Source organism: Leopardus geoffroyi, chromosome B2, assembly GCF_018350155.1.
Source record: "Leopardus geoffroyi isolate Oge1 chromosome B2, O.geoffroyi_Oge1_pat1.0, whole genome shotgun sequence".
Taxonomy (NCBI): Eukaryota; Metazoa; Chordata; class Mammalia; order Carnivora; family Felidae; genus Leopardus; species Leopardus geoffroyi.
The window spans coordinates 89143036-89287214 of NC_059332.1; the positions used below are offsets into that span (position 1 = coordinate 89143036).

The 144179-nt window shown below is 38.6% G+C and overlaps 1 protein-coding gene across 3 annotated transcripts; it reads right to left on the minus strand.

Moving 5' to 3' along the window:
- Positions 1-15838: 15838 nt before the first annotated feature.
- On the minus strand, positions 15839-101303 carry FBXL4 (F-box and leucine rich repeat protein 4). Of its 3 annotated transcripts, none has more exons than XM_045499103.1 (10): positions 101125-101277; positions 95136-95209; positions 83419-83536; positions 82182-82765; positions 70389-70734; positions 62124-62368; positions 54334-54547; positions 33348-33419; positions 29001-29313; positions 15839-16389 (listed from the first exon to the last, which is right to left on the minus strand). In XM_045499103.1, exons 4-10 carry the CDS (start codon positions 82691-82693, stop codon positions 16226-16228), a joined length of 1866 nt encoding a protein of 621 aa, XP_045355059.1. In that variant the 5' UTR covers positions 82694-82765; positions 83419-83536; positions 95136-95209; positions 101125-101277; the 3' UTR covers positions 15839-16225. The 3 variants fall into 3 exon arrangements, with proteins under 3 accessions (XP_045355059.1, XP_045355058.1, XP_045355057.1); XM_045499102.1 differs by having other exon boundaries at positions 95118-95209; XM_045499101.1 differs by lacking the exon at positions 95136-95209 and having other exon boundaries at positions 101125-101303.
- Between the last annotated feature and the right edge of the window lie 42876 nt (positions 101304-144179).

The window sequence follows — 144179 nt, forward strand, 5'->3', positions numbered from 1 at the left end:
CCCATCACTCTCTGTGTGTCTCTTTCTCCCAAAAATAAACATTAAAAAATTTTTTTAATTAAAAAAAAAAGACATTTCTAGACTACGACCTAAAAGAAAGGATGCTTGCAGAACTCTATCTTGACTTAGCAACTTAAAAAAAAAAAAGGTTATATCATTATTTAAGTGAGTTACAAAACTGAATGTTATTGGTCTCTTAACCTACAGTTTCCCTAGTTCTTACTGCAGAGGTAATACACTTTTCTAGGAAAGTACTCTTAGAAGATTAAAAGATTTCATCTAAAAATGTACTTATTTGAAATTCCACAACATTCTTAACGAAAAAATATTATCTGCATAATTACATTAAATGGCTTCTGGAATACATTACCACTAATGATGCTAATAGAGTTAGTCCAGATGCAAACTATAAAAACATCCATTATCTTTTGTCCTTGAAGGAACTTCAAAAATTGTTCTTTTTTTTTTCTTGTAGGAAGCCGACTAATGTTATACTCTAATTTCTTGTACGTTGTTTTGTAAACTGTCCTACAGAGCCTCAATATCTCACAGAAGTTTCTCAAATGATTCTGAAACAATATCCCATAATTCTTTACTTTTTTCTATGGCTCAATTTCAGACGTAATTGATTTAATGAATCTAGTAGCCAACATATACATCCGATTTTTATTTTTTGTCCGAGCTTGTATTCAGCTATTAAGTAGGACAGAAACAACAAAAACATTTTCTACTATTTTATAAGAAAAAAATTAAGTTACCATTATTGGCAATATAGAAGGTTAAAAATAGATTTCATTGTGCACCAGTGTTATGTTAACTTACAGGATTTACAAAAAATGTTGGCAGTGACAAAGTAACCTAAATATTCTGGGTCTCAAGTTTGTAAAAAAGCAAAAAGTCCTACAAAAATCATGTTTATTGAAAAATAAAGTAAGATGTTTGTAAGGTAAGCCAGTGCATGGTGATAGAAAAGGCTACACGAGGGGTGTCTGGGTGGCTTAGTCGGTAAAGTGTGCGACTTCAGCTCAGGTCATGATCTCGCGGTCCATGAGTTCGAGCCCCGCACAGGGCTCTGTGCTGACAGAGCCTGGAGCCTGTTTCGGATTCTGTGTCTCCCTCTCCCTCTGACCCTCCCCCATTCATGTCTGTCTCTCTCTGTCTCAAAAATAAATAAACGTTAAAAAAAAATTTGTTTTTAAAGAAAAGGCTACACGTGGAAGGCCCAGTGGATGACTAGATCTCGTCAATAAAGCTGCATTATGCAAACTGCTGCTAGCTTTAGGGGATCCTATGACATGGTCATTAGTACATATACAATGTTTTGAATCTAGTTAATAAAATGTCTTTATTTTCTCATATATAATTTTAGGTCACAAGCTTTTTTGGCCTTGTTGGGAAGTGTATTAGTCAACCAGGGTTCTCCAGAAAAATGAAACCAAGAGGCTATGTCTATATGTATGTATGTATGTATAAATATCCATACAATATCAAAAGGAGTTGGCTCATGGGATTATGGAGGCTGGCATATCCAAAATCTGCAGGGTGGTCTGACAGTGTGGAGACCCAGGAAAACCAGTGTTCCAGTTTGAGTCCAATGGCAGTTTGCTATAGAACCAGGAAGAGCCAATGTTGTAGATAAAGCCCAAAGGCACGGGCACTTGGGTGGCTCAGTCAGGTAAGCATCCAACTCTTGATTTCAGCTCGGGTCATGATCTCGAAGTTTAGGAGTTTGAACTCTGCATAGGGCTCTGCGCTGCTGGTGCAGAGCCTGCTTGAGATTCTCTCTCTCTCCCTCTCTCTCTGCCCCTTCCCATCTTTGCTCTCTCTCTCCAAATAAATAAATGAACTTAAAAAAAAAAAAAAAAAAAGCCAAAGACAGCATGCTAGAGAAATTCTCTCTTGCTTGAAGGAGGCCGAGCTTTTTGTCCGAGTCAGGCCTTCAACTGGTTGGATAAGGCCCACCTACATTATGGGGGCATTTTTGCTTTACTCAAAGTCCACTGATTTAAATGTTAATGTCAACAAAGAATACACCCAGAATAATGTTTGATCAAATATCCTGGCACCTAGTGCTGCCAAATTGACACATAAAATCAACCATCACACGTGTACCCCTTATAAACCTGGCATCCCTACACAGCTTCTGAAACTGTACTTAATCTCCAAATGAAGAAAATAAGGTCAGATTTCCACCCAGCATGATACAAGTACCCTGCATACGACGAAAAAGCCACTAACACTTTTGCCAGAAGAAAATGCACAGTCCTTAGATGACGTTTAGTCTTCTTGATATCCTGTAATGTAAATACTATGATGTAAAATTAATAATACTTAAATACTATGATATAAAGTCAACACATCTTAGTACATGATAAGGGGATAAAAGAGAGACTAAAACAAAGTTGTGTGCTATCTAAATACCCAAACATCTTCATAATGAAATAAAAGTACTCATGACAACAAGCCCTCGTTTTTGTAACTGGTCATGAGGTCATAGCTGGTATTCACGACTACCTCCTTCCCACTAGCCATTTGGTATTCCCTTTGCCTTTAGCAAGCACCTCTGCTGGTCTTGGTTATTTACATGGTGAGGTGACCCAGACCTTCATTCCTGACCGTGTACTGGAACATGTCTAGGACCAGACCAGGCAGTAAGGAACAATTAGGGAAATCTAGGCCAGGGAGGGGAAAATGCCCAAATAATTGGGTTGTTTTAATGTGGTCTAATCTTATTCTACTAGAAATGTTGTAAACACTACAGCAGCTATTTTTTTCCTTCAGTTTTCAAAGGGCTTTGGACCTGTTATCTATGTAACTTCAGTTCTGTTTCAGTCAGGCATCTATTTTTATTTTATTTTTTAAGTAAGCTCTATGTCCAACGTGGGGCTTGAACTCATGACTCTGAGATCCAGAGTCACATGCTCTACATAGTGAGCCAGCCAGGCGCCCCCAATCGGGCATATTTTTATGGCATAAAAATATCTACCAGTATATATGTTGGCTTTAGAGGGCATGTATCAGACGGTACTGAAAAATAAATTATCCTTTTAGTTTGTTTTTTACTCAAGAAGATTTCTAGTTTTCAGAGGAAATCCTGAATGCTATTACACATTCATATACCTATCCCATATATGTATCACATGAAGATAAGTGCTCAGTTTTATGGGAATGTAAATCTGGTGCCTTTCACCAACGTTGAATTCATAGTTGGGAGTTTCGTGTTTCAATTAAGTAATTAAAACTTGTTGAAATGAAATATCATCTTTAAATTGCCATAATTCAAAATAAAGTATCACACATAATTAAAAAATAGACTAGAAAAAGATGGAAAGAAGAGAGTTTGCAAAAAGGGATGATAAATCTAAAAGTAATAAATTAAAACGACTTTCAAAATAGATGGGGCATTAAGAGAAAATAAAACTGCCTTTAAAAACATCGCCTATCTTATAAAACTTGGATCTTAATAGTCTTGCCTTATACTGGAGACAGGCCAAGCTGTGTACAATCTCCAAAATTTGCTCAACAAATATTTATTGAGTACCTACTCTGTGCCAGGTATTATTCTAATTCCTGGAAGACTGAGCAGTGAACAAAACAAAGCCCTTATACTTATAGAGGTAAAACTTATAGAGGGATGGATATAAATCAACACATAGTATGTCAGAGAGTCCTAAGCGCTATTAATAAAAATACAGGGTACATAGGGTAGTGATTGATAGGTGGGAGAGAATACACTACTCTATCAGCTGTCAATAAGGGCCTCTCTGTAGAGGCAATATTTGAACAGGGCCCTGAGGAAAGTGAGAGCTGGGATGGTGGAGATACAGGGGGAAGAGCATTACAGCAAGGAGCAGGTGCAGAGGTGGGGGGTGGGGGCTAGTTGGAGAGATAAGATCCTAGAAGATAAGGGTTTTGGTTTCTATTCTGGAGGATTTTAAGCAGAGAAATGAGATGATGTGAGCATGTTTTAAAAGGAGTATGTGGATGTGGAGATTAGATTGGAGGAACAAGGGGAGAAGCAGGGGACTGGGGGTAATAATCTAACAGTAGTGCTAATTTTGTAGTATTTCAGTCTCGGGTGGATCTACCCTTATGGATTTGAAGAAGCCAATACTAACCGAAGCACTTTCACTTCAAAGGAGTATTAAGATATTTTGGTTGCCGCGTTTCTAAAACTTCTATATGAACATAATTCCATACCTTACAGAGGTCCAATAAGCTAAATGCAGAAAAGAAAAAGTTAAATTAATGAAGACAAAATACAGCCACCAAATAAGGAATGTATAATTGAGAGGCATGGCAGTAACTGATTTCAGATTATTAGGCTAGGTATTTAGTATCTCAGTGTTTGGGGTTGTTATTATTATTATTGTCGTTATTATCATCAATATATAGAGTTTGTACTGCTTAGACTAGTGTGGATACTGGGGATGCTTGTTAGAAATGTAGTTTTCTGGGTTCTGTCTAGGCTTGGAATCTCCGGGGGTTTGGGGGCTACAAATTTACATTTTAAACAAGCTCCCAGATGATTCTTACATATAGTGATGTTTAAATCAGCAACCTCAGAGTAAAGGAAGTATTAGCTTGAATATTAAGATTAAAAACAAGGAGGATTGTATTCTATTACTTTATCTTGACTCCCTTTTTTAATTGGGTAGGATATGAATAAAAGAAAATTAAAATCCCATTGCTCTGCCATAATTCTAAGAAAAACGAGTTAAACTATAATAAAAATTGAAGAAGGATATGCTTTGTTAATGAGACGACAATAAAAAAGCATTAGAATGAGAGCATTATAGTAAGAATGACCTTAGGAAGCTTGTGGAACAACTTTCTTATTTTACACATGAGGAACTCGAGACACAGAAAAGTTAAATAACAACTACGATGTAGCACACACAGTCCAGACTGTGGATTCCTCTGGACTCCTGTTCCCCTTCTGTTGTTTCCATTCCTACACCATCAATTCTCTAGGGCCATTTCAATTAGTTTATCCTATTTTTTATTTCCTAGAGAATTAGGTGATAGTGGTATTTGAGACAAGCTTTTTATTTTCCCAGGGGTGAAATAGAAAGAGTGGGGATCCTCCTAAAAATTCTGAACGTCAACCAATGTTATCAGTAATACATTTCTTTGTAAAGAATGAAGATGTTATTTCCTCTCATGTTATCTTGACATACTTTGGCTGCTTACAGTGAGCTCAAACATTGGTGGAAAATTGCGGTATCTGGAGTATTGTTGTTCAGAATTATTTGTTCCCAACACCTTTGGCTATGGCCTCTAATGGCTCCCTGAAGGAGAGCAGTCCTGTTGCCTGATGACGGCTTGGCCACATGCCTGGCTTTGGCCAACAGAGTGTGAGCGGACCTAATGAGCAGCATCGCCACTTCGACATTATAGATGCATTTCACATTGCTTCCACTTCTCCTCCATCATGCCTTTTGCCACTGAAAGGGCATATCCTAGTTCGGGCCTTCTTCAGCCTGGGTCCTGGATGGAGCAGACCTGAACCTGAACCACATCCTGAAGGTAGCTACAGAAATCAACCCACAGTAGCTAACATGCCACATGAGCGAGAATTAGATGTTCTTGGAAGCCACTCGTATTTCTTAAGTTGTTATTCACTGTAGCCTGATAAAAGCTAATACATAAATGCTTCCAAATCTGGACCAAAAATCTGGTACCTGAGGCAGAAGGATATCAAAAGTAAAAATTCTGAGGTTCCCAAGCTCAGAATCTTTGTTACAAAATTGTGTACACATCTTATCAATGTGCCTACATATACGTTAGTGATAGAATGTTTTTATGCAGTTTAGAGTTTGGTATATGATAGGTACATGTTTGAATTATGGTCATTTGTGTTTGGAAAATAGATGTAATGAATCTCCATGACAATTTCATAATGTAAAATGGCACCAACATGCAGAAAGGAAATGTCACAATTTATCTGGGGATATAATTTTCAAAGTCCGTGGAAATATAGGGAAATGTTTTTTTTTTTAATTATAATCCCACAAACACACAATGCTCTTTCAATTTACATGACCGATGTCAGATTTACATCAGCAAAAATATTTTGCTTCTCCTTGTAAGTTTTTTCAAAGTATTTTTCTTCTTAGTATTCTTAATCCTCCTACTGGCGATGATTTGATAATAGTGTAGGAAACTTTCTAATTTTATTCTTTTCAATGTATTTGGTGGCAAGGAAGAATTTCATAGATTTTGAAGGATCACTTGAGTACAGATAATACCACCTTGGCGGGAAAACTAGCTATAGCTTCTTTTGCCTATTTTCATCTGGCGTTGGTGAGCGGGAGCTAGATCGCATCAGCTCAAAAGAACAAAGTGTGTGCATCTCATCCCAAATCAGCATTGAGTCACTTCACACTGAAAGCTCCAAATCAGGGAATATTTGCATGACAAAAATTGGGAGGCACTCCAAATCAGGGCTTTTCCCCCACCAGAGAGTTGGTGGTTGAACATTTATCAAAAGGCTTAAAAAGTCACCTTCTTTAACATTTGGTACTCTAATGTTCAAAACATTAAAAAAAATAGATGGCCTAATTTGATTTATGAGGGAGGACTGAAGGCTACCGAGTTAAAACCGAAGCGAGTGGCTTGTTACAGAGGTTAAGGACCGAAGGTGCTGAGGGGTAAGACGGAGGCCCCAGGACACCACTCTGCTCAGACTCCAGGCTCCGGTAACCAAGACAGAGCCGAGAGTAGGAAATGAGACCCCTGGCTTTGGCAAGGAGCGTATATTCATGGGCGATCAGAAGATGCTTTGAGGGGCGCCTGGGTGGCTCAGTCGTTAAGCGTCCGACTTCAGCTCAGGTCACGATCTCGCGGTCTGTTGAGTTCGAGCCCCGCGTCAGGCTCTGGGCTGATGGCTCAGAGCCTGGGGCCTGCTTCCGATTCTGTGCCTCCCTCTCTCTCTGCCCCTCCCCTGTTCATGCTCTGTCTCTCTCTGTCTCAAAAATAAATAAATGTTAAAAAAAAAAAAAAAAAGATGCTTTGAAAGAAGCAGAATAGTTGTTCAATAGTCTAATATTTTCTCTCTTTTCTGTGTAGCTACGCATGGTCAGACACAGCGCTGACAAACGTTAAGGTAACATATGCTAGGAACACACATGTGAAGGTCTTTCGATTTTACAAATATTTCTGGTTATAAATACTTATGGATATTTATTTTAGGTTTTACTGGGTGGAATTATTTTTAGGGCTTTTCAACAAAGGAATCAACACGATCAATTCCTTATTTGGGGTATCTGTGAGCAAAAACATCTCAAATGAAATAATGGTGTGACAGAATCTGTATTAGTATTAATAATTCTCTAGCTTTTATGGTTGTAATCTTAGCAGCAACTTACAAATATTCTATGGAAAGCACTGCAGAAATATAACTTTCCACTAAAAAAATTAACAAAATTAAACACATATTTACCTAAAAGCTGAAAAGAATATATGAATGTATGTATGACTACACATATAACAGGGTTCACGTAATGTAAAAGTATCTAATTGGGAAGAAATGGTCTTGTAATAAATTACCAACTTCTTTGATTCATAGACTTCAGCAAAACAGATGGTAGCTCTGAACTGTTGTTACTGTAACTTTAAAAAACACATACTACATATTACACATTTTTAAGTAGTCACTGCTCAGAAGTTAATCTAAAATTTCTACTCTTTCTATGGCTACACAATTGATGATTAGAATAGTTTATGGACTAGCACAAGATATAAAGAGTAAATACAGCAACTTGACCGTGAAACCCTACATACAAATATGAAAAATCATCATATGATGGCAATTCCTTTAGCCATTCCCAATGACTAGACTGTCATTCATGTTCCCCAAATTTTAGGATACCTAAAGTAAATACATATTCTAGAAATCTAATACAGGAAGAAAAATGGACTTAGAAATTATGGGCCCAAATAAAAAGAAATCATGCCCAGAAATATTTTTTTCATCGTATCGCCAGAGCACTAGTCAACTTCCTAATCTTCCTCTTAAATAAATACATTTTAAATATTTTTATTGTTAAGAAATTACAATGCAGGATCTTGAGGAAGCATTTAAAAGTAACTGTAGTGAATACTTTTTTTTTAAATGTTTATTTGTGGAGAGAGACAGCACGCAAGCAAGCTCAAGCTGGAGAGAGGCAGAGAGAGACAGGGAGACAAGGGATCTGGAGCAGGTTCTGTGCTGAGAACAGCGCCCGATGCGGGGCTCAAACCCACAAACTGTGAGATGGTGACCTGAGCCAAAGTCGGATGCTTAATCGACTGAGCCACCCAGGTGCCCCTGTAGTCAATACTTTTTATAAGACACCATGTACTGCTTAGTAACACTTGCCAAAGTGCTCCGAGAGACTAGTTTCCAAGAAATGTTGACAAGTATTCCACAGAAAATTGGGAAACGCCACAAACCTTACCTCATCTCACCTTCAGTGTCCATTAAATATCAAGGTTCTGAAGTTCAGCAGTAAGGAAACCTGCCTGACTGTGCTGAATTCTTTATCCCGTGCTTATTTCACCATAGAATTTTTTCTTGGCACATATGCCCCTTTTGAAATGTGTCTTTGGTGATTTATATGCATTCTGTAAACCTGATCTGCCCACCTAATTATGTGCTAGCACAAGAGATCTCAACATGTCTTTGTTGTCCATATATACATACTGTTGACTAACTGGATAGATGAATGTGTCTTATCTTGTGTACTTCATTCCGTTCTAGTTCACCAAAGTAATTTGGGCGCGACAAGAACTGCAGTACTTAGGAGCTAATTCGTAAGAAAGGGACTGGCTTCCACAAAAAGCAAATGCCACAGTACACGATACCCTGTAAGTAAAATCAGTTAAACACTGTATCAAACTCTGGTTTAAGTAACAAGCCAACCAAACTTTAAGTAAATAAATCTTATGTGGGGGAATTACTGAGAAAGGAAAGAGAAGTAAATAATAGTGTGCATGCAGTCTGCAGTTTAGTTGCAGACTCGTGTAATTTTTGAGTTTAAAATGAGCGGATGTCATTTCGTAACATGAGGACGGATTGTGAGTGTTTAGCACACAGATGATCGCTCATCTACTAGGCTTAGCCTCGTCTAATTTCATAGAGGCTGTGACACAAACCTATTTACCCAAACCTTCCATTATATTCAGCAGTGTCTTGAAATGATCAATTTTGAAAGTGAGCTAATGAGATACTCAAGCTTATCTTATTATTCTGAAGTACAGAATAATACAAACAATAAAAATCATTAGATATTGAACAGCATTTTTATACAAATAAAATTTAAAACATCTCAGTTGTCTGTACAGATTCTCATTTGTAACAGAAAGAGCTGTTTTATCTTTAGTGTAATCTACTCAATATATCTGATCACATGACTGCTTTGCTTTTAAATTTTTCATTGAAATTTTATAGCTAAGACTGCACTAATTTACTTGCCAAATACACCGATAAAAAATCTTCTTTCCTCTGAAAATGTTAATTTCAACATAATTACATTTTTCCTTTCAAAATGTAATCAAACAAACCATTAATGGTATTCATATGTACAAAAATTTAAGCACAAAATTTAGACTTATAGGCAAAAATCTTTATATACTTTCTGCTGTGTCAAAGGAAAAATCTTGGCCTCTGTCCACGGTTATAAAATATATATAATAAATCATGATATCTGATTAAAGTAATTTATCTTTTCCCTTTTGACTTGTAGCTATTGCTGTCAATCATCACCTCATTTGCTTATTGACATTAACGTAACTGCTAGAGAACCAGGTTACAAGGAAAAAAATCACAGCTGCTAGAATAGTGTTTTAGCAATAGCTAACATTCTGGTAAGGGTCACTGACATTTTCAGAATGGCTAAACATGAAAAGTTCTTCTGAAGTATTAATTTAGTATTAAATGTGCTAAACAAGAGGAAACTAGATGCAGCACTGAAAAAATGTGTGATAAATGGCTTTGAAAATGAAAATTACTGTGTCAAGAATAGGTATCCTTTAATACTGTAAAGTAAAAAAATGAAAAATCAAACAATCATTTTTAATTTACGTGGTAGCCAAATGAAATTTTCATTTGGTTTTATAGCTCTTTGGTTAGCATTACTATACTTGTAAATATGAGTTTCCAGTCTTTAGTTAATTCCTGGGAAACACCAAAAATAAAAACACTTCTGCAAAAAAAAAAAAATCACTTTTTCTTTGCTACATATTGGCTCAAAATTAATCACCCCAACAAAAAAGAAGAATATTAGCTATGTAAATGTTTTTCTATATATTGTATATTTTTAGGGTCTTATTTTATGGCAGTTTAAATTAAGAGGCTCCTTTAATTATGCTCACAGAGTCAGGGACATAGCTTTATCTATTACTAGTCACTGGAAAGATATTTTATCTTACCAAAATGCTAACAAATATTAAAACAATTAAGTTAGTTGACAATACTAATAATAATGGGTCAGTTGTCTTCAAATTTTAATGGATAGTCTACATATTTTCTCTTGTTAACGGAATCCTTGTACAGTGTTGGTGGGAATGTAAATTGGTACAGCCATTATGAAAAACAGTACGGAGGTTTCTCAAAAAATTAAAAATAGAACTACCATATGATCCAGCAATCCCACTTCTGGGTATATATCCAAAGAAAATAAAATCAGGATCTCAAAGAGATATCTGCATTCCCACATTATTTTCAGCATCTGTCAACAGATGAATGGATAACAAAAATAGGTGATGTGTGTTTACACACACACACACACACACACACACTCTCACACAACACACACATATCGTTTATACTGTGTACGCATATAATAATGGAATGAATGGTATTCAGCCTTGAAAAGAAGGAAATACTGCCATTTTCAATAACATGGATGAACCTGGAGAACACTTTGCTGAAACAAACCAGACACAGAAAGACAAATGCTGCATGATCTCATTTTTATGTGGAATCTAACAGTCAAATTCACAGGAATGTAAGGGTTACCAGGGACTAGGGGAGGGAGAAATGGGGAGATGTTGGTTAAAAGAAAGTTTCAGTTATGCATGATGAATAGCTTCTGGATATCTAATGTACAATGTGACTACAGTAAATAGTACTTACTGTATGCTTGAAATGTGCTTGTCACTACCAAAAAAAAAAAAAAAAGGTGTAACTATCTAAAAAGATACATTATTTAGCTCGAATGTGGCAATGACTTCACAATGTATATATGTGTATCAAATCATCAAATTGTATACTTTCAACATATACAATTCTTAGTTGCCAAATATACCTCAATAAAAAAGAAAAGTTCAAAATTCTCTTTTGTTATGGTAAAAATTTTTGTTTTTTTCTAAGTCAATAAAATATGGTTCTTCATATTAAAATCTAAATGGTAAAGTGAGAAAGATAAAAGCTGAGAAGAGGTTTGAGAGCGGTGTATAAAATTAAGAGTGTGCAAACCTGAGCTTAGTCACTGATTTGAGAATATCCTAGAACCCGGGTTACAAATTTGCTCCATCAGCCTGCCACTTAAAACGGTTTTTCCATTTTCTATTGGCAAAAAAGAAAAGAATATAAAAGGAAGAATAGTATTTCGTGACACATGAAAATTACATGAAATTAAACCTTCAGTGTCCATAAGCAATGTGGCCACATTCATTTATACATCGTCTATAGTGGCTACCACACCACAGGGGAAGAGGTTAAGGGGCTACAACAGAGACCTACGGTGCTCTCCTTGCTCTGCTCTTCTGCTTGGCTCATTACAAATTGCAGTGATGCAGTTATAACCTTCGCCTTCTGAATACCACGCATCTGGTCCTTCCACAATAGTTATTTATTACCAGTGGATACTCATAATGCCAGAACAAAGAAAGGGAAAGGAAAAAAAGAAACGTGCACTCCAAGTTTCATGTGCTGAAGGCACGGTGCAGTCTGGATAATTCTGTTATCAAATTAGATGGCAAAGCACTGTGTTCAACATGCAGCAACACTGCGGCTGTTCTGGAAGAATACTATACATACATTGGAATTATCAAGTGAAGTACTCACCACAGTGGCCAGAAAAATTAGAAAACTTAAAGCAAGGTATCTCATTTCATTACAGAATTTCTTTATAAAAATAAAAACATGAAAATAAAGCCGCAGCCAAAATAAGCTTCTGAGCGGTTCATTTGTTAGCCAAGCAAGGAGAGCCATTTACCAATGGTGAGTTAATTAAAATGTTTTTGATTCATCAACTAAAGTGTCCAAAGTAAACTTGCTTAGACTATTAGCCTTTTGGCAACAACAGTCGCTCAAAGAGTGGAGAACATTGGGAACAACATCAACAGTCAATAAAAAACAAAAAACAAAACAAAACAAAACAAAAAAAAACAAGGCAAATGATTCTGAGTAGTTTTCCTTGGCTCTTGATGAGTCAACAGATGTTACTGCTACTGCCTGGTTATTGTGGTTTATTTGATAAGTCAATGCTGAGGCTGAAGTGATTGAAGAGTTAGTTTCTATGAATAGTCTGTGTGTAACAACTATAGGTAAGAGTATTTTCTAAGAAGTTAAGAAAACGTGACTTTGGTACAAGCTGAAGTAGAATCTGCTAAGATGTGTTACATCTGGTGGTAAGAACGTGTGGAGCAAAAAAAAGGCTTAGGTGGTCAAATTTACAAAACTTGTGAAGATGCAAAGTATTAAAACCCTATGGTTATTCACTGTACTATTTAAAGCAGGTTTTTGTGGAATATGGTCGACTTTCATCTTGTGTTAATGAACTAGTGCTCTCAACATTGAACTTCATGTAACCGGCATCAGTTGTTATCTTTTGTCAGCTATGGAAGGTGACATCCCGATTTGTCCTACCAGTTGGCTTAGCAGCAGTAGTTTTATTGTGAGTTTTTGAGTTCAGAACTGACACTGCAATTTTTCTGGACCAGAAGAAAATACCCTCAACTACTGTTACAGAACACTGAATGGCTTTGGAATCTAGCTTTGGTTGCAGACTTGATGATGTTTTGTAATGAATTCAACCAAAAATTGAGACAGTGCAAAACAATGGGAACAGTTATCCCCACTGTCTGTAGGATTCAGGAAAAGGCTCCTCCAGATTCAGAGTGTTCTAGAGTAGTGCCTTTCAAAGAGTGCCCTCAGACCAGCAGCATCAGCATCGACTGATTACTCATTAAAATGCAAATTCTACTGAATCAGAAGCTCTGGAGGTGGAGACAGCAAAACAATGTTCACGCAAGAAACATACACTAGAGTAATTTTGATGACAACTAACATGATTTGAATCACAAAGTAACACCCAGGAGCTTTATATATTCCTGTGCTCTCAAGAGGGAAGACAAGAAGCAGTATTTCCATTGTCGCACAAATCTGCAGCAGATATATTTTCTGCTCAAACCACAGGTCCGGCAGTGTTTTTCGGACCCTGATGCAAATGTAAAGGAAATTTCCATTTTTCAAAATCCATTCAATTGTACAATTCAGGAGCTTCCACGTAACCCTCAATTGGAAGGGATTAATCTGCAAGGCTCTAGCAGGCTAAAAGGAAAAGACCAAGGAAAGAAAGAATCTAATAGAATTCTACCAATGCCTTCCAAGTGATAAATATGCTCCGGAAAATACTCTCATGGATTAACATATGTACTTGGCAATTCTTATCTGTCTGAAAAGATATTTTCAAAGACAAAATATGTAAAATCTTACTAGAGATCAACATTAACAGATGAATACTTACAATCAATTCTGATGATAGGAAATAGTAACTTTGAATCCCAATTGAGTGAAATATTATCCTCCCCACGAGTATTCCATTCTTCTTTAGTAGAACCGTATCACAAAAAAATTGTTTTCCATTACTATGTTTTGAATTCTGTCAATAAAAATTTTGTGGAAATTCATTCTCTCTCTCATTATATAATACCTACATAATAATCTCAATTTTGCCTCTTAGTCCATTACAGAAAATGTTTGCTGACCTCTGCTCCGGAATCAGAAGTCACCCTGCACACTTAAAACACAGGTTAAACGCACTGCCTAGGTGTGTAAAAGCCAGATGTCCAAGGTGTGTAAAATGGCTCTGCCACCAGCAGGTATGTGGACAGGAGGAAGTTCTTCAATCTTTCTTTGCCTCAGTTTCCTCAACTGTAACCGGAAGCAAGCAATAGTGTCTATCTTACAGGGTTGTTGTGAAGATTAAGTGACTCAGGGAATACAAAGCCTACCAAAGAGGGTCTGGCCAAAGTAGGCATCAACTCAATGTCGGTTGCTAATTTATGATAAAAGTACCACTTCACCCAGTTGGTAGTCAAATTATAAATCTCATCCTCCTAAAAGTTCCACCAGATAAAACATCTAAAATGTTTATATACATTTGTGAGTGGAAAGAAAATACAAGTGCATGAAGGTAACGTGTAGGATAACCCAGCCCTCTCCCAACTGGCCCTTGCTTCTGCCATGAAAACAGAAGACAGGGTGAGTCCTGCCCCATGACAGCAATCTTCATATAGATGGTTTCTTATATGGAAGAGACTGTACTGCTATTTTAATATTTCAAATGTCACAGTATTGCATTCTTTATATTCTAGAGAAGAATAAGCATAGTACTAATTTATAACATTTACATTATAAATTGTTTTTAATGTTTTGTTTATTTTTTGGGGGCCTAAGTGGGGGATGGGACAAAGAGAGAGGGAATAGAGGGTCCAAAGCAGACTCCATGCTGACAGCAGCGAGCTCGATGTGGGGCTCGAACTCACAAACCACCAGATCATGACCTGAGCCAAAGTCTGATGCTCAACTGACTGAGCCACCCAGGAGCCCCTATAGCCTTTACGTTTTTAAGGTTTGACATATTATATGGCTTAGCTCAATAATATATTCTTACTCATTCAATAAATATTTATTGACTGCCTAATATTTGTCATATACATAAATTCACTAGCTTATGCACTTTGGGGGAAAAATGCTTTCATATATGTACTTTTGAGAATGCCCTCAAAAACTGCCCAGAGATATATATTAAGCATGCTAATTTTTTAACTAAATGTGCTTCTTCCTAAATGGCTACAAGAAATTCTAGAGTAATGATGTCCAATATGATAACCACTAGCCTCAGGTGACTACTGAACACCTGAAATGTGGCTAGCACAACTGAGGTATGGAATTTTTAATTACACTTAACTACAATTAAATAAAACAGCCATATATGGCTAGTGGCTGCCAGATAGGACAGTAGAGTTCTACCGGATTATTCTGGGATGTGCAGATGTTGGAATTTAGCAGTTTGTCCTATGTGGGAAAGTAAATTTGGTTATACTATACACTTAATATTAGTTTGCTACTCAAAACAGCCCTGTCTTTTCATGCCACAAAATATTTTGTTTACTTTCTCAGCAAGAGAACTAAATCAATTCACTATTTTAACAAAACAGTGTTTGTTTTTCCTCCACTGTAACTGATTTCTAATGATTTAAGGTGCTGGGACACAGAAAAAAATAGATATAATCCACGTATATTTCAGAAGTCTTAAGCCTCTCCCTCAGGCAAATTTTTAAGGCATCTGCTAATAGTTGGAAAGTTATTTTGTTTAGTAGTTTACCTCTTGTTCTTGATTACGCCCACATTTCTACACTGGTATTATCCAGTAGTAAAATAAATAAGTCAGAAGAAAAATGGAAAAACTAAAACCGTCAAATTGAAGAGTTAATGTATCAGCTTAAAAAATAATTACAACATGAAAAAATAAGACTCTTCCTCCAACTAACTCTGAAAATTCTGTATACATCAAACAAAACACTGGCCAGGTCATAAGGCTTATTATAATAAGACATCTTTACATGAGGGTGTGAAAATTAATTTTATTTTTAAACATCATGATACTTTCTGGCTCAACGTGTTCCTTTAAAAATAAGTTAAAAGGTTTCCATATTACTCTTTTATGTACACATGTAATTATTGACTAAAGAATAATATTACTGATGAACATAAGGTAAAAATAATGTGACCCACTCACATATTCTTGAAGAAAAGCGCTTACAATATTTTATGAAAACACTTCTTTACATTTTTACTTGATTTAATGGAGAATTTCATATCTTTCTTTACAATCTACAAATGCCTTAATGGAGCAGTAAGACATTCCCACCATTATAAAACTAAACAAAACCAACGCCAAAATAAAACCCTACGAAAGCACATGGATTTTATTATAGAACATATACGAAGTCACTGCGTAAAGCTCTTTTTTATGAATACATTTGGAAAGCTCACATTGAGTTCCAGCACAGCTCTGTTATCAATCTGTGAACAGAAGGACACATCAAGCAAGCAAAGATCTTTACAAGATTCCAGAAGTTTTCTTAAAGATGCTGGACTTACCATTCTTGTTCCTGTTAAAATAAAACAAAACACCTTAAGTATCATATTTATATAATGTCCGGATAAAGAACCCCTTTATTATTTATTATTTAAAATGCATTTAAGATAAACTGCCTTTTAAAAATTAAAAGCATTTCTTTACACAAAAGACATATTGAAATAGTCTTGTAAAAAAAAATACAAACTGAATTGTTCCATCCAATTTGGCATCTAGGACCTGGATTCTGTCAATAGTCTATTCACTATCTTCATTCCTACCTCCTGGCCATTCCAATCAGCTCCTCCAGACTTTTCCTATTTCTGTCACCCAAGTTCAAAACTGTCTACACATCTCGTTTTCCTCAACCCATGGGTCAAATCATACAGCAATGCTTACAGTGATTCAACCTCATATTCCATGCAGTGCAATTACTGAGCAACTACCACTGCAGAAACTTCTGTTTCAGGCACTGGAGATACAAAGATGAATAAGACATGTGTCTGCCTTAAGGAACTCCTTGACCAGAGTTGAAAACAAATAGTTACAATACAACTCGATAAGTGGTGGGTATAAAATGGCATTATCGGAAGTCAGATAATCGCTGAGCAGTACTCCATTTAGCCCACGTTAGATCTGAAGAGACTACTGGCTATTCAGATGGAAGCCACATTATATACGTTATGAAAAGCACCTGCTTAAAGTCAGCACTCAATAAATAACAAATATCATTAGGCTTGAAGATATCATCTATTGTAAAACACGCATGCATGCTTTAACTGTGAGTTTTCTAGGGAGGAAAAAAAATCACTATCATATCACATAAACACAGCTAATGTGATGAAACTGGAGTTTCTGAGACGTTAACCTATGCCTTTTCCCCTGAGAAATCCCTTCTGCTCCCCTCCTGGCCATGGGCTCCAGAAGCAGTATACTGCTACCTTGACTGCGGCTAGCCCCGTGCCAAACCCATACAGATTCTCCTGGGAATCAGGAGAACTGAAACTCACTAAAGCCTTCAGTGTCCATAGATCCCTTGAACTAAAGACACGAAAAACTGGGTTGGGACTGTTGTATCATATAGCCACATGTACATAGGAAGACAGAGATAGCCAGCATGACAAGAAAAGAGTAAGGCAAAAACAAAGGGAAAAGCAGATGTAAAAGTTATTGGTGAGTGCACAAGGGCAGTGGAGGTGGGGCAGGCGCCTGAGCATGAAGGACAGGAAAAGGCAGAAAAAAGAGAAAACAACGTTCTTGCCTTTTGATAGTTTTCCAGTCTCTGCTGAGGTCTGACCATAACTCCTACCTATGGATCCCAGAGAGACACCTGTACCTTCACAATAATGTTCCTTCTCTTATGTGGAAGTTAGTGTGAGCGGGCTTCTGTTGTACAAGATCAGAGAACCTCAGCTGGGACACTTGGCTATGTGGTCGGTGTTCTTCACCTAGGGTTGTGACTGTTTTCTCTTTGCCAGACTTGGTCATTAGCATCTGAGTTTCCTAGTAAGTTAGAAATTCCTAAAAGCCTAAGAGAATAGAATGTCAGGGAAGGAAGTTGGAAGACTGAAAATTTAACAAGGCTAAGGTGTCCTGTCTTATGCTTCCAGAGGACTGTGTGCTTTTGTTTTCTTACCCACCTAGAACACAACTATGTTCTCAGTCAGTTTGCTCCCTCAGGGCAGGGGCCACGTCTGTCTATCTGACCTATCTCCAGTGTTGGAAACAATGCCTGACACAGTGTATGCTCAGTAAGTGTGTAATAAATGAAAGAATGAAGGGATGGTGTTTAATTTCACAATACCATTACCCTGGTTTGGACCCGTATTAGATGGATTACCATGGCTAATCTCCCGATTTTGATTTCCTCGCTCTCCCAATTCACCTACCACTTGTTTCTAGATTAATATCCCTAACACAGCTCTAAATATATCACTCATGCTCCAAATTAAAACCCAATAATAGCTCTTCCTTGTTTAATTTTGCGTATATTCCTCATCCTTGTGTTCAAAACTCTCCACGAAAGCCTGCATTATACTAACGTTCTAAGTCAAATTAGATTGCCAATTCTCTGAAGGTATTCTGTATTTTTAACTCCTATGCCATGTTTCATGCTCTTCATTCTACTTAAAATGCTCTCCTCCTCCTATTTTCTATTCCCTTTTCAAGGATACCTTTCAAATACCTATTAACCTTAAAAAAATTTTTTTTTAATTTTAGAGAGAGAGCATGCATGAGCAGGGGAGAGGGGCAGAGGGAGAGAGAGACACAGAGAGAGAGAATCCTAAGCAGGCTTCAGGCTCAGCACAGACACAAACACAGGGCTCAATCCCACCACCCTGGGATCATGACCTGAACTGAAATCAAGAGCCAGACGCTCAACTGACTGAGCCACCCAGGTGCCCCCTATTAACCTTTTCAAGTAAACTTTTTCATATTTCTTTAATCATATATACTCTCTTTTCTTTGAGCCCCCAAATGAACTTGCTTCTGGCTTGCATTAAAGTTACTTATAATTGTTTTACTGGGTTTTTTTTTTGGGGAGGGGGGCCAGGTCATAAACTCTCTGAAGGTAGGGACTATATGTTACTCAGCTTTGTACTGGTCAGTAAGCATTTTCAGTATGAAGAAGGTATGCCACTTAACATTTGCCAGACCAATTAACATTTCATTAATTTGTGATTAACCAATCACAAAATGACAAAATAATGACAATAAGCTTGGTTTAACTAAGAATCTTTTTTTCAAAATGGATTCAAACACTTAAGGAAACCATAAACAACAATAAAAATGAAAATTTAGCATAGTGGTTTAGGAGCATAGATTCTGATTCAAATTCAGATTCCTGTGGCACCTGGGTGGCTCAGTTGGTTAAGCATCCACCTCTTGGTTTCGGCTCAGGTCATGGTCTTGTGGTTTCATGAGTTCGAGCCCCACATTGGGCTCTGTGCTGCCAGCACGAGCTTGCTTGGGATTCTCTCTTTCTCCTTCTCTCTCTGCCCCTCCCCCATTCACGCTGACTCTCTTTCAAATAAACAAATAAACTTCAAAAAAATTGTAAAAAAAAAATTCAGATTCCTCATTAGACATGAGACTCTGGCAAATCACATAACTTCTTTCAGCCTGTTTCCACTTCTGTGGCTATAATAACAGCTATCTCAAACACTGTGAGGGTTAAATCGGTTAGTATATGCTCGGAACAATATAAAGCATACAGTCCCATTGCTGTTAACATTATTTTACTTTGTTCTTTATATTTGAAATAAGATGTTCTAATATATTTGCATGACGGTCCTCTTCCTATAATTTATTTTGCCATAATAATACTTCCTTGCTCTCTCTTCTACTTTTTTTTTTAGTATAGTTGACACACAATGTTATATTAGTTTTAGATATACAAGGTAGTGATTCAACAGGTTTATACATTATGCTATGTTCACAAGTGTAGCTACCATCTGTTACCATGCAATGCTACTACAATATCACTGGCTATATTCCATCTGCTGTGTCTTCTTTTCCCAGGACTTATTCATTCCATAACTGGAAGCCTGTATCTCCCACTCCTCCTCACACATCTTGCCCATCCCTCCACCCCCCTTTCCTCTGGCAACCATCAGTTTGTTCTCTATATTTATAGATTTGATTCTTTTTGTTTATTCATTTGTTGCTTTTTTTCCTAAAGATTCCACTTACAAGTGAAATCATGTATTATTTATCTTTCTCAGTGTGACTTATTTCACTTAACAAAATACCCTCCATGTTATCACAATCTCATCCTTTTTTATGGCCATGTAATATTTCACTGCATACCTATATACCACATTTTCCTTATCCATTTTTTATTGATAGACACTTAGGCTGACTTCATATCTTGGCTACTGTAAATAATACTCCAACAAACATAAGGGTGCATATACCTTTTTGAATTTGTATTGTTTGTTTTGAGTAAATACCCAATAGTGGAATTACTAGAACATACGGTAATTCTATTTTTAATTTTTTGAGGTACTTCCATTCTGTTCTTCATAGTGGCTGTACCGGTTTACATGCCCATCTACAGTGCACAAGGGTTCCTTTATCTCCACATCCTCACCAACATTTATTTCTTGTGTTTTTGATTTTAGCCATTCTAATAAGTGTAAGGGTGATATCTCACTGTGGTTTTGATTTGCAGTTCCCTGACGAATAGTGATGCTGAACATCTTTTCATGTGTCTGTTCACCATCTGTGTGTCATCTCTGGAGAAATATCTATTCAGATCCTCTACCCATTCTTTTATCACATTGTTTTTTCATATTGAGTTTTTAAGTTCTTTATATATTTAGGATATTAACCCCTTATCAGATATATCATTTGCAAATATCTTCTCCCCTTCAGTAGGTTGTGTTTTTGCTTTGTTCATGGTGCATTTTTTTTTTTTTATTTTGATGTAGTCCCAGTAGTTTCTTTTTGCTTTTGTTTCCCTTGCCTTAGGAGACATATCTAGAAAAATGTTGCTACAGCTGATGTTAGAGTAATTACTGCCTGTGGTCTCTTCTAAAATTTTTGTGATTTCAGGTTTCACATTTAGGTGTTTAATCCATTTAAGTTTACTTTGCGGTAGGGTGTTAAAAGGTAGTCCAGTTTTATTCTTCTACACATAGCTACCCAGTTTTCCTAGCACCATCTACTGAAGAGATTGTCTTTTCCCCATTATATAATCTTGCCTCCTTTATTTCTGGGCTCTCTATTCTGATCCATCGATCTATGTGTCTATTTTTATACCAGTACCATATTATTTTGATTACTACAGCTTTGTAGTATATCTTGAAATCTGGGATTGTGATACCTCAAGACTTTGTTCTTTCTCAAGACTGCTTTAGCTATTTGAGGTTTTTTGTGATTCCATAAAAATTTTAGTACTATTGGTTCTAGTTTTGTGAAAAATGCTGTTTGTATTTTGATAGGCATTGCACTGAATCTGAAGATTGGGGAAATATTTGGGACATTTTAACAATCCTAATTCTTCCAATTCATGAGCATGGAATATCTTTCCATTTGTTTGAATCATCTTCAATTTCTTTCATCAGTGCTTTATAGTTTCCAAGAGCAGTTCTTTCCCCATTTTGGTTCAGTTTATTCATAGGTGTTTTATTCTTTTTCGTGCAACTGTAAATGGTGTTTTCTCTTTTTTTCTTTTTGCTACTTCATTATTGGTGTATAGAAATGCTACTGATTTCTGGATACTAATCTTATATCCTGTAGCTTTACTGAATTCATGTCTTCTAGCAGTTTTTGTGGAATCTTTAGAACTTTCCATGTATCGTAACCAGTCATCTGCAAATAGTGAGAGTTTGACTTCTTTATCAATATGGATGACTGTTATTTCTTTTTCTTGTCTGACTGCTATGCCTAGGACTTCCAGTACTATCTTGAATAAACACAGTGAGAGTGGACACCCTTGTCTTATTCCCAATCTTAGAGGAAAAGCTCTCAGTTTTTCATCGCTGAGTGTGATGTTAACTGTGGGTTGTTCATATATGGCCTTTATTACATTGAGGTGTGTTGTCCACTTTATTATTACTATTACATTGAGGTAAGTTCATTCTACTTTGTTGAGTTTTTTCTTTATCATGAATGGATGCTGAATTTTATCAAATGCTTTTTCTGCATCTACTGAGATGATCATATGATTTTTATTCTTCATTTTGTTGATGTGGTGTATCACACTGATTGATTTGCAAATACTGAACCATCCTTGCACCCCCGGAATAAATTCCACTTGGTCATGGTGAATGATCTTTTTAATGTATTGTTGTATGAGGTTTGTAATATTTTGGTCCATAGTTTTCATTTTTTGTGGTCTGTTTGTCTGGTTTTGGTATCAGGGTAATGCTGGCCTCATAGAATATATTTGGAAACCTTCCTACCTCCTCTATTTTTGGAACAGATAAAGGTGAATAGGTACTAACTCTATTTATTTATTTATTTATTTATTTATTTATTTATTTTATTTATTTATTTAACATTTATTTTTGAGAAAGAGAGAGACAGCACATGAGCAGGGGAGGGGCAGAGAAAGAGAGGGAGACACAGAATCTGAAGCCGGCTCCAGGCTCTGAGCTGTCAGCACAGAGCCTGATGTGGGGCTTGAACTCACAAACCGCAAGATCATGACCTGAGCTAAAGTTGGATGCTTAACCAACTGAGCCACCCAGGTAAACCAGTGTTCTCTTCTTTAAATGTTTGTAGTATTCAGCTGTAAATCATCTGGTTCTGAACTTTCATTTTTGGTACTTTTTTGATTACCAATTCAATTTCATTATTTGTAATCAGCATATTCAGATTTTCTATTTTTTCCTAGGTCAGTTTTGGAAGATTGAATGTTTCTAGTAATTTATCCACTTCTCCTAGGTTGTCCAGTTTGTTGGCATGTAAATTTTCACATTATTCTCTTATAATTCTTTGTATTCTGTTGTGTCAGTTTGTTACTTCTCTCTTATTTCTGATTTGAGTCCTTTCTCTTTTATTTTTGATGACTCCAGCTATGGGTTTATTGATTTATTTATCTTTTCAAAGAATCAGCTTTCAGTTTCATTGATTTTTTTTTTTCTATTGCTTTTTGCTTTAGTCTCTATATCATTTATTTCTGCTCTGATCTTTATTATTTCCTTTTTTCTATTCACCTTGGATTTTGTTTGTTCTTTTTCTAGTTCCTTTAGGTGTAGACTGTTTATTTGAGCTTTTTATTGTTTCTTGATGTAGACCTATATCACTGCATATTTCCCTTAGAACTGCTTTTGCCGTGTCCCAAAGATTTTGGACCATTATGTTTTCATTTCCATTTGTCTCCATTAATTTTGTTCATTTGTTTGATTTCTTCATTGACCCCTTCATTGCTTGTTCAGTATCATGTTGTTTAATGTCCAGGTTTTTGTGTCTTTTCTATTTTTTTCTTGTGATTTATTTCTAGTTTCATACTGTTGTAATCAGAAAAGACACATGGTATGACTTCAATCTTCTCAAATTTATTGAGGTTTGTTTTGTGGCCTAATACATGATCTATTCGGGAGAATGTTCCATGCACAATAAAAAAGAATGTGTATTTTGTTGTTTTCAGATGGAATGTTCTCTATATATCTGTTATTTCCCTCTAGTCCAATATGTCATTCAAAGACATTATTTCCTTGTTGATTTTCTACCTGGATGATCTATCCACTGGTGTTAAGTAAAATGTTAAAGTCCACTAGTATTACTGTATTATCATCAATTTCTCTTTATGTCCATTAATATTTGCTCTTTGTAGGTATGTGCTCCAGTGCTGGGTGCACAGATATTTACAACTGTTACACCCTCTTATTGGATTGATCCCTTTATCATTATGCAATGCTTTGTCTCTTGTTATAGTCTTTGTTTTAAAATCTATTTTGTCTGATATAAGTATTGCTACTTTGTTTTTGTTTTCTTGTTTTTCCACTTCCATTTGCACGGTGAATATTTCTCCATCCATTCACTTTCAGTGTATATATCTTTAGGTCTGAGGTGAGTCTCCTATAGTCAGTATAAAGATGAGTCTTGCTTTTTTTTTTTTTTTTTTTTAATCCATTCTGCCACCCTATGTCTTTTGATTGGAGCATTTTGGCCATTTACATTTAAGTAATTGTTGATAGGTATGTACTTACTGCCATTTTATTATTTGTTTTCTAGTTGTTTTTGTAGTTCTCTCCTGTTCCTTCCTTCCTCCTCTTGCTCTCTTTCCTTATGAGTGATGAGTTTCTATAGTGTTATGTTTGGCTTTCTTTCTCCTTATTTTTTGTGTATTTCATGAGGTTCAAATATAGTATCCTAAGTATACAGCAGTCTATATTAATTTGGTGAACTTTAAGTTCAAAGGCATTCTAAGAACAAAAAAGAAAAAAATAAAACCTTCTTTTTCTTTTTCCCCTTCATGTTTTATGAATATGTGGTCCTATTTTACATCTTTTTACTTATAATTTTTTTATGTCTAATTATGGTCATTTCTTTTAGGACTTACAGAAGTCCCTTTAACATTTCTTCTAAGTCTGGCTTAGTGGTGATAAACTCCTTTATTTTTTGTTTGGGAAACTCTCTCTCCTTCAAATCTGAATGACACCCTTGATGAGTAGATTATCCTTGGTTGTAGGTGTTTTCCTTGCAGCATTTTGAATGTATCGTGTCATTCCCTTCTGGCCTGCAAAGTTTCTGCTAAAGAATCAGCTGATAATCTTATAGGTTTTTCCTTGTAGGTAACTTTTTGTTTCTCTCTTGCTTTTCAGATTCCATCTTTAACCTTTAAAACTTTACTTATTACATGTTGTAGTGTGGACCTCCTTGGGTTCATCTTGTTTGGAACTCTCTTCTTTGATGTAGATGTCTGATTCTTTCCCTACATTAGGGAAGTTTTCAGCTACTGTTTCTTTAAATAAGTTTTTCACCCCTTTCTCTCTCTTCTTCTTATGGGACTCCCGAATGTGAATGTTTGTTTGCTTGATGTTGTCCAAGGGTTCTCTTAATCTATCTTCATTTTTAAAAAGTCTTTTCTCTTTTTGATGTTCATCTTGGGTGCTTTCCATTACCCTGTCTTCCAGATCTCTTCTGCATCTGCTAATCTGTTGATTCCCTCTAGTGTGTTTTTTACTTCAGTTATTTTATTCTTCAACTCTGATTGGTTCTTGCTTATATTTTCTATCTCTTTACTGAAGGTGTCACTGGGTTCTTCCACTGTTCTCTCCAGCTTGGTATTTTAATGATCACTACTTTAGATTCCTTCTCAGGCATGCTGTTTATTTTTATTTCACTTGGTCCTTCTCTTGTTCTTCCTTTTGGAGCATATTCCTCTGTCTCCTCATTTTGCTTGACTTTCTGTGTTTATTTCTATGGATTAGGAGGTGCAGCTAATTCTCCTGAACTTGAAGGAATGGTCTTGTGTTTGGTCATCCCCTATGTAGACTATATGCTTGGTGACTTTTGCTGGCTGGCAAGCTGGACCTGTGGCTGGCATGGGTTAGGGGAACCTGGTACTTTCCACATAGTGAGTCCCTTGTCAGGACAACTAAAACTGAAGCAGATTCAGGTCAGGATGTCCCAGGGTTCTATGCGTGGAGAGCACACTAGCAGTACAGCTGAAGCTGAAATGGGTACAAGTCAGAGTGTCCCAGGGTGCTCTGTGCAGGGGGTACCTTGGCGGAATGGCTGGAGCTGATGCGGTGTGCAGGCCAGGAGATCCCTGAGTTCTCTAGGCAGAAGGTACCCTAGCAGGAGACTTGAAACTAAAGTGGGTCCAAGCTGGGGGGACAAGGGGCTCTCCACACAGAGGCACCTTGGAAAGACAGCTGAAGCAGAAATGGATATAAACTTGGGCGTTTCTGGAATTTCCACACAGAGGGTGCCCTGAATAATGGCTGTAGTTGGTGTGGGGTATAGGTTGGGAGGTCCTGGGGTGTTCCATGCAGGGGGTCGTCTTGGCAGGACAACTAAAGCAAAGATCTGGTCCCTGGGCTCTCCACACACAACATGCCCTGGTAGGACAGCTGAAACTGAATTGGGAGCAGGTCAGGTTGTCCAATGGAGGCGCCCTGGCTGGGTGGCTGGAGCTGAGGTTGGCATGGGTGGAAGTGTTCTGGGGTGCTCCACACAGGTGTGCCTTGGCAGGATGGCTGGAGCTGAAGCAGATGTCAGCCAAAGATGGTGAAGCACTCTGCACTGTGGGTGCCCTAGCAAGTCACTGGAAGCACAAGTGGTGTGCGCCTGGAGTGTTCTGGGATGTCTGCACCTGTGTCACCTTGATGTGAAGACTGGGGCTGGAGTGAGCACTAACCAGGGGTGTCCTGGTGTGTATGAGTTTGTGGCTGCCTAGGTAGGACAGCTGGGGCTGGTGTGGGCTAAGGGCTCAGGGTTCACTGAGGCAGGAGGCCAGTTAGGGTGCCAGACTGTGCACTGGTCTGTGCTTTCAAGGTGGAGGGAGAGTGCAGACCATGTACATAAGCTCCTCCCACCCAGAGAGCATTCTAGCAGCTCTCCCCACTGTTTGGTGGAGTTCTAGAGTTGACTCTTTTATATGCTAGTTGCTCTTTTAAACCATGGCTTTTAGAGAAAGGTGACGACGATGATGATGATGATGATGATGATGATGATAGAAAAATAAAAGAAAAAAAGGGATAAAAAGGGAAAAAAAGGAAAACAAAAACGAAACAAGACAAAACCAAAACCACACGCACAAAAAAACCCAGTTTATTTTCTATGCCCCAGTGCCACTGCCCCCAAAGCTGGCATGGGCTGTGGACTCTGATCTTGCTGAGGTTATAGGTGCACTCTGATGACCAGACCTGCTGGTGTCTAGATCCTTGTGGGGTCTAGGCTTTTAAGGTGGGGTGGGAACACAAACTGTGTTGTCCTCCAGTCTCTTTGACCTGGAGAGTGAACCCACAGTCCCTCTGCAATTTGGTAGAGTTCTACTGTTGTCTCTTTTATGTGTTAGTTGCTCTTCTCCACTGAGGCTTTTATCCTGTGCCCAAGGGCAGAGATCTGTTCCTGGTCCCTCAGTACTATCCCCCCCTCGCCCCCCCCCCCAACTGCTGTTGGCCTTGTCAGAGGTGGAGGTTCCCTTTGTTACTGTGTCTCAGTTTTTCTTGCTGTTCTCTTGCCATTCTATGGTTTTGCAGAAGCTGTTTAGTCAGCCCTCAGTTCTTTCAGGAGGAACTGCTCTATAAGCAGGTATAAACTGCTGTGTTCCGTGGAGCTGAGTTCAGAGTCTTCCTATGTTGCCATGTCGGACTGGAACTCTCCATATTTCCTTGCTCTTGCTTGGAAAAGTTACAAATGTTTTCAAAAAGAAGCCATTATACTTCTTACCTATTTATCTTTCATGTCTCTGTCAAGTAATTCATATGTTTGTAGGCTGTTAGGCCACCTGAAAACCAACCCCAGTGCTCACAAGTGTGCTTTTGTCTGAGAATCAGCGTTACCAACTTCTTTGTAGTTCTGTAGCATCTGTTTCAGACACTGGCTACTCCTCATCTCTACTGTATGAGGTTCGGGCGGGGGGTGGGGGGTGGGGGCGGGGCGGTGACTGTAAAACAGATATTAACCAACGCCAGCCCCTATCCTCTAAAGTGAAGCCTAATGTAATCAGTGATTCAATTTTAAAGGCCTCAGCTACCTTTCCTCATTCTCTCTCATTTTCTTAAACTTTCCAAAATATTTCTCCTGTAAAAGGTCTACACTAATTCAAAGTGGTAGGTAGGCAGAAAGGAAAAGAAATAAGCAAGGAAAGCAGTCGTGGTGTTATAAAAAATCAGTACTGACTATGTTGGGGCCCAAAACCTTGCATTTGAACCCTTGGCTCTGCCATATATTAGTTGCTGGGCTCTAGTCCCACTTCTATGACAACACAATGATATCCAATTCCCTGAGCTATGAAGAATAAAGAAAATATAACACAGACGAGGTATCTAGCCAAAAGCGTACCTGTAACAGGCAAGAATTTCTCCCTAAATGTTTAGGCAAGAGTTTCTGATAAAAGTAGCTTGAATAAGTAATATGCAACCATATGAGCAACATCCACAAATGTATCATAAACCTGGACTGTGCAGAGATTTTCAAGGAAACCACAAATTCAGATGCTGAAAATCTTCACATTTCCCTGTGGTTGAATGTTTAATAGACAGGAAAGGATAGAGTCCACTCCATGGACTAACCTATCAACACTAACAGATTACCAGAGAACACAGTACAAGTGCTATATGAATTCACAAAGTACCAACTGTGTGGGCAATTTTAACTATGGTGCTGCCAGCACTTCCGGCTAAAGTAAGAAGTAACGAAGCCTCACAGGGCTCCCAGCTGATAAACTGCAAGAAGGACACAAGGAATGCCAGAACTGGAAAGGATTTTCAATAGATCTGCCCTGGGGTAGAACTACTCCTAAAATCTAGAATTATTGGAAATGAAGATTTGACAATATTCCTTAATCACGAGTTTAACATCAAGAAGCATTCATACACACACACACACACACACACACACACACACACACACACACACATATACATACACACACATATGTATAACTCATTATACAAATGGATTAATTTCTTCTCTGTCTTTAAAATGGAGAACACAGCTTATATAAATTCTCACTCTTCTTACTAGACCAAGAATTAATGTTTATTTAGAGCTTTCTGATAGGCTCAACTATAAAATTCTGTTATTGTCCTCACTCTTTTACTTAAATACAGATATAATTACTCTCTGTATCAACTGGCCTATCTTGTACTTCTTCAAACCAAGCAGGCTTATCAGGACAAAATTTTATTGTACCTAAGTTTTTCCCCCCCTTGCAAAAAGTCTGAGATTGGCTTTCACATCAAGGCTTTAAAATGAGTTTATACATGGGGCACCTTGGTGGCTCTGGCAGTTGAGCATCCAACTTCGGCTCAAGTCATGATATTGCGGTTCATGAGTTTGAGCCCTGCATCGGGCTTACTGCGGTCAGCCTGTCAGCACAGAACCTGGTTTGGATCCTCTGTCTCCCTCTCTTTGCCCCTCCCCCACTTTCGCTCTCCCAGAAATTAAAAAAAAAAAAAAATCTTAAAAAAAAAAAAGCAAAAATAAAAAATAAAACAAATATATATACTGTATCCTTACCTAGTATGTCCAGTTGCCGTAATCGGGTACAGTTACATGCCAGTTCTTCAATGTCTGTGTCACACACAGATCTGTTAGCTGTAAGAAAGAGTTTTTGCAAGTTTGGGAGCTGGCGTGCCAGTCTGGCGAAACACCCGGTGCTGCTCTGCAGTGTAGGGCACCAGCCAAGGTCAAGTTCCTCCAGAAGCGGACACCCAGAAGCCAGTTCTGCTATCCCGTTCTCAGTAATATTCTTACACCTCCACAGATCCAGAGTTCGGAGTTTTTTACACTTGGCTCCTATCATGCTGGCTATCACATCATAGTCTTCAATCTGGAAATCAAATCATTCCAGTCTCTTACATATTATGCTCAGAAATACAGACTGCATACAGCAAGTTAAAACATTCATAATCATCTCCTATTGTTTGCTTCCATGTAAACAGACCCACATTCTTGTTAATATAGATCTACCCACTCATCTCACAGATCTGCCACTGTTTCCTAAAACAGCAAGAATAATCGCTTACTTAAAAATCCACCTAACAGAACTCTAGACAGAGGGCTTCATGAATTAAAACCCAGAGCAGTATGAAATCTTCAGTCCCTCACAAAGAATTTGAGGATTTTGTGTTATTCTTGCACGCCTTCCATTTTGACCTTGCTGCTGCTACTCGTTCGGTTCACGGGGCCTCGTTTCTTCTATTTTATATATAATTCATCAACTGTGGTAGGTATGTAAGAGCCCCCTGATAGAGGTGGGCACTTCACCACACTCTAAAATGGTATGTGAATATGTTGAGAGTCCTAATAATGATACAAGTTTGGGGTTAAATGAGGCCTTTAGGGACTGAACATACAACGCAAAAATAATTTAGATTGTGATATGTTGTCTCAGTTACTGGAAGTGTCCGACGATTTACTTCATGATCACAAGATAATTCTCTACTAAACAGGGATTAAACATTTCAGTTCGTGGGCTTTATATGCTTTAATAATGTTTTTCTGAACTGGTTTCTTTAGAGTTTGATTTGATTATTTTTTAATCAGGTATCAAAATTATCACCAGAAGTCAAAAGGAAACAAAATAGCTAACACTTCCAGGTATCATTTCCTTGTGTTCATTTGTTTATTCATATCTTCAACTACCATGTGCCAGGACCGCTCCAGAGGCCAGGAACAACAGTGAACCCCAAAACAAAGACTTTGTTCACATTTTTGGGAAAGACAAACAAACGAGCAAAATAAATCCAGTGAGTGGTAAGTGGTGTTAGAATAATGAAATAGGGTGATTAGACTGCCAGGTGTGCAGAGGGTCACATGTGGTGGAGGAAGGGAGCAGGGGAGAGAGGGGTGATTGTTGGGATTTCCAGGAATGAACCTGGTGTATTCAGGGAACAGAAACAGGATCAGGTATGGCCCAAGGGGAGTGAGGAGAGAGGCCATGAGGTCAGAGAGATATGCAGGGACCAGGCTGTTATGCCATGAAAGAGTTTGGATTTTTATTTTAAGTACCAAGGAAATCAATGGAGGGTTTGAAACAAATACAACTTACACTAAAACAAAAACAAAACCACCCTCTGGTTTCTGTGTGGAGGATGGTCTATAGTCGGTAAGACTGGAGGGAGGAAGCCCAGCAAAGAGGCCTGCATTAGCTTAGTGGAGAGAGGCAGGGGCTTGCAATGAGTTTGCAAGCAGTGAAACGAGAAATGGACACATTTGGAGCTATAGAGCTATATTTTGAGTCAGAACTAAGGGCTGATGGCTTAGATGAAGTCATGGGGATTTCTATGGTCTTCAGGAACTGTTATGGTAGAATCAAGCAGAAGACCATGAGAAACGATTTGAGGGGAATACAACTACTTAAGTGAGTGTACCCAAATGCACTTTAACTATGAAAATCAGTGCAGCCAATCAACTCCTTTACAAAGAACTGTCAAGCTTTCCAACACTCCTGATGCTTACTTGCTCTTGTTTTGATAGTCAAAAATAAAATCAAACGAATCATCCTGCCTTTTGGTCAACTGATAGAAAAGAAGCTGAAATAAACATGGTATTAAAATATCAACAAACATCTGTCTGTGTTACTGTTCTGGTGAACCCTGGACCTGCTGTGAAATGGGAACAGTATTTCTATGACAAGCGTGGAACGTTTCCACCACGTAAATAATAGTACCAGCAATATCATGAATATTTCTGAACTTCAATGTTAGGTCCTTAAAACTTAATTTCCTGACAAACAAATACCAAAAGCAACAATATTTTACTGGCAACTACACACTTTAATTTAAAAATACCCTACTTATCTTAAGTAGCATTTCTTACAGTATATCATATATTAACAGAAGTACAAGGAGAAAATGGGTTCAGGAGTCAGGTAAAGCTGCAAAACACTGGCATACACAAAGGCACACAGTTTCTTTGTTGTAGGATATACCATTGAAAACTCTAGGAGGAAGGCAGGGTAGCATTATTTCCTAATCTTAATCAGGAATCCCTACCTCACTGCCCCCCAATGCACATCTTTTCTTAATTGAATATCTTTTAGGACTAATGTTGCATAAGTCAACTTGAAAATGTTGATTTAAAACATACTAATTCCAACTACAAACATATATGTGATTCCAAATCTCAAGTAAGTGTGACCAGAGTCCTGCTTTTCTAGAAGATGTTGTTCCAGTTTAAAGGGAGGTAAGTAACAGGCAGAAAAAAGGTACCTCTGGCCAAGGTTAAACAGCGGCCTTACCAATCTAAAGAGGGCGAGCTAGCAATTACCAAGCGGCAGTAACTGGCTGGTCTGTCATCACAGAAAGTCCCATCAAATATAACTGGGCCCATCCAGAAAAGTCATCAGAGGGACCCAACAGAAGCCCATGAAATGGCTTACGAAGATAAGAATTTGATCAAAAGTAAGGAAAGTCTAATGCTGAGTTAATGGGCTCCCAAGATTGTTTCTAAAGACCGGGGTTGGTCTGAGCCCACACCTGGTGGTTTAATCAGGCCTAACCACCAGGATGGTTTTTATATGGGGATATGGAGATAAACAAGTGGTCGTAACAGGTCTCTCTAGCCTACATTGCCAAATCTTGGAGCATCTCAGAAGCCATCATTGAACTCTAAAAGGTGTTCACATGGAATTTCTTTTAGGTTGAATCCAAGCTTAGGACGCCAGGAGAACTTCTCTGATCTTGCAACCATCCTGCTTATTCAGGTCTTCCTAGTAAGTGGATACAACATTGGAATGGTTTGGGGGGGCACCCGGGTGGCTCAGTTGGTTAAGCGTCCAGCTTCGGCTCAGGTCATGATCTCATGGTTTGTGATTTCAAGCCCCACGTCAGGCTCTGTGCTGACAGCTCAGAGCCTGGAGCCTGTTTTGAATTCTGTGTCTCCCTCTCTCTGCTCCTCCCCCGCTCGTGCTCTGTCTGTCTCACCCTCAAAAATAAATAAACATTAAAAAAAATTAAAAACAAAACAAAACAAAATCGGAATGGTTTGGGATCTCCTGAATCTGTTTTGCGAGGGGAAGGTAAGAAAGAAAAGAGGGATGGATTGCCCTACAGTCAGTTATATTGGGAGATGCATTTCCTCTGAGTGTGCGTACATGTATGCACACACACAGGCACATACAAATACCAAGAGTTCTCCTGTCCCTGGAGTCTCAGTATTACTTATAAGCCACATAATTTAGATGAAAAGAATTTAACTCATCCCATGAACTCTTTCAATGGCACCATAAAGCTAAAATTTTAAATCTGGAAGGACTTTAAAGATTATCTAGTTCAACAGTCCCTAGGCATTTGGATTTAATGGACCAGTAACATTTCAAAAAAATTTGAGTTCTAACATAGGGTGTCCATTTACCTTAACCAGTAAGGACAGTAAAGCAAACACACACCAAAAACAACAACAACAGCAAAACAAACAAACAAAGATAAACCTACCTACTATCAGCAACATTTCTAGGAAATAATTTCAGAACTTAAAAACTAAAATTAGCTTTGTGACAAACGTACTGAACTACCAGCATTTGGGTATGAATGATATCTTATTTTGTAAAAAAAAAAAAAAAAAAAAAAAAGTCCAGAGAGGTACATAGCTTGTCTGAAGCTTGTCTGGCTCAAGGCAGAACCAAACTCTTTTTACCACAACACATTACTTTCCTTGCTCTCATGGATAAATCATGTTGATGTTTCAAAGACATCCTCTCAAATTTAAGAAAAATGTTTGAAAGTAGGGTACATGGTAGTTCGCCGTAAATCTGAAAAGCCATGGGTGAGTGTGGAGTGGCTGGGTCAGGATAAAATTCACCCATGGGAAGAAAAAGAGAACAAGCGATGGAGTATAGGTAAAGAATTTTCAAATACTTACCATTACACAACTGCCCAAACTAAGGTGCTGAAGCTCTGAACAGAAGTTCAAAATGCTGAGTAGTGCTGTTTGCTGCCATCGGGGACCACATTGGCGGCAAATATGGAAAGCAAAAGAAAGTGAAACAAAGAGGAGAGGTCAATTAGACATTAAAGGCTGTCACCGCTTTTCTTGAAATAGAGCTCAAACCCGAGGTTACAGACACCACAAATGCCATTTAATGAGTCCCCAGGTGCTCCCACCATTGATTGGCTTGAAGTCAAGGTAATCATTACTAGTTTCCATGTAAGTCGCCACTTCGTAGATGGTTTCGTGGGCCCCACAGACACCTATATTCCCTGTGACCTCTCAGCTCATCTCCCAAAGGTAAGCAATTTGAAAGTCTGGTTAAGACTGAACAGCAAGACAAGCTTAACAACCCCTCCCCCCAAAAAAAGAAAAAAAAAAAAAAAGTAAGAAAACAAAAACCCGGAGTGGCCTGGTGACACTCTGAAGAACAGCGGCAGCTCTGACATTCACTGATCAGCTGCCGCCTGATGGAGCTGCCAATAGAGTCACCCCAAATCAGGATTGAGCTGGTGACGTTAATGTCAAAGGATTCTCTTTGCTGACAAGGATACCAACAACCATTGAGCACCTGTCACTAGCAACATGCTGACTGAAACATATATAACGTGCACTTTCTAGTCATGTTCCTGCCATTTAAGCCCATCTACTCTGTGCAATGAAAACGGTCTCACCACTGAAGAAACCCAAAGATATGCTAGACTGCTACATAATCATGGTACCTAAAATATCTCTAGTCATAACTTCATTTGATAAAATGCCTGCCATGAAAAATTACCAAAAAAAAAAAAAAAGCAGCAAAACATTCACATTTCTAGTTTTCTTTTTTCTATTAGGACAAAAAACTACTCGAACTAACATGGCAAAATTTCTTTCTAAACATTTCAACTAAATCGTATCTGAAAAAAAATGACGATGACACTGTACAACCTCTGTTTAATCTGCTCCAAGTGTTCAAAACCTGAACAGTATTAGCTGGAGAAAGGACAAAGAATGTGTCGATGACGATACAAAACATTAGTTCGAACCCAGGTAAGATTTTCCCAGAGAAAATAATGAACTATATCAGATAAAATAAACTTAGTTACGGCAAATATAAAATAATAGTTACAAGAAGTCCTAGAACAAAACTAGACTTAAGACTAATTGTTTCACTGTTGGGCATTTCTTTAAGCAAAATTAAAAAAAAAAGTTTATATTCATTTTATGACTTTATACCTAAGCTTCAACACAACTTATCACATTTATAAGACAATCCCATCTAGCTCTCAGAATGTTGACATTAGAAGAGATCTATCAAGATAAATTAATTTTCTGCTTCTCCATAATACTTAGCTATTTTAACTTACTAACAGATAGGAAAATGACATCAGGTTTGTTTTTATTAAAATACCAGATCCTTATGACAAGGTTGCTTGATAAGACTTTCCCATGAGCAAGATCCAGGACATATTAGAGAACTTTTATAGAGAATTCCATATATTCTTGTCAATTCAAAATTATAAATGGCTCCCCTTCCCCCGCCCCTATACGCACACTCCATTCAAGAACTTGCTGATAATTTATTTTTAAACTATTTCCAATGGCAAACCTCAGGTATACAAACAAGTACAGAATCCAATGAAATGAATACCCAGGTAGCTGCAACTCAGATTTATCAAATCTTAGCATACTGCTTTGCTTATCCTTATTTATTTGTGAATCCCTCCATCCATTTATATATTTCCTTAGAGGTAACCTTTATCATCACTCAGTGCTTAAAAATATGCTTGAAAATTATATAATTTGGGGCACTTGGGTGGCTCAGTTGGTTGAGGGTTTGACTCTTGCTTTCGGCTCAGGTCATGATCTCATGGTCATGAGACTGAGCCCCATGTCAGGCTCTGCTCTGGGCACTGAGCTTGCTTAAGATTCTCTGTCTGTCTGTCTGTCTGTCTGTCTCTCTTTCCCTCTGCAGGGAGGTTTTATATAAAAACAGGGGTTTTATATAAATGTGCACATACTTTTGCATCTTCCTTGACAATGTTTGTGAGAAATTTGTCCGTGTTGACACTCACAGCTTTAGCTCACTGACCTGTTAACTGTTGTATATACTATTACATTATGCAACATATATTCCCATTTGGTGAATATTCAGTTTGTTTATAACTTTTACCATAACAAAGAATGTTAAAATAACCATTCTTATATGTGCTTCCTTGTGCATTTTATAGAAGAGTATTGCTCTAGAGCACATGCCAGAGGAAGAATTTCTAGGTGTTTAGGTATGCTTAAACTTTATCAGATTTTGCAAAACAGCTCTCCTGAGTGCCTGCGTCAATTGACGTGCCCACCAGCAATGCAAGAGCGCTGGGTCCCCACATCTTTGCCAACATATAATCTTTTCATCCTTTTTAATGTCTGCCTATCTGATGAGCATGGAATGTTAGAATATTTATTAGTATGATTACTAGTGAGATTGAAGATCTTCTCATATGTTTATGGGCCACTCATATCTCCTGCTCCATACACTGCTTAATCATATCCTTTACTGATTATTTCCATTAGATTGTTTCTTCCTTCCTGACTTGTAGGAATTCTTTTCCATGCTGGATACCAATCATTGTCAGTTTTATCCATTACAAATATCTTCTCTAAATCTAACACTTGTCTTTTGCTTTATTTATAGAATCTTCTGCAACATGAAACTTCAAATTTTAATATAGTCACATCAATCTTTTTCCTTTATGTTTGTATTCTGTTGTCTTCTCCAAAAGGTCCCTCTTTACCCAAGGGAGAATATTCTTTTTTTTTTCTCTTTTTTTTTAAATGACACCATTAAAGTTTTTCTTTTTTACACTGGTTTTTAACCCGGTGGTAACTGATTTTCATACATGGGAGCATATCAAATTTCATTTTTTCCTTAAGAATAACCAGTTGTCCTGACTCAATTTATTGAAGATTCTACCTTATCCACTTATTTGCGGTGTCTTCTGTTATATTTCAAGTTTCCATATGTGTATGAGTCTGTTTCTGGGTATTTTGTTTCATTTGTATATTTGCCCTTCCTCTGTACCAACACTTCAGTCTTCCCTATTATAATCTGGAATGAGTCTATATATGTGGTAAGGCAAACACCTTTTCCTCATTCTTGAAAACTCTTAGCTGTTCTTGATCCTTTGCTCTTTGATATGAATTTTAGAAACACCTTGAGGATTTTAGTTTACCTTTTTAAAAGTAATACAAAAAGATTAGTTTTTCTTTCTTTCTTACCCCATGGTCAATACAGTTGGTCCCTCAACAACATCAGGGTTAGGGATGCTGACCTCTGCACAGTGAAAACTCTGCAGGTATAATTTTTGACCCCCTACATCCTAACTACTACTAGCCTACTGTTGACGGGAAGCCTTACCAATAACATAAATAGTTAATTAACACATATTTTGTATGCTGTGCGTATTATATACTGTATTTTTACAGTAAAGCTAGAGATAGTAAAGTGTCATTAAGAAAATCATAAGGATGTCGGGGCGCCTGGGTGGCTCAGTCAGTTGGGCATCCGACTTCGGCTCAGATCATGATCTCACGAGCCCCGTGTTGGGATCTGTGATGTGTTGGGATCAGCGATGTGTTGGGATCAGCTCAGCCTGGAGCCTGCTTCAGATTCTGTGTCTCCCTCTCTCTCTGCCCCTCCCCCGCTCAAGCTCTGTCTCTCTCTCAAAAATGAACATTAAAAAAAATTTAAGAAAGTCATAAGGACGAGAAAATACATGTACGGTACTGAACTACATTTATTGGAAAAAAAAAATCTGCACATAAGTAGACCCATGCAGTTTAAACCCAAGTTCTTCAAGGGTCAACTGTATTTACTTTACTGGCATTTTATCAATTTGTGTCATTAACTGTCTATTATATCTGATACCTTCTCACTGAATTTTTCTTCTTGTTGAAGAATATTTTTAAGAGTTCTTTCAGTGAGTGTCTGTGAGTGGTAAAACCTTAACAACACATATTTATAGAGTAGTTACCAACATGTCAGGTACTGCTGTAAATTATATACATAGTTTAGTCCTCACAACAACCCTACACACTTGTTTAATAAATATTTATTGAATGTCTACTCTGTGTTAGGCACTGTTTACACTTGGGATATATCAGTAAACACACCAGATAATAACCTATAAGGTAGATACTGTTATTCTCATTTATAAATTAGGAATCTGAGTCACAGAAAGTTAAATACCATAGTTAGTCTTTAATTTTCGCTCCGTCCTGAGTGAAAATTTAGCCAGGCTTAAAATTTTAGGCCGTCTAATTGTCTTCCTCTGTAAGTAATATATTTTTTCTTTCTGGGGGCTCTTATCCATTTATCTCATATTCTGCAATTTCATCACAATGTGTCCAAAGATTTATTTTCATTTATTCTGTTTGGTATCCTGAGTGAACATTTGACTGGAAGACCTCCAACTGTCATCATGAAAGATGAAGATTCTTGGGGCGCTTGGGTAGCTCAGTCGGTTGAGCATCCGACTTTGGCTCAGGTCATGATCTCACAGTTTGTGGGTTTGAGCCCCGCATCAGGCTCTGTGCTGACAGCTTGCTCAGAGACTGCAGTGCAGCCTGCTTCAGATTCTTTGTCTCCTTCTCTCTCTCTGCCCCTCCCCCGCTCATGCTCTCTCAAAAATAAATAAATATTAGAAAGAAAGAAAGAAAGAAAGAAAGATGAAGATTCTTAACAATCCTTTTTTTCAAATATTGCTTCTCTATCATTTGGTCCGGTTTCTTTTCTTCTGGAACTCCTATTACATAAACATTGGAGTCTCCCAAGAACCAGTGCCCAGAGTAGCTTAAAAAGTATGTTCACAGTTTAGGGGCGCCTGGGTGGCGCAGTCGGTTAAGCGTCCGACTTCAGCCAGGTCACGATCTCACGGTCCGTGAGTTCGAGCCCCGCGTCAGGCTCTGGGCTGATGGCTCAGAGCCTGGAGCCTGTTTCCGATTCTGTGTCTCCCTCTCTCTCTGCCCCTCCCCCGTTCATGCTCTGTCTCTCTCTGTCCCAAAAAAAATAATTAAAAAAAAAAAAAAAAGTATGTTCACAGTTTATTCTATACTCCTTCCTTTCAGAGATGGAGCTTACTTAGTTCCTCTCCCTTTGAGTGGGGGCTGGATCTAGTGATTTGTTTCTAACAAAAAGAACATAGCAGAGTGATGGTATGTTAGGTTATTGTGATGATTAATTTATGTGTCAATGTGCCTGGGCCACAGGGTGCCCAGATATTTGGTCAAACATTATTCTGGGTGTTTCTGAGAGGGAGTTTTTGAATGAGATGGAACATTCATCTACAGATAAATCAGCAGACTGAAAGCAGATTACTCTCTAACCATCAAAGATCAGAATAGAACAAAAAGCTGACTCTCCCCCAAGTTGAGAGAATTCTTCCTGCCTGATATCCTTCAACCTGGGGCATCAGCTTATTCCTGACTTCAGACTGAAACTGAAACATCGACTCTTCCTGGGTCTCAAGTCTGCCAGCCTTCAGACCAGAAACACTGGCTCTCCTGGTTTTCAGGCTATTGAACTTGGACTGAACTACACCATTGGCTCTCTGAGTCTCCAGCTTGCTGACTTATCCTGTGGGCTTTTTGACTTGCCAGCCTCCATAATCATGTAGGCCAGTTCCTTAGAATAAAGCTCTACACACACACACACACACACACACACACACACACACACCCTCTTATTTCTATGTCTTTGGAGAACCCTGACTAATACTGTTATAAAAGGCTATTGCTCCTCTTGGTTCCCATCTCTCAGTCAGGAAAAGCCAGCTGCCATGTCAGAAGGACACTCATGAGGCCTGTGGAGAGGCTCGTGTAGAGAGAAACAGAGGTCTCTGGCCAACAGCTAAAGAGGAAGTCTGCTAATAGCCATGGGTGTGAGTTTGGAAGCTGGTCTTTCAGCTGCAGTTAAGCTCTGAGATGAGTGCAACCTTGTTGCACACCCTGAGCCCAAACTATCCAGCCAAACAGCTCCCAGATTCCTGAGAAGTTTTGTTAGATGATGAATGTCAGCCTTTCCAAGCCACTCAGTTTTGGGGTAGCCTATAGATAACAATAAATAAATAATACAGTGACTAGCACATAGAGTAGACACAGTATATATTTATTACGGCAATGAACAGGATTACTATGAGGATTAAGTGAGGTGTATGTGTGCATGTACGTATGTATGTGTATGTGTGTGTATATGCGTGTGTGTGTGTATATACATATATATATTTAATGCATACAAACTACATATAATAGTGCTGACATCCAAAGCTTTTACAAGTTTAAGTGCATTCCTCAAACCTTTCTAATTTAGCAATATCTTTGTGTCCAATTTAGAACTTAATCAATTTTTTATTATAATGACTATCATTTATTTCCTAGATTTCTAACTAGCTCTTTACCACAACTACTTGCTCTTGCTGTTTCACTCTATGTTCCATAATTTCTTGCTCCATTTTAAAGGATGCTTTCATTTACTTCTTTGAACTCCCATCCCCTGACTTCACTCTTTGTATTCTTCCCTGTCTAATGGTTTTGCAGACTGCCTCCATCTGGAACCAGGACTTTTCCTTTTTTTTTTCGTTTTTTAGAGGGAGAGAGAGACAGTGAGTGAGCATGAGCAGGAGAGAGGGGCTGCTCCATGCTCAGAGCAGAGCCTGATGCAGGGCTCGATCCCATGACCCTGGGATCATGACCTGAGCTGAAATCAAGAGTCAGATACTCATCCCACTGAGCCACCCAGGTGTCCCCAGGACCAGGACTTCTACTGAAAGTGCAGTGGTCCTGCTCTGCAGTGGTACCGGAGATACTGCAGAACCAGGAGAGGCTTCGCTCAGTTCTGACAATGAGGTACAGCCAATGCCAGGTCACTATATACTTTTTGTTGTATGTGCCCAGGCCCAAATCCCTCCTTTCTCTAAGATTTCCATCCAACCCCTGGGGTGGCTTGGACAGTCACGTAACACAGTCCCCTGACTCTGACTACCCCCGTGTTGGGACAGTAAGATTCTCTTTTATCAAGAGATGAACTCCTGTTAAATCAGTTCTTCTAATTAAAGGTAAGAGTAAGACAAAAAAATGTATTGCCAAGAACGCCGTATTAATCTGTCTTGACTATTCCTTTGAGGAGCCACGCGTATTCCTTACTGCCTAGCTTACCAATTATAATTTTGAGGCACAGACAATACACTTCTGAATTCAAATTCTCATAATTACGTAACTATGAAACATCTTGTGTAAAGGTAGATGCATTCTAGAGGAATTACAAGCCGTGGAAGAGGAATTCATGGCATACTATACTTACTCATGCAAATATTGTACAATAACTTACAGTCTGCACATTAAATTGGGAATTAAAAATTCATTTAATGGTAGACAGAACTATTATTTTCATTCCCACCTTAAAGAAGGAGCTAATACAGGATAAAAGATTCATGTTGAATGACATCACACATCTTTGCTAAGTAAGAGCTGTGAGACATGCTGAGACCACCACACGAGGATGGAGGTGATGGCTAGGGGGAACAAGGATGGCCTAGGAAGAGATGCTGTGAGGAATATAACAAGGAGTCAACAGAGATCAATAAAAGGGCCGACAGGAAGCACTGAGGTGAACAAGCACAAGTTTACAGTTCCATGACTTTCTCCAGCAGAGCTCATGAGAAGCCCGAGACTGTGGGAGTACCCAGGTTTAGAAAACACAACAATAGTTTGCAGTCTCTCTAAATCCATTTAACCAATTTCCTCCTAGAAAATGTTTAGGATCTTCTCTCTCTATGCTGTTAGTATTCAGAATTAAAGTTCTGCTATTGATGATGAAGCAAAGAGAAGAAATTCTTTGTTTCCAAATATAAAAGGGCCTGATTCGGGAGAGACCACAAACTCAATGACTTAGAGCAGGAGTTGACAAACTACTGCCCCAACACCAAATCCAGCCCACTGCCTGCTTCTGTAAATAAAGTTTTACTGGAACAATGACACACCCTATCATTTATGTATTGTCTATGGCTATTTTTACACTACAACAGCAGGTTGAATGCATCGACACTTACACATATGACCTGCAAGGCCTAACACATTTACTATCTGGGCCTTCACAGAAAAAGTTTGCCCACCCCTACTTAAGAGAACAATTCTATCACACTGAGTACTTGCGCTTCTAGAACACACAAGTGGATGGATTAAGGCTACATTAGCAAGTATGCCGTGAAAAAAGCATTCAGAAATAAAAAAGTGAAAAAATCGTATGAACCTCTGATTTAAGACTTAAGATATCTACTAGGTCCTAAAGTCCACAAATTCTGCTGGTTAGTTCAGTAAAATTCAATAGGAACACAAGAGTAGCTCTATAAAATCAAAATACAATTTATTTAAATAGTTATCAGCTTTAATAATGCAAGGCAGGAGATGCGTTTTCAAATGAGTTTGTCATTTTTAAACAAAGGCCAACCTTATTTAAATTGCCATGGAAAGGAATCCACTAAGGAGTGACTGGATCCATGTTAATTCCTCCTACAGAATTATCAAAACATACCCTAAGTGAATGCTGGCATCTAGTAGTAGAATATATGTTCCTAAAAAAAGAATCCCTTTGCATTCCACCTATAATCTACCTACTAACCCTGTTCAAAAGCTCCAAAATCCAACAGATAACTATCAGTCACAGAGAATTATTATTAATGCCTCTCCTTGCTATAAGGAAATTTAGTAAGAGGTAAAAGAAGGAAATTCAAATTTTCATTCACATTTTTTTAAGAAATGCTACCCATACACTCCATAACCTTCTATCCTCCAGACTTTGAAAGTACTAAGCAAAAATACTTAGTAAGATGGTAACTGATGTTTATTATACTCACATATAAGTTTTAGACAGTCCAGGTTTATGGCTTAGTAGAGTTCTACTTATGCATACCGTGTACATTTCATAATACAGTGAGACATTGGTTAATCAATGTTTGCAGTACTGTGTTCACCATTTTACATTAATACAGGTTTATAGTTGTTATAACTAGTTTATGACCTTTGTTGCTCAGTTAAAATTAACTGTTGCTTATCTTCAGTAAAGAATTTAACCCTTAATTATAACACTCTTACTATAGGAAGATAGGATTCCAAATCAGTATTCTCTAAGAAAATGACTCCTAGAAAGCATTCTAAAGGAACATTATAGGGGCACTTGGGTGGCTCAGTCGATTAAGCATCTGACTTCCTCTCAGGACATGATCTTGTGGTCTGTGGGATCAAGCCCTGCATCGGGCTCTGTGCTGACAGCTCAGAGCCTGGAGCCTGCTTCGGATTCTGTGTCTCCGTCTCCCTCTCTGCCTCTCCCCTACTCGTGCTCTATCTCAAAAGTGAATGAACATTAAAAAAAAATTGAAGCAACATTAAAATAAGTTTATGTATTACAGATATATATTAGCTAAAATATAGAGACTAGTGACATCACCTGATCACAAACAAATGTACATTCACTCACCGTAATATATTTCAAACACAACAGAGTAACGAGATGGGATTTTATACAAGTATATTCCCTGCATGAGTATCCATAAATTTGCATAACAAATATCACCAAAGAAATCCAAAGAACACAATCAATTAGTAGAATTTAAAATACACATGTATGTATGGGTGACTGACTGGTTGACTCAGTAGAGCATGTGACCCTTGAACTCTGGGTCATAAGTTCAAGCCCCACATTGGGCATGGATGTTACCTTAAAAAAAAAGTATACACTGTATATACGAATCTTTCTTCAATTTAAATTTTTTTTTTGCCCCAGTATCCCAATCTCAATAAATTTGAGGAAGGGGAATATGGAATCAAAGTTGAAGCATTGTGAGAACTATTTAAAGCACTTGAAACTAACTGCATGTAGAAACAATCATCATTCCAGAATATTTCAGTTCAATTACTTTATAGAGATTTGCTATAAACCATCTACTGCAAATTGTTCTCTTTTATACAGTCCAAATATACAATACAGTATAGGTTATACAATGGTACATAATCACAACTTGAAAATAATTTTGTCTTTTATACCTTAAACTTTAAGATCAACATTGTGGTGGAAAGTTAGACTTCTCATTGATTTCTAAAAAGAAAAGTTAAAGACCATAAATGACATAAATTAATAAAGCTCCTACACCTACCTTCGAGGAAAAAAAGGAAAGCTTTCTAAAACTAACTAGAGTTAAAGCTACCCTAGACCAAAGACTCAGAAATTTGGCTATATGGTACAAGTTTCAAAGTAAGGTTCAAATAATTTAAATTCCAAAAGCCCATCTGTGTGACAGAACAAAATCTAAGACTAAACCACACACGTTTGCCTTGCTCTGTAGTCTCATTTCAGAACCATTTTACTATTGTAGTGGATCTCTCCTATAATCATACAGTTGAATGCATCTTTGCTCACAGATATCAATCCATAATGGGTGATGGCAGATATCTACAGTCACAAAGTCAGGGCAGTTTCCACACCAGCTGGACTTGACAGTAACCTTACTGAGTATATAAAAAAAGAATGTTTCAATCAGAGGGGTAGAAGGGCTGGACCGTCAAAGAAGCACGTAAGAGGAGTCTGAGGCATATGCTGGTTGACACTGTTCGTCTAAAGAGAGTGTACTAGTGCAAAGACTTTATTTATCTTCTTTCCTTCCTGTTGAAAGTGTCAACCTGTTCTGTGCTGATGCCTTTAATCATTTAAGTCACATAACTAATTCTCAGTGTTCTCATTCTAAACTCACCAAGTAAGTCTTGTAACTATAGTTTCCCTAGTGGCATGCCAACAGTGAGAGAATATGCTGATCAGCTATCTCTAATGAATGATGTCCTTTCCAGGTAGATTTCTTCTACCTGATTTACTGGTGGATGATAACAAGTCTGACCCCCAAGAGAGGACACTCTCTCTATATCCCACCTCACTGCACGGACAAGTTAGGCTTCTTGACCCTGAATGAACCGCAGCCTATTCTCTCAGGCCACATATACTCAACCCCACCAAAAGCCTCATATTCCCCCTGGAACTTCTATAAAGCCTATCAGGATAAAGAAAAGTATAGATATATTCTTGCCTGGAGACATATATTAAAGGCTTTAAAAATTGTTAACTTTAGTATATGATAGTTAAGTTATATAGAAGTTATTAAAAATCTTAACTTTTAAGCTATTTAAGAACAAAGTAATTATTAATCTTTTTGTTTTATGTGTTATCTAGCCAAATTAATCTGTCTGAAGTGGACTGCATTTTAGGTGGCAGTTAGCTAATGGTGCCCTGCATTAGTCAATTTACATGACCAGCATAGGTTTTTTTCTATTTCAGTTTCTCCTCTTGGTCTTGGCTGTCTACACTGACTCTGTTAAGTGAAAGGCCATCCCTTTCATTTGAGTTTATTAGCTGCACTGGTTCCATTAAAGGAAAGGCCATCCCTGCTTCTACTTACCAGTATAAAAAATGTGCTCTTTAAGTCAAGTAAGAATGCAGTAAGGAGGCCACCATTATCTCTGTGTCAAGAAGCAAATTCATGTCATTAAATCAAGCCAAACTGTTTTCAAAAGACAGTTTATACATCTTTAGTGGGAAAGCCCAGGCGCTTTCATCAATAGACGGGGTCAGATGCATTTTTACCTACATATCTACTCTGCCAAATGAACTGGTACAGAAAGCAGAAAATACAAGGAGAGTGCTGATATCCAAGAGAAGTAAAGATCAACTACTTTTGTCGTCTTCTAGTTGATGAAGATGAAGCCAGTGGGCTCCTTGAAACTGTCGTCCCTGCCTAGTAGGCCAAGTAAACAGTTGCTGAACCATACTTGGGGATTACTGTCATACACTAGTCCCCCACAATACCTATAATCAGTTTTTTCACTTCTTCAGATTCTTTCAATTTATGCTCTATCATTCTTGAAGTGAGGCAATCAAAACTGGATGCAGGTGTTCCATTTATAACTCCAACTTTTAAAAAACACACTTGGTTTTCTTGTCTGCTGCTAAGCAACAGAATGACATTCTTACTGAGCTACTATCATGCCCCATCTCACACCCATTCCAGATATTTTTTTTTTTTCTACAAACAAAGAAAAGGTAAACAGGTCCAAACTTCCACCGCTAATCCACATTGTTTTAGTGAATGCACATGACCTCTCTCCAAGACACTTTTTATGCAATATGTGAAAAAGTTGTTGTTATGCCATCCTTTACAAACTGCATTAGTTTATTAAGGCTGCTACAACAACGTACCATGCACTAGGTAGTTTTAACAACAGAAATTTATTTTTGCACAATTCCGAAGGCTAGAAGTCTGACATTGAGGTGTCAGAAGGGTTAGCTTCTTCTCAAGCCTCTCTTCTTGGCTTGAAACTGGCCATATTCTTCCCTTGTTTTCACATGCTCTTCCCTCTGTGCTTCTTTGTATCCTAATCTCCTCTTCTTATAAGGACACCTGTCATATTGGATTAGGCCCCACCCTGATGACTTCATATAACCTTAATTACCTCTTGAAAAACCCTTGCTCCAAACACACTCACATTATGAGGTACTGGGAGTAGGACTGCAACATATGAATTTTAGGGAGATACAATTCAGCTCATAACACAAGTATTTAACAGTAGGTTACAGATACATGTCCCTTTAGAAGTAAAGAATTGTATCTTCTAATTTATTTTCAAATGGTTCAGGAAAAAAATTATGCATATGGTAAGGGAATCTACTTTTAATGTTACATTTCTTTAAGTCTAAAATTAGTTTGAAATTAAAGGTTTCCTTTTAAGTATTCCAAGTTCTATTTAATGAGTTAAATTTTTACAGCCCTCCTCTCACGAAAAGACATCATCGTATATGGCAGGAGAAATGCTTGCAATCAGTGTTTATCAAACATAAAAAGAATCTAGTGAACAGAGAAGAAAAGGACCAAAGGGACTGAAACAAAGTACATCCCATCTTTATACATCTATAGCTTTACTGTATATAATATACTAAATATATACTATAATCTAGCTATAGTAAATACATCATTATACATTATAGCTACCCTTTCGTCATGGATAGCAGAAGATCCTAAGTACAACAAAGCTTCCTTCCTGTCTGTTCTAAGTTCCCACCTTTTGTCTAAAAGATCCACCTAAAAGATCCACCAAATTCATTACAAAGAAAATTACCCTATTTATCAACCCCCTTCACTAGTCATTCTGGGATCATACAGTAAACAAGGCCTAAGTCTTGGCTGGAGGGTCATTTCTCCCAATAAGGTTGCACAACAGACCATTCTCCAACCAAGCACACCCCTGTGACGTTCTTGGATGCATGTGGGCTTACTGCACACCAGCCTGCTTTGTCTCTCTTTATCGTAGTATTAGCTTGTTCTTTACTAGGCATATGTTTACTGCTCTTTGCATCTACTGAATTCCAACAAGTGTATACCACTGACTCTGCAAATAGCTTATTTAGTGATGTTTTTTGGTTGATGTTTTAAGAAGACATTTGTTATTTCTCCGATGAAACCAGTTCCCATCTCAACCCTAAACACATCTAAAAAATGAAAAAGATCTCATGAAACAAATGAACAAAACAGGTTGAACTATACTGCATTATCTTTTAGGGCTAAAACTTCTGAACAAATACAGATCTGTTCAAATATTTTCTTCTACGTTTTTCAAGTTGCAGATCTAACTGTCCATCTGTTCAATAGATATGCTTATCTACTAATGAAAAAATGAATTGATAAGAGATAGCTATCACTCATTCATTCAACAGAAGTTTACTAAATACCTACTATGTACATTCACTATAATGAATGCTGTTCTATGCACTAGTCGTGAAAAAAAGTAAACAGTCAAAAACATGGTCCTTCCCGTCAAGGAGTTTTTAATTTAGGAATGAACATTCCTTTCACCAGAAATAAATCAAAAGGGTAAAACAGATAATTCAGCCTCAATCTCCCTTCACACATGATGGAAAAGATACTTCTATTTAGGAAGATATACAAGAATACTTGACGAAGGTGGGGATATTTGTGTAGGACTATGCTGGGTAAATCTATACTATCATTTCCACAACTATACAGGTCCATCTAACTTATAAAGTGTGGGTTTGTTTTTTTTTTTAAATACGTATGACCTAATTTGGTCTTTTCAATAGTTTATGTGATAGGGTAAGTTTGGCTTTTTTTTAATAGATAAATAAACTTTTAGCTTAGTACAAGTGGCTTACCCAAACACATAAATCTTTTAAGTGGAAAAGCCAAGATAAGGACTGAGTTGTATGACTTGGGTCTATGATACAGACTAAATAACAAATATCTTTTCAGTTTTTAAATTATCAAATAGTGTGTGAATCAGATACTTGAATCCTACTGCTAAGCAAAAGTTTTAATCATAGCTAAAGTCTCAACAAGATCCTACTGCTGCTTTCTCTCACTGCAGGGTACTGGCCATAGTCAGCCAAAGCAGTGGAACTGGGAAGAAAATCTTTTTTTTTTTTTTTTTAATTTGATAAACTTGATTCATTGTAATTTGTAAATCTAAGATGTACAGTGAGTTACTTTAATACTTTTATATATTGAAATACAATTACAATTGAAACAATATTTGTATTGTATCATTACAGTATTATTGTCTATACTCATTATACTGTGCATTAGATCTCTTAAACACCATCAATCTTACCCTCCCCCCACCCTCTATCCCCTGGTAACTACCATTTTATTCTGTTTCATCTATTTATGGGTTTGACTTTTTTAATGAACTAGGCCAGGTAAAGGTTGGGCTCAAAAATTGGTGACAATGGCACTGGGACTTATTTTAAGGTTGCTCTCAGTTTACTACCAAAGCAGCAATCAAGCAATATGAAGGATATGAACCACAATACAACCCCAGCTCCTGACAAAGTTACCCATGAGGTTCATGAGGCTCAAGCAGCCTTGATGGTGAAATCTGTCGGGGAGAGAGAAGCCCACTACCCTGGGCTCACGACCTGTTTCACCACTGGCTCACAAGGGGCCACGTCAGCATGTCAGGATCTATCCACTGGCATATTAGGCAATTCTGACCCGATTATACTGTCATTCTCCTGGGTTCTCAGTCTTACTGAGTAATCAGAACTGCAACATGCCTGGCTATGCCTAACCTAACAACTTAGGAACATACCACCTAGACATCAACAACACATAGTTTTACCTGCTAAAATTATTTGGGGGATTATGTGTCCCAATGCTACTGTCCACTAGGGTATAACATTGAGAAGTGGCCTATGTAACCCATTTGCTTAAAGCATTATTATGTATTGATCCCACAAACGATTACTTAAATTTTCTAAATGTAATTTAAATAATTGTTATTTATAAATGCAGAGCAATTAAGACTTCAAAGTAAGTTTGTTTATAATAAAAATAAAAGACAAGAATTCCACTTCCTTGTAGAAGTTTCAACTACAAAATATTTATAGAATATAACTTACTAGTTTGCATTTTACACTGGATCACGATGTTGTGTATGTTAGTTACAATGTTATATTTCCTTACCAATTGCAAATCTTTTCTAATAGGTAGTAAGGAAAAATCTCTAGTTTAAATAGAGGCAGTCAAGTTCTTAGAATAACCACCATTCTGTGTTTTTACATAGCATACACTTTTAACTATGACACTGAGACCACCAAACTTGGGTTCAAATCCTGACTCTAACATATTGCTCTGTGTCACTGGGAAGGTTACTAATCTTTTGGAACCTTCATTTGATCATCTGTAAGATGAGAATGACACCTACTTTCACCGGACTAGTGCAAAGAATTAAATAATATGCAAAATGTCTAGGACAGCAAACAGAATACATTCAGTAAGCTTTCCCAAACATTGGGGCTAAAACCCAGGTCTCCAACATCCTCTAAAGCTTTGCTCACTAGGCACACAGACTTAAGTCTTATAAAATGGCACAGATGTATTATGTTTATTAGTGTAAATTATATATAGGCCTGTAAAGTATAACTCTACGACACTATCAATCTGATCTCTCTGAAGTTAAATGCTATAACAGACTCAACATTCAATAATACTAATTTTTGCTTATTTAAAAAATTTGTAGAATTTAGAAAAACGGGCAAAAGTGGCACTGGATAATTTGTATTGCTTGTTAAGAAAAAAAAAAAAAACTCTCCCAGGAAGTTCAAATTTGTTTTATTTTTTTTTTCTTCTCATATATTTCCTCGGAGCAGACAGAGGCATTTAAAATTAATTGCTGTTCCTTTTTTCCAAACAGTTCATAACATCTGAATGTACTGCCAATGATTACACGGGAGGTTCAGAGAGAAGCCAAGCCCCTAAATCTTGTCTTATTCCCTGTTTGTCCTCCATCCACCAACATCACTGAGTGTAGGACAGAAGTGTACATTCATGGAAGAAAGAAGGGGGTGACATAATGCCGTGCCTAAGTGACAAGGGAGGTGTTTGCAGATTGATATGAATGCCAGTGTCGTAGCTTCTGCTTGTTTTAAGAGACCAGAGGACTGTGCTGCCATCTCCCTTTATTCCTGTGACCTACTGAGTGCCCACGTCAGCATCTGATACAGATCCCAAGGATGAGAAGACACTAGAAGTGAATACTAAGTATAGGTCGAGAGCACTGACTATAGACTCGAGAAGCAATAAAAGTAAACACTGCCTGGGTAAATTTTTCCCAATTTTGAATTTTCCCATTTACAGCACTCAAATGGCATTATTTTTATTTTACTGTAAGTTAATTGTAAATCATTAAAATGTAACTTTAGAAATTTTTTATACACTCAATGTAATTGAGAAATTGTATAAATTGTACAAAATAAATGTATAAATTATTTTTATAATATTTTAGCAGATGGAACTACAACACAAATTTTATTTAATCCATTCCTACAATGATTTTACATCTGTGTTTAAGTAACCGAGGGAAGCTGGAGATGATGCTTGCCATCTAGAGTTAGATATGTATAGATCTCCACTCTGGAGATAGGAAATCTTCTCAGGCTTTTACAAATTACACTTCTTAAAAAATATACTCGTATGTGGAATTTAAGAAATGAAACAAAGGAACAAAAGAAAAAAGAGACAAACAAAAAAAACACACTCTTAAATACAAAGAACAAACTGGTGGTTGCCAGAGGAACGGTAGACGGGAGGATGGGTAAAATAGAAAAAGGGGATCAAAAGTACACTTAACACAATGAGCACTAATGTATAGAATTGTTGAATCATTATATTGTATCCCTGAAACTAAGAAAAGAAAATGATTTTAACAATATATAGTCATATTCTATCAGTTTCTTGAGGTAAATTAAAGAAAACTGGATTACTTCATGATTTCCTGACACTTAGATGTTGTTGATATAGAACATTTCAAAAGCATCCCACAGGCTATACATTTTTTAAGGTATCTAATTTATTTTTTAAATTAAGCGATTAATTAATTTTTATTCTCAAGTTAGTTAACAACACAGTGTAGTCTTGGCTTCAGGAGTAGAACCCAGCGATTCTTAAAAATCACCATAGATGTAAGGTGCCTAGCAAGTTAGTATAATTTCTTGTTTTTATCCTATTTTTCTTCCTGAAGATTCACTGAATAATTAACTGTGCTATATTTCTTCTTAAATTTAAATTTCACCGGAAAATTTTTAAATGAGGCATTATCTTGCTCAGAGGACCTCAGACTTTATAGTACATAGGCCAATAAAAGAGTTAACATATCAGTAAAAATAAGGTATGGCATAATTTAAGAATGGACAGACCTACCCAAGAAAAGATAGCTGACAATTTTACACTCACAAGTGGTAAGTCATTTCACGACAGACCAATTAAAACATGGGCTAACACTATACTTAAACACGCATTCAGGGATAACGGTCCTTTTATTTCACAAAAGAAGAATCTGGGAATATGAGAGACTGTGTGACTCAACCTAGATCATGAAGCTTGTCACTGGGCCAGAACCAGAATAAGTCTTCTTTCCACTATACCAGGTTATCGGTTAAACTCTGGCTAAACATTGTGCCCCAAACTGAAAATACCGTATTAAACAGATGCTCTTATACTCACATACTTTCAGGCTTCCATAGATTAGAAAAAATGCCATGTCTATACAAGGGCATATACTCTGATCTACCAATAAAAAAGGCTATATACCCAGATGGTTGTATAGGTCAATTCTAGAAGAGATAATTCCCATCTATCGAAGCTATTCCAGATCAAAGAAAAAAATGGGAGTTTCCCATATCATTTTGCTGCGTTGTCATAATCCTAGCCTCAAACCTGATAAAACAGCAGGAAAAGGAGAACTACGGCTCAATCTCACTTAATAAAGCAGATGTAAAAATTATTTATAAGTATAAATCCTTAAAAGATACTAACTTTGAACCAGGCCCTGCTATAGAACTTCATGTATAGTAAATCATTTAATCCTCACAAAATGTGGTGCATACTATTATTATCTCCATTTTACAGAAGGGAAAGCTGAAGTACAGGAGGTCAAGAAACTTCCTCAAGGTAACAATTCGTAAGTGATAAAGCTAGAATTCAAATTCAGGTTAATTTGGCTCCAAAATATTAGGAAATTAACCCAGCTTTGTATTAAATTAAAAACATGTAGGGAGGCAAGGACTATTCGACATAAGTCATTATATTGAGATGAAAGAAAAAAGATGAATGTATCAATGGAGGCTTAATATACACTTTTGATAAAATATTCTTAAGCAAACAAAAATTATAAAGACTATTTATCAGAAAGCAATATCAAACAACATATAAACTCAGTAAGCTGCATGAGGAATTGTCTATTTAGTTCGATACTAAAGTTCCAGTGCCTAAAACAGTACCTAGCACATACTAGTCAAACGTTTGTTGTATAGATGTTTTTAAAATGAAACATTAATGACATTCTCACCACATTAAAAATAATACCGGTACACCTGTTATGACTCTATTGCTGCACATTATTTATTACTTTCTATCTAATAGAGCAACAGTTTAAATATTAAAAAAGACAAGGTATAGTAATTTTGAGATTATGTAATCATATCATTAGAAAATCCAAGACATAAATAAAAATTAGAACAATTATAAGCATTCAGGAAAGTGAGCAGATACAAGATAATGATACAAAAACAATGAACTTTAACAATAACCTATTAAAATTAAATAGAAGACAGTACCTGAGACTACAAAATGCAAAAGATAAACCTTTTAACTAGAAAGATACAAAACCTAAGTGAAGAAAACAGTAATACGCTTTCTCGGACATAAAGCAAGGCTTACGTGACAGACAGGAAGCCTTATTAAAAAGCAAAATGAAATAAAACGAATACACTTCTGATAAAATCCCTTGCCAAAAGCTGTAAGTGGCAGAAGAATATACAAGGATTAAAAAAAAAGGTTTAAAAGCTTAGAAATAAGACTTCCCCCACCATAGAGTAAAACACGCTACAAAACTACCATGATGGTACTATTATCACTACTACTGTTACGTGCAGCTAATGTTTATTGAGAGTTTACTATGTTCTAGGCACCCTTTAAGCGCTTTACACGTAATTTAATTCTCACAATGACCCTAATATCTGTATTTTTAGTCTCTCCATTTTAGAGAAAAGAAAACGGAAATACCAGAGGTTAAATACCAGAGGCTGACCAAGGTAACACTCAAGACAGGCAAGAGTTCGCTATCGTGGGAAAACTACCGGTATCCCATTTTGGAAAAGTAATTTGGTTATTGTATTCATTCATTCAATAAATATCTAACAAAGAGCCAGTCTTTACCAAGTACTATTCTAGATGTTGGAAACACGGCAATGAAAAAGACAGACAAGGCTCCTACTTTCGTAAAATTTATATTCCAGTGTAAGGAGACAGATAATAGCAAGAAAACAAAATCATTTCAGAGTGATACAGATGCTAGAAAGGAAATACTACTGGATAAAATGAAAGGAATGAGCCAGAAAGGGGCTACCTTTTTATCAATGTCCAAGAAGTGATCTCTGAAAAAAAAAAAAAAAAATACTTGAGTTGAACACTGAGCTAAGAAAAGGGCAGCCATGTAATAAGCTAGAAAACATTCTAGACAGGCAGAAGGGCTGGGACCAGATCAGAATGTTCAAGTAACAGAAAGAAGGCCAACATGACTGAAGAAAAGTAAACAAGTATATGACAGTAAGTGGCCCCTAGTAGGTCCCAGCCACATACTCTTTGATCCAGTAATACCACTTACAGGATTCTATCCTACAGCAATAACAGCATGTATATGCAAATTTCTGCACAAAACAATGTTATTGCTAGATAGTTTATAAAAGGAAAACAACTGGAAAAACCTGAATGTTGATCACTTGGGAAATGGCTGAATAGATAGATTATGGTATAACCTACACTACACAGTTAGTGGAAAGTGTCAGGTGGTATATGTAGAGATCTGGAAAAAAGTCCTAGAGATGTTACATGAAAAAAGAAAGTAGGTCAATATACATGACAAGATTCCATTTTTCATTAATGAGCCTCCTAAAATATGGTATCAAGAATTTTAACTCCTAAGTCTGGCCCTGGATACATGCCACTTTGCTTCTTAGCCCTCCTGCATACTATCATTCTGCCTCTTTTTCTAATTCATTCCCTGCCAGCATTTCAGCTCATCTCAGCCCATTGCTTATTACATGAACAGTATCACAAAAATTTTAAGAACACAGAGAAGAACCTCTTCCTATAATTATAAAAACAACACAATACACTTGAAATAATTTTGAAATGACTGAATCAGTTCTATTGATTTTAGAATAGTCAGGTGGCACCATAATCTATTTAAAAATCAGAAAGCACATTATCATGAGCAATTACAGGCAACTAAGTATTCGGTTGGCTATCACAGTAGCAAAGACATAAAGGATGGTTATTCTTACCTCTATTTTTGTTCTATAGAGAACAAGTCGTCTAAGACCGCATAATTTGGCAATGTGGTTGAAAGCTTGAGGTGGTAATTTATCACAGGATGAGAGATTTAAGTCCTGTAAATTTGGACACATCTCGGAAATAATCTCCAAGCAAGTTTCATTAAGAAAGTGGCTACAGGATAATTCCAGGCGCACTAATTCAGATCCACAAACCTTTAGAAACCTGTAAAAACAATGTTCCGTGTGAATTTTGTAAAACTAAATGATACTTTTACAAGTACACTGGAATTACCTCAACTCTTAATAGGCACCTTCAGAAGAATGGATTTCTACTAGGAAAAATGTAAAGCTCGTTTCACTTAAATTCTCATTTACTGCTTACCGAAATAGGCATGATGAGGCTAAAATAAATCAACCTGATATAAGATGTATTCACATCATAGAAAAAGTCAGCCAATGCTAAGTGAAAAATTAAGAAACAAAGAATGCATTTCTCCTATCTATCTAAAATTCACACCTGAGTTTGTAGAGCCAAAATCCAAAAACATAACAAAACTCTTAGAAGATATTTCCCCCTAAACAATATCCATTCAGTGCTGGATAATTTACTTTGAATATGACACACAAAGTGAAAGCTTTAATTAAATGACTTCAAAATACATCAGACTAACCTCCTCTTAACTAAGGAAATGTGGAATTGGTTTAACCATACTATTGTAATGTTCCTTATGTTTGTTACTATTTACCATACTGATGCTGAAATTATTACAAGATATTCAATTGCAGCTTCGCGTAAAGTACACAGAAATTATTCAACACGGTGGACATAAAATTCCGTATCAGACTGGTAATAACAATATTTATTTTAGTTGCATTACAGATGGGGGGGCGGAACAGTCCTGTCCATAATCATCATCTGAAAATAATATAAAAGGAGATGTGAGTCTAAGAGTATCTGAATCTATGAAACTTTATCACCTAAGCAAATTGAACCCTTAAGTGTACCAAATCATCCCTGTCCAGGTCTCTCGACATTTTCTTGCCTATGACAATGTCACATCAGTGACATACTGTTAGTTTATTTATGCCACATCTTTTTTCCTCATTAGCTTTCAAATACACATATAAAATAAAACTGACTAAATCAATCACGAAAATAAAAGAAATAACACTAAAAGATTAATTTTTGGCCCTGTTCCACTACTTCCAAGCATGTGACCTTGGAAAAGGCATTTACCCAAGTCTTAGCATTTTCTCAGCTGTAAAAGGCAGACGAGAATTACATAACAGCACTCACCACACTGCCTCATGGTTTTGAACATCAAACAATATGTGAAAGCAGTTGGTAAAGGTCAAAGCACCCCACAAACATTAAAATAAAAGTTAAATCGTGGCCAACTCACATTCAAACAACAATAAAAAAATTCAGTTGCTACCAATTTATTTTAAATGTTGAAACTAACTATTGCCCACATATCTTATTTACACCTGAACGCCACTTATTCTCAATCCAATGCAATATATGTTCTGTTCTCCCTAAATTCGCCCTTTCCTTTTAAATGCCAAATTCAGTGCCCTTTCTTTTCAGTGCTTGAATTACTTGACTTATTGTGGCATTTTGCACAACTGCCCATCCCTTCCTTAAGATTCCCTGACACTCCTCAAGCTACTCCCTCTCCCAGGTTTCTTCAAACCCATCCCACTACTGTTACCTTTGCTAAGTTGAATTAGGTAATGCAATTTGCATCAATCATGTTCATTAATTCATTAAACAAATATTTATTGAGCTCCTAGTATGATCTAGGCACTTCTCTGGGCACTGGGGAGTTAGCAGTGGACAAAACAAAGTCCCTGCTCTCGGGCGGCTTACTACATTTTGGTAGGAGGCAGGCTATAAACAAGTAAATGAGTAAAACAAATAATAAGTGAAAAGTGTCGGGGCGCCTAGGCGGCTCAGTAGGTTAAGCATCCAACTTCAGCTCAGGTCATGATCTCACGGTTCGTGAGTTCGAGCCCCGCACTGGGCTCTGCACTGACAGTGCTTGGGATTCTCTCTCTCCCTCTCTCTCTCAAAATAAGTAAATAAACTTTAAAAAAAAAAAAATGAAAAATGTCAAAGAGGAAATAAAAGGAAGGAAGGGCAACAGGAAGTATCAAGGGTAGATAGGGTGGTCGGAGACACCTCACTGAGATGAATCAAGACCCAAAGGAAGTAGCAGTATAAGCAAAGCAGGTATCTGGGAAAGAACTTTCCAGGCTGAGGGAAAGGCAAGCACAATGGCTCGGGGGCAGGATACCACACAGACTGAGGAAATGTGAAGAGACTAATGCGGGAGGTACAAAGTGAGGGGGAGATGAGGCGCAGGTCAGAGAGATAAGAAGCAGTTCATACAGTGTCTACGTTTTACTTTGAGGGGGAAGGCCTTCTCAATCATCAGAGGGTCTTGAGCAGAGGAGTGACACAAACTCCTTGTGTTTTAGCAGGATCACTCTCGCTTCTAGGTAGAGGAGAGACTCAAGGGGAAGAGGAGTGAAAACGGGGGCAGTCAGGTCACAATATTCAGGAAAGAGAAGATGGTGCACGAGATCCAGGTGGTAGCAGTGAATGTGGTGCTCAATATTCAGGTTCTGGATTTACCTCAAAGGTAGGCAATGTATACTAATTATGACAGGGGTGCCTGGGTCGCTCAGGAGGTTAAGTATCTGACTTCGGCTCAGGTCATGATCTCACGGCTTGTGAGTTGCAGCCTCACGTCGGGCTCTGTGCTGACAGCTCGGAGCCTGGAGCCTGCTTCGGATTCTGTGTCTCCCTCGCTCTCTGCCCCTCCCTCCCCTACCCCTCTCTCTCACTCTCTTTCTCTCCCTCAAAAACGAATAAACATTAAAACAATTTTTGAAATAAATAAATAATGACATACCTCTATACACTGAATTGAACTCAGGGTCATCTATTCCTCAACTACTACTTTTTTTTCCTCTCTCACTCTTTTTTTTTTTTTTTTTAATCTTTATTTATTTTTGAGAGAGAGACAGAATGTGAGCAGGGAAGGAACAGAGAGAGAGGGAGACACAAAATCCGAAGCAGGCTCCAGGCTCCGAGCTGTCAGCACAGAGCCCGATGTGGGGCTCGAACCCTCAAACCGTGAGATCATGACCTGAGCCGAAGTCAGATGCTCAACCGACTGAGCCACCCAGGCGCCCCCTTTTTTTTTTCTCTTAACCACAATTTCCTCCCTTACTAACTTATTTATATTGAGCTTTATAAGCTGCTTCAAATTCCACTTATGAAAATTTACTTGAAGAATTTATGTTTCCTCTATTCTTAAACAGACTAAATTCTATGGAGTCAGGGTATTTTTCCTGTAGGTTAAACTATTCCTAAGAAATGGGACAAAATTAACAGTTTTACCTAGCTTTGGGTATAAATAACAGTTATAGGTGGTTCTTCGTATTTTTATAAACTAGCAACCTAGAAATGGATGTAGGGTTTCAGAGAACCTATTTTGATTTGATACTTCTACAAATATTTGAAGATTATAAAAGTTAAATGAGCATATTAACTCAAAATCTTTTGGCATCTTATCTCTTGAAGGTCTTCATTATTTGGCAAAGTACTTTGTTCTATAATTCTTTCCCAAATTGGACTTGGAATAGTTGGACATCCCTTTTCTCCTTACTCCCATTATTGAACTTTTCTCCTCTAAAGAATTTACAGGCCAATCAGCAGAAAACCAACCGGTTAACAGACTAGAAAACTTCCCAAATTGATTTAATGAATGGTAGAATTTGAAAGCACAATGAAGATAATGATCATGCCTGTACTACCTTTCTGACTTTCCCTCTCTCTTTTATATTGCATATTTTCAGTGTGAGCAGATTAGTCAATATCCCTATACTCTGTTTTCCTGAACTTACAGGATCTACACTACCTAATTTTTCATGATCTCTCCAATTCAAGAAGGGAGAAGTAGCAGCAGAGTCAATTAATTAGCTGAACACAACTCTCATTTCTTTCCTTAATGCTCCTCATTTAAATTTTATTTTAATGCATAATTACATGTATGTTTTTGTCTTGGTCATGTATTCATTCATCTCAATCGTGACACTGGTCACTCAAAATGAGAACTAAGCTTCTTTATTTCCTACAGCCTATTCATTCCACGGTGTGAATTCTCATAAAGTATTTCTTGATATTGGGGGTATTATGAGAAGACTTAATTTCACACGAACAATCCCAAACTAGGTCTCCTGCTATAAGAAAAGAAACAAATGGCTTATCCTTATGTGGTGAATTAATTTGTCCAGAGTAATGTAAGTACATAAGAAGTAACTTACTAAATGGTAACTTGCAGCCTAAAATAATAAAATCATATGAATGAATGATTTGAGTTTACTCATCAAAATAAAAGACACTAATCCTCACACTTGCCTGATGTACAAAGGTAAGGGGAGAATTAAACACAAATATCTATGGCTTCTGATTCCTAATTGTACATTTTGTTAGCTGACTCTCACTGAGTTTTATAAAATAGCATATTTAAGATAATCTTTAATCCCATGTAATTTGGAACATTATTTAATACATCTGATCCAAAATAAAGCCGTTAAAAACAAAACTTGTTGGCAGGGGAAAAAAGTCTTAAAGTTGTCTCCAATCTCTGGGAATTGGACATTCTAAAAGACAACTGTATAAAGCATAGGTAGGCAACTGAGTAAACAAATAAACAGACAATGAGCTCTTTATCCCATAAAATTGTAGCTCTGTGTCAAAACATCTAATAAAGTTCTAGAAACTAAAAAGTATCCAAGAATGTTTTCTAAAGGAAACAATGAGAGGAGTCAGGGGTAAAAATCTCTGCATAGCTGAGGTGGAGATCAAGGTGATTAATTTGGGCAACTATCCGAAGAAAAACAGTAGTGGAAAAATAAACCTAAGGCTTTTTGAGCATCAGAGTGATATGATTAAGCCTCAGAGCACAAACAGGCAGGGGGGCAAAGAAATATCCAAGACTTTAGGGAACTGTATTATAAAAGAAAAGTGGAATTATAAAAGATGTGATTTTAATGAGTAATGATATGCATGAGCAGTACTTGAAGTTGCAAATCACAAATCTGGGGATAGAATAGGATTTTAATAACTGATTAAAACTTTTAAGTTCTTGTTATTCCGATTCAACCTATTTTCCTGCTCTTCTGAATAATATAAATTCCTAAAAAGTTCTTTGAAATCCAGTTAAACAGTTCCAACTTGTGAGGATAAGGTTTTTTGGCCACAAAAATAAATGGTATCAAACTTTTCCCAAAGACTTACTCATCATCACTGGTCTCTGGTTTAAAAATGTACTTTTTTTCTTTAAAGTATTATAAATAAGTCTTCTTCACTGTAATGAGCATAAATAGACCGTACTTATTCATAGATTATTCATTAATAATCAAGCCATGAATATTTATTGTTTATTCTGGGAATGCTGCCTACAAGGCATAATGACTATCAATTCGGCAGTCAAGTCAAGGGGGCCAACAGCAATCAGTAGGCAAAACTCCAATATCTCCCACCCAGAAAAAGAATTCTCTCTTCTCTCCCTGGTATTTAAACTTTTTACTTTCTTAATGGGAACAAGGACTATGCTTAAAGGAATGCTATCAAGATTTATAGTTTTACTATCTGAAATACTACAGTAAAATATGGAAAACTTAAATGTATGTATATACCTTCGTGATTATTTAAACAGCCCCACAGCAACTAACATGGCTGAATTGAAAATGGAAGAGAAATTGCTAGAGAGAGAGTAGATTGGAGATTTAGTCTTGCAGATCTTTATCCCTTATGAGTCTAAAATTAAAAAGTAGCATTACTAAACTTTCTTCTTACAACTTACGTCTCTGCTCATGCATCAGAATGAGCTACATAAAGGGAGTTTTAAAACAATGATTTAATATTACTGTTACATTGTACTCAGTATATCATGGTCATATGCAACATTTTCCCAAAGAAGCTGGGCTTCAGCTGTTCGCCATCAATGTTTTCTTTAATGTCTACACTCATTAGTTGTCATACTGTTATTTTATTAATTTTATTAATAAAAATATAGGATGTTTACATGTTTATCTTTATATCTTTATCATTTCTGTAGCCTGATGTAGGACTGTGTTCAACATCTCTTGATGTGGCCAACAACACTCACTATAATTCCTTATACACAAAGGGTGAAAACAAACAATAAATTCCCAGTAGTGGGAAACATTAAGGAAATAGCTACAAGAGGAATGAAAATACCTGAAAGGTCCTAAGAATGTAAAATAATGCTTACTGACACAGTTATTCTAAGAGTCAGTTAGCCTTGATTTCTGACCTTAGGGCCTGCTCTAAATACCCACAGTTATCATTAAGCTCAGTTCTTCTTGGTCCTATTAGCAGAGAGCACAATTTTCAAAAGAAGCGTATGTATCTGGGCCAAGGGGAAGTAGAAAGGATTAAGCTGTGTTCCACTGGATTGCTGTCAAATGTCTAGCAATTTTTAAAATGTGGATTCTACAAAAATTCACCAGAATCACACTGCCAAAAAAGAAATGCCCATTTTTCTACCATAGACATCTCCTCTTAAGAAAATTCACATAATGGAAACCATTTTGTATACATAGCATGTTATAAAATCGTTATACCCTCTGACCCACCACACCATAATGTTTTATCGAAGAACTCCTTTCCCTGGCTCTATTTTTGGAGGAAAAGAAAGGAACTCGGTGCATCCATGGTTTCAACATGTGCCATAAGCCATCACTGCTTGTGTTTATTTTTTACTTTGATGCATAAACTATCAATATTAGCACTTTGAACACATTGTGACATTAGTTATCTCATCTGAATCTTATGCTATCAAATATTTATTTTTGGAACTGCATCTTTATTTTTATAGTCTAGTCAAGGGAAAACAAGGCTCAATATACAAATTTCTAATTCATAAACCTCTGTTTAAGAATGTATCCACTGAGGATGCGTGAAGGGAGAGCTGTTGTTCATTTTTAAATTCTAAAAACGGGACAGAAAATTATTCATTAATCAAAAATCACAGGTAATTTCCCCAAAGTTTCTACTCCTTCATTATTTAACTTAATGAAATGATGGGATTAGAGTGTAACATACAATGAGAATGACTCTCAGCAAGGTTAAGAGAAAAACACCTGTTTGTATCATAAGAAAAATTAATATGGCATTACTAAATGAATATGCACTTGTGCAAGCTTTCAAATGTTTAACAGGTGACATTTAATAGTAAGGAAACGAAATGCTTCAATAGAAAGGAGCAGAAACACCTGGGCAGGTCTGCAAGTGTGGTCGCCTACTTAGCATGCAATTGCATTTTCAACATAATTAGTTTAAATGAGCTTCTAAATTTGGGTGATGTATTGCACATGTAATTAAGATTTAATTAAAAATGTTCTATAATAAATTGTTTTCCATTTCTGACAAATCACATTAGAGAGGTGGATTTTGATTTGGAAATAGTTTTTAAAATGTGTTAATCATCTATGCTGAAAATATGAGAAAGAAAAAAAAGGGGGGGCTCCGTTCAAAGTTACTTGGGATTTAAAACATATGAGGTAAAGGGAAGACTTTCCTTTTATCTCATTATAAAGTTTCACTGAAGGGGATGAAGAAACTTAGGTTTATAAGCCGAACACGACGATACACAGAATGGATCTCCTTTTTATTTCCGTATGGTATACGGTAGATACTTCCGGACTTTGGTTACGGAAAAGACCATGTAGTAACGACCGCAACAAGGCTTGGCACTAACCTGCTGAATCCTGCAACAGAGATGAAGCCCCTGTTCCCAGTCCAAGACAAGTTGAGCCACTGAACAAGGGTGCAGCGAGCCTGCAGAAATTCCAGAGAGGTGTCATTTAGTTTTGCCCAGTACGGCTGCAGATTGAGGTGGATGTACTGTAGAGGATCACAGCAGTGCTGGTTCAGTAGTTTGCAAGTCTGTGCTAGTCTACACAGGTCTGGCAGTGTAAGATGGTTCAGAATCAGTTGAATGAGCTACATCAAACAGAGAAACCAAGACCATCAGGACGGAGAAACAGTATCACGTAAGTACATCACATGGTCTAATAAAGAACAATCGTATCAAATTTGATGACAGTGTCTTCACATACTAGATAAACCAAGATTCATCCGAATTATCCAAATTAGAAGAAAGCATTCATGCATAAGACTATATTACATTTCAAAATTGTTTACAAGGTACTTCAAGTTCAGATTGACTACTCATTTTTTTCCAGTATAAACAATTTGGTAATCAATTTTTCATGGACTCAACATTTACTGAACATCTACAGCCCAGCAAGCATGGTTACGGAAGAGAGCTCCGACTTCCAGAGTTTTGCAGGGCCCAGTGGGAACTGGTTAGTGCAATAAGATGTTTTAATAGCTTCGAAAAAGAGGAGCATAGGCTGCTATGGTAGAGAAGGCCTAACCTCGAAGGAAGAGTGTATTTGCATGAGGAAGGCTCAGCTTTAAAGGGCGAGAGGCAAACGAGGTGAGAGACTAGTTAGTGGTAGGGTCTGGGTTACTAAGAACTTGAATTTATTCTGAAAGCAAGAAGGAGTCTTGAAGGGATATAAACTGCAGAGTGACAGGGTCAGATTTGTGTTTGGAAAGCCCACTGCAGAGGGTACTACTGGAGGCAGGGAGGCATGGAGGCAGGGAGGCAGAGAAACCGGTCAAGGAGCGATTACAGAATTCCCAGAGGAAAGAGAAACCACGGGCCTGCTAGCAGTGCTGATGGAGTAGCACACGAATACAAAAAGTATTAAAGGGGAGAAATCCAAGGGATTTTTACCTCTAATTAAAATCGTTTTCCTCGAACTAGTTCAAGATTTGTTTTTTCTTGACGGTGCACAATTTGGGGTTTCTAAACTAATACTGTTGAATAGCCTATTCTGAACCAAGAAACACAAAGAAAAAAAAGACCAAATATTTGCTAAATGGTAAAAATCTTTAGATGAGAGAGAATATTGAGTTTCTTGCTTAACGCAGTATGTTTATCTAGCTACATTTTTGTTTTGCAAATATGCCCCTTAACCCAAATGATGTTCTTCTATTTATTTGACTACGTAAACCCAATACTAGTTTCAGGTCATAATTTCACTGTTTTAGGCCAAAAGATTACAAAATAGTGACAACATGATATTTAAAATAAGCATAAAGAGGGGCGCCTGGGTGGCGCAGTCGGTTGAGCGTCCGACTTCAGCCAGGTCACAATCTCGCGGTCCGTGAGTTCGAGCCCCGCGTCGGGCTCTGGGCTGATGACTCAGAGCCTGGAGCCTGTTTCCGATTCTGTGTCTCCCTCTCTCTCTGCCCCTCCCCCGTTCATGCTCTGTCTCTCTCTGTCCCAAAAATAAATAAACGTTGAAAAAAAAAATTAAAAAAAAAATAAGCATAAAGAGTGCATAAAGTATGAGCACTGTTAACTAACATAAATATTGTGCTCCGTGAGGCTTGGAGGGCTTTTACTATTTATTTTTAAGACTGAACTAGATTTTAAAAATATTAAGAGTATGTGTTATAAAAAAAAAAAACAGGGAAATATAAGGAAATTAAAAATTAGTCTAAAATCTCATCACCCCGATAACAGGTAAACTGCTGACATGTAAAATATTATACAAACAAAAAGAAAATTTGGGTAAAACATTAGAAAAACCAAACACTGAAGAAGGGTAGTATATGAGAAGTTTCTCCCTATCTATCCTCAAATCTAACAAACCCTCTCCCCATTGGTAAGCACTGTTCATTTTTCTGATCTCTTCCAGACAAATATGCATGAATATGTATAAAATCCTATGTATGAATATGTATAAAATATGTATGAAATCCTATTTTGGATTTGCACTAAAAGCTATACCTTGCTTTTTTCATTTAATAATTTATCTTGTAGGCATCTTTTTATCTGCACATAGAAATCCACCCCATTCCTTTTTAAAGATGTGGCATACTATTCAACTAATTTCTCACTTACGGAGTTCCTGGGTTTTTCCCCATCGCAAATGATACTGCAATATCATTGTGTGTGTGCATATTTGGCAAAATTTGCAAATATACCTCAGGGTAATTGCCCTTCAGAGCATCAATTTACTACAAACAGTGTAAAAAAGTACCCATTCACGGATGTCCTAGACAGTACTGGTATCAATGCTTTAAATCATTCCATTCTGAAAGCAAAAAAGGAAGAAACGAGAACAAAACAGTGTGACACTGTTGTTTTTTATTGCTGTTCTTTTTTTGTTTTTACTACAGAAATGTAACCCTTTGCCAAGGGAGTTGCCAAAGTTTCTTTCTTTTCTTCTGATCTGTTTCGGGATTCTATTGTTCCATTTATTTATTCGTTATTTCTCTCTTATCAATAGCCCTGTGAGTCAAATGAGTTTTGTTCTAATTTTTTAAAAGTTTATCTGTGGGAGTGCATTGGATTGTTTGGTTGCAAATGAGACCGTATCTTCTTCTTTGTTGACCCACAAATATCAGTCCTATAGCTTCATAATATGCTCTGTTATCTGGTGGGACTAGTGCCCCCCTCTAGCACTCTTCTCTTCCAGAATTTTCCTGAGTATTTTCATGTTTTTTTCAGGTGAACTTTTCAATTAAAGAACAAAAATTCTGTTTGTATTTTAATTGGGACTTCATTGAATACATGAAGGAAAACTGACATCTTTACTTCATTGTATCTTCTTATTCAAGGGCATGGGATAATTTATCATTTAATGATCTTTTATGCTCCTTGAGTTTCTAAAGCTATTGGCTTTTGTCTATTAACTTTGTAACCTGCCAACTTTACTTATTGTTCTTAATAGTTTTTAGTCTAGTCTCCGAAGTATTCTAGTACAGAATCCTATCATCTAAAAAATGATGATGATTTTACAGCCTCCTTTCCAAAAATTATGCCTTTTCTTTCTCACATCTTCCAGCATTGGCTAGTACTTCCAGAACAATGTTAAGTAACATTATTGTCTTGTTCCTGGCTTTAATTTAAATGTGAGCCACAAATGTGATACACATATATAATTTCAAATTTTTAGTAAATATTTTTTTTAAGTCAAAAGACTATAGTTAATAATACTCTATACTTGAGGGTTGCTGAGAGTAGATCTTAAGCATTTTCAACACAAACAAAAAACGAGAAATAACCATGTGAGGTGATATATGTATTACTTATCTCGATCTTGGTAATCGTTCTACAATGTATATGTATATGAAATCATCATGTTGTACACTTTACATATATACAATTATATTTGCCAATTATTCCTTAATGAAGTTAAGAATAAAGGCAAAGGAACAGGTAATATTAAATATATTTAATAACATATTAAAAATGATCATTTCAACATGTAAATCAATATAAAATTACTGAGATATTTTATTCTTTTTTTTTTTGTATGAAGTCTTTGAAATCTTGTATTTTACATTTTCAGCACATCTCAATTCAGACCAGCCATATTTCAAGTGCTCAACAGTACATGTGGCTAGTGGCTACCATATTGGATAATGCATTTCTAGTGTTTGATAATTAAATATGTTAGCTTTTGGTTAATGATATTTGGTAGTAGACAATTACTATCATATAGCTTAACAAGGTATTTATTTTTTTAACAGAGATGGATTAAAAATTTGGATATCTGTCCAGCTGTCATTTGTCAACAAATTTCGTATATCCACTAAGATGACATAGGATTTTTCTCCTTTGACCTAGTACTATGGTATTATTATATAATTCTCTGATACCAAAACACTCTTGAATTCCAGGAATACATGCTGAATGATTTTATTGTATTATCTTTCAAAATAAGTCTATTTATTTTATTTGTTTGCTGAAGTATAATTGGTCTGTGGTATTTTTAGGTACTATATGTTATACTGGCTTCATTAAAAAGTTGAAAACTTTTCTTTTTCTTTATGCCATGAAATAATTTAAATAATATAGGATTTATCTGTTTCTTAAATGTTTGGAAGAACCTATGAGCCACCTGGACTTGGCAATAGTAGGACCTCAAATATTTGTAGAATGAATTAAAAATCCATTGGTTTAACTATAATATTAAAAGTTATTTCAAGAGAATTTGTAAAGGCAGTTAGTGCAAAAAGGCATTAAAAATTAAGTATATCTCTGTATCAGAGGATCAATAATTTACTTTTTCCAGATGATTTGTAATTTAAATAATACCCAGCAATTTCTGGCATTGTTCCAAACAAAAGTCACCAATATGAAAAGATGTATATTTTGTGTGAAAACATTCTATGGTAACTTAATATTACACTTTAAGCAAATATCCAAATAGAAAAAGAATAATGAAAAGTCACTGAGACCATGACACTGACATGTGAAAATGCACTTTGGGATTTTGATTAAATGAGAGATAACTGGTTTCAGGCCTACAGGAGAATACCCATTAATCATTATTTGTCTAGTGTCTATAAAAACATGTTTTCATACAGGGGTATCCCAGCATGAAGTACCATTTGCTACCACAGTGAGTGCAGGATGTGATGTTGGCAAGGGCTCAATTGTTCCCTTATTTTCAACTGTGGAAACACTCACTTGATATATTTAAATGTTGGGGTTTTTTTCACTTTAAATAATTTAGATTATCTTAAAAATAATTTGGGTAATTTTTTTTTTTAATTTCTCCTTTTAGTCACCGTGAGATCATTCAGTGTTCTGCAGCATTAACTCTCTATGCAATGTACTCTGCTTTCATCATGGCTGGTTAATGTTCTCAGGACTACAGATTCTGTCCCTCACCTTCTCCCACGTGCCCTTGTTGTATTGACCAAACCCCTTGCCTGTATTGGAAGCTTTCCCTCTCTACTGCCTCCTTCCCTTCAGCCCAGAAAACATGCTGAAACCTCTCCCAAACTGCATCACAAACAGAAAACTTCCTAATCTGCTGCTTCCTCCACCATTTGTCTTTTCTCCTTTTAGAAGGCAAGTTAGAACAGATAATACCTCTAATTCATACTTTCCTTCATTTTGATATGCCTTTTTTGAGTGCCATACAAAGGGGTGGAGTGTTAGTCAAGATGACAATATTATTCATTATTGGCGGACAGTCTTATCCATGTTACAGCCCCCAGAGTATATTAACAGAAGTATTTTTCTGCTTACACTCAAAGTAAACAGTTTTTGTCTCTGCTTCTTTCTCCCTCCTTCGTGCCTTAACCAAATATGGCAAGGTTTTCTCATCCCTCACCTTATGTTCATGGCTCCACTGAACCGATAACAGTAAAGGATTATCAAAGATGTCCCAATAACCAAAACCTGTGGGCACTTGTAACTTAGCTCTCTGCAGCCATGTGGCTGACTAGGTCCTTTTTGTGTTTTCTAGGCCTCCTCTTGCTTTGCTTTTAAGACTTTCTCATTGTTATCCCAAGTGCCTTTTCTGACAGGTCTTCTCTATGAGACTCTTAGATGTTAGTATTCCCAGAATTCTGTCCTTGGCCCTTTATTCCCACTCTACAGAGTGTCACCAGTTAATTTTATCTACCATGATGCCCCTCTCCTCTTTCAAGTGGACTCACTCAAATGTAAACTCAGACCTCCCTCCCTCCTGCATTTCAAACTGAAACACTAACTGCCTACTGTCCTCAACCAGACAGCGGAGATGCTTTGATGAATCACAGGCACCTCAAAGTCAGTATATCCTTCCCACCTTCACCCACTGTTTTATGATTAATGGCATGTCCATCCACTTAGTCATTTCAACCAGAAACCTAAAAGGGTCTCTGATGTTCTGCTTCGTCTGTAGATAAACGTTTACTACTTTCAATTCCTACCTCCTAATCTCCGGAATATTTCTCCTACTCATCTCCCTTCCAAATCTTCCAATATCCAGGCTTCATCATTTTTTGCCAAAATTACAGCAGTAGTTTCCTAACTGGTGTCCCTGCTTCCCCACCCTGACCTCCTCTTGCCCTATTCTTCATTTACCAACACAGGTATCTAAGATAGAAATCTCATTTTGTTATTCTCATTTTTAAAATAAATAAAATAAAACCTTCAATGTTTCCCTAATGACCACAGAAAAGGTTCACTCTCTTGTTTATACCATGACACATATGAAAGACGAAATTTACACGAAGGCCAAACACCTGGGCAATTACTCTAATTGTGGGCCAAGAAGTGTGCAAAAATGCCTACATATTGTGGATGATTCCTGGAATGTTAGTTATTCCACACCATTCTCTCCCATTCAGAAAAGCATTGTGAATACAAGACAACACAAGAAAGTGAGTGTGAAACTATTACAGGTATAATCTGGATCTGCTCTAATTTTTCATCAAAAGTAAACTGATGCAGCAGTGATGCAGGCCGCATACTGCCAATGCTAGACTGTCCCAATCACTGTCATCTACACGAATGGTGTCCTGGGGAGTCAGGCACCGAGGCAGTCCTAAGCCTCCATCCAATTTCATCCTCTGCAGCCATCTTGTTCCCAAACGGGTTACAAAGTTATACTTCCTCTCCCCTCTGTACATTCTCTTCCCTCTGCTGGAAGTTCCCCTCAGGTGTTCATTTGAATGCTACGTGTCAGCATTTTATCAGGTCTGGATAAAATTCAAACAAACACCGTTCAAATGTATTGGCCAAATTTAAGTTTCTATTTTGTCGTTTTAGGAAACGGGTGAGAATCAAATAAGTGCTTTTGTTTCTTCCTGATGAACTGTTCCCACTGCTGTGAGGACAGCTGCTCCTTGAAGCCCTGGGGAACAACACTGTCAGCACCCTACCCTCCTCTCTTTCCCCAGCTCAACTCTTCCTTCACCTTTCCCCAGTCCTCCCATTAAGGGCCAGAGGGTCTTGTCCGATCCGTGAAGCTTTCTTTCTGTAACACGAGACTTGACCTAGACGGCCTGGGTGGGGTCCTGTTCGTGGCTTACTGACTCAATTACCTTGGATCCTTCGCTTCATCTTTATGTGGCAACTCTAGCTACTTCGCAGGACACGACAGCATTTTAACCGCAGAATGGTGCACAGGCATTGTAGTAACCATTAGGCTTTCAAGAGACTATCTTGCTGTTCTATGCAAGTTAAGCTACTTGTGTTACTACAGTGAAAGCTGAAATACCCACCAATTTGGAAGGCGGCCAGTTTAAATTGGCTAAAATTTGCGTTATAAACACAATAAACACAAAAAACACCATTTTTCTTAAAAAGTTTTGGTTACATTATTTTTAGCCACACACAGCAGTTTGTCAGCAGGGGATAGAAATGCCTGGCAGGATCCCCCACCACCAGGGGGTGTGCTTCTGGCATACGATGCCTCGGGCCAGGGACGCTAAACATACTGCAGAAAGGTGCCTGCAAAGACACACTGAAAATAAGACTTTAAGTAAAGGCACTCTGCACCTGCCTAGACCAAAAATTTCAGCTAGCCAGAAGGATATAAAAGAGAATTGGTATAGAAGCATAAAGGAGACTTGGAGAAACTGTGGACTATCAAAGAGAACAGGCATCCTTCTCATGGTCTTAATACTCTAATGCAAAACAAAAGCGGCAAAATTACTTAACACAATTTTGTCCAGCTTTTTCAAAGTCAAAATACAGGTGACCCTTGAACTACAGCAAGGGTTAAGAGTGTCAACCTCCCCTCCACCAGTCGAAAATCCATATATACTTCTGACTTCCCCAAAAGTCAACTACTAATAGCCTACCGTTGACTTGAAGCCTTACAGATAACATAAACAGTCAAGCAACACATTCTGTATGTTAAACATAGTATGTACTATATTCTTAAAGTGACGTAAGCTAGAGAAAAGAAATTGTTAAGAAAATCCTGAGAAAAACACATGTATCATACTATACTATAAAAAACTCTATATCTAAGTGTACCCACATAGTCCAAACCTGTGTTGTTCACAGGTTGACTGTATATGATACATGAGATTATGTACACCATACCACTGTTTCTATTTCTCCGATATCTAGCAAAATAAACATTAATACCTAAACATTTAAAAATTATAGTGTTATGTCCAATATTGCTACTGATTATCTTTGGCTTACCTCATAAGGCAGTTTATCAAAATATCCATTATTTGGCCCTTCCCTGAGGGCAGTACTGCTAAACTTTTTGTTAAGACTGTCCATTCCACAACCGTCCTTCTCTTCATAGTCATCATCTTCTAGATCATTCATGTCAATAAGTGAAGTCTTGAGAGAAAGCACTGGCTTGTCCTTCGTACCATGTAACACGACTGCATCTAATTCGGTGTAATAATCCAGAAGAGAACTATTTACTTCCAGCCGTATAAGGTTTGTGGGAAAATTTATCTGCTTAATACAAGGTTTAAATTGGCGAGCCTGGGAAGCATTCACCTTCGTCGGTCTCTCTGACCAAAGAATCTCCCATCTGCCAAAGAAAGAAACTTACCTATAATACACTTTAGAATGAGATTTACTGTTACCTTAAGGTTATGGCCCCACGTCCAAAACGTTATAGTGTGACACACAAAGGTATTAAATAAGGTGAACAGAATCAAACACAAGTGTTGTTTCCCGGATGTAAACAAATTTATAAACTAAATGTCACAGACCTTGAAATATCTGTACTACTTGAATTATTTTCCTAACGTCCTAGAAAGTACTTTTTTGCAAATTCCATATCAGTCAGTCAGAAACTGGAAGAGCTAGCATTACATGAAGAACACCACTCAGTTTTAAAGGAAAAGGAAACCTGAAGTCAGAATGAGGTACACAGGAGGAATTAAGCTCTGTTGTGTACATGTCCTAAAGCCAACAGTGGAAACCAACATGATCATCTTGTCACCCCAAGCTCTCCTTTTCCAGCTTCTCCATTTCTGTTACTGGCGTCACACAAACTCAACACTTCCATTATCTTTGATTTTCTCTTATCGAGTCATTAAGTTTTGTCAAATTTTTCATGAAATCATCCTTTCTCCATGCTCTTCTTCTAAATTCTCATTGTTCTCCTCTTTTAGTCATCTGAGTGTGGTCTCTATCTGGCAAGTACCTAACACATAACAGATAAATAATATCTTCTCTACTCCTCCAAAACGAACTCTACTTTCCAGCCAGATTAATCATTACCTTCCAGATAATAAACTTATTTCTGCTTTTGTGTCTTTGCTCATGTTGTCTCCCCACAAAGAAATGCCCAGTTTGCAATTATCTGCCCATCTCTTCCTCAAGGCCCAACTCAGATTCCATCTCTTCATAGAAGTCTCCTAATAAAACTAATCTCCCAAATTATGTAAAGATTCTTCATAACCTAGGATCATCAGATATGTAATATTCTTCCACATGTGTCACAAGTAACCATTTCTCTAATACTCTTTCCAAATACATCAGAAAACAATTAGAAACACAGATAAAAAAATACTTCAATAAAAATCTTTCCATTTCTAATTACTGACTTTAGCTACAGAATTTTTTTTTTTAATAAATTTTTTTTTTTTTGAGACATAGAGAGACAGAGCATGAACGCGGGAGGGTCAGAGAGAGAGAGGGAGACACAGAATCTGAAACAGGCTCCAGGCTCTGAGCTGTCAGCACAGAGCCCGACGTGGGGCTTGAACTCACGGACCGTGAGATCATGACCTGAGCCAAAGTCGGACACTCAACCGACTGAGCCACCCAGGCGCCCCCACAGAATTTTTTTAATACAGATTTTATGTCAAGACTAAGAATATTTTTAAATCTGAATACATACTACAAACTGCTTTCAAAGAAGCTTATGCTAATAGTATACAAGAATGACTACTGAAAGTATTATTTTTTTTCTCTTTTTTTTTTTTTTTAAATGTTTTATTTATTTTTGAGACAGGGAGAGACACAGCATGAACAGGGGAGGGTCAGAGAGAGGGAGACACAGAATCCGAAACAGGCTCCAGGCTCTGAGCTGTCAGCACAGAGCCCGATGCGGGGCTCGAACTCACGGACCGCGAGATCATGACCCGAGCTGAAGTTGGCCGCTTAACCGACTGAGCCACCCAGGCGCCCAGTATTATTTATTTTTAAAAACAATCTCTAATTTCATGGTAAGCCATATCTCCACATGACAATTTATAATTCCCTGATTCCTAACAATATTTAAAATATTTTCATAAACTTATTAATCATATGAGGGTTTTCTTCCTCTAATATATTAACAGTTCATTTCCTTGGCCCAGTGACCTATTAAGATTTAAGTAGAAACTCACCAGCATTCTTCTCGAAACTAGAACAAGCAATCCTAAAATTCATATGGAACCACAAAAGGCCCCGAATAGCCAAAGGAATTTTGAAGAAGAAGACCAAAGCAGGAGGCATCACAATCCCAGACTTTAGCCTCTACTACAAAGCTGTCATCATCAAGACAGCATGGTATTGGCACAAAAACAGACACATAGACCAATGGAATAGAATAGAAACCCCAGAACTAGACCCACAAACGTATGGCCAACTCATCTTTGACAAAGCAGGAAAGAACATCCAATGGAAAAAAGACAGCCTCTTTAACAAATGGTGCTGGGAGAACTGGACAGCAACATGCAGAAGGTTGAAACTAGACCACTTCCTCACACCATTCACAAAAATAAACTCGAAATGGATAAAGGACCTGAATGTGAGACAGGAAACCATCAAAACCTTAGAGGAGAAAGCAGGAAAAGACCTCTCTGACCTCAGCCGTAGCAATCTCTTACTCGACACATCCCCAAAGGCAAGGGAATTAAAAGCAAAAGTGAATTACTGGGACCTTATGAAGATAAAAAGCTTCTGCACAGCAAAGGAAACAGCCAACAAAACTAAAAGGCAACCAACGGAATGGGAAAAGATATTTGCAAATGACATATCGGACAAAGGGCTAGTATCCAGAATCTATAAAGAGCTCACCAAACTCCACACCCGAAAAACAAATAACCCAGTGAAGAAATGGGCAGAAAACATGAATAGACACTTCTCTAAAGAAGACATCCGGATGGCCAACAGGCACATGAAAAGATGTTCAGCGTCGCTCCTTATCAGGGAAATACAAATCAAAACCACACTCAGGTATCACCTCACGCCAGTCAGAGTGGCCAAAATGAACAAATCAGGAGACTATAGATGCTGGAGAGGATGTGGAGAAACGGGAACCCTCTTGCACTGTTGGTGGGAATGCAAATTGGTGCAGCCGCTCTGGAAAACAGTGTGGAGGTTCCTCAGAAAATTAAAAATAGACCTACCCTATGACCCAGCAATAGCACTGCTGGGAATTTACCCAAGGGATACAGGAGTACTGATGCATAGGGGCACTTGTACCCCAATGTTCATAGCAGCACTCTCAACAATAGCCAAATTATGGAAAGAGCCTAAATGTCCATCAACTGATGAATGGATAAAGAAATTGTGGTTTATATACACAATGGAATACTACGTGGCAATGAGAAAAAATGAAATATGGCCTTTTGTAGCAACGTGGATGGAACTGGAGAATGTGATGCTAAGTGAAATAAGCCATACAGAGAAAGACAGATACCATATGGTTTCACTCTTATGTGGACCCTGAGAAACGTAACAGGAACCCGTGGGGGAGGGGGAGGAAAAAAGGAAAAAAAAAAAAAAAGAGGTTAGAGTGGGAGAGAGCCAAAGCATAAGAGACTGTTAAAAACTGAGAACAAACTGAGGGTTGATGGGGGGTGGGAGGGAGGAGAGGGTGGGTGATGGGTATTGAGGAGGGCACCTTTTGGGATGAGCACTGGGTGTTTTATGGAAACCAATTTGGACAATAAATTTCATATATTATAAAAAATAAAAAAAAAAATAAAAAAAAAAAAAGAAAATATAAGCCCCAAAACCTTCGTACATTGTAAGAATCCAATATAGTTGTTAAACAAACAAAATAAAATCTTCATTGAGAAAAAAAAAAAAATAAAAATAAAACCATTGTGAATCAAAAAAAAAAAAAAAAAAAAGATTTAAGTAGAAACTGATTACGGTAAGACATTTAGGAAACTGAAATAGACAAAAAAGTGTGAGTCATCAACATGTAGGTACCCTCATGGTCTTTAAGCCAAGATGGCAGCAAGAAGGGCATACAGGGAATGGAGAAAGGAAGCATGATCATATCTACCTGTGGGAATAAAAGCACACAGCAGAAACTCACAGGGATCATAGTAAACGGATCACTACCCACTATAGTAGGAACTTTCGCACTTACTAGAAGCTTTATAATCACCTCATAGTTGCTACTTTTGCTGGTTCTTTCCTGAAAATTAGAAATAAAACTCATCAAACACAAAGAGCCTGTGATTCCCGTATCTGGAGACAACATGAGAGTTAAGAGTGGAGAGACAGGTCCCACTCTATGACCCACCTTGACAAACTGGGGAAGAGTTCTATTCTAAGGAGTAGAGCAGGTTGTGGCGGGTATAAGAAGGAAAGGAAAGCAGGCTGGGCATCTTCCTCTTCCTGTGACATGGCAGTCAAGCACACTTGGAATGCCAGCCTAGACCTGGGCACCCCTACAGATTAATCGCAGAACTCTTGAGGGTTCCTAACAGTTCTGATTTGAACAATCTCACATAAACTTATGCATTTACATAAATGCATGTAAAGGAACTGACGTATGAACCATTTAAAACCATACTGGTAGGAAAATGCATTCCTAATTTTGAACAGTATATTTCCATGAATCAGGAGGTAAACGGTTTTATTCATTCTTTTGTTGCTATGGCAAAATGACATCAGATGATGTTAGAGAAATGTCTCATGTCTAGGAAAGAAGGACCAGTCAGGACCCTTTGAAATAACTGCCTGTACTGGTTCACAACACATGTGATCTTAAACCCAGTCTGTTTATTATTTAGCTTCAATGAGGAGTTTTTATGAAGCCTAACAGGAAACACTGAAAATGTGACATAGAAATCATCTGTGCCAGATCCTTTGCAATAAATAAATACAGCTAATACATGCTCTTCATGTGCAGTTTGAACTGCGCTATGATGTAAATTACATTATAAATGTACAAATATAAGCTTAAAGAAAACCATTGACTAGAGCAGCAATATTCTATGTTAATAAGGTATTAATCGGGGCGCCTGGGTGGCGCAGTCGGTTGAGCGTCCGACTTCGGCCAGGTCACGATCTCGCGGTCCGTGAGTTCGAGCCCCGCGTCGGGCTCTGGGCTGATGGCTCAGAGCCTGGAGCCTGTTTCCGATTCTGTGTCTCCCTCTCTCTCTGCCCCCCCCTCCCCCGTTCATGCTCTGTCTCTCTCTGTCCCAAGAATAAATGAACGTTGAAAAAAAAAATTTAAAAAAAAAAAATAAAAAAAAAAAAATAAAAAAAAAAAAAAAAATAAGGTATTAATCTACTAAAGTCTTCCTTACCTACTCTGCAGAATGGACAAGGCTAGATGATGCTTCAAATTGACTTCCTTAACTTTTGTGGTATATCAGGATTAATGCTATTTTAGCATCACTTTTGCTTTTCTATATAGCATGAATATTATATATTTACCTATACATATAACTTAAGTTGTAAATGTGACAGTATACTTAAAGGAGAACATCATCATCATCTTATCAGTGTTTAGAAATATTTAAAAATATGCCTAAACATAAAAACTTCCAAGTATCTAAATTATTTATATTTCACTTTTGTCTTGATAACCTAAAAAGTAACAAAAAATTATGAAAAGAAAAATTATTTTATAGGTCTGTGGCCATCTGAATTAAGTTAACATTAACTATGAGAACAATCAAATTGATCCTGAGGTGTGTGCATTAAAGTGAGTTTTTATTTAAAATTTCTTAATAGAACTAGAATGTATTATTTCAAAGTTAGCAAGAGAAAGGTATCTATTTTATCCAACAAGAAAATATGCCAGTATTATTTTATTCTGGAAAACTAAAACCAGAATCTTAAAACCTAGTCCATGAAAACAAGCAAATACAAACAAATGTACATGTGCACACGTGTGGCTGTACGTACACACACACACACACACACATACACACACACACACACACACACACACACACACACACACACACACTATTCTGTGAGATAGCCCCAACTCCTTTAATCCTCTAGACTTAGGACAGCATTAACAAGATTAAACTGCTTTAAATTGTGCTCCATAGTCCACACATTTAAGTGTTTACTATATATGCTCACACACTGTATATATCTACCAGACAAGTCTGACCAACTCTAAATGCCCTATGTAAGTATTTTAAATCTACACTGTCGCGTATGCAGGATTCAGCTCTGAATCCCATTCTGGCTGCACTTTAGAACACTTAATTCTGGGATGGTAACCAATAACATTCACTTCACCAGCCCACTCATTTCCCTTTCTGTTGATGGTACTGAACGCCTACTATGTGTCCAGTTCTTAGAAACAAAGAAACAAACCACTCCTTCTATACTGTTGATGTCGTTTCCCCATTGAGAAAGGCTCTCCAAGGCTCCCAGGAAGCAACAGGTAAACCAAAAGAGAGAGAGAGAGATGTTCACCAATGGAAACCAGAGAAAGCAAGTTTTCCAACATATTTAGGTTGGAAGTCAAGCACACCGATGCAAAAAGCTTTCCTATAACCAAAATTTCTCCTGGTTAGTAATCATATGTAGTAGTCAGCACAAAGACAGTTCTCTTGGCAACACTGCTCCATTTCACCAGCTGAAAGTAAATGGATAGAAGACGAAAACCAACAAGAATAAAAGAAAAGGATTCTGATAGTATACCTACTCATTCCCTGCCTCCCAGCCTATCTCTAATTGGAACTAACTAGCATCTGCTTTAAGAACCAACCACTTTAGGGGCGCCTGGGTGGCGCAGTCGGTTAAGCGTCCGACTTCAGCCAGGTCACGATCTCGCGGTCCGTGAGTTCGAGCCCCGCGTCGGGTTCTGGGCTGATGGCTCAGAGCCTGGAGCCTGTTTCCGATTCTGTGTCTCCCTCTCTCTCTGCCCCTCCCCCGTTCATGCTCTGTCTCTCTCTGTCCCAAAAATAAATAAACGTTGAAAAAAAAAAAAAAAAAAAAAAAAGAACCAACCACTTTAGGGCCTGGTGACTTCCATGACAAAATCATGCTTCTTGGCCTACAAAATCAGGACTAGACTATGACCAATTTGGGAAACCGTTACTTAAGCAACTTCCTTTGGCAGCAAATTCTCTATGTGACAGCCACTTCTTTTCCTCTCCTTTCTTAACTTCAGTATTATATAATTAAATGCTTTCTCTTAACGCTCAAAAAAAAAAAAAAAATCCACACCACTAAATTTTATCCCCAAATAACTTTATTCCAGTCAGTTTCTTTAACAGGACCTCAATTTGTCATTTTCTTTCTCCTCTTTTTCTGTCTCTCTCTTCCAATGTGTAACCCTGTACTAGCCTTTTCCTGACTCTTACACAAGCATCCAGTAAGATCTTATCCCCAGGACCAGGACACTGTGTAGTACCTATTTTCTTTTCTCTTAATAGGGCAGTAGGCAAGAAGTCAGAAGACTCTGAGATCTTACAGAACTACCTGTAACTTATCTACTTCATTCACTGAACAAAGAAATCAACCAGACGAAATGGGGAAAGACTGCTTTGAATTTTGAATGTTCCGGGACTACAAGTCCGTTTCCTGCAAACAAATTCCTGAACGACTCCAACACACTCCCTTGTTTGCTAACTCTTAAGATAGGCATAAAACCATGTACTCAATTAAAATATTAGGTAGTAGAGTCCAGCGGTTCCCAAATAACAGTGCCCGATGGAGATTTCCATGAATAAATGTGAAAAATAAGGAATGTATTGGTAAAAAGTTAGACAGAGAAGGAGGCAAACCATAAGAGACTCTTAAAAACTGAGAACAAACTGAGGGTTGATGGGGGGTGGGAGGGAGGGGTAAGTGGGTGACGGGCATTGAGGAGGGCACCTGTTGGGATGAGCACTGGGTGTTGTATGAAAACCAATTTGACAATAAATTTCATATTTAAAAAATATGCACAAATATACATGTAAAATGCTAACCATTCTTTAAGATTCTGATCATGCTAATTTCTCAGTATAAACTGAGGTTTCTTTTATGACATGATGGTGATGACAAATGATGTATTCCATTTGTTTGTGTTTTTAACGCATACTTACTTAGCAAAGTAAATAATGTGACAACCCGTATCAGTTTTTATGATCATTTTTATTATGTTTACTAGTTTAAGACCGCCAGCTTTCTCTCCCTGTATTCCACTTAGACCTCCTGGTCAGATCTGTGTGCCCACCTTCCACATCTCCTTGCTTTGCTCCTAAGGGCCTCCACCCGCATCCTTCTTCAAAGTACAGTCTCTCCATCCAGAGGGTAGCATGTGCCTAAGAGACTTCCATTCCCCTTCCCACTCCCCTGGCCACAGCCCAAGACACGTGCGGGAGTATAAGAGCCCACCTCCCTAATAACTTTTCCTCCAGGCAGACTGGGACTTCACGTGAAAGTGCCTCCTTGCCTGACTTCTTCCTCTCCCTAGCTCTCCTGGCTTCTCCAGGAGCATTTCCAGAGCAAATCATTTGCATAACAGCAGTCTTGAAGGTCTGCTTCTGGAAAACTGGATCCAAGAGCCCTGCGATTCCCAAAGTGTGGAAACCACTAGGCTAGATCTTAAGAATGGCACTTACACGCTTGTGGCCTCTCACTAGCTTATTCTCCGCACTCTTGAACCTTTTTCAGAAAGTTCTTCAAACACCCAGATCTCATGTCATGATTTCGCCTTTGCATGTGTGGTTCTCTCTGTACCTCTCCCATCCAAACTAAAGCCTCACTCACCCTTCGGCTCTCGGTTAAGTTACTTCCCCAGGGAAGACTTCTCTGAGCCCCACAGCTTAGGTCTTCCCACCACCAACACACGCTCCCTGTGATCTTACGGCCTTCTTCCAGACTGACCTACAACAACTCAAAGAACAAGAGCCATGTTTGTCTGGTTCTTTGTTTTGTTTGCAGCAGCGAACTGGCAGAGAAGGTGTTCAATGTTTCTGACTGTTTAAAGAAATTCACCAAAATGTTAACAGTTACTGAGTCTGGGAAGAATTGTGGAGGTCTTGTTTCCTGTATGTTTTCTTTCTTGATATTTTATAACAAGTTTTTTTAAACAATGAAACACCTATTGATTTCGTAATCAGTAAAATTTTAAAGGTCCTTTTTTATTCTGCAATAATATATACTGGCTAAATTATTTTTCTCTTAAAATGTAAGGGTATTGTCTGTGGAATAAAGATAAAATTCAGTTAAACAAATTAGAGATATATCTATAAATAAAGTCGTCACTTTAATCTCAACCACACACTCCAACTCTCAGCTAGGAATCCAAGAGCATGATTTACACTCAAAATCAGTTATGCAGACATTATGTTTTAGATTAAAGATACTGCATGTTTCATAGATCTCATTCCCAAATTTGTTTAGCTTTTCAGGAAAAAAGGGGATAACTTTGTAGGAAAAAGACAAAGAATGATAGAGTCCAATTAAACAATTCTCATGTAAGAAAGGATCCTTCCCAAAGGACTTCTTTCTCCCTCAGGGGGAAAAAAAATCAAACCTGTATATTAAACGATGCTGGTTTTGTGTTTAAAAAAAAAAAAATAGATTCATCAGTAGTATTATTCACAATGAATTTTCGAGGTCATTCTGAAAAGAACAAATAGAGATTATTCCAGCAGTTTCCAGCTCGAGCTGTATTTATTTCCTGACACTGGGGAAGTACTCCCTTAGAGTTGAGGGGACAAGGGTCTTCAAGGAAGCAATGTGGCACGTGGTAACTGATCCTTGTCCCCTCTCCTCCTCCACTGGCCGCTAGAGTCTTACTGTTTAACAGGTGCCCACAAACTGCTCTGGAGTTAGAATACACTCAAAAGGGCAGGGCTTTTTGTCTATTTTGCTCATTGTCCACTGAGGTATCCCCGATACCCAAAACAATGCTTAGCACATGGTAGACACACACAAATGTTTAATGAACAAATTAATAAAGTGATATAAAGATCTTAAAACTGATAACAACAAGTAATAGAAAATGAGCAAATAAGATGATCAGACGGTTCAAGGAGAAGGAAATTTAAATGGCTTTTAAACATGAAAACATATTCAAGCTTGAAGATAATAAAAGTATTCCAACTTAAGGTTTATATAACATTTTCACCTACTAAACTAGCAAAAATATTAAAATTAACATACTCTGTAGGTGAGGCTTTGGCAAAACATGTATGCACATACACTGCTAATACGAATATAAATAAACAGACTCTTTGAAGAGATTTTGGCACTATATAGCAAAATTACAAATACACAGACCTTTGGCTCAGCAATTCTTTTGGGAACTTAACCCACAGACATACTTGCACACATGAGGTGATTCATGACAAGGTTATTCATTGCATTAATTCTCAAAATAGCAAAAGCATGGAAAAATTAAGTTCCCATCAATAGGCGTTTGGTTAATAAGTTGGGATACATATACACTGTGCATTACTTGCAACTATAGAAAAGAATAAGGAACCTCTCTCTCTTCGTGCTTATATGAAAAGACACAATATGTAGTATTAAATGAAACATGGTATAGGACAATGTGAATAGTATGCTTATTTTATGTATAAAGAAAGTAAAATATTTGTTTTTGCTTATATCCACATAAGTGGATAAAAGTGGTTTCTTTGAGGAGGGATGGCTCTTAGGCACATGGAGAACAGGATATATGCAAGACTGCATTATGTACTTTTTAGATTCTTGAACCATACGAATATATTACCTAGTCAAATAATTATATTTTTATTTTATTTTTTATTTAAAAAAATTTTAATGTTTATTTTTGAGAGAGTAAGAGAGAGGGGAGAGAGAGAGATAGAGTGCAAGCTGAGGAAGAGAAGAGAGACAGAGGAAGACACAGAATCCAAACCAGGCTCCAGGCCCCCAGCTATCAGTGCAGAGCCTGATGCAGGGCTGGAACTCATGATCCATGAGATCATGACCTGAGCTGAAGTCGGATGCTTAACAGACTGAGCCACCCAGGCGCCCCAAATAATTGTATTTTTAGAACACAGGAGGCTGAACTACAAAAGAGAGGCACTGGTATGCAAATTGATATAAACAGGCTTTTAAAAAGAATGCATGAATTTCTCAAAGCAACATATTTTTAATGAATATGCTTGTTACAAAAACAACCCCCTAATATTAAAGCTAATCCCCCAAATACCCCACCTTAAGTATTACTCTATAGGCCTACTTTGAGTTACTCACTGTATGTAAAAGCAATCATATGATACTTTTCTTAAATATGTTACAGGTCATATATCTTACTAACTTCTCAGATTGGCCCACATCCCAACTAGTTCAAATCATGCTTTTTTTGTTTATAGTAAATTGACACACAAATCTCATGACATATGAATGCTATAGTGTAAGGTGTTATAGGTACAAAGAATTCATCATATCTTAAAATGTGTGATCTTTCTTTCCCTTTTAGAAAACTAAGGAAAATTTTAAAAATCCAATTTGTTTAGGGGCTCCTGGGTGGCTCAGTCTGTTAAGCGTCAGATTTCGGCTCAGGTCATGATCTCGTGGTTCGTGAGTTCGAGCCCCGCATCGGGCTTTGTGCTGAAAGCTCGGAGCCTGGAACCTGCTTCAGATTCTGTGTCTCCCTCTCTCTCTGGCCCTTCCCCTCTCAAGCTCTGTCTCTCTCTCTCTCTCTCTCTCTCTCTCTCTCTCTCTCTCTCAAAAATAAATAAACATTAAAAAAAATTTTTTTAATCCAATTTGTCTAAATTAGTTGAGAATAAAAAAAGACCTCCGATATTAAAACATCCAAAACCTTCCAGCCATAAAATCTGGTCATTAAAAACTGAGTCTTACCTTACTTCAGCCGGTGGAATTGGGGAATAGGGATTTGCAGAACAAGCCAGAATTCTAATGACTGCTCCAGGATGATAGGTTTCCAGAACATGAACGGCTGTAGGATACACCTGTTGTTCAAAAGTAAGTTCCACATAGTCTTGGCTTTGAAAATTAGGTGGCGTCCTCTTGAATGGCAAGGAAGCACTAGGACACTGATCCCACCATGTTCCGTAAGTTCGAAATACGGCTGTCTGAGTGAAGTCACCAGAACTTGGAAATACATTTGGTACACCTGCCAAATTCCACATGGTATAGGACATACTGTTCTCACTTCCATAATGGGAACTGAAATCCACTACTTCTTTGGCATACTGGACCACCTCTGCGTGGAGAGGGGAAGTCCGGCTGTTTGATTCTATAGTTCTATGGCTGTTCATCATTTCTTCTCTTATAGCTGTCCTGGCTCGGCGCCGAAGGCATATATAATAAAACATAGTCAGAACGGTTAACATGGGAAAGACTGGTGACATCTAGGTGTGAATTATGAAGCTTCAAAAGGTCAGGTGTCCTCGGTAAGACGCATGAACTCTTTGAAGGATGTTCTAAAAAAAATGAATGGCTTGGTAAAGTAAAATAATTTAAATAAGCAGAAAAATGCATGGGTAAGGTAATAATTAGGTTTTCCCCCCAATATAATTTCCCAGAATGAAACTGAAAAAGCAAACTCACTGTAAATGTGAAATCTCTGGCATAACTTATCAAATATATTTTTAAGAAACCTAAATATTGAAAATGTATATAATTCTATGCTATGTGGGGAGCAAAACTGATATTATAAGGCAATGGAAGGTATATATGATCCAAAAAACTCCATTTCATACAAAGTTCTATCTTTCAAAAAATACTAAAATCCTTGAACTTTTAAAATTAAAATTATTTAAAATATATGGTGAACCACTAAAACACTGCTGTGAATCTGAAAGAACCTTAAGGCTTTTTTTAATTTTACATTTTAACAAATGATTCCCTATTGTTAATTATTACTTAACCTCCAAACATGCTAAGTACAGATTTCACATTATGAGAATATAGTTTTCTGGAGCTGACAGTTAATCCAGACCAACTAAATTAACTGCCTTACACATCACAGATCACCAGACAGTGTTTAATTTATAACTCTTAGCAGTATTTGTTAGGGCAGTCCATGGCTGGCTGGCATCTGGTTAGCTGCCAGATACTCTTAGAAATCACTCACCCCAGAGAGAATGGTCACAGGATACACACAGGAAATGTAAAAGTTGGCATTCATCCACGTGCCTTGAAAATTGCATGCTGATTTCAGGTTCAAATGTTGAAATGTCACATTCTTTTACCTATAAGATAAGAGTTTTAGAAGATACTTTTATTTCCAATTTAGGAAGTCAAATAACCCAAAAAGATTATAGATCATCTTTTAGACAGATAAACATAAACAGCTATTTATCTGATATAGAACTTTCTAACTGAACAGGTTACATGTTTCTGAATCCTGTGGACAATTCTGAATAATTTATTTAAAATTTCATGACAAGAGCACCTGGGTGGCTCAGTCGGTTAGGTGTCCGACTTCGGTTCAGGTCATGATCTTGTGGTTCATGGGTTTGAGCCCCAAGACAGGCTCTGTGCTGACAGTTCAGAGCCTGAAGCCTGCTTCGAATTCTTGGTTTCCCTCTCTCTAGTCTTCCCTGCTCATGCTCTGCCTCTCAAAAATAAACATTAAAAAAATTTTTAATGAAAAAACAAAATTTCATGACAGAATGTAGTAAAAATATAATGACCCCTTTCTATATAAACGCTACAAACCTATAGCTTACGGGTCAAAGTATGTGGGCAGACATGTGTTATGGGGACCAAACAGTACTTTTTATCTCATTGTTTATTTTTGTTTTTTTAAAAATTCTGATTATAATTGATACACAATGTTACATTAGGCTCATATGTAAAACATAGTGATTCAGTATCTCTACACTATACTATATACACTTATACTGTGCTCACCCCAAGTGTAGCTACCATCTGTCACCATATAATGCTATAACAATATCACTGACTATATTCCCTATGCTGTGCCTTTTATTCCCATCACTTATTCATACCATAACTCCAAGCTTGTATCTCCCACTCCCCTTCACCCATTTAGCCCATCCATCAACCCCCTTCCCTCTGGCAACTTACAGTGTTCTCTGTATTTATAGGTCTGATGCTGTTTATTCATTTGTGTTTTTAGGTTCCACATATAAGTGAAGTCCCATGGTATTTGTCTTTCTCTGTCTCACTTATTTCAATTAGTGTAATACCATCTAGGTCCATCTGTGTTGTCACATGTGACAAGATCTCATCGTTTTTTATGGCCATATAATATTCCTGTGTGTGTGCATACATATACACACACACACACACACACACACACACACATATACACACACACACACCACATCTTCTTTATCTATTCATCTATCAATGGACACTTAAGTTGCTTCCATATCTTGGCTATTATAAATAATGCTGCAAAGAACACAGAGGTGAATGTATCTTTTTGTGTTAGTGTTTTTGTTTTCATTAGGTAAATAGCCAGTAGTAGAATTATTGGATCATACAGTATTTCTATTTTTTATTTTATGAGGAAACTCCATACTGTTTTCCACAGCGGCTATACCAATTAGATTCCCACCAACAGTGCATGAGGGTTCCTTTTTCTCCTATCCTCACCAACACTTGTTATTTCTTGTCTTTTTGATTTTAGCCATTCTGACAGGTGTAAGGTGATATCTCATTGTGGTTTTGATTTGCATTTCCCTCATGATTAGTGATGCTGAGCATCTTTTCACATGTCTGTTGGCCATCTGTATGTCTTCTTTGAAAAAATGACTATTCAGGTCCTCTGCCCATTTTTTAATCAGACTGGTTTTTTTTTTTTTTTTTTTGTTTTTTTTTTTTTTTTTTTTGGTATTGAGTTGCATGAGTTCTTTATATGTTTTGGATATTAACCCCTTACTGGATATATGATTTGAAATATTTTCTTCCATTCAGTAGGATGCCTTTTTGTCTTGTCAACTATTTCCTTTGCTGTGCAAAAGCTTTTTATTTTGATGTAGCTCCAATGGTTTATTTTTGCTTTTGGAGACACATGTAGAAAAATGTTGCTCTAACCAATATCAAAGAAACTACTATCTAGGTTCACTTCTAGGATTTTTATGGTTTCAGGTCTCACATTTAGGTCTTTAATCCATTTTGTGTATGCTGTTAGAAAGTGGTCCAGTTTCATTCCTTTACATGTAGATGTCCAGTTTTCCCAGCAGCATTTATTGAAGAGACTGTTTACTCCCCATTGTAGAGTCTTGTCTCTTTTGTCATAGATTAATTGATCATATTAGCATGGGCTGTCTATTCTGGGATCTCTTTTCTGTTTCCATTGATCTATATGTCTATATTTGTGCCAATACCATACTCAAATAGTACTTTTTAAAAGTCTGACTAGGTTGCAACCCTTAAAAAATCAAGAGGACCCCCTGTTAGAAGAGCTCTATACTTTCCAGGCAGCTGCCATTATTCCCAGCCAACTTCATTAGTTTGTAACACAGGCTTAACCTCTGTCCATGTTGAGTAGGTACCTCTGGTCTACACAAACAAGGAATTCAAATATACTCATGCCTGTACCTAAGGTTTAGAAGTTTAACAGAAGTTTAACTTCTCCTAAGAAAATATAACTTTTCTTTAGTAGAGTGATGGGTGAGCCTTTCAAAACTTTAACACTAAGACTAATACATTAAATGTCCCTGCCACTCAAAAGCCTTCAATAATTTTTTTCTTACCTATAAGACATAATCTAAGTTCTTTAGTTTGACCTTCCAAGGTTCTCCTCAAGCTAGACCCGCATCTATTTGTCTAACCCAGTAAATTCAGTCAACCTCTAAACACTGTATTACTCTAGGTCTGTCTGCCTCTATCATTCCTTTTCCAGCCACTTTACTCACTATGTTTAGTCTCTGACACCACCTTTGTATCAGATATACACCTTAGCTCCACAAGGGTTTACACTAAAACTAAGTTTCTCAAAGGAGGGAATCCAGCCAAAGGTCTTCATTTCTCAAAGTACGAAGAACATGGTAGGTACAAAATATTGTCATGTTGACAGAAAGGTGATGGGCAAACAAAAAACGCCATAAAAGTCTAAAATAATTTAAAATTATATAACAGCATTCTTGTGCCTCTTAATCCCAGCCAGATGCAAACACATTGAAATATAACCAGTAAAACAGTAATGAAAGAACTGAGCTTGAAACAAGTGAGGAAAATCCACAGCTGTGAGAAACAAACAGCACAGAGCAGGAGCTGAAGCTAATACAACTCTTGGAACCAGTCACAGGCCTTAATGGTTATTAGGGGACTTTCTAACACCCATGCAGAAAGGTTATTTCAAGCCAGAGGTGACCTCTGGAAGATCTTCATAAAGCCAAACATTAGGAAAGATCATCCTATCTGTGAAACCAGGTATATAAAAACTTAGCTCAATGGCCAAGAAGCTTAAGAAGATAGGACACCGATTTAGGCAATGGGGAAAAGTTGCTAGAGGGAAATCAGACCCTATTAGGCATATATCATGCCTCATAAAGAGCATGGGCCTAAATTCACACTACCCCATCCCTAAGCCCCCCCCCCCCAAAAAAAAAAAAAAAAAAGTAGTCCTGAGCTGGTAAAACTTTAGAAGCTGATAGGGGTAGATGGGAAACCTCTCTGCGGGGATGCTTCCACGACACAGGACAGACTAAACCCTTGCAAAAGATACGGCACAGTAAAAACTCACAGACTACAAGAGAAAATGAACCACGATGAAGGACAGTCAGTAGGCAGACTCACTAAGTGGAGGAACTTGCACTCCAAGAACAAGAAATAATAGAACAATCTGAATAAGACAATTTCTGGAGAAGAGTAACGAAACATGTATTAAAATAAATAAGGTGGGTCTGCAGCACATGTTCCTAGAATTGACGTACCAGGAATCGACAATTTGGATTCACCTCAGAAAATGTAACACCAAGTGCTAAAGTATAGGTCATGTTATCAGTGTGGGAAAAAATAATTATCTAGTATGCACTTCTTTATTCAAATATTTCACCTACCACAAGTATAAATCTGTTGCAAAGAAAAAATTTACAAATGCACAAATCTCAAACATTTAATGCCAAAATTTAAAATGATACAGCTCTTTGATCATACACACTTCATTCCAAAATAGGCTCCCAGGTAAATCAACAGGGGTAATTTCCCAAAGAATTTATTTGGTCCTTCTGTCTCTTAAAAGAAAAAGAATAAAATAAACTGCAGAATGAAATTTAGGAAATAAAGAACAATTTATAAGTATCCAACTCAAGTGACAGACAACTGGAAGACTGCAAGTTTTATTCCTGGAAATCTTCATGAGCGTGACAGGTAGGCCACCTGCAAGGTGGACGGATGGGTCTGGCTTTATAATCTTTGGACATCACTTCTCACTCCACAGTCTGTAAACTGCTTCGAATAAGCTTCTTTCACTTTCTTTATAAAACTGCATTTATCAGAAAGTAAAAATTTCATAAAACCAAAGATACATCTGCAAAATAAGATATCATCATTCATGTGAACTTTCACAATCATTCTGGGCAAAAAGATGGAGACAAATTGGGATAGCCAAATTCTATTTGACATACTAAGCCACAAACTTTCTGTTTCCCAGCTAGCTTTTACTACTACAGAATATGGGATAATATCAAAAGCAGCAAGAGTGCCATATGAGCAATATCATTTTAAAGCTGTGTTACAGTAGAATTTTACATTGAAGCAACATATGTAAAAGTGAGTTATAAACTGTAAATATATGTATTATGTATTCAAACTTCTGCAGAGTAGAAGAGAAATGTAAATGGATGCTTTATTTTTTCCAACCACGAATAACAATAATTGTTATTTTTTAAGATAAAGCTAAAAATGACAAAAGAAATTTTTGAAAGAAGGAAAAGCAGTGTATAGTACACTGAAAAAGCAAATATATTTATTCTTTTCCAGCAGTACTATTCAGAAAAATGTAATAAAGTTAAAACCTGCTTTTTGAAAATAAACAAGGCATAGAAATAAAAAAGGAAATGTGCAAACCCATTGTTAACACCCTTCATTGATTCTAAACTCCTTTCCAATCACTCAGATGACACATCAAAATGTTTGGGGCGGCTGGGGAAGAACATATGGAGAAGAAAGGCTAGCTCACTCTACTTTTCCCTGGCAAATGAAGCTGAAAAGGGGATTGGAGCCATAGTCTCAGGACTCATGTGGGCGGCAATGGCCAATGCTTAAGTCCAAATCGTCTACGTACTGTCTGGACTTTAGCCAAGGCATGGAGGCAATTTGTGATAACCAATGAATATCCCAATGGGCAATGAACCAAATGTAAAAGATACAATAACTCTATTTTATGGGGAGAATGGGATTCAAAGGCAAAATGACTTTTCCTACCTGGTTCAAATAAATAAATATTAGTCTATTACACTAAACTGGTCCAAAAGGATGATTATAAAATATACCTTTGGAGAGGCATTTTCTTTTCCGGTTCATTCAAAATGCACCTTTAATTTTGAAAACTCTTACAACATATACAAATATTATTTTCCACTTAAGTCAGAATTAGAAATAGGGTGATTGTTATCTCATTAGCCATTTAATCCAATTACTCGCCAACAATGGCTAGGAGGTGAGAAATTCTCCACAACACATGGAACTTTTCTACTAGCACAATCAAGGAATACAGAACGACAGCCATTTGAACTTCTATCCTGAGACTCTCATACTCCTTGGGAAACAACGTGCTTTACACGACATGATTTTATTATAATACAACTTTATTTTCAACTACATCTTTCATATTCTAAAATGCTTAACAAAGTTAAATAATACAATTGCAGAGAAAGCAGTAACAGTGGAGAAGAGAAATTAAGAGGTGTAGACAAGGGAGAACATATGTTTTCTACTGAGATTTGAAGTGAGATGGGGAGTCGATGAGGCGGAGAGAAGCAGGATGGCAGGCGCTGCAGAGAAGGCGGCTAGAGCTCCGGCACGGGGAAGAGGAGGGATGCAAAGGGCTTTTCATACAATAAACAAAAGGAGGCAATCAGAAGGAACCGCAGCCAGGACCACACCAAGGCTAGGTTCACAGTGGGAGGCAGGAAGCTAGAGACAAGTTGAAAACTCAAGGAGGATTCTCCGCATCAAGTGCAAAGATCCGGGAAAAGGAAAGAGGACGGGCAACAAGGCACGGCCAGATACTGAAGGCAATTCCCATCACGGTACCTCCGCAGAGCGGCCAGCGGAGACGTGCCCAAGAAGAGCTGGGGGAAAACGAGGGTCAGGGCCGCTCCCCAGCATCATACCAAAATGTAAGAGTGCATAATGTGGTAAGGTATCAAGAAGAAAGGCCAAACGTGAAATGGTATCATTTCTGAATCCTGCTGAAACGGACCAAGAGACACGCTTTTGAGGAGAGGTGTCTTGCAATCAAGACACGGGCGCAAGCAGGAACACATCGGTCAAGAAGAGTGGATGGAATCAGATTTGAATTCAGGGCAGCAGCTGCCCCTCCGAAGCAGCCCTCTTTCCTGGCCTGCCCCCTCCAGGCTTCTCTGCCTTCACATGCTCTTGTATCTCCTCCTCTTGTTGGAGCACTTCTCCCCGGGGCTTCTTCCTCTTCATCCTCAAATACACAGAGGTACCACTGAACGAAGGCTGACTTTCTGATAAAATACTCCAGAATGCTCCACCTACCTGGGCACCAGTCTTCTCCCCCTCCCTTCCGCTTCTACACACTCACCACTCTTGCCGTAGAACATCTGCCTGGCCCTCACCACACCTCGGCTTGCACACCTCAGCGTCTTCAAGTCTTCCACTGAGGCTGGGCTGCTCTGGAATGCCCCTGTTCTTCCCCCACTTGGCACCCCCTTATTCATCTGCTAGGGTCCGTCAGCTCACTCACTGTTTCTCTGCTCTTACATTTTCTGGGTCATTTCTTACATGGTGAGACATTTTTTCTGCCCTCCCAGACAATGAATTCCTCAAGTTCTGAGATGTCACTGAATGGTAACTACACTGTTAGGGCCTAGCACATGCCAATATATGCTCAAGAAGCACTTGTTTTGTTTTTTGAAGACCGGCAGAGGAGATGGCTGGACGGAATTAAAATAAACACAGAAATGAAGCCAGAGACTCTTCAAGGTAAGAACACGTAGATGGAAAAATGAAGCAAAAGGAGCTCCATACCTTGATACAGAACAAAAGAGGGGAAAAAATGGATAATAAAAACTGAAACACAATAGGTAAGAATCAAATGTAGGACCTTCTTTGAAGCCATCCAATAAGGAATAGTATACATATTGAAATTTTACTTTTCAAAGAGAATGTAAAAAAGTAGTAACCTCTGTTAGTACAAAAGCAGCCCCAGAACCCATAAAAGAGACTTGACCTTGGCTACAAAGAAACTGATTGAAATTAAAGAAAGATTCATGAAAGAGATGATTGGAAAGGTAAAAGGAAACTATTTTCTCAAATACAATGAAGTTTCTTTTTTTTTTTTTTTTTTAGCACTCCAAATCTATGTTAAAGACCGGAGGATGATTAAGAACTGGAAAAACTATGAATGAAAAGTAAATTCTTAGAAAAAGTGATAACCTAGGAGCAAGAGGGCACAGACAAGCTGAGAAAGGCAATAGTAAAAAAGAACAAGGGTAAAAAGACAAGTTGATACAGTTCTGGTATTAGATGAGCTACGAAGGAGCAAAGACCGAGGCAAAGTAGCCCTCTGTCTTCACCATAATTATTTACATTACAATGTACTATATTAAAAGAATGTAACACTGTCAGTAAGGAGACTACCGGAGGCGGAATATTACTACTCGATGTGCCTCTCTCTTCCTCTAAGTAAATCTTCCTCCAGTTAACACACTTTTACTCTGGTTAGTTTTTATCCAACAAGGCCCCAATATAGAATAAATGGGTAGAGTTCTTAACGGAACCAAGCGTAGGAACTGGGAAAATAGAGCCTCCTATCCAGCTTCAAAGATTCTTGAAAATCTAGAGCAAAAGAAGGCAGGGGAACCACTGAGAAAGAAAAATCTAAAGGTGGAGGAAAAATCCTGAAAACCAAAGACAAACAGTACTTCTTTCTCTTCTGGGAATCAAAGTAGCACTCAAAACTACAAAAAGTAGCATCTCAAAACTACAAAAAGTAGCATCTCAAAACTACAAAAAGTAGCATCTCAAAACTACAAAAAGTAGCATCTCAAAACTACAAAAAGTAGCATCTCAAAACTACAAAAAGTAGCATCTCAAAACTTCTGCTGAGGTGATGAATGATCGGTGAGGACGAAGCAAGAAGGACAGAGGAAGTCAAATTACAAATAACCTTGTCAGAAAACAAGGGATAAGATGTAGAATCAATTTGAACTAGAAAGTGATCATGGTTAGTTTTGCAGAATGTTTTCTCTCTCTTTCTTTCCTATACTTTAACAACCAAATCTCAATTTATGAAATACTTCATGACCATTCTTTAGTAGCAAGAGAAAGGAATTAAGGAGTCAATGCTTTGTATTGTTTTGTTTTGTTTTGTTTAAAAAAAAAAAAAAGCAAACAAAACAAAGGTTTTGTGTCTGGCCTGGAGAAACCAGGTCTGATCCCCTCCTTCTTTACAGTATAGGGTTATTCTGGCATTTGGTTAAGCCAGCTTAATCTGTTTAACGTTATCAATACATTTTAAACAGGGGCACTGAAGTTCACTCCCACCACCAGGGCTTTCTTTAGGGTGCCAGGGCCCTAGGCCTTAAAACATTAGCCAAACTCCCAATTTGCAAATCAGAGTCAGGAGTTCTTGCTCCCGGCTGCAGGCCCAGGCCCCAACATGTCCCCTTCCTAGGGTCACAAAGAGCAGAGAGGAAGAGGAACCTGGGGGTTGTGTGGGAATCTGCTCTTAGGGGCTGACTGCCCCTCCTCGCTCTCAACAGATTCTGAGTAAGTAGTGCCTGAAACCCTGCCCCGTAGGGCTTAAAGGTGGGACTGGGGGTGCAGAAGTGGCCTGCCCTTTTCTGTCTTCACTGAACAGTTCATTCCAACAGGGGAGGAAGGGGGAAAGCTCTAGATTGGGTGAGGGGAGTGGGGGTGTCAGGGAGGCAAGTGTGCTGTGTTACTGTGTCAATAAACTGAGTTAAAGTTAAAAAAAAAAAAAAGTGACAAGGAAGGGCATGTTCCTAAAAACACAGATACGATATATAAAGTACCTTAGGTACAGATACCACCATGCTATATTATCTATATTTTACCGTTTTCTTCATTGTTAATAATGGGTAAGAATAAGCCATCTGAGTGGGAAAATAACCCTAAACCTTTGGCAGATACACAATGTACATTTAACTAAAGTCTAAAATATTAGGAATATCTGGTTAAGGGCAATTTTAATAGACTCACTGAAGCCAGAAAAAATCTTTCTAGCTCTTAAAACCATACTTTATATTGAATTTACTTTAGCCAAATACTAACTGTACATTTTTGTACAGTAAAACAAAGAGCATTTTACCTAACAGAAATATATTACATTTATACTTAGCCTCCCTAACAAAAATCCGACTACAAGATCATAGATATGTCACTTCTAGCCATTCTTGCTAAAAGAGCAACTAACTAAAATGGTATAGTACTGTTAAATTAACTTTGGTGTGCAATTTACATTCCAAAAAAAGTACTCCACTTTAAGTGTATAGTTTTTGTTTTTAATTTTTTTAATGTTTATTTATTTTTGAGAGAGGGAGAGAGAGAGACACAGAGACAGAGCACGAATGGGGGAGGGGCAGAGAGAGAGGGAGACCCAGAATCCCAAGCAGGCTCCAGGTTCTGAGCTGTCAGCACAGAGCCCAATGCAGGGCTCGAACTCACGAACTTTGAGAAAATGACCTGAGCCGAAGTCGGACGCTTAACCAACTGAGCCACCCAGGCTCAGAGTATAGTTTAATGAGTTTTGACAAAGACACATACCAATGTAATCATTTGCAGAACTGAAATATAGAATGTTTCCATTCAGCACAAAAGTTTCCTTGGTGCCCCCTTCCAATCATCCATCCACTTCCTTTTTTTTTTTTTTTTTTTTTTTAAGTTTACTTATTTGAGAGAGAGTGCGAGAGGGTGCAAGTACATGTACACGCACACGAGTAGGAGAGGGGCAGAGAGAGAGGGAGAGAGAATCCCAAGCAGGCTGTGCACTGTCAGCACAGAGCCCGATGCAGGGCTTGAACTAACAAACCGCGAGATCATGACCTGAGCCAAAATCAAGAGTCGGATGCTTAACTCAGTGAGCCACTCAGGTGTCCCATCCCATCCACTTCCTGCACCAGATAAAAAATAATCTGCTTCCTATCACTGTAAGTCAGATTGTCCTTTATTCTAGAATTACATAAGTGAAATGATATATCTGTATTCTGTTTAGTTTATCTTGCACAGCCTATCTTTAAGATTTATCCCTGTTATTATGTGTATCAACAGTTTGTTCCCTTTTATTGCTGAATCATACCCATTATGTGGACATATCCTGTCACCTGCTGATAAACATTTCGTTTTGTTGTGCCAGAATGTTTCTAAAATGGCTGCAGCAGTTTACATTTCCACCAGCAGTGTGTGACAATTCTAGTTGTTCCACACCTTCATCAGTAGTTAATGCTGTCAGTCTGTAGCCATTCCAGTGGGTGGGTGGAAACATCTTGTTTTAATGACGTGGAACATTTTTTTATATCTTTATTTGCCATTTGTATCTTCTTTAGTGAGATGTCTAATCTGTCCATTTTTAAAATCAGGTTTTCTTGGTTTCATATTATTGAGTTGTAAGAGTTCTTTATACATTCTAGATACAAGTTTTTTTTATCAGATATGTTTTGCAAACACTTTCTCCCAGTCTGTGCCTGGCTTTTCATCTACTTGATAATATCTTTTAAAGAGAAAAGTTTTCCATTTTTATTAAGTCCAATTTATCATTTTCTTCTTTTATTGCATATTTTTGTGTATCCTAGCAAACATTTTACTTAAGAGCAATGTCAAGCATAATTTCAAAAAGGTAAACCCTGGGACAGATAGTATTTAATATCTTAAACCTGGGAACAGTTAATTATAGATTAATGAAATTTTAAGATGAAACCAAATTGGATGCTGCAAACATTGCCGGTGGGAATGCAAAGTGGTATAGCCACTTTGGAAAACTTTGGCAGTTTATAACACAGTTCAACATACCCTCACCAAAACATCTAGCAATCTCACTCCTACTTTATTTATTCAAGTGTATTAAAACGTATTTTCAGACAAAAATCTGTACACATATGTTTATATATTTATTCATAATCACTCCAAGATATCCCTCAACAGATGAAAGATTAAACAACTATCCATACAATGAAATATTACTCAGTAATAAAAAGGAATGAACCATTGATTCAGCCAATAGCACAGATGAATCTTAAAATGATTTTGTAAGTGAAAGAAGCCACACTGAAAGGCTACATATTGTATAACCTCATTTATAAGACTCTAGGAAAAAGCAAAACCATAGGGAAGACAAACAGGTCAGTGGTTGCCAGAGAGTTAGGGGAAAAGACAGGGGTTGACTCCAATGATTACAAACGGCCCTCACAAAGGAATTCGTAGGGTAATGGAACTGTTCTGTGTGCTTTCGATTTCAGTCTTTGTTTTGGACCAAAACAAAGTCAAACTGGAGATTTAATATCCCCATACCGGCTTGTTTATGGGAGCCCTACTTTATTGGCCTCTTCTTGACCAGCATACCCTGAAAGATACCTATCAGTTGGCATGTCCTGCCCATTCATTATGTCTAGCACAAAGCGGCATCACAGAGCCCCTACCACTCACCTGGCTTTAGGAAACTACCTGTCCAGAAGAGTGAACAGTGACCTTCATGACCACAGAGATTCCCAACCAGGTACAAATCAGTCAACATAGATCTGCATTTATAGATATGAGTAGAATTAGCCATCTTAAAGACCAGGAAACAAGTTGGGCAATTAGAACAAATGGTCTCCAATAAAAAGTTAATAAATGATAGAAGAGCACTGTCAAATAACAGTTATCTTTCGTGTGGATTAATAGAGTATGGGATTCATAAAACAAGTAGAACTAATTTTTTTTAAATGTTAAGGTCTTTGAAATTAAAAACACGGTGGCTAAAGTTAAAAATTTAAATGAAAAAATGATAAGTGACGTGGAATACAAATGCAAGAAACCTAATGCCTATATAAAATGGATTCAAGAGACGGAAGCTGATGAAAATTCAAGTACATGCTAGAATATAATGTAATATTTCAGAAATTCTACAGAAGAAAAAATGTACTTAAACTCTTATTCACACAGAAAAACAAACAACAAAATGAAACAAACATCTTGACATGCAAACATACTTCCCATAACTCTCCTTAAAAACAGTCTTTAAAAAGTATTCCAATCAAAAAACAAAAGAGTTAAAATAAATATTTTTATTTTTTTTTAATGTTTATTTATTTTTGAGACAGAGAGAGACACAGCATGAGCAGGGAAGGGGCAGAGAGAGAGGGAGACACAGAATGTGAAGCAGGCTCCAGGCTCTGAGCTGTCACCACAGAGCCCGACGCGGGGCGCGAACTCACAGACTGTGAGATCAGGACCTGAGCCAAAGTTGGACGCTTAACCGACTAAGCCACCCAGGCGCCCCAAAATAAATATTTTTAAAAGGGAAAGACATAATATTCAAGTCACTAGTGACTTTATAGTCAAATCTGAATCATTACAGATACAGTACTGGTGAAGGTGAAAAGGATGGTTGGGGAAAAACAAGTAATACAAAAAAGAAATCAAGTCAATAAAACTAAGAATGTAGTGAAGGCAAGGAGTCACAGTCTCATATTATTAAAAGGAAGTATAAGGGAAACAATTATATAGATGATTTTATAATTTCCAAACTTGCAAGGGAGAAGAAAAAAGATAAATATGAATAGGTTAAATTTTCCTATGAAAAGATAAAGCCTTTTGCACAAGGAATCTCTGTAATGGAACTGTTCTGTATTTTGACTATGGTGGTGGTCACAAGATCTATATGAAACTACAGAGAATTAAATGCAAACACACCCAAGAGAGCACGTGAAAGTTATGAAATCTAGATGAGGTCTGTAGATTGTACCAATGTCAATTTCCTAGGTGTAATATTATACTTTAGTTATGCAAGATGCACCACAGGAGGAAACTAGGTGAAGTGTACATAGGCATTTCTCTATATTGTTTCTTGTCATTGCATGTGAATCTATAATTATTCTTTTGCAGACTTTCAGTTTAAGACAGGGGAAAGACTGGAGAAAGAAACGTCCAGCTATATGATGTCTGAGGTTTACAAGAGAGGCAAGTAAAGCAAAATGATGTAAGGCTGATTAAAATTAAACATGGGCAATATAGATCTGACACACACAAAACGGACAGAGATGCCAACAGTAATATCAGACAGTATAGACTTCAAGGCAAAAAAAATCATTAAACAAGGAAAAAAGGATATTTTGTATTTTGTAAGATTAAAATCCAAGCGATTACACATAGGATGAATTCAACCACATTCGTAGTCACAGTAGGAAACCAACATATTTTACTTACTAATTTGTCAATTTTGAAGAAAAAATAACATAGCATAATAAATGTGTCAAATGAAAACAACAGGGAAAGGATGGCTTATGAAAATAAATGTTTTAGAAAAATATCCAGATATTTAGAAAAGTAAATTTAGGATATTAACATAGCAACTATTTCTTAATCTAAATTTATGATACAAAATATCCAATTAAGAGAATATGTACAAAGTATCTTAATAATCTTGGGGTAGAAATTCAGAGGTCATGAAGAGAATAATAGAACTGACAACATAAATACTATAAAAATGTATATATAGCAAAAGTTACCAGAAACATTAAAAGAATATAGACTATGAAAAAAAATATTATCAAATGGTATACCAACTCACTAAGAGCCACAACATGTAAAGAGCTATTACAAACCACTAAGAAAAACAGAAATACTTCAACAGAAAACTAAGCAAAGAGGAAGAACATGTAAGTTACAAAAGAATACAAATGACCAGTAAACATTTATAGACATTTAACTCCACCAATAAGCAAAGAAATATAAAAATTAAGAGGAAAAAAATAGCATTTTTCATCCATAAAATTACTAAAATGTAAAAAAAAAGTAAAAATGATGGTATCATCTTAGCACCTATGTTTTGAGACAATTAATTCTTCACAGGTCTCTCACGTTTCTGTAGGCCTTATAAGCAGAGGCACTGATGGCCTCTGTTCCAGATTATTTTTTCAAGGATGTCTACATAGCAAACGTCCATGGTAAAGAGAGGTTTCCCTTTGGAGCAGAGGGCAGGTTTGTTTATTAACCAGCAAAATAAATATAATGCCTCTCTGTAGGGCAAAGGTTAAGCAAGTTTTACTTGCAGCCCATAATGAAAGATTCAGGTTTCCTACACTCAGGCTTCCTGTCCTATAATGCAATCTACTGTGTGTGCTAGAGTCACCTAGTCCTTATCACATCACCCCACAGAAACTGGGGTTCAAGGAAGAAGCACAAGAAAACGATGATACTCTGGTTACTGCTGTTGCTGTGCTTTGTGTCTGGCCCAGGAGTCTCATGTCTTCTGCCAGTATCCATGAAACTGTTGGCTTGCAAGTAGGGTAAAATCTCAGATCTGTGACAAATCTTGGCAATGATATGGTAGCAGCAGCATTCTTATAAAGTATATAAATTTACTCTTCCAATACCTTTTGAAGAGCAATATGACAATCTATCATAATTTAAAATGTATACAGCCTTTGACCCAGCAGTTGCTTATCTAAGCATTTACACGAAGGAAATAAACAAAAGTGCAAATAAATATATACATACAAAAATGATCCCTGCAGTTTGTCTCTGATAGAAATAAATTTGCAATAGCTTAAATATCAACAGGGGGATCAGTTAAATAAATTTTAGGTTATTCCTACACTGAAATACCAAAAAGACTTTAAAAAGATAATGTTAAATGCAGTGACATAGAAAGATGCTCATCAATTATTACTAGCTGGAAATTATAGAAAATTATATATATATATATATAATATATATATGTGTATATATATATATAGTACAGTGCCATTTATGAAATAAATTATATATATATATACTATATATATAGTACAGTGCCATTTATGAAATAAATGTAGACTTATACATATGTATTTTTAACGTCTGGAAGGAGAGAGAACAAATGATTAAATAATGATGATCTCTGGGAAATGGAGTTATGGGGCAGGTGGGCACACAACACTTTCACTTTCTCCTCTGGCTACTTCTGTATCACTTGACTTTTTTTGAAGAATGTATATATTTATTTTATAATCTAATAAAGTTTCTAAGGATCTATTACAGCAGCACTTGAAAATTCATTACATTTAAGATGTCCAGTTGGGATGGTAAAATACAAATGGACATGGGGCTGTCCTGGGTATCACTTTTATCGGCACTTATCCCTCAGAGCTGCTGAAACCAGGTAGAGAAAGTCCTGAGTCATAGCTGACGAGACACACTACACTTACTGGTAAATAACATAATGCAAAGTCTAGAGACAGGAGGATTTTGAACAGCTGCTTTTCTACCTACAACTCTGAGGAGCAACTCTACATGGCGAGTTCTGAGGTACCAAGAAAAGGGATTTATTATCTAACAATGGTTAATGATTCAACTCACCATGAAAAAGTCCAGTTAAAAAATAATTTCAAGAATAGACAAGAGACTTTAAGGGGGGGGGGGGGGGGGGGGGCGGGGAGGAGTAACAAGGAAATCAAGTTACCCCTACCAAGTGTCATCATTCCAAAAATATTTAGTGGCCTACAACATACCAGACACTATTTTAATCACTAGATATTAAACACATTATAAAGCTAGAATAAGAAAAGCAGCACGGTATCAGCACAAGAAGCCAGAGATCACTGAACAACAGTTCAGAAAACATCCTAAGAATACACAAGAATTAAGGCCTTGGATAAATGGAGTATTTGTTATCAGTAGGAAAAAACAGAATCCAACAAATAAAGATGGGATCACTGCCTAACAATTTTGGGTGGGGGGAAGCGCCCTACTTCCTTTCTCACGTGAAAATATTCTTGAGGTAGGTTAAAGATTTATAGATGGGAAGAATAAGATCATTAAAGGTACTTAAAGAGGGGCACCTGCTTGGCTCAGTCAAGCGCCTGCTCATTTCAGCTCAGGTTGTGATCTCACAATTTGTAAGATAAAGCCTGGCCTTTGGCTCTGCGCCGATAACACAGGAGCCTGCTTGGGATTCTCTCTCACTCTCTCTATCCCTCCTACACAAGAACCTGTAGGTGCTCTCTCAAAAATAAACAAACATTAAAAAAGTACTAGAAAAAAACAGAGGTGAATACACACACACACACACACACACACACACACACACACACCCCTCATGTGGCAAAAGGTCTAAGAGGACAGCAAAGTTAGCTCCTTAAGACAGAATGTTGATCCTAGGAAAATTAAGGCAGAGACTAAGAGAGCAAAGAACAAAGGGGCAGTTTTTGCTAACTGACCATGTTCAAAGTAAAAGATAAGCAGTTAGCAATATTTTAAGATGCCATGTACAGAGTACTATAATTGCATCACTAGATCACAGCATTATAGAGAAGAAATTAACCATTTTACATTGAGTTGACCTCTCTGCTTTTCAAGTCAGTAACAGAAGAGAAGCGCAGGAAATTGAAGGTTCAGAAAAGCCAATATTTGAGACAGTGTAAGAAGTTGGTACTCAGAAAAGAAGCATGAAAAGAAGAATCCAATTCAATGAGAAATTAGAGAGTTCCTACCATAGGGTGATGCACACTGCCACTAGGAAGACCAGTACACCGTCTCTTTCTCCCAATAACTTAGTATCTAATAAAGGACTATAGGATAGTTGATGATGTATTAGGAAAATGTCCCTTTACTTAACCAACAGCTACAATATGCAGTATAGATCTACAGACCCATTAAATGAGCTTTTTAAGGATAAAATGTGCCTGATACCGAGGAGTACAGGCCAGGCAGCAGTAAAGGCAGCTTGTGTCCTCGACCAAATTGGAACAAGCAAGATCACAGCCCCTGGCGTAGAGTCAGTGCTCCACGGCATAACGCCAAACACGGTATCCTGTCAACGCCACTACCTGACCACAGGTTTATATCACCTTAACTTTCTATTTATCCGTATATATTTCAATCAGTGATGGCCTCTTGAGGCTATGTGACAATAAGCATTTGGGAACCATCAAGGCAATCCAAAATCACTCCCATTGTAAACAGGTTGACAAGGAAGCCCAGTGAATGGTTAAAGTCAACACGACACTCTAAGGACACCCCTAAACATAGAAACTGCCGGTATCTTGTGGCAGCCCTGAAGACATGGGCCTGATTAGTCAAAAACCATCGATGCCAGAGGGAAATCAAGGCAACACGCACAAGAGCAACAAGTACACAGCCGGGCAGGTGGCCGACGGGGTGGCTGCTGGGTCAGCACGGCCCAGGGACACCGCGGTGTAAACAACCCTAGGCAGGGTGAACGCCGGCACGCCTCACGCCTTGCAGACAGAGCGGGACAGAGAAGCAGCACCCAAGGCACGTAAGCCATTCACAGGTGCCCAGCAAGCTCCGCAGCGCGACGCGGGCTTCGGGGGAGGGGCGATCGGTGGGGACCTCTGCCCTGCGCCCAGGCTCCCCGAAGCGCGGCGCTCCGCCCTGGCCCGGCCCCGCCCCAGCGCCAAAGGAGGAAGACGGAGACCCGCAGGAGGAAGAAGTAAAGGAAGGGCCGTACCCTGTAGGGTCCGGGAGAGGTGCGCGCCGTGGGCTTCACCAGCGACCCAGGCGGCACCGGGAGACACCGGCGCGGGGGCGGCTCCCAGAGTCCCGCGCTGCGGCGCGGCGGCGGCGAGCGCGGCCCAGCGCGACCCGGAAGGAAGACGCGAAGGCCACGAGGAGGGGCGGGGCCGAGACGGGGAAGGGGCGGAGCTAGGGGAGAGGTGGGGCGCCGCTCTGGCCTGAGACGCTGCGCTGAGTCTGGACCGCCCTGTCCTAGGCTGAGAGGAGGAGCTTCCTACAGACTTCCCAGACTCAGTCTTGCCCTATAAATCGCCCAGTTACTCCCTAGCAGGCAGTGGTTTAAATTCGCTGCAGGAGTAATCCCTTCCTCGCGCCAGCCTGCCATCTGTAGTGTACTCCTGCTAGGGCTTTTGCAGTCCAGAGTTGGTGGGTCAGGTGATGCCTAGGGGTGGTAAGGTCCTCAGAGCAAAAGCGGAAAATAAATTACAGGCGCTCTAGAGGCATAATTCACCAAATCTGCAAACCTCTTCTGCCCCAGATACAAATCCGTCCTGCAAACTCATTTCCCTCACAACATTTGGAAACTGTGACCATTACGTCTCATGAACGAGATGCTCTCACATCTCCCTTACTCGGTTACTTTTATTTTCAGTAGATAGAATACCACTATTTTAAAGTTTGCATTATATTGATCTCGTTACAAGGTTTTATTAAGATGGAAAAACCTTGAATAATGAAGAGATGCTTACTCGTTACTATTTAATTGCTCCTAAAGAGGAAAAATAAAGGTATTTATTTATAAAGTATATGAACTGAGCTGACATATGTGGTAAAAATTGTATGCAAAACTGGACATTTTAAAAAAGAATTGAAGTTTAATTTTCAGTCTCTTTTGAGTGTGGGCAGCTTAGTGACTTGCTTCCAAAGAATATGGAAGGGAGAAAAAAGCTTTATTGTGGAGAAACCTGGTAAACACTATCTTGGCCAGATGAAAATAAGCATCAGTGATAAATCAAGTTATAGCATGCACCCTGATAATGCTGTGATGAGAAAGGGGTACTTCATCTCCATGATATTCTTCCTCAAAAGTCATAAACCCAGTCTGACCTTGAAACATCAGAAAAACCAGGAAAACCTACAAAACACCTGAACAAACTGTCAAGTTAATGGGAAAAAACATAACAAGGAAAAACTGAGAAGTTGTCACAGACCAGATGGACACTTGGTTGACTACACATAACATGGTATTTTGAATGGGATCCTAGAACATGCAAAGGATGTTAGTGGGAAAACTAGCAAAATAGTGATGGAATTTAGTTAACAGTTATGTACCAATGTTGGTTTCTTAGTCGTAACAAATGTACTATTATAACACATGATGTTAATAAATAAGGGGGAAATATATGAATGGTATGCAGAATCTTCTGTACCACCATTGCAACTTTGCAACTTTTCTGCAAATCTCAAGTCCATTCTAACGTCAAAAGTGGAGTGCAAATAAACTCACTAATGAGTAAATAAAACCTGCCTTTTATGATTGCCTGTGAGACTTCACTGAGTTGATACCTTTAGGGCACTCAGCCCCAGTCTAACTAAAACAGTTTCTCATTTCTAACATTATTTTGAAATCAATTTTTCATCGAGATATAAAATATATATTCAGAAAAGGACACAAAATACCAATGGAAAGTTTCATGAAAAATGAACACACTCATGTATTCACTCAGATAAAAAAAAAATAGATTTTTTTTACTAGCATTCAGAAGACCCCCTTGTTTTCTTAAATCTCTATCCTTCACTCCCCCCCAAAGGTAGCCATTTTCCTGCCTTCTAATACCAGAGTGGTTCTTGCCTTTATGTAGTTGGATTCATACATTATACACTCTTTTCAGTGTGGCTTCTTTCTCTCAACATTAGGTTTGTGAGAGCTATTCATGTTTTTTAATATGTTGAGTATAGTGGTAGTTTTTTGAGTTTCCACTGTATAAATATACCATAACGGGGGCACCTGGGTGGCGCAGTCGGTTAAGCGTCCGACTTCAGCCAGGTCACGATCTCGCGGCCCGTGAGTTCGAGCCCCGCGTCAGGCTCTGGGCTGATGGCTCAGAGCCTGGAGCCTGTTTCCGATTCTGTGTCTCCCTCTTTCTCTGCCCCTCCCCTGTTCATGCTCTGTCTCTCTCTGTCCCAAAAATAAATAAACGTTGAAAAAAAAAATTTAAATATACCATAACGGACACCGAGCTATTTTTTGGGTTTGACAAACAATGTTCAAACGATGCTGTTATGAACATTTTTATTCACATCCTTTGTTGCAAATCTTTTGCACACCCCCCAATACAGTTTTGTCTCTTTGGTGTATAAGAGGTATAGTAGTTGGTGCTATTATTTGTTTTGCTTCGTGCTTTGGTTTAGTTTTGTTTTTAGAGGCACTTAGAGTGCTGCTTGGGAAGTATGTAAGTTTATGTTTAAGGAAAGGGAAAGACTGGGGCAAAGTTCCATTTCTGTGACTAGAGGAATTTGGGTCATCATGGCTCAGTCTGTCCTCCCTCCAACCTTCTCCTCTCAAGTGCCATAACATTGCCATGCTTCATTCTCTAAGCGGAAGAGCCAAGTGGGGCCAAGGAAAAGGGCGATACTTATCAGTTAGTGATGGCGCTGATTTAATGGGTGAACTAATGCCTAGTTATTAAATGGAATGTTGTTTGGAGCTGAATAGCATCCCACGCCGTAACAGCACTATTACAAATAAAGAAAGTCCCAACAAAGCTTAATTGTGCGTAAAGAACCAGCTCAGCAAGCTAGTTATGATCCATTCTATGTTAGCTTCAAAAGTTACAATGTTCGACTCAGATGGGGAGGCGGGCAAAGAAGCAGCAGGTTCAAAACTCTTCTTTGTCTCTAACTCTTAAAACACGCACCATCATACCCTCGACTGTTTTCAAGTGATTCGTCTGTGTCTTAAAACGAAATGCCTACCAACTATAACCTTTCAGGGTGAGGCGTATGCATGACAACAAGACAGTGTATCAGAGAGGCAGAGATAGCATATATTCAGCACACTGCAGGGAGGGCCAAAAATGTCTTCACAGTGTACTCCCTGAGGTTTTCTATCACTGGTTACCAAGTAAGGTCTTCTGTCAAGTCAAGATCTCTCTGAAAATGCAACTCCATGCATTGGAGTATGTAACTCAGGCAGAATAATTTACCTCTTTATGAAATCTTCAGTTAACTAGTCTACTGAAAACTATTATTTGGTCAGTAATATCAGTCAGTCCAAGGTTTTTAATAGGCCAATGGCCAGAGAGCATGAATAATAGCCAGTAGGAATGATCTTGTGGTGAACTTTTTTCAACCTCTTACAGTCTATAAAAAGTTTTATTTTAATGTTAGTCTACCACGATTTTAATCTAGGCATAGTGACAGCCTTAGGAAAAAAGAATTTTAAGCAAGAAGTAAGCCCAAAAGTCACGTAGTCCAAATCCCTTTATTACAAATGAGGAAACTGAAGCTCAGAGAGGTTGACTTCCCCAAATCATACTGTCTGTCAAAGAAACCTAGTTCTCTGACTCTACATCCAGAGGGTAGAATACCCTCTGTAAAATAGTACCACATTACTTTATGATTTAACGGAAACTTAACTATCCATATTACCATCACCTTCAAGTACCCTGAATACAGTAGAAGAAAATTGAACTTGGGAGTAGGAAGACCTGTCTATCCAGCTCTGCTGTATAAGAACTCTGTGATCTTGGATAAGTTACAACTTCTCTGAGCTTGCTCTCACTTCTATGAAATGTGCCTAACTAACACACACTGGAAAGATTTAAAGAGATCATATATGTGAAAGCACTTTGCAAGCTATGAAGTAGTATGCAAATGTATGAATATTATTAATATTTATTAAAACATGTTGAAGATAAGAAGTTGAATCTTTCCAGCACAAAATGTCAGAATAGAACCTTCATGTTCATTCTCCTCTAATCCTTTGAATTGTCACCAGAGGAGAGAAAAGCCTCAAAAGACAGGATAAATTATCCAAAGACTTATAGCAAGTTGCTGGCAAGCCACGACTTGAATTAAGTCTCCTAACTTGCAACTTCAATGAACTTCTAATATGTTTGATAAGTGAACACTAACTACAAACCAGTAAGATGGTTTAAAATGATCTGATAAAACTTTAAATGTTTATTTTTGAGAGAGAGAGAGAGAGAGAGAGACTGTGTGTATGTGTGTGTGTGTGTGTGTGTGTGTGTGTGTGTGTGCAAGCAGAGGAGGGGCAAAGAGAGAGGAGGACAGAGGATCTGAAGCGGGCTCTGTGCGGACAGCAGCAAGCCGGATGCAAGGCTCAAACTCACAAACTGAGAGATCATGACCTGAGCCAAAGTCAGACACTCAACTGAATGAGCCATCCAGGTGCCCCAAATCTGATTAAACTTTAAACTGAATTTATACAAGTTTAGAAGGGATATCTTGAAATGCCTTTACAAGTATTTAAAAAATATATTTAAAAAATAAAAACGTATCTAACTCATACTGTTTGCGCTGTTTTGACTCGCATTATTCCTTTTCCTATAGCTTGGATCATTTACTTAAAAACTTAAAAATAAAACATTGTCAATGGTTGAGAATAACGTAGGAGAAATACCACCTGGAAACAGTGGACAAAACACCGGAAGTGGATCTCTTCCTGAGGTAACTTCCTGCCGAGGGTTCTGTGAGGATGGAAAACACACCCATGAAACTGATGCTCATGGCCAGGGCATCAGCTAAGGCCAAGTGAGGCTACAATCCCTCTTCTTTCTCCTTTTTCTTTTTTTAAGTGAATATGTTTTTGAAAGAGTTCCTGTGTGTTTGCATGAGGAAGATCCCTGTGGTCTATTCATAGAGTGATATGGTAATCAATAGAAAAAAGCAAAGTTTTTCTGTCCATACAGGTAAAATAAATACGTGAGGGTTTCAATATTAATGTTCCACATAATTCAATCTGCAATCCCTCAGTATTATTTTGTCCTCAATGGAAGATTCGAGAGGACTGGATTACCCAGATAAACACTCATCATTCACCTATTTATTTGTGCCCTTGCACAACTGTGACTGTCCCTTCCCCACTGTAATATAATCTGTGTATTTAAAACAAAAAAATTGAGGGGCGCCTGGGTGACTCAGTCGGTTAAGCGTCCGACTTCAGCTCAGGTCACAATCTCGCGGTCCGTGGGTTCGAGCCCCGCGTCGGGCTCTGGGCTGATGGCTCAGAGCCTGGAGCCTGCTTCTGCTTCTGTGTCTCCCTCTCTCTCTGCCCCTCCCCCGTTCATGCTCTGTCTCTCTCTGTCCCAAAAATAAATAAACGTTGAAAATATGATTTTCTGGGTAACCTAAATCCTTTGGAAAATAAACGAGTGTATCCTATTTGCGTTATTGAGCCATAAATATTTTCCCCATCTGGTTAATATGAGTAATAAAATGTATATAGTAAATACAAATGACTCAAGAATAATTTATTAAGCATAATTTAAAATGAAATCTTTACCACAATTGTTGAACTCTTATTATAAATCTTCCCTCAAACCCAGTACTCTTTGCCAGTGCGTTTCTTTCATCCAGCAGCCCTGCCTCTCTCGTCGATAGTGTGTGAAAGGACAGTGGTAATCTGACCAAAAGCTCCCTAAAAGTGCATTTTTAAATATCAATCTTTGAGATGCTCCAACTGTTTGGAGTTTCTTGGTTAGATTCCTCAATGCCTTATTGGGAAAAATTCCTCTATTTCAAAGTCATTTAAAGAGAAAAGACAGAAAACAAATTTATAAATAGGCTTGCTTTTCTTCCCTCCTGGTTTTAAGTTGGTAGAAGTTCCAGAATTTTGAGGAGAAATTGGCTTTTCTTTAATAGGTTCCTCAGAACATTATTGAAGACAAAGCTCCCTATTATATACTGTTCTATAGCTATTCTTTTGTTTTGTGTATCATTTCAGCCTTTAATGGTGAGAGATTTGAGTGCTTTCGAGTAGGGGTCTTTTCCTCCAAATCAAATGACTCATAAAGCAAGTCAGTAAGAGAAGAGGGTGAGAAGCCAGGATGGCCTGCTGGCTGCGTTCCCCCTTCCGCCCGCCTCCTGGCCCCCTGCCCTCTGAGAACGCCTGTGGCTGCCAGGACGGCACAAACAACTTGGAGACGGGCCAGACAAGATTTAACGATGGGCACTTGGGATCGATCTGTTATGGAACCGGGCACTTTCTTTACTATTTACTAAGTAGATTGCTATTCATATAGTGTTGGACTATTTTATAGGATAAGATGTCTTGGGCTAATTTCATATTTGTATGCCCTATTTCCCTAATAATGAATATTTTTCCATAGCCTTTAGTGCAGCTGGAAAACAAGCTTAATGCAATCAGTCAAAAGTACCTCTTTAGAGAAGCAATGCAAGTATTTGAAATTCAGAAGAGTGGGTCTTTGAGCTACTTTCTTTGAAGGTCATATTGAGGATAGGAGGAGCCACCATAATATTTCTAAGGGACAATATTAGTATTTTATTCTTCCACTAATAATAATTCATGTTCATTTAGACTAAAAGAGTTCACATACAAATTGTGTTTGATGTCTTTTCTATTCCAATTTTGTCTGTGCTTCCAACTACAGACAAGAATCTAAGCAGGCATTCTTTTACATGCAATGATTGATGGATACAATTTAGGTAAAGATAGTAAAAGTCCTATAGGCCAATACTTCTAAAACTTCAATGTGCAATGGAATATTATTCAGCCATGAGAAAGGAAGATATTCTTTCATTTGTGACAACATGAAAGGACCCTGGGCACATTATGCTAAGTGAGATAAGGCAGACCTCACTTATGTGGAATTTTAAAAAGTTAAAACAAACAAACAAAAAAAGAATAAAATGATGGTTACTAGGGGTTTGGGCGGGAAGGATTAAAATGCTGGTGTTTAAGGGTACAAACTTATAACAAGTAGTAAATAAACCATAGAGATCTAATGCACAGTATCATGAATACAGATTGATAATGTTGTAGCATAATTATGTAATGTGATAAATATTGCTACATTGGCAATCCTATTACAATATGTAATATTATATGTTATATGTAATATATATATATATATGTGTGTCCCCAAAAAGGGGACACCTGGGTGCTCAATCAGCCAAGTGTCCGACTTGATTTTGACTCAGGTCATAATCTCACAGTTCACGAGATCAAGCCCGCATCATACTCTACACCAACAGCATGGAGCCTGCATAGGATTCTCTCTCTCTCTCTCTCTGCCCCTTCCCCACTCACACTTTCCCTCTCTTTCTCTCAAAATAAATAAATAAGCATTTTTTAAAAAACAATATATGAATGTGTCAAGGCAATACATTGTGCACTTTAAACTCACACAATGTCACATATCCAATTTACCCAATTAAAGAAAAAAAAAACCTTTAATGTGTATATGAACCTCCTGGGAATCATGTTAGAATACGATTCTGATTGCGGGTAAAGCCTGAGTTCTGAACTTATAACAAGCTCCCAGATGATCCAGGTGCTACTGACCTCTGAACTACACTTTCAGTGGAAAGCTTTAGGCCATTTCACCAGCAGAGTATTATGTCTGAATTGTGAAGACTTACAGTGAACAGGTACTAATATTACAAAGCAACACCTCAACTTCAAGTGGAGACTCGAATAAAGTAAATGCATAGAGTCTCGTCAAACATTTGTATTGACTCCTTTCAATAGTTTTAGATTTCCTTGGGAATAGGGACGGGTAATCCATAGTCTCTTCCTGTTTCACTGAAAAAGCAGGCACAAGAGAAAAATCTGTGCAGCGATGGCACAAATGGTCATCGCTTTAGTCTCAGAAGACTGTGGCAGGCCCATCTTGCAAGGTAATCGAGAAAGCCGGCAGCCAATATTAGAACAGTCTGGGGATAAAATTCTGGCCTATGCCAACACCGCATGGGCTTGACCAATTTAACTTTCTATATGTCAAAGTTCTCCACCAGTAATGTCACATCTCCAGCCGCCGTTCTGCTGCGTCCCGCCTTTGTTTTCACCCAGCGCAAGTGCAGCAAGGAAACGAAGGCATAAGAAAAACATCAGGTTTGTTATTCACAGCAACAGCTCCAGGCGCAGACAGCTCCAAAGTAAATCTGAGCAAGGTCTTGCTGTGACTTTGTGACCAAAGACTTAATGTTCTCATACCATTAGTGGGCTCTGGCACTTTATCAAACCTGTGATATTGACTAACTACCAGTAATTGCTGATTTATGGGCAAAGTTTTCTTAGCCTTGTTTTCTTCGGGATTCTAATATACCTTCATCTTCTGGAAACGTGTTGAATCAGTCAGTTCACGTTCTCTGTGAGCTTTGCTGTTGACATATCTAAATAGAGGACATCTTGCCCTTTTACCTGTTGCTGTTGAGATGACTTTGTAGTACTTTACTTGCCCTAAGCTATCTCTTAAGGAAAAAAAAAAAAAACACACTTCTGTGCATGCAGGGAGGGCATATGGGGAATAAATTGTATTGGTCTATAATTTGTAAAAGCTCTTTACTTAAGCAAGGTAAGATAATGATATAACTAGAAGCATTTCTAAAGAGCATCTTGTCCAGGATGACAAATGAATTTCATGTCTAGTGCCACAGGATGGAGGGATGAGGGCAGGTGTACCTTTCATTTTCTAATCCAGGTCTAGTATCAAACCTAACTTCTAGTCCATGCTTTCCTTCTCTTGTTCTTTGTTTCCTTTTTCTTTTCTATCTTTCTTTCTTCTCTCCACCTAAAATACAACTCCCTAGCTAAATACAAGTACCAACCTGACCTCAAAATTACATCTCAGGAAGGATTAGGGTCATACCAAGCGCATAGGACAACCCTATCCGTTTAACCTCCCCTTCAAACTTCTCCTACTTATTCCATCACTGACCGGCACCTGGGGCTCCCCAGAACCACTTCCATGACGGTCTTTGTGCTCTAGCATTTCCACAGGGGTCCATATTACTGTGAGTGCTTTGTGCCTGTATGGTCATATTACAGTAACCCTTGAACCACACTATAAAATGTTTATAACCAAGCCACAGCTCACAACAGTTGGACACATCGATATATCTCTGGTTTCCATTTAATTCCTTTTCCAGAATCAGTAACTGCTGTCAGGTGCTTCCTTTATCTCTCTTCACACTTCCTCATGCATTGCATCCAGCACTGGGAGGCAGGCAGAGGTTGGTGAGAGTATTTGAGATCTTATAATATCTTGGAAGTGTCCAAGTATAGAAATAGATCTTGTCCTGTTTATTTCTGGATTCAGGAGAGTGCTAATTGCAACCAAGACGTCTAGAGCTGAGTTAGATTTCTCTCTGGCAGTGTGACCTTGGCTGAGCTACTTCACCTTTTTGATAGTTTGTCAAGTGTGGATAATGGCATCTCCTCTTAAATGTGCTTAATCAAAGAAGATATGCAAAAGAACTTTGCTCTCTCCACAGGAAAGGTTCTGGTCTACATAAATACAAAGAATTATTAAGATACTGATATTTTCAGGCTGAGTTAAGTGCGATTGAATTTTACACCGTTAAATGTGCATGTTCAGTGATTTCTTTATTGGTAGGCTGATTCTTAGTATGTTAATGAAGACCTATGTATAGTTTTCTTGATTAACTCATGGCTCAAGACTTGTCACTTCAAATACCAAACAAGACTTTGTTTTTTGAGGTGTTGCGTCCAATATCTCAATTATTCATCTTAGGAATTAGTGTAAAATTAGCACAGATCCCTGTTCATATGGAAATAGATGGGTATGTTAATTGGAATGCTGCAGCTGGAAAAAAGTCTTGCATAATGAAAGGATTGATATTAATACCTTTGAATGGAAGATGTATATCATATTGTTAGTAAGAAATAATCCATTCATGTGTACTTGTTCTAAACAATTATTTTATGTGGTTTATCTTACTTCTAAAGTACAAGCTATTCAATGCATTTAGGAAATATTTTGAAATGGAAATACGCTAACACATTTTTAACTTAAAGTAAAAGCTATGTTGAAACACTGAAATTTCTTCCTTGCTCCTTTCTTATATTTTCTGTTAATTTCAATCTCTAAATGTTCATAGTCACTGTAGGGTTTATTAACTCTTAATCAGAACTGGATTTTCACTAACTATACAGATAAAATACTAGGTATGTGTGATAACTTGCCATAACTGACTTCCTTCAGGTAGGTCTCTCAGAGCCTTTTCTGGGTTTATATACAAAGGTAAGCCCATAGTGGCAACAATAATTTATAGAAATGCTGAAGGAAATGAGATACCAGTTTATATCACAATTTCCATCATATATATAGAGACATGTATAAATGTACACACACACACACACACACACACACACCCCTGACTCAAGTTGAAGCCTTTAATCAATTTTAAGTTTCTAAAGCATTTCACTACATATATGCCTTATTATAATATAACTTTATTCTAATATTTCACCATCCCTTTCATTTAGAAATTTAACTCCACAATCTTATATTGAGGGTCTATTATGTGAAAGGCACTCTGCTAAATGTTGCAGAGGAAATAAGGTCTAACAAGGACTTCACCATCTAGGCCTACGAATATCCATGTGTACAAATATCTTAATCACAAGAGGAGGGTTTAAAAGCATTCTCAACAAAATTCTGTGTGAGCATAAAGTTAGACAAACTTGTCACTAAGCATGGCCGCTTAAAGGAGTTGGCATGTTTAACTGAGCTGAAACGATAACAATTTCAGGGATTTCCAGGCAAAGGCAACAACATGATAAAAAGCCTGCAGGGGGGTGGAAAAAGAGGCAGAAAGTGTTTTGGGATCAGTAATGAGAGAGAGTTGCAAAGATTGGCAAAGTATGTCCTACTTCTTTCCTACCCTCAGCACTTTGTGATAATCTTACCTCCTTCTCATCAGTGCTGTGAAAAATTGTTTTTGAATACAGATTGATATGTGAAGAAATTCTAAAGCAGAGAGTGATTTCCTAAGGAGAGCCTACACCGTAATTTCACTGCTGTGAACTGCCAAAGACAACTGAGGATGCTTTAACTAACACCGTGAACGTTCACGGAGGGCTAGGGAGTACCCAAAGGGAAAAAAAAAAAAATCATCTGATTAGGCCCAGTGCACAGAGAAGATGGCCGGCAAAGCATAAGAGGCCCAGGGGTGAGAGTCTGTCAGCTGAGGCTGTGAGTCCGGGCACCAAGTATCATTTCGTATTACAGTTACAACCCCATGGTGAAGGACACTGGGAGTTTGGGATGGCATCGAGCGAGTAATCCTGAAATGGACGGGTTTCTTCCACCATTTCTAACTCAAAATTCTGGGAAGGGAACCCCCCAGATATACCATTTATTTACTCATTTGCCCAAAGGGCCTGTTCCATTTTCTGTGACTGCCTAACAAATTACTCTCCAACCTCATCGAGAAAAATAACTATCACACTCATAGATTCTGTGGGCCAAGTTTTTGACGTCACAGTGGCATCAGCTGGTGTCTGTTCTAGGCTGCCTGGGCCTCACCTGAAGACTTGAAAGTGGGGACTGGATCATCTGAAGGTTCATTCTCTCACGTATCTTGTAGTTAACCCTGGCTGTTGGCTGCAGAGTTCCTCTCCACCCGGGCCTCTCCATGTGGTGTCTCTGCAAAAAAAGCTTGTCTGACCTCATCACAATATGGCGGTGGAGTGCAAAGGGATAGAGCCACATGTGGCCACATGTCCTTTCTGTGCCCTAGCTTTGGAAGTCAGACGGCATCAGTTCTGTCATATATTGCCTATGGAAGGGGTTAAAGCTCCTGCCCAAATTGAAGGTGAGAAAACAGAGACACCACCACTTGGGAGGAGGATTGGCAAGGTTCTGAAGGGCAGGCTGAACCAGAATTATTGCTATAACCATATTTGGAAAATAAGGTCTGCCAGAGGGCCCAAAAGAGTTCGTAGAACAAACTCTTACTGCCCCTTTCCCTCCCTCTCCTGTACCTTTTGTAACTGTTGTGGTTTCTTAAATGAAGAGAGAGACAGAGGATTAACAAGAAGCCTGGACTCTGCTTAGGGGAATTATTAATAAAGCTTATTATGGGTTTTCAAAATTCAAACTCAATATAGATTCATATTCCTAGAGCGTGGGAAGGATAAAAGTATTTGAAGAGGTAGCATGGGATAAATCATTGAGGACTTTAAATGCCATGCTGAGAATTTAGGTTTTATGCTGGACTTGGGACTTTGTTTTGTGGCAATGGACAAATGGCTGCACAGTTTTAATCAGGTGGCTGACATAATCATTTTGGAAAGTGACACATTCTTTTTTTTTTTTAATGTTTTATTTATTATTGAGAGAGAGAGAGCAGAAGCAGGGGAGGAGCAGAGAGAGAGGAAGACAGAGGATCCGAAGTGGAGCTCGATGCTGACAGCAGTGAGCCTGATGCAGGACTCGAACTCATGAATGGTGACATCATGGCCTGAACCAGAGTTGGATGTTCAACCAACTGAGCCGTGGAGGCACCCCAGAAAATGACACGTTCCTAAAGCCCTGGGCCAGATGGCAAGAAATTGGTAACTGAGAGAAAAACAGAAGTTCTCTCCTTTTTAATTCAAGTATAATTAATGTACTAATGTGTTAATATAATTAATGCTATATTCATTTCAGGTGTACAAGGTAGTGATTCAACAATTCTATACATTACTCAGTGTTCATCATGATAAGTGTACTCTTAATCCCCTTCACCAATTTCACTAATCCCTCCACCCACCTCCCCTCTGACAAACAGTAGTTTGTTCTTTATACTTAAGAGTCTGGTGTTTTGTTTGTCTCTTTTTTTCTTTGTTTATTTTATTTCTTAAATTCCACATATGAATGAAATCTTTCAGTGTTGTCTTTCTCTGTCTTATTTCCCTTAGTATTATGCTCTCTAGATCCATCCACGTTGTTGCAAATGGTAAGATTTCATTCTTTTTCATGGCTGGACAATATTCCATTTTACACACACCAAATCTTTTTTATCCCTTCATCTATGGATGGACACTGGTTTGCTTCCATATCTTGACTATTGTAAATAGTGTTGTGGTAAACACAGGGTGGGTGGGGTGCATAGATCTTTTCAAATTAGTGTTTCATTTCCTTTGGATAAATACCCAGCAGTAGAATTACTAGAACATATGGTAATCCCGTTTTTAATTTTTTGAGGAAAGTCCATACTGTTCCACAGTGGCTGCACCAGTTTGCATTCCTACCAACAGTGTGTGAGGGTTCCTTTTTCTCCTTGCCAACACCTGTTGTTTCTTGTGCATTTGATTTTAGCCATTCTGAGAGATGTGAAGTGATATTTCATTGCAGTTTTGATTTGCATTTCCCTGATGATGAGTGATATTGAGCATCTTTTCACGTGTCTTTGGGTATCTGTATGTCTTCATTAGAAAAATTGGACAGCTACATGCAGAAGAATGAAATTGGACCACTTTCTTACACCATACACAAAAAATACCTCAAAATGGACTAAAGACCTAAATGTGAGGCCTGAAACCATGAAATTCCTAGAAGAAACCATAAGCAATTATTTGTTTGACATTGGCCATAGAAACGCTTTTCTGGATATATCTCCTCTGGCAAGGGAAACAAAAGCAAAATTAAACTGTGGGGACTACACTAGAAATTCTTTGAACAGAAACGCCTCATTAATCCCAGCTCTCAATGTTGTCTCCAAAATTCATGGACTGATGTGCAGAACACCCTGGATGTTGAGACCAGTGAGGTGCACCCTAATACTCCCTTGTATTCCTTCCTATTCCTTCCAGACGAGTTGCTTGCTCACGGAGAGTCAGGATGTTTGTTCCCAAATCTGTTTATGAGCCATAGTGGCAACTACATAATTTAATTAAATATTTCAAGACAAAAGTAATGATGATGTAAAAGGAAAGAGGGTTGTTGTTTCTGTGAAAATCAAACTACCTGTCTTGGGAAAGACTGAAAAGGGGTTTAATAATTGCTGGAGGATTAAGGGTGAGTGGAGCAAAAGTAAAAGATTGGAGTGGGGCGGGGGAATGAAAATCTGGAAAGATTTTTGTTTTGCACTTTCAGTAGAGACATTATGGTGTTGCACAGTGGTTAAGAGCCCATAGAGCTAAATTTAATGAAACTGGTTCCAATTCTACCATTTGCTACCTATGTGACTTGGGGTAATTTACTTAACCTTTATGTGCCTCAGTTTCCTTATTTATAAAAAAGTTACTAATAGTGCCTACCTCACAGTTTGTGTGAGGATTAAGAGAGTTAAAATTAATAAAGTGCATAAAAGAGTACCTGCTAGACAGTATTAAAGAAGGCTATTATTACTATTATTATTATTAATCATTATTATGCACTGTAGATATAGCTTTTAAAAGAAGGACAATGCAGAACACCAATAAAGGGAAGAAGCTATGGCTACACTAAAACGTAAGAGCGTGAAGAAACATTCATATGTTCACAAGGTATTGTTTTTATAATCCCTTGCTGAAACATACTTGTAAACAACACTGACAAGCCATTGGTCCCAATGATCAGAGACAAGAGCTTCTTCACTGTCTGGAGGGCTCTTGCCAGGTGGGTGATGCTAGGGGTCTACGGCGAGGCAGGAGGAATGGAAAGTAAGGGGCAGTGGGAGGCATGATAGAAGGAGACTCCGTGGTACCTGAAAATTGCACACAAAAGGAGAGCAAGGACTCCAACTCCCAACTTTGAGCCTGAGTACTTGAAAAAAAAGTCAGAAGAAAGTATTCAATTTGGGAAGGGAATAATGACAATGCTTTATTTAAATATAATTGTTTTGAAATGTTGCTACTTGCCAGGATTTGGTCCTGGGCCCTCTACATTTCTTCCCCCACTCTGTGTAAACTCATCTCATGGCTTTGGTTAGCATTTTCTAATCGTGCCGAAATTCACAATCCAGCTCAAACCTCTCTGCTGAACTTCAGGACACACAGCTGGATCCCAGATACAGCTTGAATGTTCCACAGAACGTTCATTGAACACTCAATGTGTGCCAAGCAATTTGTCATCTTCCCACTGTCACCTGTTCCTTTTCCAAATTGCCTTAACTAATGATATCATCACGTACCCAATCATTCAGGCCATGGGTAATTTGGAAAGCAATCTAAATGTCTCCCCTTACCCCTTACATTTAATCGGTTTCTAGGAATTTTTACCCTGTAAATATTATTTGAATCAGTCCTCCTGCCCCCTAACTCATTTCCCTGCCTTTGTAACTGGTATCTCTGCCTTCATGCTTTCTCCCTTCTGACCCATTGCTACCAGAGTTATATTTACCGCACGAATAGTTAAGAATCTTCAGTGGCTCTTCATGGTCTGTAGGACCTAGCCCAAAATTCTGCAGATGGTACCTAGCATATGAGACATATTGTAATCTCCTCTCTACGTCTTTCTCCAGATTCATCTCTACCCCTTGGACCCTCTGATCAGCCATATGGATTTATCATGAAAAAGAATCCCACCTTGCAGAACTTTCCATTCGAAAACTTGGCACAATGGAATTTTTAAGGCAGAAGATTTTAAGTGATCAACGAAGACCATTTCTATCAGCTTCAAGGAATAGAAAAAGACTATCCTAATCAAAACTTTCTGAATTCTTTTTAAGAAAGTTTATCTAGTATAATTCCCGGGGCGGGGGGCGGAATCCTCAAAAAAGGTGTTTGCAATCTATATTTTATTCTAAATATTTGTTTCATAAGTGTATAAATATTCGCTTCTAGCTAACAATAATATTTTGTATTTTCCTGGCATTTACTTCAATGATTAACATTACTATTTTTATAGTATGAATAGGACCAGAACTCTGATTTATAACACTATATCTATAAGATGAAAAGAATTTGTCTAAGAATGACTCGACTTCTAACAATCCTTTAAGAACCAATTATGCTGTCAGAAGTGCCCTATACACAAAGTTAGAAATGAAAAAGAGAACAAAGAGGATATTAAAAGAACACCAAGAAAATACTTTGCACAGCTCTATAATAATAAAATCTAAAGAAATGAACAGTAGTCTAAGAAAATATAAATTTCCAAAATTGGCCCTTGAAGAGGTAGTAAATCTAAATAAATCAATTTTCATGGAAAAAATAAAGTTGTCACAGAACTACTACTTAAAAATGTGCAGGACCCAGATGGTTTTACAGATGAATTATTTCAAACTTTCCAGGAACAAATTGTTTCTATGTTATATAAACTGGTCCAGAACACAGATAAAGAAAGAAACTGTTTCTCTTCCTTATACGAAGTTAGCATCCATTTAACAAGAAGAGTGCAAACTTCAGACCAATCACCCTTGAAAGAACTGACACAAAACTCCCAAGGAAAAGATCAACCCATTTACTTTGAATACTTTTAAATGTTAAAGAATGACCCAGCAAAGGTAATTTCAAAAATGCAAGGATAGTTCAATAGTGTAAAACGTATTAAGAGATAAAAAGGGAAATTATATTATTATCCTGTCCTGCAAAGAAAAAAAAGGGCCTTCATTTTTTTTTTAATTTTTTAATGTTTATTTATTTTTGAGAGAGAGAGAGAAACCAAGTGCAAGCAGGAGAGGGGGAGAGAGAGAGAAAGACATAGAATCAGAAGCAGGCTCCAGACTCTGGGCTGTCAGGACAGACATGGGGCTCAAATTCATGAACCCTGAGATCATGACCTGAGCCAAAGTTGGATGCTTAACTGACTGAGCCACCCAGGCGCCCCCGAAGGCCTTTATTTTTATAAACTTGAACTAGGAAGATGCACAGACACTCCATGGTTGGTATAACTATAACTTGCTCTTAAAATGGGTATGAAATAGTTAGACAGTACACCCCAAGATGTCACAAGGTATCATAAACTCCAGATACTCTGAAAGTGGACCAGCCTGCTTCAGCCCAATTCTATCTCTCCCTCCTCCCAGAAATGGAGACTGAAATGCAAAGCACCACCCATATCACTGCCCTGGGGCAGAGTGGGCATAGATAGAGTCAGGGAGACAATGCAGGGAGCAGAGAACGTGGCCCACGGATAAAAACTCCACGCCTAGGAAAGCAGAAAGCCATGGCAGGCATTGTAATGAGCATGTTGTCAGGGAGAAATACCACTAACGGAACGAATGCCGTTGCAAACGCTGTTCGTTGTCTGGAACTGACCCTACAGCTCTGGTGATGCTTTAACTTAGGTGATAGAGGACCCAAACAGTGGGCAACGGAAAAAAGCCAGTGATCCAGCACAATACGAGAAAAGCATCCAAACAAGGGCAGGACAAAAACCATTACCTTAGCTACACCTGGAACCATCCTGGGTATGTGCTATAGTTTTTGATATTTATTTATAATTAAGTTCATCATACAAGGTGTAAGGTAGAGAGAGAGGGAGGTCCTGATCATGTGGCACAACACCATGAAGACCTAAGGGCCCGCCACTTTCTAAGGGGAGTCTCCTGAACTGCTTTCTTTGGTTTTGTTTTTTCTTTCTTCAAAAGCTGGGATGAGATGTGTCCCCAGCTTCAGGTGAAAACCACGGGCTGCTCTAACCACTGCTGACTGGGGAAGAGATTGGTATGTGAAGCGACAGCAGCCTTATAGTGGAGCCTGTAGGCATTAAACTAATAGTAGATGATGACAATTGTTTATGATGCGATAAATTTACATTTAAGGGGCGCCTAGGTGGCTCCGTCAGTTAAGAGGCTGACTCTGGATTTGGGCTCAGGTCATGATCTCACAATTCGTAGGTTCGAGCCCCGAATCGGGCTCTGCGCTGGCAGTGCGGAGCCTGCTTGGGATTCTCTTGCCTCTCTCTGCCCCTCCCCTCCCCTCCCCAAAAGAAATAAATAAACTTAAAAAAATTTAAATTTAAGTGAAAACATGACGTTTGAAGTCTAAGCATAAAAATATACTTAGGTGGTTTATGTGTACAGACAGCTGTTTCAAGAGTCCCAAGACCACTGTCAAGCTGAATGATTTGTTGAAAGGACCCACAGGACTTATTGTAGTGATTTATTGTAGTGAGAAGATACAGATGAAGATTAGCAAAGGGTAAAGGTATGCAGGGTGAAGTTCAAGAAATACCAGGCACAAGCTTCCAGTCTCCCCTTCCAGTGGGACTGCACAGGGACGCACTTCATACTCTCAGCAACAATGTTTTGTTTTGTTTTGTTTAACTTTTTTTTTTTTTTTTTTAATTTTTTTTTTTTCAACATTTATTTATTTTTGGGACAGAGAGAGACAGAGCATGAACGGGGGAGGGGCAGAGAGAGAGGGAGACACAGAATCGGAAACAGGCTCCAGGCTCTGAGCCATCAGCCCAGAGCCTGACGCGGGGCTCGAACTCACGGACCGCGAGATCGTGACCTGGCTGAAGTCGGACGCTTAACCGACTGCGCCACCCAGGCGCCCCTTGTTTAACTTTTTAAGTGTTTATTATTTATTTTTGAGAGAGAGAGAGAGAGAGAGACAGCACAATCAGGGGAGGGGCAGAGAGAGAGAGAGAGGGAGACACAGAACCTGAAGCAGGCTCCAGGCTCTGAGCTATCAGCACGGAGCCCAATGCGGGGCTCAAGCCCACAAACTGTGAGCTCACAACCTAAGCCAAAGTCGGATGCTTAACAGACTGAGCCACCCAGACGCTCCTCCCAGCACCAATGTTTGACAGCACATATAAAGTGTTCCCAAATAAACAGCTCAACCGAGTTTTGGTGTCCAGGGATTTTTAGTGGAGGTCAGTCATGTAGACGTGCACGGCTGCACAATCACAGCTACTCAGTACCCACTACCTGCCCAGACTAAAACCAGGTATTCCAAATCACAGTTTATTTTTTTTAAATAGGCTTTTTTTTTGAGCTATTTTAGAATCACAGAAATACTGAATAGAAGGTACAAATATTTCCCATCTACTTCCTGCCCCACACATTCACAGTATCCCTTACCAGAGTGGTACATTTGTTAACAACTGATGAATCTACGTCGACACATCATTATCACCAGAAGTCCATAGTTTACATCAGGGTGCATTCTTGGTGTTGTACATTCTATGGTTTTTTTTGTTGTTGTTGTTGTTGTTGTTTTTTAATTTTTTTTTTTCAACGTTTATTTATTTTGGGGACAGAGAGAGACAGAGCATGAACGGGGGAGGGGCAGAGAGAGAGGGAGACACAGAATCGGAAACAGGCTCCAGGCTCTGAGCCATCAGCCCAGAGCCTGACGCGGGGCTCGAACTCACGGACCGCGAGATCGTGACCTGGCTGAAGTCGGACGCTTAACCGACTGCGCCACCCAGGCGCCCCTTGTTTAACTTTTTAAGTGTTTATTATTTATTTTTGAGAGAGAGAGAGAGAGAGAGACAGCACAATCAGGGGAGGGGCAGAGAGAGAGAGAGAGGGAGACACAGAACCTGAAGCAGGCTCCAGGCTCTGAGCTATCAGCACGGAGCCCAATGCGGGGCTCAAGCCCACAAACTGTGAGCTCACAACCTAAGCCAAAGTCGGATGCTTAACAGACTGAGCCACCCAGACGCTCCTCCCAGCACCAATGTTTGACAGCACATATAAAGTGTTCCCAAATAAACAGCTCAACCGAGTTTTGGTGTCCAGGGATTTTTAGTGGAGGTCAGTCATGTAGACGTGCACGGCTGCACAATCACAGCTACTCAGTACCCACTACCTGCCCAGACTAAAACCAGGTATTCCAAATCACAGTTTATTTTTTTTAAATAGGCTTTTTTTTTGAGCTATTTTAGAATCACAGAAATACTGAATAGAAGGTACAAATATTTCCCATCTACTTCCTGCCCCACACATTCACAGTATCCCTTACCAGAGTGGTACATTTGTTAACAACTGATGAATCTACGTCGACACATCATTATCACCAGAAGTCCATAGTTTACATCAGGGTGCATTCTTGGTGTTGTACATTCTATGGTTTTTTTTGTTGTTGTTGTTGTTGTTGTTTTTTAATTTTTTTTTTTCAACGTTTATTTATTTTGGGGACAGAGAGAGACAGAGCATGAACGGGGGAGGGGCAGAGAGAGAGGGAGACACAGAATCGGAAACAGGCTCCAGGCTCTGAGCCATCAGCCCAGAGCCTGACGCGGGGCTCGAACTCACGGACCGCGAGATCGTGACCTGGCTGAAGTCGGACGTTTAACCGACTGCGCCACCCAGGCGCCCCCATTCTATGGGTTTGAACAAATTTGTAATAACGAATGTTCACCATTATAGCATCATACAGAATAATTTCATTGCCTTAAATACTTTCTGTGCCCAGCCTATTCATCCCTTTGTCTCTCTAACCCCTGGAAGTCACTGATCTTTGTACCATCTCCATAGTTCTGCCTTTTTCAGAATGTCATATAGTTGGAATCATTTGGATGTATCCTTTCCAGATAGGTTTCTTTCACTTGGTAATAGGCATTTAACTTTCCTTTATACCTTTTCATGGCTTGTTCATTTCTCTTTTAGCACTGAGTAGTATTCCATTGTCTGGATTACCACAGTATTTTATCCATTCACTTACGGAAGGACACCTTGGTGAATTTAAAGTTTTGTCAATAGGGGCGCCAGGGTGGCTCAGTTAGTTAAGCATCCGACTCTTGGTTTCAGCTTAGGTCATGATCTCATGGTTTGTGAGTTCAAGCCCCACATTGGGCTCTGTGCTGACAGCACAGAGCCTGCTTCGGATTCTCTCTCTCCCTCTCTCTGCCCCTCCCCACCCCCAAATAAATAAACATTAAAAAAACTATCAAAGTTTTGTCAATAATGAATAAAGCAATTATAAACAGCCACATATAGGTTTTTCTGTGGAAATGTGTTTCACTCCTTTGCGTAAATACCAAGGAGCCCAGTTGCTGGTAAGAACACAGTAAGAATACGTTTAGTTTTATAAGAAACTGCCTGTCTTCCAAAATGGCTGTTTTATTTTGTATTCCCACCAGCAATGAATGAGAGTTCCTGTACCTCCACCTACAAATCACACCTTTAGAGCAAGCTTACTTGGTCAAACAGGTGTGGCATGGCCCGAGGCCTGAGGGCACACAAAAACACTGATTAGGCAGAATATTCCAAGGCTTCAGAAGTTCTCTCCTAGCAGTTAGCTAAGGGCCAGGCTGAAGACAAGTCTTTGGAATGTACTGAGTTGGAGCTATGGTGGTCTGCTGAGTTAACCCTTTTCAGCCCCTATAGCCCAAGTCTTGAGAACCCAGCTGCAATCAGTAAGTACCTGGTCTACACCCAGTTAGTATGAGAAGAGGAAGAGCACCATGACTTTCTCCCAGGAAGTCTGAAGTAACAGGAAACACCCAGTGGCTGACCCTTCTCTGCTCAGATTAGGTATTTTCATCATTCCTGGGGTGATGCCACTCTGACTCCCGCTTGTCACCATTACTTCTAGCTCGCAAAGTAGCCTGCCTAAAAAGATAAGAAGTGAAGCCCTCTACTGTACTCCGGGCTAGAAACGCAGCCCCTCCTCCTCATTCACAGGGTCTGGGGAAGCTAGAAAGAAGCTTGCCTGGGTTTGGTTTGGAATTGGTGAGTTGGATTTCTCGTGAAAAGATCCATTTGGTTAGAAAAAAAGAAACTGCTTTCAATTTCTTCTTGGCACTAAGCAGAAATTAATCTTTAACTAGACTACGGTAGTATTTTTTAGTTTATTAATTTATTTTGAGAGAGTGAAAGAGAGAGAGAGAAAGAGTGCAAAGGGAAGGAGCAGAGAGGGAGAGAATCCCGTTGAGCTGGGAGCACAGAGCCCAACACAGGGCTTCATCCCACGACCCTTGAGATCATGTCCTGAGCTGAGATCAAGACTCAGACACTGGGGGGCACCTGGGTGGCCCAGTCGGTTAAGCATCCTACTTCGGCTCAGGTCATGATCTCGCGGTCTGTGAGTTCGAGACCCGCGTCAGGCTCTGTGCTGACGGCTCAGAACTTGGGGCCTGTTTCAGATTCTGTGTCTCCCTCTCTCTCTGACCCTCCCCCGTTCATGCTGTCTCTCCCTGTCTCAAAAATAAATAAACGTTAAAAAAAAATTAAAAAAAAAAAAGACTCAGACACTGGACAGACTGAGCCACCCAGGTGCCCCTTTAACTAGACTACTTTAAGACATAATCTTTTGCAAGCCTGGGCTTTGACCCTACAAAACAAAGCATGTACTCTGGATTGACAATGCCCTATCTCCCTCATAACCAGAATTTTTGGTCTGGGGACACGAAGGGTGGAGATGAAAATGATGCCGATCTTAATGACACCAAAAGGCCCACTCTCAACATTTCAGGTTAGACAAGGCCAGACCAAGAAAAATAGTGCATGCCATTTTAAAGAAGTTGGATTTATCCTGGAGTTAATGAGAAGTTATTGAAGGAATTTACATGGGCCACTGCAGACTAAGGTTTATATTTTTAAAATATTGCTCTGAACACAATGAGGACTGAGGGAAACAAGAATGGATGCCAATTTGGGAGGTTGCTGCATTAATTAAGGCAAAAACTAACTACTGAACAAAGACAGTAACCGTAGGAGTGGAGAGGAATTTGGATAAGAGATATTCAGAGAGTAAAACTGACATGCTGGAAAGGATCTGGCATGATGGCCACATTCTGGGTTAGATGAGACAAAGGCAGAGAATGCATCAGTCCCGGGTTTCCAGTAGGGAATGCATAGGAAGACCTAACACGTGCATGGTAGACTACACATAGGAGGGGTTAATAAATCTTTATTAAGTTGAATGTTGGAGGAGGAATTTTAGGCAAATTATTCTGGAAGCAATAAGTCACAGGCCCTGGATAGAGGGGAAACCAAAACCCAACGTACTCTAAGTAGGATGTGACAGAATAGGAAAGGCCTAAGCACTCGTGAACTTTCAAAAGGAAAGTCCGTAGATTCTGATGATTGATTGACAGAATACAATGTATGAAAGGGGGAAAAATGAGTCAAACTTCCAACTTTTAATTCCTGGCTAAATACCAAAGTCACATGACTGGAGTCCCATGGATAAATATTAATTCATTCTAATAAGAAACTTCAATCTGAATTTGACTGTATGGCTAAATTATTTCTCTCCATTTGGCACAAAAGTCTCATTATACTTACAACCATTATCCCCATTGGGAAAGAAGTTTTCTTGCCCAGAATTAAGCTGATTGCCAAATTCCTGTTTGTGCCGATGATGTTTAAGTGCCATTTGCTTTTGTTTCTAAGTTACTCTTGCTCCCTGATGAATGGAGATTTAGTTTGTGTAACCATTTAATGCACCAAATTTTAAAGCCTGATTGTAACTTCTGGTTGGAGATGTTTGACCTTTTATCCACATTTAAATATCTGCAAAACATTTGGAAACTTCAGCTGGGAGATCAAACACAATTCTGTCACAAAGGTTCCTGACCTTTCTACATTTCTGAGAAGAGGAATTAAGACTTCAGGCTTTCTTAATACACATTTGAAACTAAACTCATTGATTGAGAGCTTTCTGTTCTCCATTTGTCTCCTCAGCCTCACCCAATGTCAGTGTGAAATCTGTCGCTCTTTATCCATTACTTTCTCTTTTTTCCTCTGACCTCTATAAAGTTCAACTGACTTTCAGGTGAATAAATACAAGTCCAGATTGTGTTTAGGTTTTAGCAGGTATTGCCAAAATGGTCAGAGTCTTAAATGTCAATAATCCTAATACCGGCTGGCAGAGGGTTTACTTAAATTTGACACCTCAGTCTCGTTTTCAAATATTTTCCTCTTTTCCATTTATTCATTCAATAACTCCTTTTTAGGCATACTGTGTACCAGGTATTTGGGATACATCAGTGAATAAAACTAAGATGTTTCACTCATAAAGCTTATACCTGAGTGGAGATATAAAGTTATGAGCATAATAAATAAGTTTATCTGTGGTATATGAGGAGGTGATTAGTTCTCTGAGAACAGGAAAACTGTAGAGTAGGCTAGGGAGGAATTAGGAGAGGAGGTGGGGTGGAGAAACTGCTATATTAAATATAGAGATCAAGGTAGACCTTGTGGAGGAGGTGAGACAGAAGTAGAAAGATAGAATGTTCCAGAAGCAGCAAGTAGGGAGGTTTGGTGGGGGGGTGGGGGGGGGTCGCAGAGGACATAGGCATGGCATAGACATAAGCATAAGCATGGACAGGTGCTCTGACATGCCTGTTGACAACCTCAAGGCCATAACTGGCTTTTTATCTGTCCATAACTATGCAACCTTTTCTTCACTCTTCCATTCCCCAAACAAATTTTCTGCTTGTTAAGCTCATGTATTCACCACCCTTCCAAGCCATTCACGTCTACTTCTACCTCTATGCCTTTGTACATTCCTCATGGCACCATATTTTGTAACTTTATCTTGGTAGCAAAATCTTCTCCTTTGCTAAGGTCTGCCTCATGGTTCATCCATCCTTGGTGATGTTTTCCTTAAATGTATTGACCCATTTTTTTTTTTTGTTGTTGTTCACACAGTGCCACACATTTTATCCCTCAAATATTTGCTGTCTTGTATCATTCCTTTATTACATCACACATGTAATTCTTTTCTTATAGAGCTTATGCTTCCTAAAGTCCGAAATTGCTTCATCTATATTTAACTAGCCTTCACAGTTACATATAACTGGTTATACAGAGATAAATAAGACTCTCTCCCTATCCTGGAGGAGTTCAACCTGGAGAGAAAATGACTGGCAAATCAATAACAGTGATACTCCAGGATGGATACACAGCTAGGATTCTGAGAATGACAGCACTCTAAACAGAAAGAAAAGAAGAACCAATATGTATTAGATGCTACACGTTATCTCGTTTAATTCCTACAAGAGTCCGGCAGATAGAGGTTATAAACTTCACTTTAGGAGATGAGGAAACTGAGCTCCAGAGAGGTGGAGCTTCTTGACCATGGTTACTCAGGTAGGTATGATCAGTCCTGGGGCAGGATTTAGGCCTTTGATTTTCATTGAACTACACAATTTTTCCACTTGCCTATTATCGTTTACCAGTCCAAAGAACACAGCAACTAAGAAATATGTTTTAAATCAGTCAAATAAAATAGTGATTTCTTTCATTTGCCCTTATGTTGCCTTTCAAATATCAGAGGATGCCCATGGTAAACATACTTTTCTTTATTTTATAAACTTCAATCTTGTCTCTCCTCAGACTTTGATTTAAAGAAAACATGAAATCCAGTTCTAGCTATATTTTTCTCTTACAATTCCTATTATATGTTTGTTTAAAGATCAGTTGTGAAACGAAAATGTCAAGTTTGAATTCTAACTCTGCCTTTCATTTATTACAGGTTATTCAATTTAGTGGTTTCAGGTCGCTCCATTTATAAAATGGAGATACCAACATGAGGACCCTGGCAGAGTTAATTAATATTTTAAGAACATCTGATATTACGCAACTGAAAATACCAGCTAAGTGAACAAAATTGCAGTTTTCATCGCATGCATAGAAAACATCAGAGAATACATGCACTAGACAATTAGGTGACTTCTCAAGTAACTGTTGTGGGAAAAAATGCCGACAGTCTAAATGAGAACAAACAGAGGCTATTTATTCAGAACTTGCTGTAGCAAGGGAGTCAGCCACCATCACTTGCATTGTAGCAGAGACCAAAGGCAAGCAGAGGAGTGGGAAAATTTTATAGTAGAAAAAGGAGACCTTTTAGGGGTGCTCTGATTGGAGGCTGTTGGCATGGGGAAGCTGTCAACAGACTAGAGAGAAGTGGGGCATCCTAAGTGAGGGGTTAAGGGTGTATATTTGGTTTTCTCTGGTTGGTCCTTAGTTGGGAGCAGAGACAAGAATTAGGGAAGCTGTCAGTTATCAATCAGGTCCTGACCATTTTGTTACAGATGTTATTGTTTGGCTTCCGGGATTAGTTGCTAGAGATAGTGATCGGACTTTCCACAAGTCTGACTTATAGCAGTTTGGTTTCCTAGGCTAGTTACTGTAGGTAATGTATTGTTTCCTGGGCTGATGGCTACATACGCAGGTATTTGGGATACATCAGTGAATAAAACTAAGATGTTTCACTCATAAAGCTTATACCTGAGTGGAGATATAAAGTTATGAGCATATACAGTTCTAGCGTTCTATTTTCTAGCGTTCTAGCATTCATATCAGAGTTCTATTTTTATCTATGGCTTGGCCATTGTCTGTTTGCACATTCAGTCCCTCACTGTAGATCTATCGAAAGTTGAGTTAGCAGACCTGTATGTTTTACAGCACTCTATGTGCACTTTAATGAATTGCTGTTTTTTTATTGTTTATATTTTTTAATGTGTTTATATTGTTTTAATGTGTTTATATTTAATATCGTTTATATTTTTTAGAGAGAGAGAGAGAGCATGCGTGAGAGCAGTGGAGGAACAGAGAGAAGGAGAGAGAGAATCCAAGCAGGCTCTGTGCTGTCAGTGCAGAGCCTGACGCAGAGCTCGATCTCATGAACCATGAGATCATGACCTGAATTGAAACCAAGAGTCAGACGCTTAACTGACTGAGTCACCTAGGTACCCTGAGTGGCTGTTTTTTAAAACGCAGTTCTAGAAGCATCTAGAGGACATGTGCTAACTTTCCTAAGCATTAACCTCATTAAATTTGATATATTAATAATTTGGTCATTTTCTTCTTTTGTCAAAATTTTTATCTAAATATTCTAGATGTGACCACATTTCCATCATGATTTATTAGAAGATATATGTAGGATAGAAAAGTAATGAGTTGTATTGTAAAGAGTTTATTATCATCATTGATTACCATTGTTAATTAGCCCTCCAAAAAAAAGTTAGATTGACCATACACATATTCATACTCTTCACAGGCTTTTAGGGGAAAAAATTAAGAAAAAAACACAACACGGGGCGCCTGGGTGGCGCGGTCGGTTAAGCGTCCGACTTCAGCCAGGTCACGATCTCGCGGTCCGTGAGTTCGAGCCCCGCGTCGGGCTCTGGGCTGATGGCTCAGAGCCTGGAGCCTGTTTCCGATTCTGTGTCTCCCTCTCTCTCTGCCCCTCCCCCGTTCATGCTCTGTCTCTCTCTGTCCCAAAAATAAATAAACGTTGAAAAAAAAATTAAAAAAAAAAAAAAGAAAAAAACACAACAACTGGGACTCGAGATGCTGCACACTAAGCAATATGACATTTCTAGAAAATAAAATCACATTTTAAACTCTCCATGGCAAAAATCGTGGCCAACACAGGAAAGGTAATTCAGGCATATGTTGCAAGAGTCATAAGACTATCAACATTGTGGCTTTGGTGTATATTCTCTTGGTCATTTCAAATGAAGATAGCCAGAAAGAGTAGACATTTGTACACTGCTTGGATAATTTTTGATTAGTGATGCATCTCTCCTCCACTAGTAGTTCTCATTATCAGAGGTCAGATGAGACCTCTGCTAGCCCAAGGGGGTAAACCCAGACCTACACTAATCAATATGTTAAATTTCATGACTGTAGTGATTGGTTCCAAGATGGGCTCATGACTTCACCTGGTCCAATCAGACTAAATGTCAGGACTTTTCATGAGAATACTGGAAAAAAAATATTCTCATACTTCCCTGGTGGGCATAAGCCACGAAGGCTATTTCCCAAGGACAAATGGCAGCCATCTCGCAACCACAAGAAGAGTTCAAGTCTAAGAATAAGATCAACAGAGTTAAAAAGCACAGTCCAGCAGTGCACAGGAAAAACTCAGTTTCCATCTCCTTAAGTAGGGGAAAAATCTACTTCCTCCCTACTACTAGTTTCTTCCCTAGTGAGTCTCCTTTTCTACTCACACAGAACACGTCTGACACTTCTGGTCATCAAAGGTGTAGAGGTTTTTCCCCACAACAGCAAGGAATTCTTCGTGACACCAGCAGGGTATCCTACAACTTTTCTCAGTGCTAACACTATCTACCTGGAGATAGTATCAGATCCCAGATCCCACAGGTTAAAGTTTAGTCCCACAACACTGTAGTCTCTTCCCTCCCTGCCCCAACTTCACACACTGATTGCAAGTCCATATGTCACCTGTGCTTCTGACCAACTGGTAACAGATTGCAGATTCCAACAACCCTCTCCTTGGGGGCAATTAACTTGCTAGAGCAGTTCACAAATCTCAGCGAAGCACTTACTTACATCTACCAGTTTATTGAAAGATAATGATAGAGGATACAAATAAACAGCCAGATGGAGATATACATAGAGTGAGGTCAGGTCTGGGAGGCTCCTGAGTACAGGAGCTTCTATCCCTGTGGAGATGGGGGTGCATCACCTTCTCGGATATGAGTGTGTTTGCCAGCCTGGAAGTTCTCGAACCGACTACCACTGGGATTTGTGGAAGCTTCTCATGTGGGTATGATCAATCATTGACTCTCTCTTCTCTCTAGGGAATGAGGAGCAAGGATGAAAATCTCTACTTTTCCCAACTTCTAATCAAGGTTTTGTCTTTCCAGTAACCTGTCCTCATCCAGAAGCCCACCCACAGTGATCTCAATAGGAGAAAAGATGTTCTTAGTGCTCTTACCACTTAGGAATTTATAAGAGTTTTAAGGGCTCTGTGTCAGGAACCAGAAGCAGAGACCAATATATCTATTTCTATTACCCCAAAGCAGTAAAGAGAGAGAAACCAGAGAGCAACTGATGATACTGTTTGAATCTATTTTCCTAATTATAACTTTAAAATCTTTTCCTAATTTTAAAATAAACAAGGAGAGCAAAAAGATAACATAAACAAGCTAAAGAAGTAAGTAACCCTAAGGGTGCCTGGGTGGCTCAGTCCGTTAAGTGTCTGACTTAGGCTCAGGTCTTGATCTCATGACCTGGGGCGGGGGGGGGGGGGGGGGACACATATTTTGGAACAATGCTGGCAGTGTCTGACCACAGCAAAGCCCCTCAGGTGTAAGGTTCCTCTTAAGAATGTAACAGACACCACCCACTCCCCCTCAGGTTTCCCTCAGGAATTTGACAAAAGACTGACTAAAGATAAGTATTGGATCATAAAAGGTATGACTCACAAGGAATGACATGGCCATAGGCTACCCCTCATACAACGGAAGCAAGCCAATCAGGAATGGACCACCCAGCACCTAGAGCTATCAAGCCTTTAAGGGGTCCTACCCCTTAAAGAGAAGGGAAGAGCATGCTGACCAGAACCTTATAAAACAAAGCCCTTTGCCTATAGTGAGGGCATTCACTTTCTAATGTCCCCTCTCTGTAAAGAGAGCTTTCATACTATTCTTCCTTTCCCATCTTATACGTTTGGGGCTCCTGGGTGGTGCAGTCAGTTAAGCGTCCGGCTTCAGCCAGGTCACGATCTCGCGGTCTGGGAGTTCGAGCCCCGCGTCAGGCTCTGGGCTGATGGCTCAGAGCCTGGAGCCTGTTTCCGATTCTGTGTCTCCCTCTCTCTCTGCCCCTCCCCCGTTCATGCTCTGTCTCTCTCTGTCCCAAAAATAAATAAACGTTGAAAAAAAAAATTTTAAATAAACTTTTGCCTGCTGCTCATTTTGTGTCCACCTCTTCATTCTTCGAAGCAGCGAGACAACGAACCCTGGGTATTGAGGTAAAAAATCCTGCAACAGCAACATATATTTATTGTCAGTAGTAGACTGCAATTGTCATGCAAGAAGGAACAATTTTTTCAGCAAAAGCCCCAGGACAAAGACGGTTATTTCTTGCAAGGAGCAGCTATGGCCGCAGACCAACAGGCAGGGTTTGGCCACAGACAGCGTTAGAAACACGGCTGGTCCACCCCAGGTTTGACTAGACAAATTCACACATATAATCTCAGCGCCAAAGAAAAACTGCCATGCCACAAGCTGAAGCAGAGGCAAAAGTCATTGCTTTGAAGGGGAAAGACCCGTTCCAGACGTCCCTAAGGCTTCTCTGCCCTCAGGAAGCTTTCCATCAAAAAAGGGGCTTTAGAGCCCCTGTGGGAAGTGAAATGAGCAGCCATGTGCTTAGAGTGATTTCAGAACGAACTCTTCATTTGATCAGAGAAGTGCCTTCACTGCAGGCCTTTTATAGGCCATACTCCTCAAGGCAAAACTTCTACTCCCAGAGACTTTTCTGTGCTGGAAGAGAACAAACCTTGGTGCATTAGTCCTAAAGAGACATTTTTTACATCTAAAAGAAACAAAATTCAACAGAGCTAGAGTTATGTAAATGAGCCAGAGACAGCCCCTGGTAGCCTAAAATGGCCCCCATGCTATTTACTTCTTCACAGCAGGCTAAGACCTTTAGCCCAAAGCCTGTCAGCACCAAACTCAAATTTTCACACATCCAATTGCTTTAAATAGACTCCAAATAAACATATTTTTAGCCTATTTGGAGCCTAACTACTTTACATACCCCGTGAAAGCCACCCAATATCTGCTCACCATAGATAAGACAAAGCCTGTAGCTATAAACGAAGCCAAACCCCTGTTGCCCTTCAGAGCTCTCTGACCCAGAAACTCCCCACCTTACTGCTGAGCCACGTCACCTAAGCACATCGCCCTCACTCTGATTTCCCCCTATTTCTCTAGGATTTCATCTGCCCTATTCCCCTCCTGGGTGGTGGCCTCCTGCTGCTGTTTCTGGAAGGTCTGTTGCTGGGAAAGGCTTACCCTATCCCGCAGCCCTATCCAAGCACTCCCCAGTAAAGCTTGTTGTATGTTACTGTGGTCCTGTCTCTGCTTTGTTAAACCTTGGCATCTCTGTACTTACCAGGGCCAGCTCAGTCCAGGCTGTCTTTTTTTTTTTATTTTTATTTTTTTAACATTTATTTATTTTTGAGAGACAGACAGAGCATGAGCAGGGGAGGGGCAGGGAGAGAGGGAGACACAGAATCCGAAATAGGCTCCAGGCTCCGAGCTGTCAGCACAGACCTTGACATGTGGCTTGAACCCACTAACAGTGAGATCATGACCTGAGCCAAAGTCGGGCGCTGCACTTGACCAACTGCACGACCCAGGCACCTCTTTAAATTTTGCTTTTTTTTCCCCGAGTCCAGGCTTTCCTTTTTCTTTTTTTTTTTTCTTTTAATATGAAATTTATTGTCAAATTGGTTTCCATACAACACCCAGTGCTCTTCCCAACAGGTGCCCTCCTCAATGCCCATCACCCACTTTCCCCTCCCTCTCACCCCCGATCAACCCTTAGTTTATTCTCAGTTTTTAAGAGTCTCTTATGGTTTGCTTCCTTCCCTCTCTGTAACTTTTTCTTTCCCCTTCCCCTCCCCCATGGTCTCCCGTTAAGTTTCTCAGGATCCACATAAGAGTGAAAACATATGGTATCTTTCTCTCTATGACTTATTTCACTTAGCATCACACTCTCCAGTTCCATCCACGTGGCTACAAAAGGCCATATTTCATTCTTTCTCATTGCCACATAGTACTCCATTGTGTATATAAACCACAATTTCTTTATCCATTCATCAGTTGATGGACATTTAGGCTCTTTCCATAATTTGGCTATTGTTGAGCGTGCTGCTATAAACATTGGGGTACAAGTGCCCTTATGCATCAGCACTCCTGTATCCCTTGGGTAAATTCCTAGCAGTGCTATTGCTGGGTCATAGGGTAGGTCTATTTTTAATTTTCTGAGGAACCTCCACACTGTTTTCCAGAGTGGCTGCACCAATTTGCATTCCGACCAACAGTGCAAGAGGGTTCCCGTTTCTCCACATCCTCTCCAGCATCTATAGTCTCCTGATTTGTTCATTTTTGCCACTCTGACTGGTGTGAGGTGATATCTGAGTGTGTTTTTGATTTGTATTTCCCTGACGAGGAGCGACGTTGAGTACCTTTTCATGTGCCTGTTGGCCATCCGGATGTCTTCTTTAGAGAAGTGTCTATAGAGAAGTGTCTTTAGAGAAATTTGGTGAGTTCTTTATAGATTTTGGATACTAGCCCTTTGTCTGATATGTCATTTGCAAATATCTTTTCCCATTCCGTTGGTTGCCTTTTAGTTTTGTTGATTGTTTCCTTTGCCGGGCAGAAGCTTTTTATCTTCATGAGGTCCCAATAGTTCATTTTTGCTTTTAATTCCCTTGCCTTTGGGGATGTGTCAAGTAAGAAATTGCTGCGGCTGAGGTCAGAGTCCAGGCTTTCTTAACGTGTTTGTGCTATTTTGTTCAGAAGAAATGTATTCCCAAAATCTTATCCATGAAACAAATTTCACTGTATGTTAATATTAATATACTTCTCCTGCTCACCCAAGTTTTGAACCAACTGACAAATAAAGGAGTCAAGAGGAAAGTGATCAAACTTCTGAAAAACCTATGAAGACTATCATTGCAGGATTTTTTACCGCAATATCCGCGATTCATGTGCTTGCCGCTTTGAAGGATGAATAGGTAGATGCAAAATGAGGTGTTTTCCCCACCCGGGAGATCTCAGGCCCTAATCTTTCCCTCTCTGCTTACTGAATCCTATCTTCTCCTATCATACTATGACATTCGTGTGTAACAACGGGCTCTCTAATGCTGTACCCAGAGTTAGGCAGATTTACTCATTCAGTCTTGGGGCGGTGGGGGGGGGGGTGGCGCTGGAGATCTAACCTTCCCACTCCAGGGACAGATCTGAGTCCACACTTACTCCAGGCAGTCAGGAAGACACATCTCTAAGTGACAGGCAGAGGAAAGGGCTCAGCCTTTTCTCAAGCGCACCGGCCAAAGAAGCCACTGAGTGACAGAGGCTAAGAGCTCCCTAACGGATGACCCTCCACATAGAATGAAACAGCAGTACTGGCATCAGTGTTCTCTAATCTCACATTCTCTCCAGTGACTTCAGCTTGTGAAAATGAAAATGTTTCTGTGGAGAAAGCTGAGATCCGAGATGATATGATTTTACTTGAGAACCACCACTTTCATAATCATGCACTTCAAGGAGGAATACTACTATTTCTTCTGATAAAAACACTCTTCCAGATGCTCAAATTCTATAAAAAAAATGACTACATTTATTTTTTTTAAGTTTATTTATCTATTTTGAGAGAGCATGAGCAGGGAAGGAGCAGAGAGAAGGAGAGAGAGAGAATCCCAAGCAGGCTCCGTGCTGTCAGTGCAGAGCCCGAGGAAGGGCTCGATCTCATGAGCCGTGAGCTCATGACCTGAGCCCCGACCAAGAGTCAGATGCTTAACCGACTGAGCCACCCAGCAGCCCTGACTACATTTATTTTTATGTTGAGGGCAACAGTATACATGCCTAAAAGTATGACAGCTGAACTGAACGAAACACAATTGACTGATAACCCTTAGTTGAGGATTATGAAAATTCCACATTGTAGTCTGTGCCAGGAAAACATACCACAGCTTTGGGTTTGTTTAGAACCTTTTCCAGCGATTACTTTTCCAGTTTTTCCAAACGAACAGTTCCACCTTGGTCCTAAGAAAGAAGAGGCTTGAAAGTGCAGCAGTGCCGACAGCCCAAAATATAGGAAAAGGAAAGCACGTGTGGGAACCCATCATCCTAAGCGTCTCCAAGGCAAGTTGTTGTGTGACATTTAGCAAGTCATACCTTGATTACAAATTCCATAAGCTCACGTATCTGCCTGGCACACTTCTGTATTTGGAGGTACACTTGTAGATGGCAATCTGGCAGAAATGAAGTCTACAAAACTTAAGCTCCAGGAAATAAGACTGGAAAAGTTTTGAGCACATGAGAACAAGAGGTTATATGAGGGTACTGTGGCTTTAACTGTGAGCCCTGAAACCCTGAGCGTGTTGTGACACTGTTGTGACATTTAAGAAGAGTTACACCAGACAATTTAGATTTCACTGTGACATATGCTGTATAAATTCTTTAATGTTTAGCTTATCTTGCACTAAACAGCAGAAGAATACTTAGTAAGTGCAAGTAGGTCAACATCACTTTAATTTGCATTATCAGTTCAGAAGAACATTTTACACTATATGTGTTGTGATAAAACACTGTGTCATTTCTGTCACCCAATGCAGAGTATTTTTAGGTCTTTGCACATTATGTGTAGAGATATTTGGTATTGCCTTTAATGTAACTTGCCATCTGTGTTCTAGTTTCTCAGCATTGGCAGAAGTGAGCTAAAAGCATTGGCCAAACTTCAAGGGGTTAAGATTTTTGCTAACAAATAGGGACTATTTGATATGAAAACCATCATTGTTTGATATGTCAAATAAAACATTTGTCAATCAAAAGTCTTTAAGCACCGGGCTATGTGACATTTACTCTTTTATAAACCAACAAAGTCCCTAGCGGCATGCCTTTTTTCCTCTCATTTAAATAGTGGTAGGAGACCAAATCAGACTTCGGGGCAAGTTGATAACTGCCAGTCACGATTCCTGCCTTGTTTACTATAATGAGGAGGGTAATAAATGCATCTGACCATTTCGGCTGGCATTTGCATAGATGAATGATTTGTCCAGTCAGTCGCTCTCCAGTGATTTGGGTCTTTTTGTCAGCACAAAGAGCATTCAGTCTCCCTGGAATTTACAGCAGCCAAGCTCTCATTAGCAAACATCCTTTACCATGAATGATTCAAATAATTACCACTGAAATAATAAACTGTTTCACAAAAACATTTTATTTGATGGCTCCAAACATCAACTTTTCTGAATTGTTGACATTCAAATAAGCCAGAGAGCTTCATTGTTAAGGAACAATGGCTCTCTTGTTAAAGGGTGGGCATTGTTTTACCTCCAATAGACCTTTAAACTTGGCGAGCTATCAAATGCGTCCCTCAAACTGCCAGCCAACATTCTGGGTAATCAGAGGGCATGTACCAGATGGAGCTGTTAAAACTTTACATATTCAAACTCCAGGAAATATTCTTTAGATTTTCTTTTGAGGTTGCAAACCTAGAACTCCAGATTAATTAGCAGCTGCTACTCTGTATCTTTTTGCACCTATTGGAGCCAAATAATATTAAATGTCCTCACTTATACTAAGCTATTCAAGTGCGAGTTCTTCGCTGTAATGGTATTCTATGTGTATAATTAAGTGTTATTTGATATAGTTTTGGAGTTCAAACAAATGAGCAAGCAACAATTATACCTTATTACGATCTTCTCTAGTGCATAGCCATAGGGTTGCATTACCAAATTCATAGCACCAGGCCAGGCAACAGTTCCTGTTATCAACTTTTTTCACCCTCTGCGCCATGCATAATTTAGAGAGTTTTATTAATTTTGAGCTGGTTTAATGTATGCGCATGTTCTAAAGATCTAGGTAGATTGTATGACTAAGTTTAGCTTTCATAGTGCAATTGTTTATGCATGTAAATGTCTGAAAAATATTTTCCCTCAAAGCTTAAAAAGCTATGGTTTCATTTAAATAGATTAACTTGCACATTGCACCTTCTTCCTTACCTGCAAGGAAAAAATGCAGGGAGGGAACGAATGGAATATATTTCTGTGCTTTGCAAATTTCCTCATTACTTTGCTTTCACTTTCAAATTTAGACATGTTATATATAGCAAGAATGGAAAACCGTCAACAATACTGAAATACCTTGATGTTCCTACAAAATTACAACACGATGCAAGAAGATCGTGATCATTGGTACGCAAAATTTTTAAGTGTTAACTTTGAGGAATAGCTTAAGGATATTAATAATAGCAAGTAGATTTTATAGACTCTATAAGCCACTATCTCCTAGAAGTCAAAGATATCAGAATTACCCCTGAAGATGTGCTTGATATAGGCGGCCACTTAAAATGGCATACAATTCCTTAAGCTTCCATTTCTATCCCACAAAGATAGATGCAAACTAGAAACATAATTTGTCATACTTAAAATAATTTACTTTACTTTATCGGGACTTTGTGTCCAAATCCTCAAGTTTCTCCTTTGCCGCTAGCTCAGAACCTTCGACGCGGAATGGTGTGGCTTTTTTGTTTCCCATTCCTCTTGCTGCCTGCCCTAGTTGGTAATCACGGTCAAGACCACGGGGCCCATTTTTCATTTTGTTATTTGGCTTGTCAAATCAAAGGTCAAGAGATGATGAAGAAACCCCAAAATAGCCCAGGATTGGCAGATTTTCCCCTAAGTTTTCTAACGGAATTTGGTGCTTATGAAAGTGAGGGAATAAAGAACCGGCTATAGCCATAAATCATGCAGGCAAGAGCCTTCCAAGTTTTAGATGGTTTCAACTGCCTGGTGCCCAGAAGCCCAGAAAAGAAAAGCGGGCATCCTACCATTAATAGTGCCATCCTCATGATCTTAGGGCTGAGGGCATGTGAGGACAGCTCTCTGACATCGACTCATTGTTTGTGATTGGAGATGTGGGCAACAAAGAAGTGCAGCGTTTTAACTCTTTAGCTGTGACATGACATGATATATGAGGCATGACTTGATATACGAGGGATATAGACTCACAGAACGTTAGCGCCAGGAGCGACATCAAGATCACAGTAAACTGCAGAACTTGTACTTGAATCCAGGTCTCTTGACAGCGAAGGCGGAGGTCATTCTCGGAGTTAGGCCATAGTGATAAGCCCCTGAGGCTCAAACCTTACTTGTGAGGACCTCTCTCATTACAAGCTGACACAGTCACATGCCTTATACACACATGAGGTTTCTTTCATGTTAATAAAAACGATTCCACATAGTGCTACTCTTGGTCAAGGTGTCTTTTCGTGATGATGTTGCTCTAGTCGCGGGGACGAGAATCATTTGTGGTGATGTTTGTCATTTCTTCCCCAGTGATCTGAAAGAAAGTTGTCTGGTATTGTGCCATTAGAGTAAGGGACTATGTTCTTTTTAAAGGCAGGGATTTTTGTTTGCTTGTTTGTTTGTTTAAGAAAATATTCCAGGGGCTGCTGCTATCACGTCTTTGAGAAATTTGAGCCCAGATCTTCAACTCACATGGGAAGAGTACTGTTTTCAGCTCCGTTTGGAGGGGAGAAGAGAAGTCCCCATGATTCCTTTTGAAACAATTAATGCAGTCTCTTGGATTGTCCCAAATTACTGATGTACTTGACATTGTGGTTTGGTTGTAGAATTTATGCAAGTGTTCTCTCCTTCATCAATGCACTGATAATATTAACTTTTCCTCTAAGCTCTGTTACAGGCTGAATTGTGTCCCCCCCAAAATGCATACATTGAAGCTAATACCCAGTATCTCAGAATATGATCGTATTTGGACATAGGATCTTTAAAGAGGTGATTAAGTTAAAATGAGGTGGTTAGGATGGACCCTAATCTAATCTGACGGGTGTCTTTATAAGAAGAGGAAATTTGGACATGAAAATAGACCAGAGGTGCACTCACACAGAGAAAAGACCACTCGAAGAGGGAGCAACAGCCGTCTGCAAGTCAAACAGAGAGGCTTCAGAGGGAACCAGCCCTGCCAGCACCTTGATCTTGGACTACCAGCCTCCAGAACTGTGAGAAGATAGGCTTCTGTTGTTTAAGCCACCCGGTCTTTGATATTTTGGTATGGCAGCTCTAACAAATGAACACCAGCTCTTTGAATGTATAACTTTCTCTTATCTCTAAAATAGCCCTTATGGGGGCGCCTGGGTGGCGCAGTCGGTTAAGCGTCCGACTTCAGCCAGGTCACGATCTCGCGGTCCGTGAATTCGAGCCCCGCGTCGGGCTCTGGGCTGATGGCTCAGAGCCTGGAGCCTGTTTCTGATTCTGTGTCTCCCTCTCTCTCTGCCCCTCCCCCGTTCATGGTCTGTCTCTCTCTGTCCCAAAAATAAATAAACGTTGAAAAAAAAATAAAAAAATAAATAAAATAAAATAAAAAAATAAAATAGCCCTTATGGAGCACTCCACCTGAGCCGAATTTCCTCCCCATCTTCTGCCTGCCAAACCCTTACTCATCCTTCAGTCCTTGGCTTAGGTGACACCTCCTCCAGGAAGACTTCCTTCACTGTGCTGCCCTGGTCCAGGGCTCCTCCTTTGGGCTCAGTAGCTATCCCAACACTTGTCACCTGGCCCTAAGCAGTAAACCTGAGTTAACTCTTGTAAGTAACAGCCAAGGACCTTCCCTTGCTCAATTTTAATGAAAAAGTGCATTATGTTACAAATCTTAGTGGCATGGTTGACTTGCATCTCTGTAAGGAAAGCAAGAAAGTTCCAGGTACATGTGCCCTCTACCAGCTTTGGTGAAACATTTTCTTAATTAAGACTGGTCAGGGGCGCCTGGGTGGCGCAGTCGGTTAAGCGTCCGACTTCAGCCAGGTCACGATCTCGCGGTCCGTGAGTTCGAGCCCCGCGTCGGGCTCTGGGCTGATGGCTCAGAGCCTGGAGCCTGCTTCCAGTTGTGTCTCTCTCTCTCTCTCTCTGCCCCTCCCCCGTTCATGCTGTGTCTCTCTCTGTCCCAAAAATAAATAAACGTTGAAAAAAAAAAATTTAAAAAAGACTGGTCAAAAAAGTATAAAGCAAAAAGAGTTAGGGTGGGCAAGAAAAGTTGCAACCAAAGGGTTTTGTAAAGCAAGACATCTGTCACCCCGTAAGTGGGAACAATATAAGTTAGAGAGAAATGTGGGGAAGTTCTGTTGTTAGAACGCATATGCAATGGAAAATTACCAACTTGAGAATTAGAATAAATAGTGGTGTAAAAGTGGGATTGTTAAAGTCCTGGACTTAGGCCCTAAGACTTGCAAAATGCCACACCGTGCTGACTGCTGGTCTACTACACACACACATAGGCACACTCACATGCTCCCACCTACACACCTGCACACATACACGCGCCCATGCATTTAAGGCAGAAGTAAACTGGACAGTCCCAGAAGGGCGCTGTCACTCATTAAAATAAGGTGTATTTTTCCTGTTCAACATTTGTTAGCTGCTTTGAGACAGCTTTTCATATCTGATCTCATGTGGAAAGTCTTCTGATTGGGTGGCACTTAACTAGATCAAGAAATTCACCTACTGCAACTAGCTCCCTACCCTGAAGCTCCCTGAGAGCAGGGACTGTCTCCATGGCACCCCCCCAAGTTTTCAGAGTTGGAATGACAGATTCTGTCCTTCCTAACTTAGTAGATAAATGTACCACCACAACCGTTCCAGTAACTTTTCCCATTTGACTCTAAATAGTTATCATGAAATAATTATAGATGCTTTCTCCTGTTACGTGGAATAATTGCCTTTCCCACCCCCACCCCTGAACTTATTCACTAAGCTTTAATCATCACAAAAAATTTATTTATGCAAGGAAATAGCAAGTTATTCACTCAGCTCATTTTATTCGCCATTGTCTTCTGATTTCTTTACACTACTTAATTTAGCACGTCAAGGTGAAACGATTAGTTTATCTCACCTTGACACAGCTACAGTCCACTGACAAAACACGTTTGTGACATTCTTGTTGGATACTTCCTTTCTAGTAATAGCTATCTCCTGAATTACTTATCGTGGGACGGTATTTCCAAGTCAGAGTAAGTATGTGACCAGCAGGTAAATCTGGCTGATAATAAATCAGAACAAATAAGGGCATCAAAGAAAATGGCATCTCTTAGGACCACTACACATGATAAGTGGTTGTTTCAGATCAACATCTGCTTTTACTCCTCTTGATGATAAGAAAAGCCCAATTAACACCCGCCGCTTAAAAAGATGCAACTTTTTATTTATCTGAGTCTCTACTGCTAAAAACCTTGCCAGATTTACAATTCTAAAGACAACAGCTTTTTGTAAATGTGTTTTATTTGCAGTTATAATATCTATAGTTAAATCAGTTCATTAAAAATAGAGTTGTAAACTATCTCTCAAACTGCCATATTTGAGTGTTTAAAACAAAATGATTAAATCATATTCTTACACTGCATTTGGGTAGAACTGTGAAGTTGTCTAGTATACAAAATAATGTCCTTAGTTAGGAAATCCTTTCTTAATTAAGATGGAGGTTAGGCCCATGTAATTTTATATTACACATCTAGTCGCTCAACCCAGGATTAAATAAGCATGGTCCCTAAGCACTTCACCGTGGTAGTATTTGCTACACTTAACTTTAAAAGAGCTGTTACCCCTCTAGGTCTCAGGGCAAATGAGTAACAGTGTATAATCCATGGAAAGTGGACATCCATGACACCTTCTTAAGCCCAGAACAACCATGTACTACACCAGAGGTGCAGAGCCTTCAGTCTTGGTGAAAGCAGGCTGTATTTTGCCTTTTGAATTATATTATTTTTTACAGCCCTACTTGGCTTCATTCTTTTCAAGAGAAAGCTAAGGGACTTCTTTCTTTTAATAAGAGCTGAAAAGATCCTAGGGTTTCCACCAGGCTCTGTGGTGGAAAAAACCCTGTGAGTGAGGGTGCACCGGTTCTGGAGGGAAAGCCAGAGACCTGTGTCCCAAGCGCAAGCCTTCTCTGCTAATTGTGTGCTTTGGGTCTGTCTCTTAATCGCTCTCTACCTTTATGTCTTCATTGTTAAAATAGGAATACTAATAGCTGCCCTGCCTGCATCGTTGTTATGAGGATCAAATGAATTAATAAATGGGAGAGTGCTTTGGAAAAGTTAAAAGTGCCACTCAAGCGTTAGCTATTCTTATTTGGCTTTCATATTCTTCGGAAACCCCATTTATAATAAGGCCCTCCTGGAGAAGTAGCTGTTTCTTGAAATCCCATGAAAGCTTTGTCTTTGTATTATCTCTTACGGGTTCCTTTGGAAGTTCAGCAAGTCTGGCTGTTCCCTACTGTGCTGTGCATACATTGCCCAAAGCGATTCCACAATGGGCAGCCCGCTCCGCGCATGCGCACGGTCAGCTGGTGAGGATTGGCACCGTGCTGATGGCATGAAAAATACATACGCTATTTATTGTGTTTTTCTCATTACAAAAGTAATTGTGGGCATGGGGGGTGGGGGGGGGGAAGGAAGCGTTTCACTTGCAACAGCAAGGAAAATATTTAAGGATACCAGATATTTAGGGATACTTGCCTAAGGCAATGTCCCCTCGAACAACAAAATTGGGGAAGCCTTAAGCGAAGGATGCACACATTCATGACGGGGCTTGGCAAAGGACCGTTCAGTATAGGATTGGGGCAAAAGTCATCCTAAGTTGGCAGAGTTCAGGTCCTAATTGATTGAAGTCTCTGGAGGGCCAACAAGGGTTATTACCAACAGTTCTCTGTCTCCAGTTAGTCCCGTCTTCGAAGGCTCAGAGGGGGTTCGGTCCTCAGTCCCGCAACAGGATCAAGAATATAAGGTCGATTTACTTTTGAGATAGCACTGGGAGTTTTACCACTGATTTATTTTTCTGCAACTTTAACATATCCCAGGGGTTCTGCAAGAAATGTGCTTGGGCAAGTAGCACCAGTCTTGAGAAAGAAGAACAAAACTGGAGATGGCACCATCCCAGATTTCAAAATATACCACAAAGTTGTAGTGATCAAAACAGTATGGTACTGGCACAAAAATAGACGCATAGATAAATAGAAGAGAATAGAGAGCCCAGAAATAAGCACACGCTTATACGGCCAATTAATCTACAAGGCAAGAAAATGCAATGGGGAAAAGACAGTCTCTTCAACAAATGGTGTTCTGAAAACTGGACAGCGACATGCAAAAGAATGAAACTGAACCACCTTCTAATACCATACACACAGAAAAAAACCCTCGAAATGGATTGAAGACCTAAATGTGAGGCCTAAAGCCATAAAAATCCTACGAGAGAATATAGGCAGTAATTTCTCTGACAGCACCTGTAGCAGTGTTTTTCTAGATAAGTCTCCTAAGGCAAAGGACACAAAAGCAAAAATAAACTATTGGGATTACATCAAAATAAAAAGCTTTAAAAATTTTTCTTTAATGTTTATTATTTGAGAGAAAGACAGATAGAGCAAAAGTGGGGGAGGGGCAGAGAGAAAGGGAGACACAGAATCCAAAGCAGGCTCCAGGCTCTAAGCTGTCAGCACAGAGCCAGATGTGGGGCTCAAACCCAAGAACCACGAGATCATGACCTGAACTGAAGTCAGATGGTTAACTGAGCCACTCAGGTGCCCCCAAATAAAAAGCTCTTGCACAGCAAAAGAAACCATCAACAAAACAGAAAGACAAGCTCCTGAATAGAAGATTTTTACATACCCTTTTTTGTTTTTTAAGTTTATTTATTTATTTATTTTGGGAAAGAGCTTGCATAGGGAAGAGGCAGGGAGGGAGAGATGGAAAGAGTGAATCCCAAGCAGCCTCCACCCTGACGTAGGGCTTGATCCCAGGGAAGTGAGAGCAGGACCTGACCCCAAATCCAGTCAAACGCTTAACAAACTGAGTTACTCAGGCATTCTGATATTTACACATTCTTAATAGAACATTTTGAATTGACAGAAAAAATATAAATTACTTTCAATCTTACTATCTAAATATAAGCATTGTTAATGTTTTGATACATATCATATACAGCCTTCAGGCCTCTTTCCACGTATACATAATACATGTTGTATATTTGGAAATATACGTGTTGTTATGGAGAAGATATTTGTTACTTTCCCCCTCTCTACACTCTTATGTTGAAGCCTGACTCCCAATGGGACTGTAGTTGGCAATAGGGCCTCTAGGAAGTAACAAAACTTAAATGGTGTCATAAAGGTGGGTCCCCAATCCAACAGGATGAGTATCCTTATAAAAAGACGCACCAGAGAATCTCTCTCCTCCCTCCCCCATCAACCTTGTGAGGACAGAGTAAGAAAGCAATGGTTTTCACCAGGTACCAAATTGGCCTTCCAGCCTCCAGAACTGTGGGAAATAAGTTTCTGTTGAACCATCCCATCTATGGTGTTGTGTTACAATAGCCTGAGCAGACTAAAACATGTGTATTATACACTGCTATATCATTTGTGTTTTTCATTTAGCAGTAGATGATGAACATTTCTCTGTGCGTTACTATTCTACAGTGTGATTTTTAATGGCTTTAAAATATGATAAAACGTGGGTGCAACCTACATTTTTAATAATCCCTATTGGACATTTTGACGATCTTCAATTTTTGGTTATTATAAATAATGTTGTAATGAATACCCTTGGATATTTATCTTTTTACATAGCTCTCATTCCTCAAAGTAGAACTGCTGGATCAAAAAGAATGAATATTTTAAAAGTTTTTGATGTATGCATTAAAATGTCCTCCAGAAAGACTGTATCAATTTATACTTCTACTGA

Coding starts and splice junctions, on each gene's coding strand:
- FBXL4 (XM_045499101.1), bottom strand. CDS start 82,693: ATGTCACCAGTCTTTCCCATGTTAACCGTTCTGACTATGTTTTATTAT. Junction 70,735..82,181: donor ATTCCACCGGCTGAAGTAAG/GTAAGACTCAGT, acceptor TTTCTTTGGCAG/ATGGGAGATTCTTTGGTCAG. Junction 62,369..70,388: donor TTGATAAACTGCCTTATGAG/GTAAGCCAAAGA, acceptor TGTTTGATGTAG/CTCATTCAACTGATTCTGAA.